We start from the raw sequence: 106,492 nt of genomic DNA, 5'->3' as shown, positions 1-106,492 counted from the left end.
GGATATTGTTATGGACTACCACACCTCCAAGAGGGAACTCAATGCATTCACCTAAGGGAAGAGCAATAGAAAACAACTGTCGTGGGGCACTTACCAATGCTTCAAACTTGAGTCCCTTGAGGCCTCCAAGCTCACTTGAGAAGCTCCAATCCTCCAAGCTCCACCTCCACGCTGTCACCGTAGAGTTGCTCACACCATAACATAAGGCAATCACTCTCTCTCACTCTCCAACACAAGCATGCAACATACAAGCATAGAAGAGGCACAAGTGCTAGAATGCTCTCTCTCAATCTCTCTCAAGACACAAAGAAGATCTCTCAATAGCACAAAGGGGGATTGTGTCTATTCATTATGAGAAAATGCTTTATATACAATTGGCGCTTATTCACACTTGGGCGCCCAAAACTTACTTAACTAAGACCTTGGGTGGCCAATATCTCATAATGTACAACTTTTATAATGCCTTTACATGACACTTATTAATGTGCTCATATGGAGGAGCAAACTTGTTAATCCAAAATGGGATTAACATCCCCCCTACCTGATGTACGTTATGTCCTCAGAACCTGTTTTACTGAGGTCAAAAGACTTGGTCGCCGAACTCGGTGACGGTAGAAGTTACGGCATGATTGAAGATTTTTTAGGGTTCTTCGGAATGCCGAGTGTGATCTCTTGAACTGGTGTCGACCATGTCCTCGAATGTGATATGCATATAGGCAAGAAGACACCTAATGATGCATCATGCCTTTGTCAGAGGGACTTTGATTCATGTCAAATTGCAGCTGCTCAGCATCATACCCATAATATCGTTCCTTGGGTTGATCGATCAGACCCACAAGCAATTTTAAGAATCTAACACTGGCCACTATTGTTGGGTTTGGGATACAACACCATGCTTGTATCCAATTCAGCATCTGCTTTCTTTGTTCCCTTATGTCTGTAAATGTAGCTGGCATGAAGATTGGGAAGCTATAACAGACGTGAATCCCACTGCTTGGCCTCTTGAAATTCCAGAGGTGTCCATCTCCTCTTTAGTGGCATGTACAAGGTATCAACTCGTTGAGTTGGTGGCGCACACATATATTCATGGCTGTATTCTGGAATTGTGAGGAACTCCTTTCTCCAGTCTGGCTGTATGCTGAAATTTTCCAGCTTGGGGTGTGCATCATCTATGATAATTGTTGTATATCGCCCTCTTGTGTGGACTAGGTGAGCCTTCCTCCACCTGCAGAAGCAATAACTGATCCTAAACATTACCATTCTGATTTCCAACAGGTCAGCCAATTGTGGATTGGTTAACTTGGTGTGCCATGCCACGTTAGACCACCACCACAAGGTGCCCTCTCTAGCTAAAGGTAGCAGTTCTAATTTTGGGCAAGGTGCTTGGAGAGGGTATGGCACATAAGGTTGCTTTGTTGGTGTCACATTTGAGTAGGCCTCTGGTAGAATCTGCCTAGTTGGTTCCTTACTGAGTGGCCTGAACCCACACTCTTTTGATAGGAAGATCCTTGGTGATTTGATGCACTATCATCACTTAGGAGTGAGGTTGTCTCCAATGAGATTTCCAGACCTCAAGTGCATGTGAATATGATTTGATAAGCTATTTTGCTCTCCCAATTAAATTTTGGTCAGATTCTGTCGACTTGTTTCTGAGGCCGTGAGATTGTAGAGAACAGTTCACGTCGTGAAGTGTCAGAAAACAATTCACGTTGTGAACGATTTTTTGCACTTTCACGTGTTTAAATTTTTTCTTTTGGACTCAGAATTCCACGTTGCCTTGTATAATTTTCAATGGTCTCAAGACTTCAGCCTTAATCTGACAATACCAGGTTCGTGCATTGGATTTGATTAAGGTGAGAAATTGCAAAAAAAGTTCACGTCGTGAAGAGAAAAGGTTTCACGTTATGAAAAGCAATTGGTTCACGTCGTGAAGGGTTCTAAAATGGTTCATGTCATGAATTGAAAATGTTTCACGGCGTGAAGTGCTCTAAAATAGTTCACGTCGTGAATGATTTTTTGCACGTTCACGATTCTTAATTTTGTCAGACCTCGTGGTGTCAGGATAAGGCTACCTATTTTTTGTGGCAAGGTAATCCCGTGAATTGCGGCGTTAATGCGATGTTGATGGTAGGAGTGTTTCATGGCGTGAAGTTACAAAAAACGGTTCACATTGTGAATGATTTTCCTAGAGTTTCACGTGGGAACTTCCTACATCATCGACTAAGGTGATTTTGGGTGCAAAATCCTTGTCCAACTGCTTCCAAGATGATTGTGCCACGCCTAAGGAATGTAATACAAGATCAAGGCACAATCAATGGCTCTTTATTTTTTTTATTTTTGTAAATTTTTTAAAAGAAAAAAAACAGAATACCAACCTGCTCGTTCACATAAATGATTCCAGTGATGCAAACATCAAAAGTAGCTAGAAAAAATAGTGAAGCTCTCTTCCAAGTCCATTCCACCCACACAAATACACATTAAACACAACCAATTTCTCACGATTTTTTCCTTCCACTCAAATCTTATCCATACATTTCCTACACAATGCACTACCAGAATGCAAAGGCAATCATGAATCTTATGTAATGGGAGCTGAAACTCCAAGAGGATGGAAGAAACAAGGGTGTTTCCCTGACACCGATGCCAAAAATGTTATGGGCTACCGCACCTCCAAGAGGGAACTCAATGCATTCACCTAAGGGAAGAGAAATAGAACACAAAAGTCATAGGGCACTTACCAATGCTTAGAACTTGAGTCCCTTGAGGCCTCCAAGCTCACTTAAGAAGCTCCAATCCTCCAAGCTCCAACTCCACACTGTCACCCGTAGAGTCACTTGCACCATAACATAAGGCAATCACTCTCTCTCACTCTCCAACACAAGCGTGCAACATACAAGCATAGAAGAGGCACAAGTGCTAGAATGCTCTCTATCAATCTCTCTCAAGACACAAAGAAGAGCTCTGAATAGCATAAAGGGGGATTGTGTCTATTCATTATGAGAAAATGCCTTATATACAATTGGCCCTTATTCACACTTAACTAAGGCCTTGGATGGCCAATATCTCATAATGTACAACTTTTATAGTACCTTTGCATGACACTTATTAATGTCCTCATATGGAGAAGCATACTTGTTAATCCAAAATGGGTTTAATAGATATAGCTAAAAAAGAAAAGGATATAAGCTCAACCATCTGGCCAAAAGGAAGATTTTGGTAAGTAGAGATATTGTATTTTTTGAGGACTCAATTCATCCCATGATTTTATGAAAAAAAACAGCAAAATGTATGCTCACATGACATCTTTGATACTCCTACCTTTGTATAATATTGAGTAGCCATGTGTGGCACAAATGAATGCTCAATAAGGTGCTCTAAATTAGTCTATATCAACTGAAAATTAGCTCAAATTTTAGTCCATATATCAACCTATTGGAGGCAATTGTGGATGATGTAATGCATGAGGAAAGGGTAGCCATATAGGCAAAGAGTATGCCAAAATGGTTGGTGCAAATATTATTGTAAGATAGAAATTAGCTACTCCTTTGCCTAGTAGGACATGTGTAGGTTCTCATCATGCATCTTATTATTTTATGGATCATGCTCTCATTTCTCATTTCCAGTATATGTAATGAAGAGGAACTTGTTTCCTTTGAGGAAGCACATAAAAATGATCATTGGATGCAGCCCATGTGCAAGATGAGTATGACTCAATCCTCAAAAATGACACTTGGTATTTAGCAAAGTTGCCTTGTGGAAAAAAGGCCATGGGTACGAATTGGGTTTATAAGCTTAAGTGTAAAGATGATGGTAGCATTAATTGCTACAAGGAAATGCTTAGGGTAAAGGGTTATACTCATGAGAATATACTCAAGAGAAGGGTATAGATTATGATGACACCTTTGCACCCACGCCTCTTATGGTTATAATAATGTGTATGATTGAATTGGTGGTAGCACATCATGGTTGGGATATACATCACTTGAAGATATCAAGACTGCCTTCTTGAATGGTGATTTGCATGAGAAGGTTTATGTGTCTCAGCCTTGTGGTTTTGTCGAGAAGAGATAAGATTCTTAAAGTATGTAGGTTAAGAAAGGTTTTATATGGCCTTAAGCAAGCTCCCACAGAGCATGGTATGAGAAGATAAATGCATGTTTGATTGCTTGTGTCTTTGTTGAGAAGGGACAAGAGTCTAAAGTATGCAAGTTAAGAAAAGCTTTATATGGCCTTAAGCAGGCTCCCACAAATCATGGTATGAGAAGATAAATGCATGCTTGATTGTTGCAAATGGTTTTTGCAACACTCCAATTGAGAGTACCCTCTATGTAAAGAGAGGTAAAGATTTCTTTTTGGTCATTGTTTCTGCTCATAAGCCCTAATGAGGAGAAGATTTTATCCCTTAAGGTTGAACTACATGTGTCATTTGAGATGATAAATTTGGGCTTCTTGTATTCTTATTTGGACATACAGTTTATGCACTGCATGATGATGGTATTGTGATGTTGTAGTCAAAGAACTACATACAAAGATTGATTACACGGTTTGGTCTTGAAGACCATAAGCCTATCATTGCTACACTAATAGAGACATGTGCTAGGCTCATGCTCCAAGATGCAAGTGAACCATTTGATGCATCACTTTATCAGGCTATTGGGTGCCTCATTTATCCATGTAATACAAGGCTAGATATTCAATTTGGGGTTTCTTAGTTGAGCAATTTTATGCATAGTCCTAGAAGTAAGCATTGGCAGGCTGCCAATGCGAGTATTCTAATACTAACAGGGCACTCAGTCCCTTGTGTGACTCTATGCTAAGGGAGGTGATACACTTAGTTGTATGCTTTCACACATGGCTCGGTTAAACATCATAGCAATAAGCTCTGCAAGCATATCTCTAGCATGAATAAAGTGCTTTGCTGCCAACCATCATGATCATATGCTCTCCCAGTCCCCATCCTGTCAATAGCTTTCCTTACCATCTCAGCAGTAAAGAAAGCACATGTCTTTGGGCATGGCTCCGATGGGTCTGGCAGGGGCGGCTGTCTTGGTGCTGTGTACAGGGATGCTGCATACTCACCCCAAATCTCTATGGAGGTAATGGCTGGTGATGGTGAATGCTCATGGAATAGTCTCCATGCCTCGCCTGAGTCCTGACTCATAAATAATTGATACAAATCCGCCTCTTTCTGAGCCCTTTTAATAATTTCAAAGCCTTGACTAATTGTAGCACTGGGGATCCGAAAATTCCAGTTCCTTGAACTTGATTCTCATGAAGGTCAAGGAAAGAGATGGTTCCTTTGTGAAGGTCAAGGAAAGAGATGGTTCCTTTGTGACAATGAATGTCAAAGAATTGGAAAAATGAATAAGTAGATAATACGTGAGAGGAAATTCTACCGTTTTATATTCACTAAGATGGGAGTGAGAAAATTCAAATAAACTATCGAAGTCGGAGATCGAGATAAATGATTATTTTATTCCTCCTAGGAATTCATGATTAGTTTAGAAATCTGTAAGCAAATATTCAATGAACAAAATTTAGAAAAAGAAAAATTGAAATATTACCTTTCAAGAAAGATAGTTTAGGAAGAACCTTTCCAGACCCAAAACTCTGATTCAAACTATTGATATGCCCATGAAGCCTAAAAAAAGGAAAAAAAACTAAAATCATGGGATATTTCATATGGCCACTTGATGGAACCAAGCCATGTCCAAAACTAGTCTTTTTTTGTCTCTTTTATCCATGTTTTTATTGAACTGGTGACTAGGACCAGTTCCTTAAAAAGGGGGGCTCTCCTCAACTATAAAATAAGGGAAGGGGGTAGAGTAAACATCAAAGTTTTAGTGAAGGCCCTAGGTAGTACAGATACTTCAAATGGTGATACTAGTGACGGCCCTAGGTAGTACAGGTACTTCAAATGGTGATACTAGTTTAGATGTAACTGTGGCATCCGCCTTTGCACCTCCCATAAGCCAGCTAAGATGGCAGGATGCATAAGCACATGTATTGGTGGCATTTTTGTGAAAAGAAGCATTATTTCTCATATTCGCTCATGTAAAACTGCCAAGTAGGGATACACTTGCTGCAATTTACCAAAAGTGCGTAACAAGGCATGTGTGGCCTACTTGCATGCAAACAGTTAGAGTACACGCATATGAATGAGGGAGATGAGTTTCTCACCAAGGATCAAGATCTCAGAGAGCATCTTGCATGTATTAAATGAGACCTATATAAAAAATTCATTGGTGTCTATTGTTGATAAAGATCTTAGAGAGTAGCTTGCATGTATTAATCAGACCTATCCACCAAATAGTTCATTGGTGTCTACTATTCTCACAACTTTATCAAATTCATACCAGGGATCCACACTTTGACTTATGATAAAGGGTAACCCCATGCCCTCATGTTTGATGAGTTGGTTGGAGTTCTCTTGCAAGAAGAGCAATCCTAGTAAAACCAAATTGGTGCCTATTGTTGACAATTCATTGATGTCTATTGTTGATAAAGATCTTAGAGAGCATCTTGCATGAATTAATGAGACCTATCCAAACAATTCATTGGTTTCTCCTATTCTCACAACTTTACCAAATTCATACCACGGATTTCATCCACACTTTGACTTATGATAAAGGGTAACCACATCCCCTCATGTTTGATGAGTTGGTTGTAGTTCTCTTGCAAGAAGAGCAATCCTAGTAAAACCAAATTGTTATACATGTGGGAGATCGGGCAAAAAGGTAAAGGCAAAGCCTTTTCTCGGGGGGAGGCTACAAGCCAAAGGCATAATCAGCCCATTATTCTAGCAAGGATGTCGATAAGGGAGTTGATAAGCCAAAAAAGAAAGGCAAATGAGGGTGATAAACTAAAGAAGAAAGGCAAATGTAACTATTGTTGGAAGCCAGACCATTATATCCTTGAATAGAAAAGGCTAGAGAAGGAGAAAAGAAAGAGTCGGGCATGGTTGTGGGTTGATGTATGAAGGAAAGAGTTAGTGAACTATATGTACATGATGATTGGCATTCATTGTGCAGTGCAAGTATGACCATATGTACATGATGATTGGCATTCATTGTGCACTGCAAGTGTGGCCCTTATGTCCATGATGTATGCATGTCAATGTGGTAGATAAACACGTCTAAGCACATTACTTCTCAACATTCGTGATTCAGTTTTAATAGTGGTGCTAGCAAGTACATTACTTCTCAACATTCGTGATTTATTTTTCTCCCTTGAGTTTTCCCCTCAAGGAGAGACACACTTGCATGTGCAAACAACTCTTCGTATCTAGTGAAAACATTTGGTAAGATTATGCTCACTGTTTAAAAATGGTGGGATAATCACAATGTCTTATTTGTGCCAAGCATTAGAAAGAACTTATTGCTAGTCTTTATCATTGCTAGTCTTTATCATTACTAGGGTAGGCCTAGTGTCAAATTTATTGATGTGATAGGTGTACAATTCATGATTAAATTGCCAAAGACATCACTGTGGTATTTGATGTGCTAAGCCATGGGCTTTACAAGTTGGATAGTTATGAGAGAGAAGCACATAAATATTGTTCACTACCACACGTGCTAGGAGTGAAGCAAAGCTATGGCATGCCAACTCTTTGGTGATAATTTTTGGAAGTTTGTTCCTTTTTGCACAAAGGCTCTCACAATGAGAAAAGTTCAAAGCTTTTCACAGAGCTTTGGAATTATTTCCATTTAAAGATTGATCAACCACATGATTCCTATACATGTTTGTAGTCTAATGCTACCTTAGGGATGGCACATAAGTCAAGTGTGAAACCTGAGGGTGTTGTGACTAATGTGGTGGTTTCTATCATGGTAGTACCCCTTTAGATTTCCAAATCATGAAGAGGACTCAAACTTCTTGTCCTATGCTTCTTGGAAGGCCTTGGTTGAAAAGAGTCCATGCGAGGGAATATTGGAGTGAATGGTACATGAAGAAAATCTTTATCTTACTAATGTTGTTGTCTCACAAAGTGAGCAAAGTGAAGAAGAAGATGATGAGTATGGATACTTTTTAGACTACACAAGTGGAAGTGACTTGGAAGATGATGAGTATGGACACTCTTCAGACTACACAAGTGAAAGTGTCTTGAACACAAAGATGGATGAAGACACTGAGGTGAACTTGCATACACTTGAGGTAATTCCAAAAGTGGGGCCTCCAAATGATAAGTAATGTCTATTTGATGTAGAGATCAAGAAATGACTTGACCCATTTAACTAGGAGCATGATTACTGATCATTAGACATGATTATTGATCATTTAACTAGGAGACATGATCACTGATCATCGTGAAAGGGAAAACTTCCTCTCTCTTTTTTATCTCATCTTTCTATAGTTAACTACAAGCATCTCAAACAAGTCACGATGGTGGAACACCAAGTGGATTTGGTGGATGGGACATAACGAGCATAGTAATGACCCCTTATCACAAGGAACCCCAACTTCTCACTTATGGTAAAGTAAGAAATTGATAAAGCTTCTTCAAGGTGGGTTGGTTTTTCCCATAGAAGAGTTTGATTGGGTTTCTCCTATTGTAATCTCAAAATAAATAATGAAAAGTTGAATGTTGTGATTAAGAAGAATCATATCCCTCTCTTTTTTAGTGATCCAATTCTTGATGAAGTTACTAGAACGGGTTTCCTTACATTTATCGTCACTTAAGCAAGTCTCAGTAAAGAAGGATTTACCTTTTTATCATGATGAGAATGCAAATGATGCGGCATTTGATGCAAAACTGCTGAAGAAAACTTGTTTGAGAAAGGTGACATTATGGAGGAGTTTTATGTTGCCTGTAAGGAAAAGCGGGTTAGTAAGAAGTTGTTTGTCCCATACCATGTGAAGGAGACACACTATAATAATGGCACCTATGAATTAGAGGATATTGATGGGACATACTCACATTGGGGGAATCGAGATAAGTTGGCCTTAATTCATGCATGTGGATCTTGATGCGATGTAGTCAAACTCTAAGGACAAAGTTCCATTTTGGTATAGGGGAGTCCTTTTATTAACGCTTTTTTATTGCAATGTATGATGTATATGTGTGATGATTATCCATATGGGACTTGATATTTGGGGCTTGTACAAGAAGCTAATACTTTTGTGAATACTTTCTCATGAGGTTGATGGCAACTTGGGAGGAAGCTTGTATGAGAAGCTTGCACAGTGACTTGGCAGCTCATCTTTAATGGTTTTATGAGAAGCTAGCAGTGACTTGAAACCTTATCTTCAATGATTTTATGATGATTCATCTTCAAATAACTTGTTTGACATGAAGGATTCCAATAATTTCTATGTTATATTATGTATTAGGTGTGAGAATGAGTGGAGTTTTCATTGTAAATACCATGTGTATAATTTATAAATACATTGGTATAGGTTAAAGTGTTAAATGTATATAGAATTGGTGATGAGTCATAAAATAAGAGTGGGCCTTATATCTACATGGCATGGTGATTCCAGTAAAATAAGATGCATAACACATTCCAAGGTTGTGGAGGCATGTGGATAACACATGGAGGAGTGTGAAAGTATGCCAAGCTTGTGGAGGAGTGTACAAAGAAGAATCCTTTTAGAAGTCCTATGTGAACTAAGAAAACTTTTAACATGTGTACTTGAGGATCCTTTGTGTGATCTCAAGGTGGGGTTGACCCTATCTTCCAAGTCAACAAATATTTCAATTAAGAAATCAAGAAAACACATGTCCAACTAGCCAAGAAGGACATGTGATAGTGGCATCCATGCTTAGGAATTCCAAAGTGAATGCTTCTTCTATCTCTTAATATAATTCTTGAGAAAAGGGTGAGAATATCCTACATAAGGATCCCTCTTGCTCACTTGTTCTACATATTAGCATCGTATTGAGCTATAGAGTTTGCTTAGGCCATAGAGCTTCCCTCACTCTTATAGCTATTACTTTCTTGCTTGATGTGTGATGTGATTATTAATAAATTTCTTAGATGATAGAGCTACCCTCACTCTTTCCTGCTTAATGTGTGAAGTGATTATTAGTAATGGAGTTCCAGTCTCCTTGGGGTCTTGATGGTGATATTCTAACTAAGCTTGTCTAGATCATATGATGTTACTCATGCTTATATTAGTGTTCTCTTTTTATTATCTACTCATTACCTCTTGTAGCATGTGTCGCGAATTGAGTCTTGTCAGACACCTCATTATACTTCAATAATCATGCACCCAACAAGGTCACAAATGCGGAGCCTTAGCATTTAGATTGATGAGAGTGAACAAGATTTCCATAGCCATGGGGTGTGAAGGAAGAGCTTGAGCCACATACGTGGAGGCAAGAAGAAGATTCCTACACTATGGATCAATCTCACAACTCACAAGAGGTGAAAAGAGGGGGGGAAAGAAGATTCCTACACTATGGATCAATCTCACAAGTCATAAGAGGTGAAAATAGGTGAAAAGAGGGGGGGAAGAACTTACAACCATTCTTACTTAGGCATGCATCCATCTACCTATGCAAGGACTCAAAAGAACACAAGCAAGCGAGTAGGGAGAAGAAGAGGGAAGATAGCTCACAAAGTATTATATTTCAAGGGGAATGATTATGTTTTTCTTATTACCTTATATACAAGTGGTTACTGCTCACACTTGACCGACCGTGAGTTAAAATAGAGGGGTGCCATAAAAGCATTGTGACCTCGACTCCCCAAGAAAAGGGATGAAGGGTAAGCATCAAGGAAAGAAGAAAAAGAGTCAAATAAAGTTGACAAGATGGTGAAAAACACTCAAGAAAGTAGCACATAGAAGAAAGTAACAGAGGTGGAGACATGAGATTTGGAGAAAACTTCAAGAAGAGAAGGACCACACATATGGGCACCGTCAAACCCATCCCATGCACATCACCTACATTATTTAATTCACTAAGAGCTTAGGATTTCACAGATACCTCTAATAGAAATGGGCACTCACAATCACTAGCACCTACACCAAAGCCTCGTATTAACAACCATCTAGGTATATCTATAGATGGGGGGGACCATGTTGGGTGCAAGCCTGGTCCATGGTACAACCCCCATCACTCTCTTCAAATGTGCAAGAACTTCCTAGATCTTCAACAATACATCATCCTCGATTACCCTCTTCTTTGACTATACCAACAATTGAAATAAAAAGTGTACATGCCTATGAACCATAGATGGTCCTCGTGCAAATTAAATCAAAAACAAACAAGGACCCCTTCAATAAAATTTACTTACTTTGAAGGGCCTAGTCACTTACAAGAACAAGATATATGGATACACTTCAAAAGATCCCTATGTTAGTAGCCATAACCCACCTCGACAAGCATTCTTGAAGGGAATTCTAAAGTCTACATCACTTATAAGACAAGAGATGTGGTTGCACTTTAAAAGGTCCCTAGCCCCATCTTAACAACCATAACCCACCTCTACAAGCATCCTTGAAAGGCCATCCAAATTATATCTGCAGGCTGTGGATTGGTGGTCCCTTACAAACACTTATCCTCACAAGACATCTTCAGTGAATACCTCTCATGGACCATCCATGCATCTCCAAACCGGTAGCATCTTCACCACTTCTTGAGCTTGGTAATGTGAGGATGGTATGTTCCACTTTGGTTAACATCGCCTTCCCTACTTCACTATCTTACTTTTATGTAGTGAAAGCTTAAATTTTGTTTAACTTTTGTAAGATGGCAATAGAATATATAAAGTGGCCTTACTCTATGCTTAACACTAAATGGGGAAGTCTGTGACCATGTATATTAAGGCTATACATAGTTTTCATGGACACTTACCCTTCATCTCTTATCTCGGAGAGTTGAGGTCATGATGCTTTTTTAACACCCCCTTTCTTTCCTCTTACCCTTCATCCCTTTTCCTGGGGAGTTGAAGGCACAATGCTTTTATAGCACCCCTCTTTAGTTGATGAGGTTCATGTATGTATTCGTGGCCCATGGTGCAAGGTCTGAGAGTTTGGCAAGACTGGCCAAGGTTGGAGGGCATGCCAAGGACCCCTTTATTTTACAGCTATGGTCAGGCATAGGGTGATGACATATGCCTAGAAAATCACTCCCTCAAAGTAGTTCCGCATCTAGTGGCAACTATCTTCTATGATATTAACTTTAGGTTTAACAAAAGGATTAAGGAGATCTCTAATCTGCTTATTTGACGCCTTTTTGTTGAGGATGAGGTTGACGTGGAGGTGGAACCTTCTAAAATCTTTGGGAATCATGTTTTTCTTTGTGTGAGCATTAAGTCCTTAGTCTTTTGGTAAGTGCAAGGATGTTTTATGTGAAGTACATGGCAAAAAGAGGGCTAGACTTAGCACAAACAAGGACTCAATGAAGAGGGCATGAATAAAAGCACTGAAGAGACGCAAGCTTAAGATTTAGAAGACTTGGAGTTTTTAGAACAAACTATGAAGATCTTGATGGAAAAACCAAAATAAAAAATTAGATCCATAAAGCCGTGTAGGTAAAGGAAATGGCAAGGTAATGCTACACGTGTAAGCGTGCCCTTTGGAAGCAAAAAATTGGATTGAACTTATATATACAGAAGGTTGAAATTCTTGGGTTGAAGAAAAGGGAAATGTCAAGGCAGTGCACGTGAGAGGTACTTGCCTTCTTTATGGATATGCTTGTTCTCATCAAATTTCACCCTCTTTTTTGGTTGAACTACCAAGTTTCACTTGCTTGGTTTCTTCTTTGTTTGATTTTGATTGCTTCATATTTAGAGTGGTTGAATTAGGGTTAGGGTTATACAACAATGCACACATACAAGCTTGAGAGCACACGAACTCACTAGATTAGAATAAACAAATGTGTGCTAGATATAAAAGATAAGTACACACCCCAAAATGAGTAGATAAGAAGGTGTACATACGCACAGGAAAAAAAACCTCCTAGTGAGGGAAAACGTGCCTCGACGGTCCTAAGTGTGTTCACACACATCACTACCATATAATGCTACAAATCCCCCCTGGAGTGATGATGTGAACATGTACAAGGTATGGCCTATCAATCCTGATAAGGCAGTAAGCCCAAAGCTTTACGAAAAGCTTTGAACTTTTCACGAGGAAGAGTCTTCATGAATAAATATGCCATGTTGTCTCATGTGTAGGCAATGCGAGCATGAAACACTAGGTTCCTTGCAACTGCTAATGCGCTCTAGCTGTCAGTGAAAATCGTAGTGCTAGATAACTATCCAACACCCAAAGCATCTATAAGACGTCTAAGCCACACACACTCAACTGTAGTTGTAAAAGCTACCCTGTACTCAGCTTCATAGCTGGAAGTGGCCACTATAGGCTGCTTCTTGCTGAGCCATGATATACATGAATCACCAAGGCAAAAGCAAAACCCACTAGTGGACACTCGCGTGCCATAACATCCAGCAAATCTGAATCACTGAATCCAGCTGCCCAATCCAGCTGCCCAATCTGAATCACTGAAAGCATGGAGCTGTGACTCACCCCCCTTTGGATAAAATAATCCAAAATATTGAGTGCCCTGTAAATAGCGAAAAACCCGCTTGACAGCTTGCCAATGCTTTATACCAAGGCTATGCATAAATTTGCTCAACTTTGAGACCGCATACTGTATATCTAGCCTCATGTTGCACATAAAAAGAAGGGATCCAACAGCCTGCTGATACAAACTAGCATCAAAACAGTCTCCTGCATCTTGAAGACTAAGTCGAGTACCTGTCTCCATAGGTGTAGCCACATGTTTACAGTCTTCAAGATGAAACCTCTTCAATAGCTTTTGTATATATTTAGACTGCAGCATAACAATGCCATCATTGCGCTGCATAAAAAAACTGAATCCCCAAATAGTCATGCAAGGGCCCCAAATCTGACATCTCAAACGATGACTGCAAATCAGCCTTAAAGGCTGCAATTTGATCTAGTATAACTCTATACTCAAGAATGACACTTGGTATTTGACAGATCTACCTCATGGTAAGAAGGCCATTGGTACTAAGTGGGTTTACAAGTTAAAACGCAAAGCAGATGGTAGCATTGATCGCTACAAGGCCAGACTTGTTGCCAAGGGATATGCCCAACAAAAGGGCATTGATTATGATGAGACCTTTGCACCCACATCTTGTATGACTAACCATTAGGTGTCTCATTGCTTTGGTAGCACATCATGGGTGGAATGTACATCAGTTGGACATTAAGACTGCATTCTTGAATGGTGATTTATATGAGGTGTATGTATCGCAGCCTCCTGGTTTTGCTGTGAAAGGAGAAGAGTCTAAAGTATGCAGGTTGAAAAAGGCTCTTTATGGCTTTAAGCAGGCTCCTAGAGCATGGGATGAGAAGATTCATGTATACTTGGTTGCAAATGATTTTTACAACAGTCCAACAGAGAGTATCCTCTATGTGAAGAGGATTAAGGACACGTTTTTGGTCATCATTTTATACGTTGATGACATGTTGCTCATATCGTCATCCTGTGCTTCCTCAAAGGAAACAGGTTCCTCCTCATTACATAAAGTAGAAATGAGAACATGATCCACATGAGAATAATCTGCATGATGAGAACTTGTACGAGTTCTGCTAGATAAAGGAGCTGCCAACTTGCTATCCCTCAATGTCTGCATTTTGGCATATGCCTAGATTCTTTTATGGCTGCTCTCTCCTCATCCACTACATCCTCAATAATTACCTCATCAAAGGCTGATTTTGCACCTGTAAAGACTAAATTTCAGCACTTGGTTGAGCATTCAATTGCTCTACATATGGCTACCCTCCATTAGACAAAGGTAGGACCGAATCAAACATGCCATATGAGCATACATTCTGCTATTTTTTGCATAAAAGCATGGGTTGAATTGAGTTTTCGACAAAAACATCTCTACTTACCAAAATCTGCTTTGGTAGAGTCTATATCCCTTGCTTTTTGAACTATATCCCATAAATATACATTTAACTGCCTTATCATCAAGCTTACTACGTTGTTGCTCAGGCACAAGAGCATAAGCAAGACAACCAAAAACACGCAAATGAGCCACAGAAGGCTTCCTGCCTTGCCAAGCTTTATAAGGAGTTTTAGACTGCAAGGCCTTGGTAGGGCATTTGTTCAATACATAGTTTGCCCACATAGTTGCGTCTAACCAAAAACCATGAGGTAAATCTTGGGCTTTCACCATACATCGTGCCATCTCCATGAGAGACATGTTCTTCCTCTCAGCCACACCATTTTTGCTGAGGTGTGTATGGCACTGTACATTGATGGCTTATGCCTTTTTCAGCCATATATGCATGAAATTCCTTGGACATATACTCCCCCCCCTCGATCTGAATGAAGGGCGCTAACTTTACATTCACATGCATTTTCAGCCATGGATACAAAATGCCTAAAGCGGCGGATAAAAACCTATGACTTCTGCTTTAATGGATACACCCAGCTATATCTGGAGTAATCATCAATAAAAGTGACGAAGTAGAGATATCCCCTAATAGATGGTGTCCTCATAGGACCACATGCATCACTATGTATAAGCTGTAATTTCTTAAAAGCTCTCACAAATCCATCCTTCGGAAATGATGTCCGATGCATTTTACCAAGAATACACCCCTCACATACATGTCCAGCAAGGGTCTCAAGAGTTGGCAACTCAGACACCATATCATGCCTTTAAAGGCGTTACAAACTGCCATAATTCAGATGGCCAAATCGTGCATGCCATAATTCTGCATCACTCGTACACGAGTCATAGAGACTTAGCAAGCATCATGCTGCAACTTCTCAAATACATCCATCTTGTATAGGCCATGAAACAAGGTACCTGATACAATGATAGAATAACCATCATTTCTATCCTGAACTGTACATCTGTCATCCACAAATTTCACCATCAAGCCTTACAAGGCTAAGGCTAAAAGTGACAGCAAGTTCTTCTTAATGCCCGAACCATTTACACATGTGACGGTTCCTGCACTTTAGACAGATTCGAGAGATGTTTTTTTTTTAGTGAAGTAATGTGCTTACTAGCACTACTGTCAAAGTACCAAGCATCTGATTATGCCACTGACATGCATACATCATGAATAGAAAGGTCATAATTACAATGTACAGTCCATGCCTAATCATCTTGAGCAAAACTTACAAAAATTCCTTCTTCTCTGCACTTGGTGCAGATGCATCAACCATAGCCATGCCCAATTCTTTCTTTTTCTCCTTCTCTAGCCTTTTTTTTGGGCACTCATTTATGTAATGCCCTAGTTTCCAATAGTGACACTTGCCCTTCTTTTTAGGCTTATCACCTTCTTTCCTTGCATCCTTACATGAGGATTCTGATTTTGGTTTATAGCCACTATGCGAAGAAGCTTTACCTTTGCCTTTCTGACTGGCAACAAAAGCTTGGTCACTAACTCGCATATTATATTTGTTTTTCCTAGACTGCTCTTCTTGCAAGAGTATTGAAACCAGCTTATCAAATGTAAGGGCATTTGGATTTCCCTTCATCACGAGTCTAAGGGTACAAGCAAAACTCTGATAAGAATCCGACAATGCATCGAGAATTGTGGGCACCAATGTACTATCTATCAGGATATATCTCATCCACATTAGCGAGCTGCTCCTTAAAATCTTTGATCTTGGTCAAGAAGCTGTCCATTGAATCTCCCTCGTTCATGTGCTCTGCTTGCGCAGATATGTAACACGTGCTTCATTGCGCACCTGGTATAATGCAGCAATGGCATCCCATGCCTGTTTTGAAGTCTTACATGACTGAATATGAGGAATAATGGCTCGCTTCACAGAAAGTGCAAGCAATGTATGTGCCTGTGCATCTCTTCCAACCCATCTCGTTTAAGCAGCAGTGGGAGGTATTGGTGGTGCATGTGGAGGAGCCACATCTGTATTAGATTCTACTTCAGATATCCTGCAGCACCTGGTTGCACTGGTAGTTATGAAACAGGACGAGTTTCACTACCACTGACCACATTCCAAAGGCCTTTAGCAACAAGTACATGCCTCATCATATAGGACCACAATGGGTAGTTAGTCCCATCAAGTTTGTCCTCAATAGACAAGATGTTGTATACATCACTACTGCCAGCCATGACTATCTACCAAATGCAAAATCTTTCAACACACTGCAAGTACTTTTAGTATTCACTAAATGCAACCCCGAATGGCTGCCAAGCAGTACTGAACTATAGCTTTGTCCCCAAACCATAGAATAATCCCTCCAAAAACCTCGAGTGAATTTTGGATCCTTGTTTGAGACGAACCTCTTCAGAAGTCTATGTAAGTAGAACACCTCCTAGATGAAAAGCCTAGCCACCTCTGAGAGAGAGAGAGAGAGAGAGAGAGAGAGAGAGAGAGAGAGTTGCAATTACACCATGAGTTTTGGGAAGCCGCTACTATAGAGAGAACGACATAACCCCACATATCCATAATGTTTCATGACAATGTTTATAATAAGTTATATTGTATCTAGTAAACTTATCAAACCTTAGGCTAACAATTTTTTGTCGAATTACAACCTTTTTTGGATTAAAGATACCCCTAATTATTTATTTACTTTTTCACAAACTAAGGCCCCAATTTGAAAACATTTTTGTGCCTCTAAGGGTACCTAGAGATACAATAGTTTCCCAAAGAATACTGGGTTGATGGATAGGAGACCTTCTTAGTCCATGTTCTAGCAGGAAAAGTAAAAACCACTAAAAGTAGCTGAAAATAATAATAGTAATAATAATTAAAAATAAACAAACAAATAAATATATGAGTTTTTTTCTTGTCAGAATCACTCTAATGTCTATGACTACCTATATTCATACAGAATACACGCTACTACTTCTTTAGAAAGGGCTGGTTCAGTTTCTTTGTGCAGCCGAATGCAGAAGAAAAGAGAGGGGCCTGCGCTTTGCCTGTACGCCATCAGCAGGTGCGTAATTTACTTTTTAACTCCACAGGCTTTGCTAGGTTTTAACTCATCAAAGAGGATATTCTGTTTTTTTAGGGCAAAGAAAAATTAGACGCGCACAAAGAGAAGAGATCATTGGCCACTGTTTTTGAGGGTAGGGCAGCTCTGTTTTTGAGCATCTTCAGTGGGTAGGGTAGCTCTGTTTTTGAGCATCTTCAGTGGGTATGGCATCTCTGTTTTTGAGCATCTTCAAAGGGTAGGGCAGCATGTTCAGAGTGTTCTGTTTCTTAGCAGCCCTCAGGTTGGGCTTCCCTCCAAGTATTAAAGAGAAAACAGACACAATTGCATATGCGACATGCCTCGCAAGGGATTTGGCCTATGTATCCTCCGGTTAGTCAGTGCCTCTGGCAGGTGGGTAGGCTCGAGGTTCAAGAATCTGGGTAATGTGGTCAGTGAGACCACCCTCTTTCAGGAAAGTGAAGCTTCGACACATGTCCCACCACAAGTCCCGGATGTCATCTTCACAGGGAGGGACTTTGACAGCAGAGAGGTTCTCTCTGTGGGGAAAGAAGGCCGAGTCTTTATTGGCTGTGCTTGCTCATCCACGACCATTGTGAGTTTGACAGTCTCCAGTCACTACCAGGGTGGTCGTTTTTTTTTGTTTTTTTTGTCAAGGCTCTAGCACACCCTAACTGCCTGTATGGTAACTTTTTGAGTGTTTTGTGCTGTTAATGAGATTGATTGTGATTCATATAAATAAATAAATAAATAACACACCAGCGACCCCATGCGTCCAGTATGCACCTTACCGGCTATCCACTGTATTCAAGCGCTCCCTATGTCCAACTAGTCCATAGGAGCACCGCCGGTAAATCATATGACAAAAGAGTCTCCACTCTCAAGGAGTCATCATACCACGTGTTTCATGTGGAAGCTTAATGGAACCTTTTACTTGTTTACCATAGATGTCATGTGCACAGTGTGTATCTACCGTGTGCTATACGCATGCAAGACTAGTTTCGAGGCTTGGGGAAGCTTGGAACTAGGCAGGCTGATTGACGAGCTGAGTTAGTTATATACTAACGGGCGGGCACCCAAGTATGGACGGGCGGGCGGCCAAGTGTGGACGCCCGATGACCGGCCAAGAGCTTATAAAAGGGTGGCCAAGGTTAGTTATTGGATGATAGAGAGTCTCGCGAGTTTGTGAGAGCTCTATGGTCTTGGAGCCTAGATCTAGTGCAGACGTGCACCTGCTTTATGCAGCCGAGGCCGGCAGCAATCTCGAGGCCCGCGAGGGCAGCTTCGTGGCGGTATGGGACGTCGCGAGGAGGAGATTGGTCGGTACGTCAACCTAGTTAGCTCAGCTCGTGGCTCGGTGGGGACAGTCAAAACTGTGGGCTTGTCCACGGCTGTCATGGTTGGGAGGTGAGTCAGGCCTGCACCCCCTTGCTTGTTTGTTTGTTCGTTTGTTTGCTTTCGAACCAAGGTCGATCACGAGGGGATCCGTGGGGATTTGACAGTGGTATCAGAGCATACCTCGTGAACGAGCAAGTCGGTAGGTAGAGAAGATGAGGTCGAAGAACGGTATGTGTTAAAAAAGCTTGCTGTTTTTTCTGTGCATACTGTAGTTTTCAGTTTAGTATGTGTTTTCCTTCATCAAAGAAACCCATGTTGATGATGGGAGATGGTAGTTAAGTAGGGTTGATTGCTTTTGCAAAGAAGAGAAGTCGCAGAACTTGCAGGGAGAGAAAACAAAAAAAAAAGAAAAAAAGCACGTTTATTGCTTTTCGTTGAACGAACGAGAGAGAGAGCGAAGTATGGGAGGCGTTGTATAAGCTTTTGGTTGACGTGTTGCAGGCGGCTAGACTTGCAGCCGGCCAAGCATGCGAAGGCGCCTAAGGCCGTGCAGGCCTGCGTAGTCGGGCAGGCCAGCGCCCAGCCAGGCCAGCGCCCAGGCTAGGCTAGGCAGGCTGGTGCCCAGGCCAGGCAAGGCGGGCGCCCAGGCCAGGCCCGGCCAGCGCCCTGGCCACGCACGGCAGGCTGGCACACTGAGGCCCACGCAAGCTGGCGAGTTGATACGGGTACAGCCGCACGCAGGTCACTGCAGGCCGCCTGTGCGCAAGCAGGCGCCGGCAGTCGTCAGCAGACAGGCGCTGGCAGTACAGTACTCGACGTCAGAACCGAGAGGAAAAGCATGCGCCGGCAGCTCACCGACGGGGGGAGAGAAAAAAAAAAACTAAGGAAAGCTTTCGTTTTTTTTAGCTTTCAGTTTTTTGGAGTTTAAAAATTTTTTTAAAAGTTTTAAAAGAACTCCCCTCTCTAAGGTTTCCAAGGTGTTTTATTTTTTTTTAAAAGAAAAGAGAATATATATATATTCAAAAAAAAAAACACAAAAGCTAAAGCAAAAGCTAAGCCTAGCTTTTCGAGATTTTTGGCTTTTGGGAAACCTTTATAAACCCCCTCACGTGGGCTTCTTGCCACACATCTCTCAAGTTCTCAAGTTTTCAAGCTCTCAAGCTCTCAAGTTCGCTCGCACTTTCATTGTGTAAAGATCGAATTTTCTCTCCGCGTACCCTCTTCACGATGTCGATCCAAGAATCAGAGTTGGAGCCCCTCGTGGAACGCAAAGGCTTGCCGGCTACGGAAGGTACCGATGCCGATCTTTTTGACGATTTTGTGTCAAAATCAGATTTCCAAGAGTTCAAAGTAGCTCTCGAAGCTTCTTCGACGGAACGTCAGGCACAAATCGCAGCCTAGATGCAGGCTTAGCAGAACTCCATCGCGCTATTGATCACTACCCTCTCTACTTTCTCGGGTATGGATACCTTGGCTTCAGCTTTAGGCCCCAATATTACTCCGGAACCATTCAGGGGTGAGCAAAAGCAGCAAACCAAGGAGATCGTGGACACGTGGCTACACAAGTGACAAGTTCACTTTCAGTTTCATTCATATGATGACGGAAAGAAGATACAGTTAGCAGCAGGTTTCCTGTCCGGCAAAGCTTTACTTTGGTGGAAGGAACTGAACCCTAAGCCAACGACTTGGGCACAATTTGAAGATATCTTCAAGAAAGAATTCCTCAAGAAAGAGGATGATTACGATGTTGTTGCCCGGTTTTCAGCTTTGACCATGACCTCGCAGCACCTCACTTATGAGGTCTACCTCCAGAAGTTTCGTAACTTGTAGATGAAAGCTACAAAGATGGATTCCACTACTCTTTTGGGATTTTTCGTAACTGGTTTACCAGACTCGTACCGATTACAGGTTAAAAATAACAAATGTAAAACATTGGACGAGGCCATTCATTCAGCTCGTATCTATGATGATACAATGGTCTCTTCCAAGTCAAAACCCGTTACCGAGCAGGGGAACAAGCATAAAAGAAAGTTCTCCGCACCTATGGCTAACACGACTGAAGGCAAGTCTTTGGACTAACCTTCGAAGAATTCAAGTTCGACACCAGCGAAGAAGAAACGACTCCTTAGGGCTTTGAAGCTCAAGAAGGAAGGACGTTGTTTTATCTGCGAAGAAAAAGGACACATGCGTAATGAGTGCCCGAAGCAAAAGGGTACCAAGTCAAACGCAGGACCCAAGCCAAAGGCAGCTAACCAGTTGTCTTTGATAGGTAAGTCAATTACTGTACTTTCTCGCCCTAGTACTTGTTCTGATTGTCTGTTCAATTCTAAGGTATTTGGCATGCATGATCTTCCTCGAGTTTATGGAGAAGTGAATGGCCATAAAATTCACATTCTTTTAGACCCTGGCAGTTCGCATAATTTTGTTAACTACAAACTTGTGCAGAAATTGAGTCTTGATACGACACTCAGCGACCATACCTATGAGGTACGTCTACCTGCGGGAAGACAAGTTTGGGATCGCAAGGTGGAGATGCTTCCAATCCTGATTCAGGACTACAAAGACACTCTGGAATGCTATGTTATGCATCTGGAAAATGTAGACTTGTTATTAGGAATTGAGTGGTTTAAGACTCTTGACGTCCAGATAGATTGGTCTAGTCATATTTTTTCTTTTCAGCATAGGGACACCAAGTATAGTATTTTAGGTGATTGTATTCATCCCTCTCAGGGACCTCTTGTAACTACAATTGATTTTGGAAATATAATGGATTCTTCTTTGTATACCGCTTTCCATTGTGTATTGATTCCACTTTCTTCTTTTCTCATCCCTTCTATGGATGTGAATGAATTAAGTGTGTTTGAAAGCAAAGAATTACAGAAGATACTTGATTCGTTTCAAGACGTATTTCCTAAGGAATTGCCATCGGGTTTACCACCTGAACGGGCAATAGATCATCGTATTGACTTGATCCTTGGTGCTCATCCTGTGAGTATTCCACCTTATAGGATGAGCCAAGCTGAGGAAGATGAGTTGGCTAAACAACTCGAAGATTATTTGAGGATGGGCTAGATCCGTCTAAGTAAATCACCTTGGGGTGCACCTGTGTTGCTTAGGAGAAAGAAGGACAATACTTGGAGAATGTGTATAGATTACAAGAGATTGAACAAGCTGACTATTAAGAACCGTTATCCTCTCCCTAGATCAGATGACCTGATTGACCGGTTAGCAGGAGCGAAATATTTCACGAAGATAGATTTACGTACTGGCTATCACCAGATACGTATTCATAAAAAGCATGTCGAAAGAACCGCCTTTCGGACTAGGTATGGCCATTACGAGTTTCTCGTATTACCTTTTGGGTTAACCAATGCTCCATCCACTTTCCAGCAAATGATGAACGATCTTTTTCGTGAACATTTGGGGAAATTTGTGGTGGTGTTCCTGGATGATATTTTGATTTATAGTCGTACTCTTGAGGATCATGTCAGACATCTCATGATTGTCTTAGCTATTTTAAGACAGAATCGACTATATGCTAAATTGAGTAAATGTGAGTTCTTTATGACAGACATCATTTACTTGGGACACAAGATCACTAGAGATGGATTGAGCATTGACTATGACCGAGTTCAGAAGGTTCTGGACTGGCCTATACCACGAACAGTGAAACAACTGCGTTCTTTTCTCGGTTTTGTTGTTTTGAGAGGCAGGAAAGCTCGTTGGATAGAGTTAATGCAAGATTTTGATTTTGAGATCCGTTATCGGAAAGGGTCCATGAATAGTATTGCAGATGCGCTTAGTCGGATTAGAGAGGTGAATACTTTGTCGTTCACCGAGATTTCTACTGACTTATTTCAGTCATTGAGAGGGCTTTGCAGGACTGATAGTTATTTTGGTCCATTTTGGCAAAAGATCCAGGACGGGAGCTCATTGATTGACCAAGACTCGGTGACTGAGCAGTCTACTATTCAGGCTGCAGGAGGCCAGTGGATGATTCGGAATGGTTTATTGTTCCGTAATGATAAAATTTGTGTACCACAGATCCCGGACATTAGGTCCAAGATTCTGAAGGAGTGTCACGACGCCCCTTCTGCTGGACACCCTGGGGTACACAGGACGCTATCATTAGTGAAACACACTTTTTATTGGCCGAAGATGAAAGGGTATGTAGAAGATTATGTTCTCAAGTGTCAAATTTGTCAGGCAAATAAAGCTGAACGCTTTAGATAGGCCGGGTTGTTGCATCCTTTGCAAATCCCAGGTAATAAATGGGAAAGTATTTCCATGGATTTTATTACCGGATTGCCAAGAACACATCAAGGCCATGATTCTATTTGGGTTGTGGTAGATCGCTTGACAAAAATGGCTAGATTTTTACCGACCCAGAAGACTATTACAGCTACGCAATTAGCTCGGCAGTTTATCGAGTAATTGTTTAGACTGTACGGGTTACCGCAGGACATAGTCAGTGATAGGGACTCTTACGAGTGACTTTCGGAAACTTGTTTTTGAGAAGTTGGAAACAACTTTGAATTTGAGTTTCTCAGATCATCCTCAATCTGATGGCCAGACTGAAAGAGTGAATTAGATTTTGGAGGATATGCTTCGAGCATATATATCCAAAAGACAGAGTTCATGGGAGGATTATCTTCCTATGTTAGAATTTGCATATAACAGTACTAAGCATACGAGTACAGGGTTTAGTCCTTTCATGCTTATGTACGGTTTTCAACCAAGATCACCTGTTACAGTAGGATTCTCAGGACTTCAGCATGATGCAGCACGTAATTTTTTGCAAGATATGCAGGAAATGTTACAAGTTGCAAAGGAATCTATTAGAAGTGCTCAAGACCGAGATAGGTTTTATTCTAATAGACATCGTTCACCTAGAGAGTTCTCTGAAGGAACGATGGTGTATTTGCGAGTTCCGAAAGATTCCGAGACTTTACGGACAGGTAGATATCCGAAATTATCCCCTAGATACTGTGGATCATTTCGTGTTTTACGACGGATTGGTTCAGTTGCATATGAATTGGATTTGCCTTCTCATGTGAAAGTTCATCCTGTATTTCATGTCAGTAGACTTAAGGAAGTACTGGGTGGAGTAGATCAGTTAGTTACTCCAAGAAATTATAGATGTCCAGGACATGACATTTGTTCCGCACGAACCTGAAAAGATTCTTGGATTTCGTGAACGAAGATTGCGTAGTACGCTTATCACGAAATACAAGATCAAGTGGAAGGATCGTGTTGAGGAGGACGCTACATGGGAGACAATGACTTCTCTTCAGAGAGATTACCCTGGCTTTTTAGTGAGCTCAGGAGTGAGCTCTTAGAGGAAGGGGAGTATGTCATGTGCACAGTGTGTATCTACCGTGTGCTATACGCATGCAAGACTAGTTTCGAGGCTTGGGGAAGCTTGGAACTAGGTAGGCTGATTGACGAGCTGAGTTAGGGATATACTAACGGGCGGGCACCCAAGTATGGACGGGCGGGCGGCCAAGTGTGGACGCCCGATGACCGGCCAAGAGCCTATAAAAGGGTGGCCAAGGTTAGTTATTGGATGATAGAGAGTCTCGCGAGTTTGTGAGAGCTCTATGGTCTTGGAGCCTGGATCTAGTGCAGACGTGCACCTGCTTATGCAGCCGAGGCCGGCAGCAATCTCGAGGCCCACGAGGGCAGCTTCGTGGCGGTATGGGACGTCGCGAGGAGGAGATTGGTCGGTACGTCAACCTAGTTAGCTCAGCTCGTGGCTCGGTGGGGACAGCCAAGACTGTGGGCTTGCCCACGGCTGTCATGGTTGGGAGGTGAGTCAAGCCTGCACCCCTTTGCTTGTTTGTTTGTTCGTTTGTTTGCAGGATTCGAGTTTCGAACCAAGGTCGATCACGAGGGGATCCGTGGGGATTTGACAATAGAACACTTCACAAACTGAATTATGAGAGAGAGAGATTCACAAAAATTGTCTTCTTTTACACACACCTGGCCTAGAGAGAGAGAGAGAGAGAGAGAGAGAGAGAGAGAGAGAGAGAGGTACACATGATTGTGCCTGAATAACCCTCAGAAGGCTCCCCACGTGTAGGTGTATTTGCTTTATTGCTGTATGAATGTGAAGGATTGACTGGAGGGCTGAATATCCCTGTTGGTACTGACCATAGACATGTAAAGATGTTGTGGCTGTAGCCTGAATGCTGGTTGCCTTGTGCCCTGGCGACCAACGTTGGAAGGCGGTCATCGGAGAGACAACCATGTTCCATTGGCATCTTACCTCTCAATGCTGATTTGGGACTGTTCTGGACCTTTGGCTGCTTGTGTTTTGGGCTGAGGGCTGCATCCAACAGTGTGTTCCACTCTTGGAAGACAAGCGATGATGAGATGGAGCTTCTAGACGGGATGCACATGCATATATAGGGTGCAGGCTGCTGTCCGACTCGGACATGAGCAGGTTGTGGGTGCCTCTTTACACCTAAAGAGGTGTGTCTATGGGTGCCATTCACACGGGCCTTGTCCACGGCCCAATTCACCCAAATCTTCCATCACCTCCTTTATGTCACGTGCATCCCGCACTTGGATGCCATGCAGACATATCTGTACAGAAGGTGCAGGACCTGGGATGGTGAACTGGTCCCATGTGAGCCCAGTCCGGGACGAGTCAGCCAGGGATCCATCTCAGTCGTCTGAGGTCAGGTGTGCATTGTCCCGCACATGAGTCCAAGGTTAGGTGTGCACTGTCCTGCACATGAAACAGTGCCAGTCCGCGCTATGAGTCTCCCTCTGGAATGATGTCAGTGATTCTGTGTATTTGGCATGGTACTGGATGCCAGATCACTGTGTAGTTAGTTAGAGTTTGCTTTTAGAACAAGGGGCCAGCCCATAGGGCTACCCCAAGTCTTAGTGTGGGCATGGGGATGGTGTGAAACCACCCCCATGAGGGCCAAGAAGGCCCTGGCTGAACCCACCAGGCATGGAGGGGCTGTAGGACAGCCCTAGGGGCAGGCTAAAGGCAGACATTCAGGAGATGCAGCCTTTGTATGGCTGTAGGGCAGGTATGGGGCAGCCCATACAGGCTGCCCAGCCCTCAAGTTGTTTGCAAAAGTATGGTCCAGCCCATCCAAAATGCCCAGCCATTTAGGGAAAAATGCGCAGCAATTTATGTGATTTTTTCAGCATTAAATGTTGAAATATTCAGTCGTGGGACATTTAATGCTGGCCGCCTGGACTTCAGCTGGCCGACTACTCTAGGTGGAGTAGTATAAATAGGAGAGTCCATAATCCCATTTGTTCATCTCAGATTTCACCAAGAGCTCAAGCATAAAGGGGCTAGACAAGCCAAGAAGGTGCTAAGCAAAGGGGTGAAGGATTGCAAGTCAAGGGCAGGGAATTCCTAGCCAAGAAAGGTCAAGATTTTTGTATTTTCTTTTCAGATTTACATCATTCTAATAAAGCAAATACACCATTCGTGGTGGGGGCCCTACAGAGGGTATTTGGGACCCAATACTATGTCCTCTCCATCTCTTCCTCTCTCTCTCTCTCTCTCTCTCTCTCTCTATATATATATATATATATATATATTTTTTGCACATCTTCATTCAACTTGTGCGTTAATTCCGTCGCAAAAAGAGTATTGATTTCTGAGCTTTGAAGTTACCGATCTTCTCCGAAGCTTCTGCATGTTACACTTTATGGGTGGCCAATAGGGTTTCCCAATAAAGCCTTTTAAGTTTGGCCGTTTTCTCCCCTACAAATGGTGCTACTAGTGTCATAAAATGTGTTTACACCATACATGAGGGTTACAAGTGTGCGTTTGAGGGGCATCACATTGACATGTGCGAGATGTGTTTGACGTTGATTACCTCTAGGTGGTACACCAGCGACAATGGCTCACAATGAAATATGCCTGGTGTCGGCCTTCCATACACCCACATGAGCCCTTCTTTTCTAGTACTGACTTGGAGATGTATCCTATCATTTGTGATCATATATTTTTGGATTTTGTGCGGAACATAGATATCTGCAGTTTTCTGAGCAATTTTTAAGTAGGTTAGAAATAGAATCCGACGAAGCGATGTATGAGAGACTTGTAGGTTTTTCATAGTAGAATAACTTTGCTTCCCTAAACCTTGGCTGATTTATTCATTTGGGTCCTCAAACGATGGGCGCAATTTGGTACTAAAGTGGTTTTGGGTTCAAAATTTTGCCTAGTTTACAGCTCATAAAAGTTTATTAAGTCAATATAAAAGCTTACAAGTTAATAATCCCATAAATATACCTTCTATTGGCTTATTTGAGGGTTATTAGTGGATTATTGTTGTATTGTGTTATTGTGCACATGGTTCTGTACCTAGACCATGAGTGCTAACCCACTCTAGGTTAGTCCATTGTGATGTTAGGGTAGCAGTACGGAATGATAGGGATGTTTTGGTATGGTGTGTGTGGGCAGACCCTTAGCCCCTATAATCAGGGGGTGATATGATGTTTTCAAATCTATGGTTGGGTGGTGAGCTAGCTTGCCGAACCCTAACTGGGAGCTAATCTCGTATTTGTCTTGTCTTTAGTATATCTTAGGATATCTTGGGAGGATTCTGTTGCAAGAATCAGAGATTTTGTTGCCTAAATCCATGATAGTTGTTGACATTAGAGCCGTCCTAAACCAACGAGGGACAAAGGGTGATGCATGGAGAATGATTATTGTAAGCTTTCCAATCCTTGGGTTTCGTGAGAAACATGTATGTTCCTGAATTTCTATTGCTAGGGTTTGATGCATACTCAATTTTATTCAGTTAAAAAAATGATTTTTGGGCGATTTTTTCAGAATCCTTCCTGTTACATGAGTTGTATAGGGCTGTATGACCCGGTCTGTACCGTTGTACAGACGTCCGTACCATGTTTGTACAACCATGCCAACATCCATAGTTCTGGTTGTTCACGTGGTTGTGCATTCATGGATGGTTGAACGGGAGGAGCTAATGCTTTTGTGTAAAGCAAGTGCTTTTAAATATTGTTTTGTATGATATACTCGCTTAAGATTGTTGAATTCTGAACATTGAAGTTACTGATTCGTCCACGAAGCTTCCGCATGTTACATTGGTATCAGAGCCTTCTTCAAGTGTGAAGATTCAGCCAAAAAAACTAGGGAAAAAGAAAGAATTTTTTTTCTTGCTTGTGTGGTTGGTTTCTAGACTCTGGTGGCGGTGTGACTCTTGTCCCTCGAAGGACGGTTGGTTTTCAGCCTTCGAAAGCCTCTGGAAGTCACCCACACGCATAGTGGATGGTCAGATTGCGCTCCGAAAAGGAAGTGCGTTTTCTTGTTCTGGCGAGCCACGACGAGGAGAGAGAACGGCAACCTTTGGACCAAAGTGCACCAAGCAGTCCTTCTAGGGTAGCAGACACGAGTGTACAGGAGAGGTTCCAGCAGATGATGTGAGCAATCACAAAACAGGGTACCAAATTGGAAAAGCAGAAGGCGTAGATCTTGGCCTTGGAAGAGCGCACCCGTTCTCCGTCTGGCACCTCTTTTTCCATCTCCTGCTCCCTCTCCTTAGGTTTCCTAGATTCTAGATCCTCTACTACATGACCCTTTTGAAGGGGCACGGCCGCAGCCGAGCTCGGTGCTTGAGTTGCAGATGTGAGCAATGGAGATTTGACAGATGGAAGACCGTGCAGCAGTAGCTCGTGCTGTTGCACAAGACGAGGCCAGGTGACGCGTGAAACACGAAAGATACCTTGTGGCTTTGGACGCAAGAATGACACCAATGGCTTCCTCCAGTCATTTTCTCAAAAAATGCCGCCCCCATTACCTTGAGCGACTCGCAAACGAGTTTAGGGGAGCGCGTCAATGCGTAACCAATCCTTGAGTTTGCCAATAAAATTTCAAACTTACGTTTGCAGTTGGAGTTATCTGGCAAGGACAAGGAAGGGCAGTTTCTTTATGGCCTTGATACGCAAATCCAGTGGGAGGTGCGTATGTTTAGGCCAGTCACCTTCGAAGACGCACTCTCGCTTGGGCAGAGTGTTGAAATGAAACATAATGGCAAAAAGCCTAGGACTTTCCAACGTGCAACTCCCAAGGCAATTGCCTCGGAGGGAAAAGACCAAAACTAGACAGGGTCTTCCCAAGACAGAGCATGGGAGCCTCTGGCTCCAAAAACCCGATCAATGTGCGCAAGCTTACTCCAGACCAGAAAGCTTAGGCAGGCAAGACCAGTGGTAAATTGAGTGCTGAGGAGACAACTTAGTACAAGAAGAAAAGTAGGTGCTTCTTTTGTCATACAAAAGGACACACTTCTAGGGAGTGTCCTAAGAAGACTACCACTACATAGACAACCACCCCAGCTCCCATGGCTTCAATGGTGAGCCCAACTCCCACACAGACCCCAGCGGCTGTCCCAAGTTCTTCGGATCTCAGTGCTTCGGTTGGTGCAATTGTTAGCCGGGAGCTTGAAGATAAGCAGAAGGGTGCCCATGACCAAGGGTATGAGTGCAATGAATTGCTGAAGACCTTTGGCTACATAGGTGGCCAAAGAGTCGTCATCTTGTTTGACAGCGGCAGCACGGAGGATGTGGTCACGGAACATGTCGCTCGGCGAGCCCATTTCGTCTTGACTTCGGTGGACAAGAAAGTTGAGGGATTTAGCACAGGCATGACAACGAGCATCAAGTTTGAAGCTGAGAGTCCTAAGTTAGTCATTTAGGGCGTAGAGTGTGCGTGATTTTATGGTTGCCTCTCTTGTAGGAGCAAACATAATTTTGGGAATTCAGTGGTTTCACAAGCACAAGCCAGATTTCAAGTGGGACAAGTACACTTTCGAGATTAGTCTGAATGTGTCTAAATCCCCAGTGACCATTAAGTGTGAGCTAGGAATCCCAAACCTTCCTCTCATAAGCAATTTACAGGGTAAAAGAGAAATCAGGAAAGGCACAGTGTGCGATGATTTTCATCCAGACTGCCCAGACAGTGGCCAGGGCTTCAAAGAAGTACCAGGTTTTCCATAACAAGTTCCATAAGATTTATCTTTGAGACAATCTCCCTCCCCAGCTTCCCCCGTCTAGATCAAAGGACCATATAATAGACCTTCTCCCAGGCTCGGATCCCCCGAGCAAGTTTCCATACCACCTTTCCAAGGCAATGGAATCGGAGTTGGATTGCCAAATCCAAGAACTGTTGCAATTTGGCTTCATACGTCCCAGTGTGTCGCCATTTGCAGCTTCGATCTTGTTTGTTAAGAAGAAGGATGGGTCTTCTCGATTGTGTGTCGATTATCGTGCACTCAATAAGTTGACTATCAAGAGTAAGTTCTCGATGCCTCGAATAGATTACATTCTCGAGAGGTTGAATGGGGCCAACGTGTTCTCGAAACTATACTTGAAGAGGGGGTACCACCACGTGAGAATTGTTGAGGGGGACATCCCCAAGATAGTCTTCTGTGTGGAACGGGCCCACTATGAATTTGTGGTCATGTCTTTTGGCTTGATGAACAGCCTAGCCACATTCAACCGCATGATGATGCGTGTGTTCAAGGACTTAATAGGAAAGTGTATGTTCATTTTTCTCGACGACATACTAGTATTTTCAGCTACCGTTGAGCAGCATGACATTGATGAGAAAGTCCTGAAGTTGTTGGAAAGCAACGAGCTTTACGTCAATGAGAAGAAGTCGGAATTTTATTTGTCTGAGGTTCACTGCCTTGGGTACATTATCAGTGCCGAGGGCATTCAACTTGATTCGGCCAAGGTGGCCGAGATTGTCAATTGGGCAGTACCATAGATTGCTTTTGACATCAGATCCTTTGTGGGTATATGCCAGGCATACTCCACCCACATAGACAAGTTTTCTGACCTTTTGGTGGATCTCACCTATCTGCCAAAGGGTGTCAACTTTAGAAGGCAACGGATTCGAAGGACTCCACGGGCGTTGGAGGCATTCAAGAATCTCAAGGTGGCGTTGTTAGAAGTGCCTTGTCTAGCGCTTGCCTCGTGGGACGAGTCATTTCAAGTGATCACCGATGTAACTAACACCGCAATTGGAGGTATATTACAACATAATGGCCATCATGTGTCGTAAGTTTATGCTAGCAGAAAATAATTACTCGGTCTACAATCGGGAACTCCTAGTAGTCATTCAAGCCTTGAAACATTGGAAACATTTCCTTTATGGGTGAGAATTTGAGGTTTGCACTGACCAACAAGCATTATGTTGGATTCAGACAATGCCAAGTGCATAGTGGAGTGATCGACAGCACCGTTGGAGCCAAATCTTCCAGTAATTTGCTGGTATGATCGAGTACCTTCGAGGAAAGGCCAACCCAGTGGCCTATTCTTTGAGTAGGAAGGGACAAGTGACTTTGATTCAGACCACTAGACTCGATCTCATTGTTACGGGACTAGATAACATGAAGCACACATACGCGGATTCCAAGGAATTCGGTACACAGTGGGAATAGGCATTGGATGCCACAGGACCATGCCACTTTTTTATACGTGACGGTTGGCTTTTCTACAAAGGCCGACTTTGTGTCATGAAGTCGTTTAGGGCAGCTCTTCTCCATGATGCCCATGATGCCATCATTGGTGGTCATCGGGGCATGAATTCGATTGTGGAGAAGTTAGAAAGGCAATATTATTGGCCAAGAATGAGGTCAGATGTGTTTGCACATGTGCAACACCGTGACATCTGTCAAAAAGTAAAAGCTTCTCGTGGGAAGAAGATAGGATTGTTACAACCTTTACCAATTCCCGAGGGAGCTTTCCAAGATATCTTGATGGATTTTGTCATGAATTTGCCTCCCTGTCTGGATAAGCGTAATACTCAGTGCTTGACTATTGTTGATAGATTTAGCAAATTTATTATGCTTATTCCATGTAGGTGTTAGAAGTCATCTCCTGTCCATATATATACACCAGGGCCTCTGTTGTGGGTGTGCCCGCCCTCTGTAGGTGTCTTATCATTTTTCCTCACTCCCCGTATTTTTCCCCCATTTTTTCCTATTTTTTTTATTTTTTCTGTGGCTTGGGAGGCACCCCTGAGGTGGTAGGATGTCCTTGTTTGTAGCTAATTGCAGCTGTTTGCGTGTACTGATGCTGGCCGACTGTGTGGACACCTTGTTGGTGTTGGCCGACTGGTTTATAACCAGTCGTGGTGGACATGCCCTTGTCGGCTGCCCTACAGCAAGCCGACTGCTGTTGGGGAGCCATATAAAATGGCCTTCAGCCCCCTTGTCACTATTGTATCATTCCCGGGATCTTCTTGTGTATATAGAGCACAGTTACACGCCTCTACCATTCTCTCTCTTGTGCTGTTATTTTTCTGCATTGCGTTTTACTCTCGTGTTCCCAGATCTGGTCATCATCTCCGCTGCGTATTCAGACATGGTATCAGAGCTTAGGCTCTAGATAGTTCTTGGGATTTGTGTGAGCAAGAGGGGGACTGTTGTGTTGCTGATTGGTGGACTGTTCGGGACTATTTGGGAAGAGGAGAAGCAAGAGGACGGCGGGCTGATTTGCTTGACAGCCACTTGCAGGCGTTAGTTCTTCTTTGTTCCCACCCACCCACCCTTTTCAGAGTACATCCCCGCAATGGCAGATCTGTTTGAGATGGCCGAGAGGCATGTGAAGATCCCGACACTCCCCACGTTCCCGGTGGACCGTCAGTTGGACGGGAACAACTACAACATATGGAAGGTTATGATGGAATCTGTTCTGGAGTCTTACGACCTCGCTAATTTCGTGGTTGTTGGGGTTCCACGACCAGAAGTAGAGGAAGGGGAGTTACCGTCGATCCGAAAGTATTGGGAGGCTCAGACACAGATGTGGGATCGTGTCAACGCCAGGGTCCGTTCGTTTATCTTTCTCAAGTGCACACTACAGGCCATTTTATATGGCCTCAGGGTGCTGGTCGGCCAGCCCATAAACAGCTAACAGCAGCCCTGACTGTTCACGACCAGCAAAAAGCTCAGTCGGCCAGCATTGAGGGACAGGTCGGGTAGCACTTGGAGGTAGCCGATAGCCCAAACACACCTCTAGAAAATAGGGAAAAATACACGGAGAGTGAAAATGGGAAGACACTAAAACGAGTGGGCACACCCACAACAGAGGCCCTGACATAGTGTACAGACATGAGATGACTGCTAACACCCCCTCTCAGCTCCTGGATGTGGAACCAACCCCAGTGAGCTGGATTGCCGTTGGAGCATAGCCTGAGGTAGAGACTTCATGAAGAGGTCCGCCGCCGAACAATAAAGAAGCAAGATGTCACTAGCCAAGATCTTATCACGAACAAAGTGATATTGTATCTCAATGTGCTTGGTCTGGGCATGGAAGACCGGGTTTCAAGCAATAGCGATACAACTCTAGCTATCGCACTGGATGACTTTGGGCTCCTTCTGTGGAAACCCAATCTCGCCAAGCAACCTCTGCAGCCACACAACTTGCAAGCAGCACCACAAGCAGCCCGGTACTTTGCCTCTGTAGATGACAAGGCAATAGTTGGTTGCCTCTTGCTGCTCCATGAAATAGCTCCCGAGCCGAGGGTCAAATTGTAGCCTGATGTAGATCTCCTCGTGTTTGGATCTCCTCCCCAATCTGAGTCACTCCATCCTTGGAGTCAAACTCGGTCCTGCGTTTGACCTCGAGTGGTGTAGAAGAGTCCAAGATCCTTCATACCTTGCAGATACCACAAGATCTGCAATCCTGCGTCCTAGTGAGACTTCAACGGTGTCTGCATAAACGAGCTCAACAGCCCCACAGGAAAGCTTGGTGTTCGGCAACTAGATCAATGAACCAACCAGCTTTCGGTGTAGAGAGGTATCAACTGGCTCACAAGGATCATTCACGGTAAGCTTCGTGTTCGGGTCCATCGGTGACGTGATAGGCTTGCAGTTCCCCATCCCAAAGGCGTCAAGCAACTCATGGACATACTGCTGCTAAGAGACAATGAACCCCCTCTAGTTCTGCGAGATCTCCAATCCCAAGAAGAAGTGAAGTAAGCCTAAATCGGTCATCTCAAACTCCTTTGACAAGGCAGCCTTCGTCACTGCAATGTGCTCCACATGACCGCCAGTGAGAATGAAGTCATCCACATAATGGATGATCAACGTGACCATGCCGCGTTCTCGAAAGAGATACGAGTTAGGATTTGCAACTGATCTTTGAAATCCAGTCCATAGAAAGAAGGAATCAATCTTCTGATTCCAAGCCTTGGGAGCCTGCTTAAGACCATACAAGGCCTTCTGCAACCTGTAAACCATCCCTTTTGATCTCGGAACCTCAAAGCCTGGAGGCTACTCAACATACACCTCCTCCTACAGGTCACCATTAAGGAACACAGATTTCACATCCATCTGAAATACGGGCCAATCGTGGTCATTCTCGCTGTCGGTGCAAAGGTATCCTCATAGTCGATGCTAGGCCGCCGAGCATAACCCTTAGCCACAAGTCTGGCTCTGTTTTTGGCCACCAACCCATTTGACGTATACTTCGTCTTAAAAAGACCCACTTGACACCAATGACAGACCGTTTCGATGGCCTCGGAACCAACTCCCAAGTTTTATTCTTTTCTATGGCATCCAGTTCCACCTGCATGGCTTTCCTCCAGGTATCCTGTGCAAGGGCTTCCTTGACGGAAGTGGGCCCTTTGTCCCGCATGATATGAGACATAAAAGCATAGTTTACTTGTAGGAGCTCTTCTGGTCATGAACTCTATGCGATCTTCGAGGTCTGTCCTCTGTGGTCCTCTCGGAGGGAAGCTCCGTAACACCTGACTCCCGAAGGGTGTCTACCAACCACCTGGGTACTTGAGCAGAACGCAGAGCCTCCAGCCGTTGCGGGGGCTCATCTCCAGCCGCGGGCTCAACCTCCTCAATTGACTGAGGCTGTCGAGCTGGAACAATTGACTAGGAATCATCATCAGAATCATCTGGGTCTCCAAGAAGTGGCGGCTCATCAACAATGGAAACTGGAACATGCTCATTAAAAACCACATCTCTGTTGACAACGACCTCGTTCCTCTCTGGATCATACAACCTGTATCCCTTGGAAAGAGAGATATATCCCACAAAAACAAGCTTTTGAGACTTTGAGTCAAGCTTCCCCCTTTGCTTCTTTGGAATGTGAACATATGCATCACTCCCAAACACATGGAAGTGGGAGACATCGGGTTTCTTGCCAAAATACGCCTCAAAGGGAGTCATGTTCGGTACTGAAGTCGTCGGAGAACGGTTGAGGATATGGACAGTCGTAGCCACAGCCTTTCCCCAAAGTGGACGAGGAAGATCACGATGCTCCAGCATTGTCCTCGCCATCTCCACCACAGTCCTGTTCTTTTGCTCAACTACTCCATTCTCTGAAGGCGAACCCGTCAGCTCCCGCTTGATGCCATGTTCCGCATAAAACTGCACGAATGCATTGGAAGAAAACTCTCCTCCTTTGTCAGCCCTAAGAGTCTTTATTTGCAAGCCAGACTCTTTCTCCACCATCACATGTCACTCCTTGAACCGAGCAAAATCTTGGTCCCTTTGTGAAAGAAAATAAACCCAAGGGAATCTGCTACAATCATCAACAAGTAGCATGAAATACAAAGAACCTCCCAAGGATGGCATTTGCATAGGTCCACACAAGTTAGTGTGTACCAACTCCAAAGGTTTCGAAGCCCGCCTCGAAGCCTGCTTCAGAAAAGATTCTTTGTGATGCTTACCACGAATGCAAGAACTACAACGTGCCTACCTGCTGCCGACATCTGGCAAGCCAACCACCATCTGCTCCCAGAAAACTCTCCTCCTTTGTCAGCCCTAAGAGTCTTTATCTGCAAGCCAGACTCTTTCTCCACCATCACATGCCACTCCTTGAACCGAGCAAAATCTTGGTCCTTTTGTGAAAGAAAATAAACCCAAGGGAATCTGCTACAATCATCAACAAGTGGCATGAAATACAAAGAACCTCTCTCCCAAGGATGGCATTTGCATAAGTACAAGGTACAACAGGTACAGTACTTGCAACATGTACAATCAGTCAGGTACATGGTACAGCTGGTACAGTACTTGCAGCAGGTACAATCAGTAGATTCAGCACATGGGTAATCTGCAGCAGCAGGTACAGAGCAACTACAATAGGCGGGTAGCAAGTACAGGCAGGTACGGGTTAAGTACAGCAGGCGGGTGCAGCTGAGAGGCGGGTACAACAGTTGGGTACCATCAGGCGGGTACAGTGCAGACGGGTACAGCTGAGATAGAGCCAGGCGATGGATAGAAAGTACAGCAGCCACCACCCACGTGGGAAGGATAGTAAATGTTTCCATGCAATACCTTTAATTTTAAAGGTTATAAAGCCTTAATACATGTTTAATACTATGGGCACCATCCAAAGAAAATGTCCAGCTCCTTTTTTAAATGTGTGTGAACACATTAGCTTATAAACATTAAAGTTACAATAGCTTATGGATTTTACACTTTTAAAAGGGGCAAAACCACCTGTTTACATGCCACACCAATGTGTCCACAAGTAGCACTCCCACGGTACACTTGGGACGTCCCCGTCCACTATACTAGCACGGCAAAACAGTCAAAACATACGCAAACAATTCATGCAAAAACAAGTTTATGCATGCAATCATAAATGCATGTGCTCATGTAATGGACAAAATCTCCCTTTCATGAAACTTGTACAAAAAGTTCTTGTTGGGCACAAAACTGGCGCGACAGAAATATGAATATATGTCCTGGTCTTCCTATGGAGTGACAATCCCATAGGTAAGACACCATCCTGGCCATACACGGGTGGCACCAACAGGCTCTCGTCCATACAGCACGAAGCAAGTCACACACGGGTGGCACAAAACTGGTTCCCTTCCATGTGGTTCAGTACTGGTGGGCCGCTGTGACATGGTGCTCAAGGTGGTAAAACTGAGCCGGCGCGAGGTGGTCCTGCGACGATGGGAGATGATGGGCCGGATCCTCCTCTGGTGGCGTGGCCGTGGCCGTGGCTATGGGCAAGGGCCATGGGGTTTGGGGTGTCGAGCTCTGCATAACTCAATGGCTCTGTCGAGTGTCACACCTCTCAGCCGAGCTCTGCACTAGCCTGTGGTCCAGGTATGGTGGGTGGATCGGCCCTCGGAGTGCTAGCATGGAAGAAGTCAGTGAGAGCTCTTTGTGCTGGTTCTCGAGCAAGTACAGCTGATTTGGATCTCACTAAGGACTCCTTGTGCATAGTTGCCAAGAAACGCATTTCTTCCATGAAAGATCTTGGGGAAATGTTTCTGAAACGTTTCATGTTTGAAACTCGCGTTTCTTTGAGGGCCTTTTTTGAAACTCTTTAAAAAAAAAAACGTTGGTGGGTTTCTTGAAGTATTAAGGTTTCATATGATGATTTCTTATAGAGAATGACTTGTGTTACAACTGATGTGTAGCTGTGACTTATTCAGATCATATGACTCCAGAACTGACTCCATCATGACCTTCCAGATGCCGTAATTGGACCCGTCCAACTGACGATCCACTGGGAACGTGGGGAGAGTCGGAATCTTCACGTGCTTCTCAGCCATCTCGAGTAAATCTGCCATCTCGGAGAGTAACCTGAAAGGGTGGGTGGGTGGGAAAAATCTGAAAATCTGAAAATATGCAAGTGGCTGTCCAGCCCCTTAGCCCGCCTTCCTCTTGCACCTTCTCTTCCCGTTCAGCCCGAAACAGTCCACCGATCAGCAACCTGTTGCTCCCCCTCTTGCTCAGAAAAACGCCCAAGATCTCCTAGAGCCTAGGGCTCTAATACCATGTCAGAATATGCAGCGGAAATGACAACCAAACTTGGGTAGACAAGAGCAAGTAGACTGCAGAAAATAATCAGCACAAGAAACACAGAGAGATAGGTGTGTAAACTCTTCTCTATACACAAGATCCCGAAAAACTGAATGAGAAAGTGGTGGGGGCTGAGGGGCAATATATAGATCTCCATGTGAGCAGTCGGCCAGCTTCAGATGGTGCCCACGACTGAGAAAAATGCCCACGACTTCTGAAAATAGCAGTCGGCCAGCTACAGATGCCTACGCCTAGTCAGAACAAGTCGGCCAGCAGCCCAGATGCACATGACTGAAGAAAGTCCAGTCGGCCAGCATTGGGGTGCTCCTGGCATCACCTGGCAGCCCTCCAGCCACTAGGAAAAAATGGGAAAAATAGGGAAAAAATACGGGGAGTGTGGAAAAATGATATACGGGCGGGCACACCCACAACAGAGGCCCTGGTGTATACAAATAGACAGGAGATGACTTCTAACACTCGGATGGGCTCCTCTCTATGATGCTCCTCCTTGATGTCCTTCTTGATGCTTTTCTTTGCCACCTCAACCCATCCGTCTTTGGCCGCCTCTATGTGTGCCTCAAGGGATTGTGTAACCTCTTTGGTTATCTCCTCTTTGATGTTTTTCTTCTCTTCTTTGCGGATTTCGCCTTCTTCCTTTGCAAATTGCTCTCGGAGTGAGCTCACCTCTCCTTTGAGAAGCTGAATTTCAGCTTGTAAAGCCTCCTTTTCCTGTCTCCATATCTCTCTTTCTTGTTTCCAATTGTCCTCTAGCTTGGTGAACCGCTCCATCATTTGTTTCATGGCCGCGTTGAGGTTGCTGTCTGCCATTTTCTTGTTGGTTTTCACAGCTGTTTCCACTGTATCCAGCCTGGAATTTTCCATTTTCTTAGTATCTCCCATAGTGGGGGGTGTTCCTGAGTGCTTAGGTCCTTATGGAGGAGGGAAGATGGGGGTGGGAAAGGAGCTCTCTCAAGTGAAAAGAGCCATCAGTCTGCAGCGCTTCCCACAGTTAAGGGTGGGGCGGGTTAGCACAGAGGGCGGGGCGGTTGGCGCAGAGCCGAGGCGAGGGGGCAGCAAGCGGGAGAGAGAGAAAGAAAGAGAGAGAGAGAGAGAGTGGCGGGAGGGGGCTATGAGGAGAGAGAAAGAGATGTCTGGAGGCTGAAAATGCAGGGGGGGGGGGATGGCGGAGCTCTGAAAACGCAGAGGGAGAGAGAGAGAGAGAGAGGCATGGTCTTTGAGAGGTCTCCCTCATCTATGGTGGTGGAGCATGTCCTCGTGGCTGTCATCCGGGGGGGCGTGGGTGCCGGATATGCTGGAGTGCGCATGCCTGGTCTGAGAGAGAGAGAGAGAGAGAGAGAGAGGAGAGAGAGAGAGATGCATTTGTGACATTTATTTTCATGCCTACAGCTATTGAGCCTGTTGGAAACTTGACTGTATTTGACAAATTTGTTTTCATGTTGACAGCTATTGAGACTTTATCACATTATAGATGGTATGTTGCATAAGTTGCTATGAACACAGCTTATTCAAAAGATATGGCAACTCAGGCATGGCAGCCTCAGTCAGTACAACCTCCTGTGCCTGGACAATCTCCAATCGCAGGACCTCAAGGACAATGGCAATCTTCTGGGACCGCAACTCAAAGCCAGGGAATGCCACCACCTCTGTATACTGCTTCTTCGAACTTTCCACCATCACCTTCTACAGCAGGTCCTCCTTTTAGAGCTCCCAATCATGTTAACTCTGATTCTACAAGTCTGCAGCCTCCTCAACCGCCGACCCCAGTAAGTCTTGTGAATCTTTGTTTATTTCTTAATGGAATGCTGTTTGTTTTTTATATTGAAGTAACGGGCTTTGTTTTTTCAGCCTGCTGCAGCTGGTTTGCCACAGGCCAGCTCCATTTCTGTGCCTACGAATGCAACCAGCCAAGGAGTTTCCGGATATGCACTTCATGCACCCTCATATGCTGGGCCTAGGTGGCAACCGCCTCCTGCTCCTATTTCACAATCTCCCTCCCAGGGGCTGGCAGGGCCTCCTGGCCTTACAGTTCCATCAGGACACGCTTGGCGTCCAATGCGCCCTTTACCCACTGGACCTCCTGGAGTTTCAGCACCTCCTGCTCCTCCGGGCATTCCCGCGCCTCAAGGTTCCACTGGTGGCAACACACCCCCTGTTCCACCTGGTGTGCCAGGTCCTTCTGCAACAACTGTGGCTTCTATGCCAGCTGGACCTTCAGCATTGACTGTTCCTTCTGTGGTATCAGGACTTCCTGGATTGACAGTGCCTTCTGCACCTCACGGGCTTACTCCATTTTCTGTATCTCAAGTGCCAACTACTCTAGCAGGCCTGCCTTCAACACCAGGACCTCCAGGATTGTCGGGGAACACAGGTCCAGGGGTGATGGTGTCATCTGGGCCTGGAATTTCTGTTGTGCCTGGGCCTTCTGTACCCTCTGGACTGTCCGAGTCCCCTGGGCCTCCTGCACCTCCTGGAGTTTCACCTATGGCACCTCCGGGAATTTCTGGATCTGCAAGCTTGCCTGGATCCTCTTCTGGGTCTGCATTGACTGCTGTAGGTTCTGCACCACCTGGGCCTCCTGGAATTCCCCATTCCTCCTCTATTTCTTTTGGACAACAGGCACCAGCAGATACCTCTGTTTCAGGTCCAAGGCCAATCCTAAGTACATCAACGGTTTCTACCTCAACAGGTGCACCTGGTGCTGGAATCGCCTCCATCACCCCTGTACAACAACAGCCACAGTATGTGCCTTACATAAACGTGCCTCCAGTTCCTGCTCCAGTGTCACCATGGACTTTTCAGTCGCAGGCAGGAGGTCAGGTTCCGCCTCGTCCTTTTTCAGCTTTTGTCACTGTTCAGAATCCTTTCCTGCCACCAATTCGTCCTGCAGTCCCTATACAGGCAGGCATCACCACAAGTAAATCAACTTCAGACAACACAATTCTATTGGCTCCTCCAGGAGAGCAAGTGTCTTTGCAGGTTGTTTCCTCCAAAGCATCAAACACAGAAGGGGGTAAATTACCTCCTGTGTCTTCTCCCTTATCAGGTCAAGTTGTTAATGGACATGCTACTTCAAGTGGAAGTAGTGTGCCATCTACAACCAGCTCAGAAAAAGCTGCTCCTGAATCTGCCTCAAAGGTTGAACCATCTACAAAAGAGGAGGTTGCTGATGCTTGGACTGCTCACAAGACCACAGAAGGGATTGTCTATTATTACAACTCAGTGACTGGACAGTCTACATATGAAAAGCCTCCTGGATTTCAAGGAGAGGTATGCATGTGTTATAGAAGTTCTGTTTAATTTTGAAAGAAAAGGTTAGTAATGGAGTTTATCATACCCTTATTCGTGGTGTTTGTAATTGCTTCTACAGGTGGACAAGGTGACTGCGCAGCCAACTCCAGTCTCATGGTATGGCTAATGACATTTGTATAAACTTCAAAGAGCAGTTGAAGATAAATGTCCGTATCTCTCCCCTGTTGCCCTATATTAAGTGACTAGTTTTAAGAATCCGGATTTGAATGGATCTTCAATGTGCTGTATTTCCTTATAGATGGGGATGGTGTTGATTAGATCTCCTATGCTATATGAAGAAGCAGTGGTGATGCTCCTCTCTTCTTTTTGAAGAGCCTTAGCAGCCTCACAAAGGTCTTAGCGTGTGTAAATCAGGTCTTGCCAGAGCATGCTTCTGGTTTATAACAACGTGCTTGCTGTTCATTTTTTTGTTGTTGCTTTTTTTAGTGTGCTTGAGCTTCTGGTGCCTGTTTATATTGTATTGTTGTTTATTGCTAACCCTGTCTTCCCCTTATTAAGCCATTGTTCCATGAACGAGAGATTTGAGGGTCCTGCCATTATTGTACTAGCAAAGCAATTGCATTGCATTTTTTTTTGTTTTTTGTTTTACTCCTCATTAGTTCTCATTTTTTTTTAAAATACACTACTAGCAAGTCAGGCTGCTTCCTGGTAATTGGCAAGTCATTGATGTGCATGGCATGTTCCCATTGCACCTTATTCAAATGCGAACTGCAAACACTATCTGAGCTGACCAAGCAACTGTGCTTATTTCTGACATCAAAATTGAGGCACATGCACACTTACATCAGCTGTTATCTAACTCTTCTCACATGAAGTAGTGCTTTCTTCTATATGCTTGGGCGAGAGACCATGTTAACATAAGACCTCAGACAGTTCCAAGTTCCCATGCTTAAATGATGTTCTAATGAATGCTAGGCTAAGGACTGCGCAGGGCTGTTTGAGCACTTTCTGGACTGTATTGATGTGTTTTGCCCATGGGTTGGTGCCAGGTGGGCTTGTTGAGACGTTTGTAGCATTTGGGGAGGGGGGAAGGGAGAGGTTACATTCTCCTTGTGTGATAATTGACATTTTGGCAGGCATTTACTCCACTTCCACACACTCTTGAGGTTCTCTATCCTCGATGCCACATTATGTCTCTGTCTTTCATAAAACTGTAGGTGCAACTTTGGATGATGAAGAACAAGGAAGAAATGTGTGTAACTTCCTCCTTTTGATACCTGGCTTTACCATGGTTAAGGTCAAGGATGGTGCAGATCGAGGAGGAAGTATTTTGAGTGAGTGAGTGAGTGTGTGTGTGTGTGTGTTGTTGGGGGGTAGTTACTTTTCTCCTGGATGGTGATTGACCACCTTGGCAGTCAGTTCTTCTTTTAGCTTCTTGCACTTTGTTGATCTACTCCTTCCCAATCCTGCGATTTTTGTCCTTCAGCCAGCTCTTATTTCTGCAGCAAGGAAGTAGGAACTACTTTCAGTGGACCACCTTGAAACAGGCACCTACATTGGTAGGGCTTGCTCAAGTCCATGAAAGCCCTCAAACACCATTTTGAACAAAATATTGGCTAGCTCACCACCCAACCATAGCTCCATCTGTAGCACTGAGACTAGACCTTCAGTGATTGTGCACATTGCCCAAACCCTGGTGTTCCATACAGCTGGAGCCCACTATACAAGTGTTAAGCTAGAGCTTGGTCATGGCCTGATCTGGGTCCTGATCTCTGGGAATCCTCCCATTGAGATGCCTGATTATGAGCAATTCACTCACAAATGTAGGCCTGGAGTAAAAAAAGCAACACTTGCATCACTTTAACCTGCAAATTTTAACCCTAACCTCATCGATAAAGTTAGCTTAGGTATGTTCTTTAGGCACTTGACATACATTCATGTATAACTCAAAAGGAAATTGACAATGACTGCTTGTCCTGTTGTGGGCCTAAATCTGCATCATGCTCCAAAAGCTGTAAGGTATGCCTTATAGCCCTGAAGATTTCCCACTGCAACTTACACATTTAGGCCTCTGATGAAAGGTTGACGTTCAATCAGACCAAGTCAGGCCCTGGAAATGCTTCCATAATGTTCCTCTGTATCTTCTAGCCCTTTTCTTTGTTGGGACAAATATATGGAAACAAACTTTGCCTGTTTTATTTAAGTCATGGAAGCCCTCAATCTTTGTGCAATAGTAAATGCAGATTGCTTCTATATTTTTAAACAGCAAAAGGCGATGTATTATTATCAAGCTGTTGTGGGCAAGCTAAGCCAATTCTCAATCAAAATGGTTTTCCTTTTTACAACGCTCATGTATCATAGGGTGTTTATGAAAGGAATATATGGGTGGCTTCTCAGTTGACAGCTCAGAGCCATACATAATTTAAGATTCTCTACCCTTCCTCTCGCCCCTCTAGTTGGGCTTGGGTGTGCCATTTTCTTATCATTTTGCGCAGTTGAAGGAACATAGTTCTCACCATTATAGATTGAATAGTATAGAAATGTATGAAAAGGTTATAAATAAATGGATTGCATTACCTAAAGTACTCTTATGTGCTGCTTGCTTTAGTTGTGCTAACTTTTTTTGGGGTCTTTACATTATAGGGAAATGATAGGTGGAACAGGTTGGGCTTTGGTGACAACTAATGATGCTAAGAAATACTATTACCACACAGTAACTCAGGTAGTCACACCCTCACCAGAGCAACTTCTAGTCTAACTGCCTCAAGCATTACAGTTAGTTTTTGGTGATGGATTTACAAGCTAGACCCTGCTCATTCAGCCATCATGTCGTAGAGGAAACTTTTATTTTGCTAGCATATTCTGATGGACTCTTTTGATTCCAGGCCACGAGTTGGCAAGTGCCAGGCGAAGTTGCAGAGCACCGCAAGAGGCAGGTCGAGGAGGCCTCTGTAAAATTTAGTACAGGTCTTGTGCAGTCTGTGAAAGCTAATACTGAGAAAGGCACCATTTCCTTCAGTTTGAATATACCTGGTGCAGGGGCCTTGGTACGTGAAGCACACAAAGTCGTACCAGCTGCAAGTACTTCTGCTCTTGACTTGATAAAGAAGAAACTACAAGACTCTGCCACACCAGGACTAGTTGCAACTGACAATGTGGGCTCTATAGATGGTAACTCCAACAGAGGTCTAGCAATAGAAGGGGCTAAAGAGAAAGGAAAGGATAACCATGCAGAAAAGTCTTCATCTGAATCCTCATCTGATAGTGATGATGAAGAGCGGGGCCCTACGAAGGATGAATGTGTGACACAGTTCAAGGTGAATGCCGTGAATGTGATCTGTAATCTTATTATTTAGTTTTAGTGCAGGTATTGAAACCAAGTTCTTACTTTGGGAGGCGACACCACCACACTAGATGCAATGGACAGCACCAGTTCAATTCTAGTTGTAAATGATTAGTTTGCTTGATACCATGCTTATTCTTTGAACAGGAGATGCTGAAAGAGAAAGGGATTGTTCCTTTTTCGAAATGGGAGAAAGAGTTGCCAAAAATTATATTTGACCCTCGCTTCAAGGTTTGGTTTTTTGTTGCTCACTCTTTTTCTTCTTTATGATGTAGTGTGCACCCGAGTTCCTCTTCGTTAAAAATTCCCAAAGGAAGCGCTCTTTCAGCTGCTTATCTAAGGGTTTAAAGGGCCTCTTGTTAAGGCCCCATTCACAACACCCTTGTACAATATTTCATCTTATTGTATTATCAAATGTCCATCACAGTCATGGTGTTAAGTCTGTCTAAGGTCTTCAGCGAATAAGCACCTGGATCAAATGTGTTGTTTTGCAAATGTGCTACTCTTTGGCCTAGTTGAGGACCAATTCTTTGAGGAATTTACGACTACATTTGAATCAGAATTCTTGCACCTGTAACACTCAAGTTGGGAAACAGTCTTATGATTATGCAACACTGGTAAGCAATGACAAGGAAGGTTACGTGTTTTGGTTCCAAAATGACCTCTTGATTTTGTGTCTATATAGACTCTAGATTGCGTCAGCTGTTGGATTTGAAGGACAAACATTGATGTCTAATTCTTGTCAAGATGGTCAAGAATTCTGATAAAACACAACCTGCGAGTTTCAAGACCCCAAGCAATTATGTCCCAACTTTCAAGGACACTCCAGAGTAGAATGAAGGTGCGAATTGATCTCTAGCTGAACGAAGAGACGTTGCATGACATTGACCTCCCCTTGGACCGGTGCCTGTGTGTGCGCGTGCCCTGCCCACACCCGTGCCCATACCCATACCCCTACCTCTCTTTCTTCTCTTCCTTCAGGGGAAAACGTCAACTGTAGAAGAAACATTTACATCAGACAGAGAGGTAGCAGCTAGAAATGCCGAAAATAAGGAATTGAGGTAGGGTTTTTCAAGCAAGAAACAAGAGAATTCAAGAATGGATGTGGCCTTATGCAATGGTGTATATTATGGCAGTTTTCATTGTAGGATCATTAATCCTGTGTGCAGGGGATGGGACTGTCCAAGGAGAAGGAATTTATAAGCATGAGGTGGCGGCCTAGTCAGCACACACAGAGATTGAAACTTCTAATGTGTGTGTGATAGATTCTGGTGTGTACACCCAATCAACATCATGGTCTAGATTTCTTTTGAAGAAAATTTAGGGTGGCCATTACATGTGTAATCAAAGCTGGTAGGCCTCTTGCTCCTTGTGTGTTTCTTTGTTACCTGCTCACAAGAGGGCAACTTTTCTATGACTGCTCAATATCTTGACCTCTACAGTCCTCTTTCCCATCCTCTTATGGTGATGGAAAGATGCTTTTGGTTTGTATTTAGGCTTCTGTTACTCATGATGTCATTTTCTTACGCAGAAACACCGCCTGGCTCTAGGAACGGGTTCACAATTCTTGGATGCTTTGTGCAGGCCATTCCAAGTCAATCAGAAAGGCGCTCTATTTTCGACCACTATGTTCGTACTCGTGCAGAGGAAGAGCGTAAAGAGAAGCGAGCTGCTCAAAAGGCTGCAATTGAAGGCTTCAAACAGCTATTAGAAGAGGCATCTAAGGTCCTCAATTACCCCTATGCATTACATTCTTATAAATGCAACAATACCAAGTTAAACTTTTCTGAATGGGGTATGGGAATGTGTGTACCACTCAACGTAACCTTAAAACACACAGGTCATGGAAGGGTGTGTAAAGATTTTGTATTATAAGGATTGTAAGCAATTTTTATTTTGTACTTCTGATGATATTTCAGCACTTGCCTATGGCTGATGGGGTCATCCTAGTTGTCTGCTAGATGCCAAGAGTGGTACATTTGATTTCAGAACACATTTTGACCCCTGGTGAGGCTCAAAGGAGAGTAGTTGGCCAATAGGTAGTGTTTGTGTGCGTGTGTGTGTGTGTGTTGTTGTTGTTGTGTGTGTGTGTGTGTGTGTATGTGTGTGGTCAGCCACTGTAGACTTCAGGAGCACTGTGTCTTCTAAGTTCTTAAAGCACTTCAAGGCTTTTGTTGATGTGGGGATTTGTTTGTACAGGATATCAATCACAATTCTGATTATGAGAGATTTGCGAAGGCATGGGGTGCCGATCCGAGATTTGAAGCATTGGAGCGGAAAGATCGGGAGACACTCTTGATTGAAAGGTGGGTTCGGCTTGACTTATTGCTTAAAAATTAAGCTGGAGTGAAGGGGACCTATTGGATCAGGCAATGCTTTCTGTTAGAAAGATACACATTGCTGACTGATTTGTCGTTGCCTCAACCATCCTTAGATTAGCTATACTTGCACATATTCCTCCCAAGTTTAGGGTCACAAATATTCTCTTTGTAGACCTCGTAGCTACACTCCTTTGAGTATATGCAAGGGGTAGCTATACAGATTGATGATGTAGAGAAAAAAACTTTCCCAATGATCCACACCCACATCCTGTTCAGACACATCCACAGGTGCACACATGTATCGTACATATGTAATTGTAAATGTACACACACACACACACACACACACAGAGAGAGAGAGAGAGAGAGAGAGAGAGAGAGAGAGAGTCATATTAACGTCCACGGAATGCCTTGAAGGCATATGGGACCAAAAACCGGTACCTCACAGTCATTACAATCCACTTCGGGGTGCACTTAGGCACAAGCAAAAGAGAGAGAGAGAGAGAGAGAGAGAGAGAGAGAGAGAGAGAATCCTATCCTACCAATGCCCTTGCTGGCTAGGCACGCATGTATACACATATGCATGGCCTCCCACTTTCGTTCAAGCTCCTGCACTCTTCCCTCTTCGATATGAATGCTTCACCCCTCATATTGTAATGTCCGGTCATTGGCTATTTACATAGTGAAACTGTAGATTTTCCACTCACTAGTTGTCTGCCTTATTGTTTGTAGCACCCCAGCTTTTATTAGCACACAGCCTCCCGCCTCAGCAATTCCAGATCAACCTGCTCCTTCCAGGAGCACATGGGTGTAGAGCCATCTATTATATCCAATCAGTAGTACAGTATCTCTTTTATTGTGCAATTGAATTTAAGTTTTAGAGTGTTCGGTGCATACACTGCACATTGTATCCTCTTTCATCCCAGCACAGAAGTATGATAGATATGATCTTATTGTTGAAACCTGCATGAGGCACTCCTCTAAGGTTGATTAGGGAGGGGATGGGGAATGAGAGGAAAGCTAAGTTTTGGCCGTATGAATACAGAGCTGAATATTGTTTTTATGCTGTTTTAGGGTTTTCCCATTACGTAAAGCAGAGGAGGAGAGGATTCGTGCGATTCAAACAGCAGCAGTTGCAGGCTTCAAGGCTATGTTGAAAGAGATAGGAGAAGTAACCAGTTCCAGTCGCTGGTCCAGGGTAATACATGCAACTTTGCTCTCTTGAGGTGATGAAACACTACTACTAGATGCTCCTAAGCTAGGCTGCACCATAACTACATTACAAAGGTGCTCGAGATTTGTCTCTCAGGGGTGTGGATGTTGAACCATCTAACCCTATCACAAAAAGCAGGGTGATTACTGAGGAAGCTTCTACATAACAAAATATTACAAAACCATTGTTGGCTATCCAAGCCCCAATCCCATTAATTTCCCTAAAGTGACCCACTACGCTAGTACAAATTGCCTTGATACAAGTGTCAACTCCATTACTCATCTATGAGGGAGACCATCCGGTCTTATGAAAGCCCCTTACCACCCTTAAAGCTGGAGATTGATATGCGGCAACAAGTAACAGAGGGCGCTCCTAGTTAGCAAGCACTGATGGAGCACAGTTGGAAGGCAAAAAACCCAGTCTTATCCTTCTTTTGGACAAACACGATGGGAGCAGCAAATAGGGAGGACAAGTAACTATGATTAATGTCTGCTTTGCCTTGCTTTGTGCCTGGCACATCTTTCTGGGATATTTCATCTTCTTTTGGGTATGGAACGTGGGCCGAGGAATCCTAGTCTCAGAGATGCTGCAAGTCTCTGAGATGTTTTGATTTGTGGGTGACTACAGTGCCAATTTTTTGAAAGAAGGATGAAAAGACCATGGCCGGTCTGCAAGTGTGCTGCTGTAAGAGTCTCCCCTTTCTGCAAATAGAGAGCCACACATCTCTAGTCTAGTCTTAGTGAAAGGTCTGTAGGCACAGATGTGTTGTATCTATCTCCATAAGAAGGTGCTAAATTTTCTGACATTCCTTCCCTCCCTCCCTCCATTCCCCTGGAATCCTAGTATGCATAGTGTGTACCAAACTCCAGAGTAAGCTTAGTATCTTATCAGGTGCTGGGCTCTACGATAATCTTCCTCTTCATCTTGGCAATGGATTAAAGCATGGTCCTACCATCCACCTTTGCGTGTCGTCCTCTCTCCACCTTGTTTATTCTCATTTTGAGGCTTGTTTGCAGTTTATGATAGCTAGCAGCATTTCATGGCTTCCAGGTTTTCTCTTCTTAACTTTATTTTCCTGTGACTGGCTGCAGGTCAAGGACAAGCTAAGAAATGATGACCGTTACAGGACTGTGAAGCGTGAAGAGAGGGAAGCTCTCTTCAATTCGTATGTAGCTGAGCTGCGGGCAGCAGAGCAGGAAGCAGAACGGACTGCCAAAGTGAAAAGAGAAGAAGAGGTTTAATTTTCTAGCTTCAAGTGGATGGCATTCTATGTGTATGATTGTTTACACCCCTCCATTGCTTGAGATGCCATCTGTGCACTGGGTGCATAAAGACTTAGATAGCTGTACCTTCCGCTAAAGGATACCACAATTGTACAGGAGAGACTAAAGGAAAGGGAGCGGGAATTGAGGAAACGAAAGGAGAGAGAAGAACAAGAAATGGAAAAGTTTCGAGCTAAAGCTCGCAAAAGAGATGCTACAACTGCATACCAAGCCTTACTAATGGAAAAAGTGAAAGACCCAGAGGTAATGACACTAAAGCTGGTAATGTATTGAGGTAAACCATGGAATGGATGCTTTATGCTCACCTGTTCTTGTATTGCAGGCATCATGGACTGAAGCCAGACCTAAATTAGAGAAAGATGCATTGGGTCGAGCAATGAACCCAGAACTTGACAGTGCTGATCGTGAAAAGCTGTTTCGGGAGCATGTAAATGCACTATATGAGGTAATCTGCATCATCACCACACCCCCCCCCCCCCACATCCCCCTCCCGCCCAAAAAAAAAAAGGCCACCTCCCCACCCTACACTGACTTTTTAGTCTCTCTCTTTTCTCCCTTGGACAGCGTTCCGTGCGCGAATATAGGGGTTTGCTAGCGGATGTGATGGCCACAGATGCTACAACGAAGCAGAATGAAGATGGAAAAACCATTTTGAACTCATGGTCTGAAGCCAAAAAAGTGTTAAAATCTGATCCTCGGTATAGTAAGATGCCAAGAAGAGACAGAGAATCTTGGTGGCGCAGATATGCGGAAGACATGCAGCGCAGGTTAAAAGTGGTACCAAATCCTGCCAAAGATGAGAGGCACTCTGGCCCTGAGGGTGGCAAAAGTGTGGCCTTGGAAGGAAGCAAATGGAGCTCAAGTCGTAAATGAGCCTACTTGTTTGGAACTCTAAAACAGGTGGCATAATAATCTGGATTGAGTTTGGCCAGCTTTGAGAGGATTTTTTTCCAACATAATGTACAGGCAAAAGGCTAATCCAACAAATTGGATAAGATGTAAGGTGTTTCTAGATGTGGTTCTTGGGTTTCATGGTCCTCGTGAAATATCTGTCTTTTCATTAGCCCCAAGACCCTTTCTAGAAAAAAGGAACAATTTTGGGACTGTGGCACAAATTTATTTGCAAATTAATACGATACAAAATTCTGTAGTCTAGCTTCACGGATAGCCCATTGCTCTCAGTGTGCCACCCTTGGTGATGAGAACAATCAAATTATGTTGGCTATCAAACCTTCGGGACACTTTTCATTATCAATTCTTTCTTGACCTTATGCTCTCACAAAGATCAAGTTGATAATCCTCCTTTGTACCCATGTTTGATTGTATGGTTTCTCTATTCATCAAAATAGTGGAAATGGAAGTAGTGAGAAAAGCTTGTTTTTATTAAAATAGGGCTCAAACCGAACTTGCTTGTGAATAGAGTTTCAAAAGGTGTTATGTTGTATATAATGGGCCAACTACTGAAGATTATTTTGAACTGCTATGAGAAATTGAACCTATTTATGAGCGTCTTTTGCCTTACGAGTTTGCTCCTGTCAATGTATCTCATGCAAGCAACACAGGTGTAACAAATCCCTAATTCACATACTGTATGACCTACTGCCTTTTTGACTAGGCAGTCCAAGTAACCTCTTAATCTTGTAAATATGTATCTCATGCAAGGCACGAGAAACATATCCCTAATTCACATACTGTATGACCTATTCCCTTTTTGGGTAGGCAGCCTCTTAATCTTGTAGCGATGAAACTCTTTTTGTTCTTGCTTGAAATGTGCCTGGAAGCGTTGCCAATGCTATTCCCTAGCATCTCTTGCCTCTTTTGTTGATTTGGTATGGAATATTGGGCACACCCAATACTGTATACCCTTTCGCCATCCCCATTGGCTAGTTATTAATGTTAGCTTCATGCTTGGTCCTAATGTTATGTATCCAAGTGTCCCGTTATTGTGTGACAATAATGCTACATCATTTGCATAGAGAAAACCTCGTCTCATGCATCCCTCACCACCCAATCATGGGAGGTCCTAATGTCCCATTCAGGCCTCTCAAGAAGGCAAATCCTGTATGGAAATCATGTTCCTGCTCAAAAGTAGGTTGACAAGTAGTTATTAAGTGTGTAATGCATAAACTAGCATCAAAATTTATTTGAAAAGCGAAGTTATGAATTTTCTTGTTTTTAAGTCCAAAAACACAATTATTGATGATACAATGATGCTAATTGAACTGTTGTGCACATGCACATAGACGATATGCAAACTTTAAGATTAAGAATAAGCTTGACAAAATTACACCGCATTTAGCTTTCAAGTTAACATGGATCATTATCATCTTGAATTGGTTGAGAAAAATGAGGCATGCTTCTATGGAGAGAGTGTGACTTGAAATGATGATGCAATGGGGGTGTTAACCACAGTTAACATGGTTTCACACACGACCCACTGTTATCTTACTTGTGTGAATGGACACTTATCTTTTATAAGACAGCGTTAAACATATAAAGCGGTCTTATTGTATGGTTAATGTCAAATAGGGAAAGTCTATGGACTTACTTTACATAATTGCTTAACACTAGTAATAAAGGTCGTACCATTTTTAAGTTTGGCCAAGCTAGCTTGGAAACTAGTCATTTGTAATGTAAGTCATTTTTTTACAAAAATCAAGAAACAAAAACTTCCTTGCAATAGTTTACTTGTGAGCTCTCCTCTTCTCTCTTCTTGCTTGCGTGTATGCCATTGAATCTTGCTTGCTTGATGGATGCATGCTAGATACGTTTCATTGTAGGTTTTTCTTCTTGCATTAGCTTCTTCTTGTTCCCTCGTCTTTCCTGAGAGAGAACCACTACAAAGATGAATTTCTTGTTGCCTCCATCAAGGCATAGAGAGCTCTCCCTACATCCTATAGGCAAAGGAGCATTCCGGTGTGATAATGGAGTGAGAACGCGACGTACAAACTAGCGTACCTACTTAGGGAGGTTGCAGTTTGTAGCTCTAAGGCAAGACCCAACGACACATGCTTTGGCAAAGCTAAGGCAAGCTCTTGACTTAAACATATTTGGTACCATTATTGGGGACTAGCCTAGGGCTTTGGTCCGTTTATCCATTCATTCCAAGCTATTGGGATTACCCAATGTCGCTTGGTGTTGATTAGGAGGTCATGCTCTGAAAAACATACTGTTTTAGAGCATTTGATGTGTTTGCTAGTTGAGCTTATTTCATAAAGGGAAGTACGTGAGCCGAGTTTATTAAAAAAAATTGTGAACCTACAAGCATGGGCCTGGACATGTGAGTCTGTAGCCGTAAACCTAGACACATGAACCTGTAGATGCGAGTCTAGATACATGAGCATGATGTAGACGTGAGTTTAGAGGTATGACCTAGATATGTTAGCCTAGGCGTGTGAGTCTAGAGACGTGAGTTTAGAGGTATGACCTAGATACGTTAGCCTAGACATGTGAGTCTAGAGGCATGAACTTGGATACGTAAGCCTAGACACGTGAGTCTACATATGTACACACACACACACACACACACACACACACACACACACACACACATATATATATGTATATATGTATGTATGTATGTATGTATATGTATATATATGTATATATGTATGTATGTATGTATGTATATATGTATGTATGTATGTATGTATGTATGTATGTATGTGTGTGTGTGTGTATGTATGTATGTATGTATGTATGTATATATGTATGTATGTATATATATATGTATATGTATATATGTATATGTATGTATATATATATATATATATATATATATATATATATATATATATGTATATGTATATATATATGTATATGTATATATGTATATGTATATATATATATATATATACATACATATGTATATATATATATATATATATATGTATATATATATATATATATACATACATATGTATATATATATATATATATATATATATATATACATATACATATACATATGTATGTATATATATATATATATATACATATACATATATACATATACATATATATATACATATACATATATATATATATATATACATACATATATATATATACATATATACATATTCCAAAAAAACAAGCCCTTCTCTCCTTGTTTCTTAATTTCTCCATTTAAATAAATAAAAAAATTAAATTAAAATTAAAAAAGCTCTCCCTTGATTTATTTATTTAATTTATAAAAAATAATAATTTAATTATAATTATAATTATTATAACTAATATAAAATCCCCACTTGCTTTTTAATTTTTCCATTTATACAATCTACAAAAAAGAGCTCCCCTTTCTCATTTTTTAATTGATTAATTTATTTAAAAAAACAACAAAACAAACACACCAAAAAGTAATTTTAAAAAAGCACATGGACAACTTGATTCTTTAAGTGGAGGAGAATGTAAGTCCCTCTTACTCGTAATAAATTAAATTGAGTATGTGAAATATTATAATTGTGTAAATTCTTTGTAGAAATATCACAAATAAATTACAAAAAGTGTTTTTGAGTTAAATCAGCAGGGTCTATATGCTTGCCGTAATGAGAAAAAACCATGTGCACATGTGCACATGAGTATGCACACTTACATTTAATTTGTCAAGGAAAAAATGGTAAAGTTAATTAAATATTCGACTACTACCAATATTTGATTAAAAATATTGAGGGTAAAATTATAAGAGGTCCCATGAAAAAATAAATTCATAAGGTTTAGTTTGTTGATGTACATTAATATAAGCTAAATGGTTAAATTTTCTAAGGTTTAGATAACCATGGTTTACCTAAAACTAGGTGGAATTTGGTTGGTGTGGGTAGTGGTAAAATTACCCTTGGGATTTACTTAGCAGTTTGTGGTTTAAGCCTCATGAAATAAGAGTCATACACTCTATATTATCCTTGGTATTTACTTAGTGGTATGTGGTTTAAGGATTCTATAATGTAACCTTAAATTTAAAATTTTTGGTTAGATTGTACCTATTCACAATGATGGTGTAGCACAAATGTATCTATCTCTGTTTGCCAAAACTTTGGAGAATTGATTGCCATAAATCCACTTGGATGCTTCTTCACAGTTGCTTGAGGACCTCAATACACCACATCCTTGAACCAATTGACATTCAATATAAAAATTTGGAATGTCCTAAATCCAACCTTCATGATATTTTAAATCATGCCTTTAAATCATGCCATAGTAAATGCCACAGTAATCAAGCATTGCTCCACTTTCTTGCTCAAAACTTCCCACGACCCCACAATCTTGATAGTATTGCTCTTTGAGTCTACAGATTAAGTGAGAAAATGCCTTGCCACATGGCATTGTATACCTTATATTACCACGAACACCAAACAGAACATATATATGAGAATGAATAACCATACCATATAATATGATTTCATTTGGGTTAGAGAAGAGATATAGAGGGACACTTACTTGAGGCTTGCATCCTCTTGCGTACTCCCATTCATCTTGTGTCACTACCTCTCCATCTTTCTTTGCCTTTTCCATTTCCTCATCAAGCAATTCAATGCGACAATCTTTTAAAAGTGATGCAAGGCAAGGTGGAAAGGGAAAGTATCTCATATATATATCCTAAAGCTCTTCTCGTACACATGCACTAAAATGAGTCGATTACCCCCATTTTAGTATGACCTAGACTCCCCCTACACTAGGCTCACACGTGGATAGGAACTGGGTAATTCGATATCTCTTGCTACTATAGGGGAGCCCCTACCACCCAAGATGCAGTACTACAATGACCATTTTCTGAGGCTTACAAAGGATGGATTCATACATAGGGCAAGGATACGTGGACGTTTTCATGTCACATGCCATGAGGATAGCACTTGGTATGCTTAAGGTCTCATCCCATAGGCTTGAGATTGAGTTTAGCAGAGCAATAGGGATCCCTAGAGAGATCAGACTCTATAGATTGTGCCATTGAGGAGTAGAGTCTGAGGAGCATTATATTTATCAGTGCTTGTTGTATTATGAGATCAAGGGGAGATTCCACTACCTATTTGGAGAGGGGTTTGGACCATTATCTCAGGTTATGAAGTATACAAATCAATGTTGTCTTAGACTCTTCCTATCAGAGATCTGACGACACAGAGAGTTACTATTTAGAGATCCTCAACCCCAGCACCTATCTTAGTCTACCATCACTGGTTTTTTCTACCCACAAGAGGAGGACATCAAACGGATGAGGCCACCATAGTAGCGGGGTGAGAGGCCCACCATCTCGCCCCTCGATTGGAGTAAACTTGCCTCGTGCAAGTGCACTTCGGAGAGCGAGACGGCCTCACTTTCTTGGACCTCGAGTACTTGAGGCTCACCAGCACCAGATTGTTGATATCCTCCTCCGTCCATCACCAAGCATTTGTAGAGCTGCTACCTTGTCCCAACTTCTCCTCAGGCCTCCAAATCTAGGGACACTCCTCACCCCCTCGCTGATGCTGGAAATCCTTTATGGACCCCCTACCATCATACGATGGATAGCTCCCTCTCCACACTCACACCCTCATATCCTCTACACCTACTTTGTATCCACGATGATGAGGATGGTGATCCTCCATGATGAGGAATGACAATAATGATCCATACATACATACATTTACTTAGGGATTAGTGTTATATGTTGTCTTTTTTTCCATGATGAGATTCCATGGACACATTGCACCTCTTTTATCTCATGGACCCGTTGGGTCTTTTGCAAGAGGTTAATACCTATTGGGTCTTTTCCATTAAATCCCTCATTCTACAATGAGGTAAGCTCCTATACTTACCCAATGTTTATTTTTCTTATTGACATGCATTGCCCATAAGATGCTTATTGTTTCTTAGCATAAGGTATGAGAGCAATGCATAAGTTGTCTTTATTTGTGAGCTTTCTTGCATACATAATCTCTCATACGCTATGCATTAGCTCTCATGATCTACGTATAAACCATGCATAAGCTCTCTTGAATATGCTCTCATGAGCTATGCATAAACAGACCCAACTTCATTAAATGAAAATTAAACTAAATTCTATTTTATGTGTTTGTTTTGTGTTAATGTAAAAACCAATAATCCTGTGACTTAGTTCTATGATAAACTGCATATTTTGTGAACATAAAGATTTTATGGTTCTATTCTTGGACGACTTTGGCAAAAATATTGAAGATCATAAGAAACATCTTAAGCTAGTATTATCTCTTTTGAAAGAAAACCGACTTTTGTTTGACAGCATAGTAGTCTTTAGTATAAATATTGAAGATCATATGGAAACATATGGAGCTAGTATTCTCTCTTTTGAAAGAAAACTATCTGGAGCGAATATTCTCTTTAAAAAAAACCAACTTTATCTCAACCCTGAGAAGAGCAATTTCTTTTAAGATTGAGTACTCATGCCACATAGTCTCAACTGAGGGCATCCAAAGAAGATTGAGTCCATTGTAACTTAGCCTAGACCTCATGATATACATGATTTACGATCATTCTTAGGATTATGCATCTATTATAGGAAATTTTGTGTCAGTGGAAGTGGGGGCCCGGAGGCAAGACCGCCGGAGGTGTGGAAGATGTCTTCGATGGACTACCTGCTACGCCCTACCACACACACACACACACACACACAAACTATTGCCAAGAGTGTTCCTTTCGCCTCCCCATAGCCATGCCATTTTTCCAGTTGTAGAGGCTAAGGGACATCAGGTCATGATGATATCTCCATGATATAACTAATCAAAGAGTGCTGGGACACACATGCCTTAGTTGATATATGTATTTACACATTGTTGTAGTTGTGATTTCGTTAGATTCATTGTAAGATTACGCCTAGACTCAAATATCCTCTACTACTTATTGTGTATTTGCAAAGAAGGCTCTGGAGAGAGCATAAGGGATTTCACAACACGAAGTCTTAGTCTTGCAGGTGAAAGTCGAAGACACGTGCGCTACTTCCATACATACATACGAGGTCTTAGTTCTGCAGGTAAAAGTCGAAGACACGTGCACTGCTTTCATACATACATACCAGGTCTAGCCCAAGTCTTTATGGTTTATCCCCTCTTCCTTGCCATGAGAACGATTAATTGTGCTTAATTAGCCAAGCCAATTCTGTTAATATTTTATGAAACTATGGCTAGGGCAAATCATCTTCACCATATAGCATTTAGAAAGTAGAAATCGTTGATGGATGCACACTCACTAATCGATGGATGGGTTATAGGATGAGTCACATGATCTACCATTCTAGAAATAGTAGTTATATTACTAATTCTTGGAGACTTGCACCAATAATTTATGTGAATGGGTTAGTCAGACTGAAAGAATTATTAGATGTTATCTTAGTCCTCATATGTTAGATGATATCTCAGTCTCCATCCCCTACCCTCATGTTAGGTAGATAAGCTAGGCCCAGCTCATACATTTGGTTAAACAGACTAGGCTTAGCTCATGCTATGGCTAGCTAAGCCAGGCTTAGGAAACTTGTAGCTCACAATCACTAATTTCGTGGCATAGATTCTAACACTCTGGCCTATGGAGATGATATGGCTCATGATAATATCCTTCATTGGATCCTTGCATTTTTTTTTTCATTTGCTATGATTTTTAGTCTGGAAAGTGTGGGTTAGTAGCCATATTTACGGTCTCAAAACTGGAATTGATCATTTGGACAATCAATTCAGATTTAACCTTTTCAACCAGGTAATATAAAGTCATCGTAAAGATCATCCATTTTGTCTATCTTAAAAGTTCTCCTTGGTCATTATGTTTTCTCATTAAGGAACGACTCTCCTTTGTAGCTTTGTGTCTATGGTGATGACGAGGCGGAGTAACTGCGTGTGTGTGCAGGTGAGAATGACCAACATATCAAATAAATTTCAATGTCATGAATAATAAAAAGCTACCTTCTTTGTACTATTCGATTGTCATCACATTGACATTACGATGGGCTTTTAAAGTATCCCATGTGAGATATTTTGCATCCCAATCCACCTCTAATGCATCTTTTTCACTATTGTATGAGAGAAACATAAGATTATTCAATGTTTCCAAAGATAGTCTATCATGATCATTAGACTTGATAACGATTCATCTTTGAGAAACCTCTCTCACAATTCATTGTGCTTGCCACAATAACCAAGCATGCATGCCATAGCTTTTTCATCTCACCAAAAGCTTGATCCCATTCAACATCATGTCCACAAAATTGCCAAGCCATATGCATACTTTGCCCAGGGCATGTTCTCTTTAACTTAATCATGAAATCTTCATATTCTATCTTGTATACATCAACATTTACTAGACATCCAAATTTTTCTAATAAGGCTTTTATCCAGATGACACCCATAGAAAAGCAACCATGCACATTAGGTGGATAGTCCCTTAGACTAAAGATCTTTGTAGCCTTAAAAAGCTTCAAATCATGAAAATAACTATTCCCAACAAATTTTTTACCAACATCAGTGCAACTATCCCAAGTGGTTAAATGTCGACAATCATCTTTCTCCCCTAGAGTTCCATTATGAAGAGAATACTTCTCATATCTTTGAGTGTCACTTCCAGAAGTCATGCATCCATCTTTAACTTATTGAAAGAACGGAGAAATATGAGTATCACCATGACCAAACTCACCCAAGAGAAAGCGTGCCTCAAGAGTGTCTATGGTTGGTGACTACAAATTGTGTCCCAATTGAAGTGATATCCACATGCTTAGCCTGGAACTTCTTGTTTAAGATATTAAGATAATGAAGCACATTAGCCAATAAATGTCAAAAGAATTCGATTTTAAAGGAAGTGAAAAAAGTGTATAACTCACATCTTTTATGCAACCATATGCGTAACTCACATCTTTTATGCAACCATATGCGTAAAAGAGTTGGTAGCATGAGAGTTACCTTTTAGTCACTTGCCCTCATGAGAGCCAATGGATCTCATGTATTCTCAACACCTCATGAACATGTAAACTCATTCGCAAGCTCTTCTAATTCTTCATGTCATTTATATGAGCTATTAACCCATTTATAAGACTTTCTTGCTACCTTCTCTACAAGGTTGAAGATAGAAAAAGAACACAATGCATCTTTACAGCCAATGCATCTCGGTGAGCTATGTAGTGCACCCCTACCAAATGTGGAACTTCTCTAGCAAAATGAGTAACAAGACCATTCTCTTCTCCCATCATCACACTACATCCATCTATTAAGAAACCCACTAGCTTTGATTTTAGTAGACCAATGCTGCATAGATACTCTGTAAATGCCTCATATAAACCTAGAGATTTCCCATTACTTGTGTAACAATGTCGCAAATTGATTGCATACAGGGCCATTTCCCTTATTGCTCAGATAAGTAAGACATACAATCATGTGATGCCCATTCAATACATATGTGCTTTCATCCACCATAAGTGAGTAAAATTGAATATCAATAATTTTTTACTTGATCTTGTCATGAAAGTATGTATAACAAGCTTCTAAAAATAGATGGCCTGATATGAAGATGACAAATATGTGGCATAGCTTTGTTGAGTGAGAACATTCGGCATTTTAAAAAACACCAACTCCTCAACATTATTTTGAAAGTCAGATAAAGACTTGTCTTTAATAGCTATGAAGTACATGACTTGAAGAAGTACCTTTACCCTTGCAACCTTCTTATCTATTTCCACTTGATCCATATTCCGTAGATAAATGTTTATAGACATGGTTGACCTTCTTTCCTTTTTAGCCCACAAGAACTTTGCTTTTTTATAATTCGTTTGCAGAAAATAGAATATTTCTCTCGGGGGGCGGTCTGGCTTATGGGGTGGAGAAGAGACTAAGGTCTTCTTCAACCAAGAACTTTGACTTCTCATGCACCTCCAATGAAGGCCTTAAAGCACCTTACTACCAATTGTAGCAAACACATTACTCATCTTAAAGAGAGTACACATACGACAATGTACTCTCTCTTTTCCCTTTCCATTATGCAAGGCATAGCTCCATGGAAAATATAATTTCCAATGCTCTTTATAAGATTGTTGGCTTTTAGTCTTCTTTGCAAAATTTTCTTCATGATCTAATATGACATCTTCACAAGTAGCATATTGTTCTCTCACCTCATGTAAGCTTCTAAAAGCATCTAAAAGTGGTTTCGCCATTTCATCATCTTGTACATTCTCCAATCCAATGTTAAGATCTAAGCTCTCATTTATGGTAGATTGGTTAGATGTAGAAGATTGTGAATGTGATGTCGTTATAGCTTACCCTAACCCTCCTTGAAACACATCCAAAAAGAGCTTACCTAGTGAACTGCAACTATCGTCTTTCTAATGGCCGAGCTCGTAATCCTTGAAGTCTCCAAGCTTTACAACTCCTTGAGAAGCAATTCCACCACGTCTTGCACGAGCGTTGTCACACCGCCGTGTTGCACTATGGGTCCTCGTCCCTCCTCTCACCTCACTTCACTCACACACACTCACTAGCATGCAATAGGGAGAGAGATTAGCAAGAGGATTAGCAAGAGCAAGACTCAATTGCACAATGGGAGAGTTTGTTGTATTATGAGAGAAATTCACTTATATACATAGCCATAAGTGTTCACACTCACTTAAACTATGGCCGACCGGGCACTTTAGGCTCATAAGAGGCCTAATGCTATTACAATGACTACTCTCAGAATATATCCATGAAGTACATCACTTACGACTTCATCCTAACTTGCTACCACATGCTCTTAAAGTGGGAATTGCCATAAATACTTCGTCACACTATTACGGGCGCCCGTCCAAGTTGTAGCTTTGGACACTATTGCTTTATATCTTGAATGTATGACCCTTTGGTGCATCTACCATGACTCCTTGATGTAAAATAATGGCGGTAGCTCTTGTTAATCCTAGATTTGGATTAACAAATGCATTCACATTTGAAACATCTTCACCATGTAAAGTGGAGCCCACTTCTACTCTTCTTTTCCTAGAGAAAGCCATTCGAGAGACTCAACTATCGAGCATCCTTTTTAGGGCATCCAATCCTTGATGATGAAGGCATATCTCTTGAAAATACCTAACACACAAAATAAATTTGAGGAAGTAAGTACACTAAAACAAACATTACAATCCATTTCCTATAAAGTAAATAAGGATCTCAATAAAGAAGCTATTCCCGAATGAAAGTTAATATATCCCACTTAGTGGCGAGTTCTTATGGCCCTTTATTTTCATTTTAGTAGAAGGTGCTTTTTTTCTTCAAGAGGGACACCAAAGTGGAGTCTCCATCCTTAAAGAAGTACACTAAAATAAACATTGCAATCCATTTTCTACAAACTAAATAAGGATCTCAATAGAGAATCTATTCCCAAAGGAAAGTTGACATATCCAACTTAGTGGGGTGAGTTATTATGGCCCTTTATTTTGGTCAGTAGAAGGTGCTTTGTTCTTCAAGGAGGACACCAAATTGGAGTCTACTTCCTTAAAGTAGTACACAAAATAGACATTACAATCCATTTCCTATAAACTAAATAAGGATCTCAATAAAGAAGCTATTCTAGAAGGGAAGTTGATATATCCCACTTAGTGGTGAGTTCTTATGGCCCTTTATTTTTGTTAGTAAAAGGTGCTTTTATTCTTCAAGGAGGACACCAAAGTGGAGTCTACATAGATTATGCTCAATGTGAAGAAGGGATGCTACATGATGGGATGCGTGATTCTCATGGTTCCTTGGATTTGACAAAGAATATGAAGAGTTGCATGCTTGTCTAAGTAAGGGATAAGTGGTTGTGGCCTAAGGATGTAGCCCATCTTGAGATCACCTTAATTGCATGTCATGAACATGCAAGTTTGGAGCTCTATGTGATGAGCTCTAGTTAATGTAAAAGATTGAGGCAAGTTACAGAATAAGGTTATGCATCAGCTAGAGCTCTATGATGAACTCTAGTTGATGCGAAAGATTGAGGCAAGTTACAGAATAAGGTTATGCATCAACTAGAGCTGTATGATGAGATCTAGTTGATGCAAAAGAGCGAGGCAAGTTAGAGAATAAGGTTATGCCTAATGGTAGGAAAATGTGTTATGCCAAAGACTGTGGCATGAGCTTGTTATTCCAAAAGCTCAATGGATTGACTTAATGGAAGTGGGCTTCAATGCATCAAACCACTCTCCCAAAGTGGAGGTGTTGGCATGTCATTTTAATTCCCACTCTAAAACAATTTAAAAAACTATTAGTGTTTATTGTTATCTTGTGTAGTATACTTTTCATATCTAAAATAAACCATTGGTGTTGAATGCTATCTTTGTTATACCTTCCATTATTCTTGGATTATTAATTCAAAATTTATTATAAGATATGTCTCATGGTTGCTGTCTAGAATAGTTCCTCTATACCTAATACCTAAGCACAAATTACAAATTCTATGACCCAAAAAAATAAAAATTTTGTAAAAGATAGTGGATGGGCTCTAAGGTGGCCAGAAAGACCTAGCCGAGAAGAGGGACGAGATCGTTGGTGGCAGCAGACTCTTTGTTGGTGGTTTTGGACGCTCTATTTGTCGGTCGTTCCCCCACAACACGTAGCGTAATAGCTTCTCCCCCTCCAACCCAACAAAACGCTCCACCACGAAATAGTCTGCTTGCTAGCCGAACACCATGGGATCCCTATCCGTCCCCCAGTGGTTGACAACCCTCCAGTATCTCACCTTTCTTCACCTTGAACCTTGTGTCATGGACTTTATCACCAAATCCGTCTTGACGATTCCACACTAGTACATACTACAACACTGGAGGTGACATGCGCTGAACCTTACCAAGGGATTTTTCCTCATCGCCATGGGCGTCAATGTGCCCCCTTCAAACCTGTCGCCTCACAGCTTCACACACTTCCTAGGCTCCTTGGCCATCTTGCCTGTACCTCCGCCCCCCTGCCACCCTCACATACCTCATGATCCACGACAACAAGATGTTGAGCCCCCTGAAAGCATTAGAGCCCATGAAGAAGATAATGTTGTGAAAGGCATCCTCCCTCTCGATACAAAATTGCTTCTCCGCCTCGTCGAGGAGCTCACCCGCATGCGCATGGCAAAAGCTCTCAATCTTCCTATAGAGGAAAGACACGAGTAGGAAGGGGAGGCAGAGATTGTGCAACAGTGGCTCCTCCAACAAATGCACGTGGAAAAAGCTCTTGATCTTCATGTAGAAGAAAGACACAAGCAGGAAGGTGAGAAAAAGATTATGCAGCAGTAGCTCCTCCAATAAATGAGGCAATGAAAGTAATAGTAAAAGAGCATCTCAAAAACACCATCATCAATAAAGACAACACCAACATTGCTTACACCAGTAAAAGTCGTATCAAAACAACACCAACATCAATCGTCATCACCAAAACCAAACATAAGAGGCTACAAAAGGCATAATTGAAACTTATTTTAGACTTTAGAAACTAGCACTGAGCAGTATAAATTTTGTAATGGAATTGGATTGCCTGTGTTGTATTCGTTGGAACTTCGAAGGTAATGCTTGAAGACGTTGGTAGCTATATCACCACCACCTTGGACATAAAACACCCACGATTGATTGGCCTCCAAGCTCCTCCTTCAATGCTTATTTCCTTGTTTGTGCACCTATATATAGCAAAGGAAAGTGTTTTGGTACAAAGTTGCAGACCTTTGCTAAAGTGCCAAAGTGGGTGGGCACTAGGTGGAGGAGAAGCAACGCGAGCGATTTGGATAAGGTTTAACATTAATAGTTTGTATAACTTTAACAATTGATATTTATTAATTTTAATTAGAAAAAGTATATAATTTAACAAAATATATATTAAATTTTTTAAATAAAAATAGCCAGTCATGTGCAAGGTTTAAAATTTTCCACCCTTCATTGTGAAATGCACTTTTTAAAAAAAAACACTTCTCGAGCAATATCTCAAAGATCCTTATACTTCTACAGAAAGCCAAATTGTATGTGGAAGGGATTTGCAACCTTCAAAAATAAACACTTCAACTTGGTTGATGTCGCGAATGAATTGGTTATGGTGTGGCCATTGTCTGCATGGTCGCGCTTTTGGGCCAAGAGACCACCCGCACCTCCACTCTGGCCTTGACAAGTGGGAGGAGGTTGAAGAAGATCTTGTGGTGGTTGTTTGTAGAAGATCAAGAGGAAGCGATAAATCCCTTTGAAATCATAACTATGCTATCTAAGTTAGTAGAAGCCGATCGAGGTCCCCCTCTTGGAGAAGATCAAAAGGAAGCAAACCCCTCTAAAACCATAACTCTGCCTGTTAGAGTTGGCCGAAACCCTAGTGCCACTGCCTACTGCAGCCCCCAAAACCAAGCATCACCATGATTATTGGGACCAGGACAAGGACGAGTTCAAAGGCTTGTCAGTGGAGCAAGAGCCTATAGCCACTTCTGCCAAATATTGTGTCTCATCAAATCCCTCTACCTTCACCTCTAGCCAAGTGTAAGCAGCCCTTAACCTCCTAGCTCGTGTGCATAGTATTCCTCATCTTCACCATAGCTTACTTCTTAGGCATGAAGGAGAATGGGAAGATCGCTCTCGCATGGGCCACCTAGCTCTCATGCAAAGAGGGGATCTTCGAGAAGAACTTCAATCTCTTGGGGAGACTAGCATAGATGTGGACTCGCCCCTCCTCATCAAGGAAGGCCAAAGCATCTTAAAGTTTTACGGTGCTGACACCATGGATTTGCAGAGCTGACATGACTTCATCACTTGTATGTGCTACTATGTGAGCCTTAGAAGGATGAGATGACCATTGATGTGTTTATAAATGATGAGACATGGAGCCCCTTGTAAAGAAGGGGCTATGGGACATGGAGGCCCTTGTAAAGAAGAATGCAAAGGCCATCTGGCGCTATAGGCTCAGTGCAAAGGGTTGTCAGACAAGCTTGCTATTATATCATAGTCTCGAGATTTGAGAGACCTGCAAATGTATGCGATGCTACACGCTCAGTGCTATGGGCTGTCAGACGAGCTTGCTATTATATCAGTGTCTCGAGATTTGAGAGACCTACAAATGTACGCGATCCTGTAGGCTTAGCACAAAGGGCTGCTGAACGAGCTTGTTAATATATTAGTGTCTCGAGATTTGAGAGACCTACAAATGTACGCGATCCTGTAGGCTTAGCACAAAGGGCTGCTGAACGAGCTTGTTATTATATTAGAGTCTCGATATTTAGCCTCAGACCTACCCACATATATTGTCCTAGATCATGTATGTTACAAAAGTTTCAAACTGTCATCAGAGGTGTAGCACCCCCCACTCTTCTTTTGTGGTCTCTACTTGGCCTGTTTGTGAGATTACTTGTATTATTAGAGATGCCAAAGTTTGAACCTTGCACCTGTATGTTCACAGGCTTAGGCGCTATCAATAGGGCTAGACCCTACTGGCTACCTTTCAGACTTTCTAATAGCCTAGTAGTGTAAAGCTTGCTTATTTCTTGATTCTGAGACTTGAGAGACTTGCAAATGTACGCGACATTGCAGCCTTAATGCAAAGGGTTGTTGGGATGAGCTTGCTACTATATTAGAGTCTCAAGATTTAGGCTCCGACCAACCCATATATATCGCCCTACATGATATATGTTACAAAACTTTCAAACTATCATCATAGTTCAGGGTTGGTGTTGCCCCCCCTCAAACTCTTCTTTCACGGTCAGTACTTGACATGTTGTGAGATTACTTGTATTATTAGAGATGCTAAGGTTTGAATCTTGGACCTACAAGTTGGGGCGCTATCAATCGGATGGCTGCCTTACAGACTTTCTAATAGCCTAGTAGTGTAAAGATTGCTTATTTCTTGATTCTTAGACATGTATGTATGTATGTATGTATATATATAATGTATGCTACTTTTTTTTGTGGTCATGCTAATTTATTAAATTCAAAATGGTTGGATTTGTTTTCTCTAGGTGTACTAAATGAGAAAAAAAATATTATCCATATTAATCTGCTGAGTACTGCCACGTGGCCGAATGTGCCCCCTGAATAGGGCTTGAATACGTGGAAACTCCTTGTGCTAACTAACTAGTAGCCATTAACCTCTTAATTAGAGTCTTAGCTTCCCAATTTACGAAATGTGTATTCTCCAAAAAGGCATGTTTAACATACAGCTACCGCTGTTGAATCGGCGTCGCTTTCTGCGCACTCTAGCAAATTGAGACCAGCGTGCCCTAACCATCGCGATTGTTTCGATACCTTCAGCAATTCGAAACCTGGAACTTCATCGCTATACGCGTCTCGGCGTGCACTGTGTCTGACTTCCCATGGAGGTCCGGATCCCGGAGCATCATCCTACTCCCGAAAGAAGCCATCATGGCTGCCTGGAGTATGAGGAAGATGACAGACATTGTAGTGAAGACGGCGGCACAGAGAAGCACAGGAGCTCCGGCGACAAGCACAAGCACAGGGACGATCGTGAAGGTAAGTCTTCTAAACATAAGCACAAACATCACAAGCATAAACACCGCAGAAAGCGTCAGAAAGACCTTACAGAGGCCAGCGCTGATGAAATCGGCAACGACAGGGGTAATTTTGGCCCCGGAGGTCGTGCTGATAGGGACGGCTGCACGGGGGATGCCGCAGATGCTGAACTGTATGATCTGCGGATTGAGCATTCTGTTGAAGATTTTAACAGGAAAACCAGATTTGTGGTTCGTGAGGAGGATGGAGTGATGGTAAGAGCCAGCGGAGGTGTAGACACCAGTGAAGTGGATTACACAGAAGAGGCTCAGCAGTTTTTGGGAGATTTAGAAACTAGGTTGCCGGAGGTGTTCGGCAATCACAATCTTAATCCAATTGATGATGAGAAGGAAGAGGGGGAAATTCTGGATGAGGAAGACACTACTCGCGTTGTTGCAGAATCCGACATCGAGTCGGGTGAAATAAAAACAGGAGAAGGTTTTGGATTACAGGATGCAGGAATGGACGAGATTTCTAGCAAGGTTTTTTTTGCAAAGGAGGGTCAATCCTTGCAATCTTCAGAGATTTTCAACACGAAGCCTACCATGAGATTGGGCAACCACAAGGTATTCAGTATTTTCCTTTATGCATGAGGCCACCACGTCAGGTTTAGCTTGTGTGATTCATGGAACGCTATTCTTCAATGCTTTGAATATTCACTTGCAAACTGGAGAGGGTCTTTGCTTCCGTCTTACCAAGAGATTCCTCAATAGCACAGGTGCTTTTTTATATCAATGGGTTTGAGGTTAGATTGTGTCTATGAACACCCTACAATTGGCCTACTGATAGTATTCTGGGCACTTATCTGGTGAACAGTTTATTACTAGCATATTTTTGACAAGTTTTGTATCTCTTGTCACGTGTGTACTGTTACTTTGACTATCAAAGTTAGTGGCTCGTTCATAAGCATCACTTTGCAGATGACTTTGCGTGATAATCTAGGGGGATTTTATTTTTTACTTTTGTCAGGGATGAGTGCATTCATTTCTACCATAGTTTTGACACAGTAGATTTTTTTTCTAGCTGTTAATTTAAGTGCTTGGTCTTGAAAAAGGCATTGGAATAAAACTGTGTAGGTGACTTCGTAAGTGTTCTATTTTCTACAGGCATTATTTGTCGAGAATCATGTCACTTCTTGCACCAAGGGAGAGCATGGCAAAGCAATCTACAGTGGTGCTCCGGCACTTCAAAGTATGCAAGGTATTGCAGAAGCATATGATTCTGAGCAGGGATCAGATGATACCAGGGTGGATCGAGGGATGACAGCAGATTTAGAGTCTCAATTGGATGAAGTCAGAGGTAGAGTTGAGGTTGTCCAACTGCGCAGGTATAATAAGCTAATCAAGGCAGGGTTTGATGTTACTGCAGATATCATGTTCAAAAGTGAAAGAATGGACACAGATGATTCTGCTGCTGCAAGTGAAGGAGATACTTTGCCTTCCTCTGGAAAGCTGCTTCGTGGTGGTCCTCAGTCACAAGAAAAGGGAGTTGGTCAAGATAATGTGAAGAGAAAGCTGAAAAATTGTAGGCAAAGTCAGTCAAGGTCTCCAGACAGCCACGGTGGTAAAAGGCAGAAGCTCAGATCCAGGTCTCAAGAAGGGGACACATCGATGGATGGGAAAGGAAAGGCAGGGGCATCTGTTTCGCCTTCAAAAGCCTTTCTAGGGACACCTTCGCACAAAATTTCACATTATCCTCTGTTGCAAGGTTCTGTTTCTCCAGAAAATGCTGTTGAGAAGGCACAGAGAAGAAAGCGATCCAGATCTCTTGAAAGCAGAAAGGAGGAACTCTTAGCCAGGAGACCGCAGTCATCACTTCAAGAGAGTGAGAATGACAAGCATCGTCATAAAAGCAATGCCTTTTTCCATTCCACTAAGACTTTGCCAGAACAAGGGCATGCTGATTTTGGGCATACGAGGTCTAGAGAGAGTGGTCAGGAGGGAATGGAGCATATAAGTACTCATGGTTGTTATTACAGCAGTGATGCTGCAAGAGCCGTTGAATCTGGTGCAACTGATAACAGCAGACGATCTAGGTCAAGTGAACATGTAGTTTATCAAAGGCATGGCAATGAGAGTCGCGAGAGAGCAGATAGGACTGAGTCAAAGGATCTTGCTCTTGACCAAAGATACAACAGAGATACTTCTGGGAGAAGTGAGTGGGGAAGGCAATCAAGATCAAGGGAAGCTGTTCAGGACTCCAGGCTTGCTAAAGGAAGCCCTGATAAAAGTCTGAGAGGTAGGAGATCAAGATCAAGAGAATTGAGTCATGACTATATAGGCAGGTATGAGAGATCTGAGAGAGGAAGGCGGTCAAGATCAAAGGAGGCTGTTCATGACTCCAAATATTCTAAAGATAGTGCTGGGAGAAGTGAGCGAGCCAGGCGATCAAGGTCAAGGGAGTCTGGTCGCTATTCTAAGTACATCAAAGATGGCTCTGAGAGGTATGAGCATGGAAGGCGTTCAATGTCAAGGGAGGCTGCCCGCAACTCTAGGTATGCCAAAGATGGTCGAGAGAGAACTGAACGAGGCAGGCAATCTAGATCAAGGGAAGTGTTGCATGAGTCTAGACATACAATGGAGGAAGGTGAACAATCAAAGCGATCAAGATCAGGAGAAGCTTCTTATGATTCCCGGGAGAATAGAGATAGTCGTGCAAGGTATGCGCGAAGGCGCTCAAGGTCAAGAGATGGTGGCCATCTCAGGGCCTCCATGCAGGAATATGTAGATAGGAGGAGGTCTATATCCAGAAGCGAGAGGGATAGTTTGGACAGACGGAGAAGGTCAAGGTCCAGAGACAATGTAGGAGACCGCAGGGATTATGTGGACAGAAGAAGGCGCTCTAGATCTAAAGAGAGCTTTCGAGATCGAAGAATGATTGACCATGATTCTCACAGAAATGGGCAGCATGCTAGAGGTGAAGAGCACAATCGGCTAACAGAGATTTCTTGGGAGGCCGTGAGAGATAAAACAGATAAAAAGAGCTTCAAGGGCCTGGATTTGAGGTATATTTTACTTTTATTATTGTTGTTTTCTTTTTTGAAAAAAAGTAGATGCCTATAATTTGGATTATCTATTCACATTACCATCCTTTGTCTGGTTAAACTCTCAGGGATGAGGAAGATCAAGCAGATTATCAAGAGAGTGTGATTTTGCAGTCAGAAGATGAGGATGTAGAGAGAATAAAGGAAGAGAGACGGATGCGGCAACAAGCCATTGTTGAGAAATACAAGAAACAGCAGCAGTCAAACAATGAGCTGAGGAATTTTGCAGGTATTTTTTGCTGATGGTTTATGTGCTTTAAAATTATGGGTTGTTTCGTGCAGCTTACTCTTAGCATGTGAAGTTCTTGCAGGTGTCAAAGGTCTGGACCTTAATGTGGGCCTTGATACCAACCTGGGGGCCACTGGGGACACAGGGCCTCTTCTGGATGAGAATGCATCTGTTGTCTCTAATGATTCAAGGAAAGCTGCATTTAATCTGGGTAAGGGGCCATTACAGAATGGTTTATGTGCTTTAAAATTATGGGTTGTTTCGTGCAGCTTACTCTTAGCATGTGAAGTTCTTGCAGGTGTCAAAGGTCTGGACCTTAATGTGGGCCTTGATGCAAACCTGGGGGCCACTGGGGACACAGGGCCTCTTCTGGATGAGAATGCATCTGTTGTCTCTGATGATTCAAGGAAAGCTGCATTTAATCTGGGTAAGGGGCCATTGCAGAATGGTTTCTTGGACAGACCATCAGGGACTAGAGGCCTAGGTGAAGGCACACCCAAGGTTATACATATTGCTTCTTTTTGCCTTCCTCTTTCTTTTCAAGACATAGCTTTGTCCAATTTGATTTCTGCAAAGTAATTTTGTAGCTTTGTTGTTGAATTTTGTAGAGCGAAAAGTCAAATGAGATGTTTTATGATTACATCTTTGGAGACTCACCAGCTGGAGGCCGGAAGCTGGTAAATTTGATAATCCTTTTGATAGATGCTTATTTTTCAGGCTTTTGTAGGTTCCAAGCTCATTGACACACAGAAGGCAATTTTTTTTTTTTGAGATAAGGATTTTTTTTGGGATCATGTATGCTATAAAGCCATTATCATCTACCCTCTTCCTAATGTACGAGTCAGAATTCCGAGAGCATGTCGATGGTTGAGTGTCTATTGATAGAGTCTTGACATTTTGTCTTGATAGGCAAAAGGTGATGGCTTAGCACTGGAGACAAGTGGATTAACTGATAACTGGGATGATGCGGAGGGCTACTATTGTAAGTTCTGACAAGTGTTTGTAATATGCGTGAAGTCAAGCTATTCAATCATACCATGGGATTGTTGGTCTTTTGCATGTGTGTGTGTGGGGGTGTGTTGTGTTTGGTGCACTCATGTGTGTAATCATAGTCACATGAAAACCTGTTTTGTCCTCACGAAACATGAAACGAATGAAATAGACGAAACATTTCGAAATAGAACGAAACACTTCCAAATGAAACACCATTTCGTCCAAATTTGATATTTAAAAAACTTACACTTCTCCTCTTCTTCTTTTTTTCCTCTTCTCCATCTCAATTTTTCGGAATAACCCATAAAGATAAAATGACGAAGTAGACGAAACGTATCTTGTGACTGTGTGTAACAATCCCCAAATTTGACTTCTTGGTCAATTTCACCTAATTTCACACCCCAATTGTTGAAATTTGTTACAAGTATGTCACTAGCTCTTCACTTTCTCACTCTCCACTGTTTGGTTCAAATTCGACTTCTTGGTCGATTTCACCTAATTTCACACCCAATTGTTGAAATTTCCTACAAGTATTCCATGAGCTCTTCAATTTCTCACTTTTTTCCAATTTTGAAATCTGAATTTCATGCTTTAGCTTCAATTGCATCTAATTTTACACTCAATTGTTGAAATTTCTTACAATTTTTTCAATTTATCACTTTATCCTAATAAAAATCCCAATTTTATATTCCAACCTCAATCACATCTAATTTCACACGTAATTGTTGAAAATTTTTACATTTTTATTTTATTTCTCACTTTTTTCAAATTTGACTTGACAAGTGTCACTACGAAACCTCTCCGTTTCGTCTATAGAGGCGAAAAGAAATGAAACGAAACGAAATGTTTCTTGTGACCATGTGTCGTGTTATATACCATTGATCTAAGAGTACATTTTTTTTGTGTGAAATGAAGGTTACCGTATTGGTGAGATTTTGGATGGTCGCTATGAAGTTGCAGCTTCCCATGGCAGAGGGGTCTTTTCTAGTGTTGTGCGAGCTAGGGACCTGAAAGCCACTGGGTCTGAGGAGGTTGCAATCAAAATCATCCGTAATAATGAAGTAATGTAAGTCACTAATCCGTTTTTCATCGAGTTATAATTTATATACGGTTTTTTATCGCAGCATAGGTCGAATAGGCTTTTTAATTATAATTTGTATTGTGGTAGGTTCAAGTCGGGACAACAAGAGCATGTCATTCTGAAGAAATTGGCTGGAGCAGATCCAGAAAATAGGCGACATTGCGTTCTTTTTTTGAGCAGTTTTGAGTATCGGAACCATTTGTGCCTGGTTTTTGAATCCCTTCATATGAATCTTCGAGAAATTCTGAAGAAGTTTGGGCGGAACATTGGTATCAACTTGAATGCTGTCCGAGCCTATGCAAAGCAACTATTCATTGCTTTGAAACACCTGAGAAATTGTGGCGTGCTGCATTGTGATATCAAGCCTGACAATATGCTGGTGAGTTTTTGGGCCCTATCTTTGCCTAGTTGCAAAGGAGAACCTTTCACATGGCTAAGCATAGTTGTGTACCCTTGCAGGTCAACGAAGCCAAGAATGTCTTGAAACTCTGTGATTTTGGCTCTGCCATGTTTTCAGGAGAAAACGAAATCACTCCATACCTTGTGAGCCGCTTCTATAGAGCTCCTGAAATAAGTAAGTGTCCTATATTGTATATTGCAGCCCAGATTAAAAAAACGGAGTTCTGTATAATCCTCCTCAGCTGTAATTACTTGAGTGCTTCAAATGTTGTGCAGTTCTGGGCTTGCCTTATGACCACCCGCTGGACATGTGGTCTGTTGGGTGCTGTCTCTATGAGTTTTTTACGGGCAAGGTGCTCTTTCCTGGTCCAACCAATAATGATATGTTGAGATTACACATGGAGCTGAAGGGGCCGTTTCCAAAGAAGATGCTCAAGAAGGTATGGTTCTATTTTGAGAGGCTTATTATTGGTAGAAATTTTGTTAACTTCTTATGGGTTGCAATGAACAGGTGAAGAGCTAAGATCTCAGTGATAACAAGAGACAGCTTAGTTCATGGTTTCACCTTCTAATGATGTTTGGTGAGACGTGCAGTTAAGATCTTTAGAGTATGTGGGAGTGAGTCTTCCTCTGTGTGTGTGCTGGGCATACAGGGGGTTTCAACATCCCCTAAAAGAACATTTTGATGGACACTTAGCAAAAGCTATCGATTACTAGTACTCTTAGGATCTTCTGCTGGGGTATGTTAGGATCCTGCTAACATTAGTTTGAACGTTGGTTTCTTGACCTGTGTGGCACTTAAAAGGGAAGGTTATCAGTGGATGGGAAGAAAACATGCTATCTCTGGGTAGCTATGGCTTTCTAGTTGTCTTTCTATGATCAGTTTTTTTGCATCCTAATAAATTGAGCTTGATTTTTAAGTAGTAGCATTAACATATGTGAAGTCTCCTTCTGCTGCGCCTGCATTTTTTGTAGATGACTTGCTTGTATGGCAAAGTTTGGTGTTGATATTTTTTTGGGTTTTTTTCAGGCTGGCTTTGCATCCAAGCATTTTGATCAGGATTACAACTTCTGTGCGGTTGAAGAGGACCCAGTCACAAAGACGGTAATTTGATTAAGCATTTTAGCTTTTGAGCTCCTCAGTTGATGATTATGCTGCCAACATGTTTTTGTGGGTGAATCTTGAAGTTGCTTAATCTACTTCTGCTCTCTACAGTTCTACAGTTCTATTTTAATATCTAGAACCTTGTAATGGGTTGTGGTAGAACATAATGTAACATTGGGTAGCCAATGAGGTGATAGCTCAAGTGGTGAAGGTGTTTGCCGGGGACCAAGAGGTCCTGGGTTCAAAACCCCCCTTGGTGCTACCTCGGCAGCATCGCCTACGGGTGGATAATTAAGCGCCTACAGGCGGCTGTCTACGGACGGTGAAATTTGGTAACTACGGGGGGATCTTGGGCCAAAGGCCAGTTGAAAAAAAATAAAGTAACATTGGGCCTGCATTTGGCAAAGTTTCGTGTAGGTTCTTTGCATTGTAACTTACGTGCATCACCAAGAAGTTGCATGGCCCCCCACCACTTACCTCCTTAGGAACTCGGCAATCTTTGCAAATAAACAGGCATTATCAGCAGGCACAAAGTTCTTCATCTATGAGAGTACTGCATCTAGATCTCAATGAAGTTGCAAAGACTTTGTAATCTTTTGTTCAGCCTCCTCAATATAAGGGTTATTATTTCTGCCAGGAAGGTATAGTGGGATTTTGGAGGTCAAAGGCCTTCAGGCCCAACAAGGCATTGAAAAAAAATTGAAATTTGCTCACTTTTCCTATTTTTTAAAAAAGATGCATGACGGCTAGGTCTAAGTGGAAAATAATTTTTAGTGTAGCTTCTAGTCGTAGGAGGGCACATGATGAGGTACTTTTGACTAGCTGCCTGTATGCCAATGGAACATGTCAAGGCTATAATTATAAACCAATTTTAGCTCTGAGGAAGGAAGGGCAACCCTTGAAGCTCCAATCTTTACATTCCATGTGTATGCATCAGGGCCTGGATGCCACAAATAAACATTATTCATGCATTTTTTGGAGTATGTACAAATCCATTTCAATATTTTGAAATCTTGAATGATTCCCAAGGAGTTTTGCAGTAATTTCTCAGCCAAATATCCCTGTATCTTGCAGAATATCAAACGCGTTCTGGTGAACGTCAAACCGAAGGACATTGGAACTCTGGTGATAGGCCAAGGAACAGCTGATGAAGACCTTAAAATGCTAGGCAATTTCAAAGATCTTTTGGATAAAATATTTATGCTGGACCCTGAAAAGCGGCTAACAGTGTCTCAAGCTTTGAGTCATCCATTCATCACCGGCAAGTAAAGCTCCATGACATACATGGCTATTCATTAGCTGCTCTGCCCGTGGTGATTGGACAGTTGGATGAATGATGTATGCACATGGCAAAGTACAGGTCAGGATGTGTGCAAACATTTTTTCTTGGTTGGTGAGCATGTTGGCACACTTGGTGTTTTGCCAAAACCATTCACCTGACAATGTGCATTTATCATGTTCGGTGGTTGGACTGCTTTGGTATTGCTGCTTTGTGTCAAGCACAAATTGCAACAGTACGTGATGAGGACGACCATTGAGAGAAACAGCTGCTGTTTGTCTGGAGACCCATTACTACTGGGGCGATTCTTTCAAGGATCTATTTCGGTTTCTACTGTAAGACAACTCGTCAATGGCGTTTTTTTTTCCCTCCTTTGTACAATTGTTCCTGGGAACAAACATTATTTGTTTACACTATCAAATTGTATGCCTACCATTTGATCTCTGCCGGTGGAAGTTGTTTTGTCCTTATGTTATATGGAATAATTGAGGTGCTGTAACTCTCTCATTATGTCACTGGATTACTTGTGCTAAAAGAGGGAACGCCTATGTCTATGCTTGTCGGTAGAAAGTGTACTTGCATGGAGTTGTGGGAGGAAGTGGATTGCAAGTAGTCTCGTAACAGTGTTCTTATTACTGATAGGGTCTTGTACATTAGAGGAAGTTAAAGGGAGTGTGAATTTGTTAGAGAAGCGGAGTCTGATTTAATTTTTTCTTCAGGGATGCTGTCAGATATCATATGTCAGATATCATAGTGCCGACCTATTCCAGTGCTTTAGGAGCTAGGTAAGTGCTACACAAGGTAATATTAGTTTTCCAGCAAGAAACATGAGCTATGAAGAGTTTTAAGGTAACCTGATAAATGCGAGAAGAATGCAGCTCGTGGTATTACTGGGCAAAAGTAAAAAAGAGAACTATGTAGTCCTGGAGACCTGCCATCATGGAGAATGAGGAGGAGAAAGCAATGCTACTCAGGTTCTTAAGTGCTCCTATTTTTCTGCTTTGCTTTTGGAATATAACCATGTGAGTCTTGCTGAAAATATTAAGCAGAGTGGCAATATTATCTCTGCAGAATAGGATGGTGGAGGGCTTTTGTGAAGGTTAGTTCTCTTGCATGTGCAAATTGCAAAGGTGAGCCTATCTTTCTTACTCAGGATTGCTGCGAGGCTCTTTACTATGGTGACTTTTCTTTGATCAAGGCTAGACGTGAACTGCTCTTAGTCTACTTTCACAAAAGCTTGTCTTTTGTTTCTGCTTGTTACTTAAGGTTGTCTGTTTGATGATTGGTTTGGCCGAGTAGCTGTGGGACGGGGGGAACCCGGCCGGTAGTGGCCTCTCAAGTGATGCTCTAGCTCTGCTCCGTACTTGATCCAACAGATATTGGGCAGCAAAGCTCTGTGACGCTGTAAGGTTCCCTAAGATCTCCTAAAGCACAAGACAAGCATGATTAGTAACAAATCAAAAGGGTGCAAGCTAGCTCACCTCCCAACCGTAGGTATAAATCCATAGACCACCCCCGAGCACAAGGTCTAAGGCTTGCATGGACCGTGTCTCAGGCCTAAGCACATTCCTTCTATCATCCAATCAATACAATAGTCCACTCAATAGGCTCATCCCACTTATATAGCCTCAGTTAACCTATAAAAAGCGATTGACTCATAAATAGCTATAACTTATGGAATAATACTTATAAACACCTTTGCCCAAGTAATCGCATTCTGATGCATGAATCCTAAGGGTTCCATAACCCGAGATTAGGCCAACTAACCATGTGGAAATTGACTCCAAAATCAGGTTCATACATGTTTGATCTTTCCACATAGTTACTTACATAGGAACCAACTTAATCACAAGGCATTGTCCCCATAGGACTATCTTTGTGGAACAAAAGACAAAATCAGAACCAAAACAAGGTCGTGAGGAGCCCAACAATTCCTCAATCTCCAACGCCCACGGAATCGGAGAACCTGTTATCATGAAGACAATTGTCATAGCTAAACATATTACCTATCCATATCTGGATTGGCTAATTATTGTACCTAGGGGATAATTTCGCAACCTTCCCCATCTGCAGCGTCTCAAAACCTTTGGGTACTCTTACACAAGCATTCTTTCAGAAAAATCCCTCGGTGAACACTTCCTATCAGCATAAAAACGTGCTCTATCTTGAGCATTGTTGATAGAATCTCTAGGACGAGCATGTCCTGCATATTCATCAAGAAATCTCTAATGGCATCAATCTGAGTACCCTCAAGTCCCAACATTACGGGGGATCTATATGATAGTCGTATATAAGCATAAACAGACTAACTAGTCTCTGAATGCATAGTACTGTCATAGATAAACTCGTGCCTCTCCCAATCAGATGGTCACCGTCGGGAGACCTATGCATGAAGCATATCCTCCAAAACTTGATTCACCCTTTCTGTTTGCCCATCAGATTGAGGATGACTGGCGAATACTTCCATATCGGAGAATTGTATAACTATGAGGTATCTCAACACTATCATCAGAGAATGCGCACATTAGGACCGTGTTCAAAACAGATTACAAACATATCAGGACTGTTCAAACTAGAAAAGCCATGATAAAATCCTCTACTGCGAGCTTGTGAGTGCACATGAGTGCAACGACTAAACAATTGATCATCGGCCCTTTCCCAAGGCTGGTTGCACCTAGAATTATCCTTCAAGCTCTAAAGTCTGAGGGAAAACCAGGCTACTAGAGCCCATACTAAACATAAACTAGCTATCGCTAGGAGTCATACGCTCAGCATCATCATAGGCAATTACGACCAATCGGATGGTCTCTTGGTGCTCACAGGACAAATAAAGAGGAGAAATACAATAAAATACCAAGATAAATGGTAAAGCCCCAGAACACTGAGATGCACAATTCTAACATCCTTATGCTTGTGACAGCTGCTAGTGCTCCAAAGCTTGATGTTTTATCTGCAGCAAGTTAGGGATAAGCTTGGGCTTAGGCATGTCCATGTGCATGCACATGACATCCCCTCCTGCTAAACTTGATGACGGGATTCCAACCTTGACCTTGGACAATTCTGTTATCATCCTTTGTCTATACATATGGTCTGCCATACTTGTCATCCTTCCCTTCTTGGCAACCTTTTCGCTGAACACCTTGCCCTGTCTCTGATTCCACTCCAAATCTGGTGTAGAGATGTGTGCATCTGTTCCACTTTGTCCGCTTGCCTTCTTGCCCTGTCCCTGACACAAACACGAATCCTGCTTCTTGAAACTAATCCTAGCACCCTTGGCTCCACCCCTTGGATGAACTTCATCCCTTGGAGTTGCTCCATAAAAGCTTTCCGAGGCAGCCCCAACTGGCTACCATCTCTCTTGAAACCCTCCCCTTGGATTTGCCTAACACCAACCAGCCTCTGGGGGTCTTGACACACGCTGAGTTTCTCTCCTTGGACGTGTGCACTTATTCTGGGACACCAACAACAATTAGCATAGCTGAGCCGAATGCTCTGTTACCTCTCTGACATGTGGAAGCTTTGGGAGTGTTCTTTCAGCCCTAAGTAGCGCATAGGAACTCTTGATGCAAGAACAATCAACATAGATAGAGAGTAGATAGAGGGAGATGGTTGTGTATTCAATATATTCATATGGTACAAAAAGGTACATCATTCTGGCTCTTTTAGCAACCCCAAAAGTCCTAATCTAGACCTATCTCCATAGGGGAGAGAGAGATTTACAAATGATCAATAGTATGCCTTTTATAGGCTCTTGGAGGAATTAATCAAGTGGCTGACCTGTTGTCGGCCAGTTCCATGGACACTCATAAACATTGATGTTGCCGACTGGAAGTACCCGACCTCCTAAACCTGGCCAACAGGGTTCTCGTCCACACCTAGGCCTCCTTATGTCTGACAATTGCTACTATTTCTTCAAAGCGTGAGTGCTGGAAGATTGATTTAGCTATTTGCAAAACCTTGGAACACATAGATCTTGACTTATTTTGGTGGTGGTGGAAACCCTATTGCACACCAGTAAAGTGCATCCGTGGATGATCTAACACAAACTGATATCAATGTAATGTCCCTGTGAAAGTGTGATCTGATTAACGCTAAGCAAAGTTGAGATTAACACTAATCAAAACTCAGCAAGACTCAGTAGAGAAGGAGAGAGAGACGTTGACTGCACTATATTGCCAAAACATGAATATATACAACGAGTTTTCAGATCTACACTAAGATATGTCTTGCATATTTGTGCATGACTATGCAATGCAAATCTTGTTGTCCCCTTGCTGCGCGTTAATGTTAAACACATTAGAGGGTTGCAAATCTGATGATTCAGAAACCTTGGCTCTGCAGACTTTGAACTATCCTGCAATGATCATTGACTTGCCCTGATATAGTGGCTAAGGCCTGGTGGGCTGCTAGGGTTGGCTAGTTGGCCAACTGTGCCAATTGTACATGGCTATATCTAAAAGCTGGCCACACTAACTAATCCTTTGATGCCTTGCTTTCAGTATCCGGCTGCCCCAAACTTGTAGCCCATTAGTCCAAACATGCCCTCTTCCTACCCAAAAGGCGGCTACAGTGGCAGGACATGTCCATGGGCATCCTTAAATGGGAATGCACATGATACTTCATCTTTGGCCCTTAAAGATTCTCAGATGACAGAGGCAGATCCTTTGGTTTTGACTTTTTTGGTTTTCCCCTAGAAGAACCTTTAGTTTCCTTAAAGCTACTCTTTCCCAGATACTTCAGTTTCGACTTTTTGGGTTTTCCCAGAGAAGCACCTTAAGCTACTCTTTCTTTTATTTGACTTTTAGATTTCCTTGAGCCTTCTCAGAATTGATGCTTAACTTTGAAGTGTTGTGAAAGATATGTGCATTGTTTCAAGCCCATATCTTTCAAGTGTCGAACTCTTTATACATTGTCTTCACAAACTTCTCCAAGGTTGCCAACTGACAATTTGTTTTCTGTAAACTAACCACCATTTATAAGCTTTGAGACCTAGTGAGAGACTGGCTTGAGCCAACTACATTAAAAATTGGAGGTTTTAAGTTTCTATAATGTCCTTAGGTGGCTCTAGATCTCGGTCTGAAGAAGTTAACGCCTTAGGCGTAGGAGATTCATTGTTCGGAATCCCCTCAACTTCTTAACAAAATCTGTTAAAATTTTTATAGAGGTTACAAATGTGCTATATTTCTCTATTAAAAGTGCCGATCACAATTATAGCTCTTAATGGTTAGAAGTGTGGAGATTCTTCTATTTCTTCATTGTGCTCTCCCATTACGTCCCCCTTCTCCCCCTCCCCAAAAAAATCCCCTTTCTCATCCTCCATTATCCATAGGGTCTTTGCCTCTCAGTCTTGATTTCTTGCTTCCATATTATAGCATTTCTAGCTTCTATTTTGCACTTGCCTCTTTGCAAATCCATCTGATAAATGCAAATAGCGTCTGTTTCCTCTCTCTTGGAGAATCCACGATTGTAAAAAAAAAAAACGCAATGAAAATGTTGAAAAATCAAGAGGCTGAAAATAAACGAGTACTTAAAAAAAAAAGTTTGGCAAAATTCATTGTTTTTGTTGCTGCTTCTTGTGCACACCTAGTTCAAGAACATTGTAGAAGACTCGTGTAGTTGTCTGTCTGTCGTACGGTGAGTCGAGTACACTTGTGGAATGGCAATTTGATATTACGCACGACGGGCGGAGCATTATTAACTCCCAAAAAAAAAACTTAGTTAAGGTATTATTCAGTTAATGCCACCTTTTGGCGTTTCTACTACACATTGGCCACCTCAAGCATTGGTTAAAGCCTTCTAGACTCCCTAAATATGCACTGGTTCCTAGAGAAATTCAGTCAGCACAGGACATGTAACACACCATGCCTCCCCACCCATTGCATTGACTGATAGCAGGGCTGAAATGTAAGAGTAGAAAGGCGATGGTAGACGTAATTGTGATAGACATTATATATGGCATGATAGAAGTGGGCCCGTGTGTAAATGGATGGGCCTATCTTGGAGCTATGCAAGAGAAGGAGAGAAAAATCGTGACACTCGGTCTTAGAAGTTGCAGGCAATCGATTGGAGGCCGGGGGGGATATCACAAATCCCTAATCTCTCGGACCATGTGAGACATGATTGAATCTTGATTAATCCTACAGGCATGTGTCTAGACTTCGGGCGAGCCTATGATGGATATCTAGAACCGCATCTTACCCGAGAAAGCAATGGGACAAATCACTGAGCACCAAGCATAAAGGATGTTTCGACACCTCACTTGTCATAAGAAAAGGGCTTTTTTGGCTGAGTGCAAGGATGACTTTCACCAAGTGCTCTTAAGTATAGACAATAAGGAAGCATAGTGGAAATTACTTAAAACAATGGCTACCCACTGTGGCACACCTGCAAGTACAAGGTAACTAGATAAACTTGACATTAGTGTACAATGTTGGGCTAGACTGAAATAGGGATGGACATGTGTGCATAGGTAGCTGGGCAGCTTGGGCAGGCCTTAGCTAGGTTGTACGGGAGTTGGCGGGCAAGAGGACTTGCCGTACAGGTCGACCAGCCCTCCCCAACACTTACATGTCACGTGCACACCTTAATTTTCTGCCATAATTATTCCTTGAAGCTGCCTTAGAGGCAAAGTTAGACGTCATGTATAGGTATTTTGGAGCAGTTTTGACGGCCCTGTAGGTGCCCTGGACACATAAACACATAACATGCAGGCATGGTCCGAAATCATATAATAAACCTTGTGCACATACACATCAAAACATGCATGTACTAGACAATCTCCGGTTCGCATTGTTTGTACTTAGTCTTGGGCTCGAGGTACCATCATCATATAGCCCAAAATAATCCAAGATTGGATCTCAAGTTTCATCCATGAGTCCCATGGTACAATGACCATCATATAACTCAAAACCATCCTATGGGTACACCGTACCATGGTATAAAAATGTTTTCTAACCCATACAAATCCATGGGTCCGCTAGTACAAAACCATCATATAACCCATGAAAAATAATGGAAAATGTCATGGTAATGACTCATTGTCAATTGTGCCACTTGGCATACATATGTATAGAAGCTATACAACATAATTATCATGCGTGCTCGATTTGTCTGGTTCCAAACAACGGGTCTTGGTCATAGTCACAAGGGACGGGGGACGGTGACGGGGGACGGGGACGGGGACAGGACGGGGGACAGCCATAAGTAGGGAACAGGGACGGGGGAGGGAACGGCACTCAAAAAATACTTTTTTTTAAATTTTTCTACTCTACACTTATTCCACTTTGGAAGTACATCAAAATGAGCACAAATTTACACTAAAATGGTAAGCTTTTGAGTCATATTAATAATTAAGTAGATACAAAATGAGTCATGACTCAAGAGTCAGGAGTCAGGACTAAGCCTTAAGGAGGCAGAATACATGGACAGACTCAAATGAGTCAATGACAAAAAAGTGCTGAAGACTAGAGGCTAGAGGCTAGAGCTAAGTTGTAAGGCCCATGAATCATGATCCATGAATGATCATCCACGTGAAGTGCTCGCCTCATGGTCATGGGTAGCTTGTGCCAAAGAAGCATCAAGCTCATCCTCAATCTCATCCTCACTGGCATGTTGCTCCTGCACCTCATCCTCTTGTTGCTCTTCTTGTTGACCCATCTCCCACTCGGTGAAGGAATCTGCCTTCTTGGTCACGCTCTTGCAAAGCATTCGCAAGTTCGCGCTGACGAAGACAAGGTCATTGGCACGCTGGACTTACTGAGACACACATTCACAGAATCCTCGCTCCCTCGCTCAACAACACATTGGCCCCGAAGTCCGGCGCCCCTTGCGGTATTTCTTTATTGTTAAAAGGTTGGAAATTACAAAGCACAAGTGCAACAAAGCACTCTACTTGCATCAGCTGAGTTTTACAAATTCTAGGAGAAATTTGCCAGCATAACTGCACTAAAACTGTTCCATAACATCTCAGAATGAGTCCCAACTGACAGGCTCACTTCCATAGGCATCAAGCTACCCAATGGAGTCCAAAACATCACAATTCAGCTTGCTGTAATTTTCTGCACAGACCTGTTTTCAGCTCTGTTTTCAGCCCAAAATAACCCTTGTACTGTCCTGGAGGACTAAAGCAAAGTCCTACTGCATTTTGGCATCAACCGGGCAACATAACAGCCCAAAAACAGCACCTAAACAGTGCTGAAACAGCATTGTATTGAAGAGGTTATTACCCTCTTCCGTCCCTTCTTTGGTGTAGGAACCAACTACACCTGTTCCTGTTCAAGGAGGCAACTAGCCTTTGCATTTAAGCATGAAATTCACACAACTGTACCTGATTTTATCTGATGAGAGCATTTCCATAGTCTGCAAGAGAGAGAAAGAGAGAGAGAGGCTGTGGGGAGCAAGCTCAACCCTCAATTCTTGAGTTGTAGGGCAAGGGAGTGCACCACAAATGCTGGTTTTCTTGCAACAAAACCACACGATGGCTGCAAATGAGCCTCCTCTTCCCAAATTCCCACGCTTCCCTCTTCTCAATGAGGAAAATGCACCAAAATTTGACACTTGGCACATTTTTAAGCCTTTTCCACATGCAATCTTCCAGGCTAAAAATCTCCTGACTGGTTCACATTCTCACAACAGTCCTTTGTCAGCTTTTGGTCCCCTTGACATTCCGCACAAACTGACGCGAACACTTTTCAATTCCGACACTGCCAAAAATAGCAGCTCCCTAGATTTTAGGGATGATGTCATCTGCATTCCTTCTGGTCTCCTGACCATCTTTGACCACTATGGTCACTTCAGAATTTGCTTAGAATTCAAGATACATTCACATTTCGGTGGCGGCCGCTTACTAGTGTAAACCGGCCTATGCCCTCATTCAGTGGCCATGTCCTGGATAGTGTCATTCATCTTTTAGTGCAGTTCTCAGGCTTAGCCAACCACTGGTCCAAAGTCCCACTGGCTGACCCATTCTGACATTGCAATGGCCCAAGCCCTTCCAAGAGATCCGGGGGAAGGCAACATCAACCAAAGAGAAAGAAAAGAAAAGAAAAATATATTTATAAAGAAATGTAAATAAGGAAAACAACTGCAAAAAGTTTCACCTCCTGGTGACACGCTCTACCCCGAGTCGGTTCCTCTTCCTAGAGGCAATGTGGCTGTAGGTACTCCAAAGTTGCTCCAAGCAAGAGGAGTTGACGGCCTGGCTAAGTATGCGGATGGCAAGCTGCTGCAGCTCCGGTCCATCTGAACCAAAGTCCTCCCACCATAGAGCAGCACCAACTTTGGAGCGGTCAACCTGTGCATCATGACAGCCATAGGAGCCATGAAATGACCTGTACATCGAAAGCTGGTCCCTGATCTTACGCCTAACCGATGCATCAGGCACAAGACGATCCAAGATGATCCTCCATCCAGCGCTCACCTCCCGGTCGCTCTCCTGCTTGTTGCCTTGGAATTCTGGGTCCACCACATAAACTGCTGCATGCAATGGAGAGTAGTAGGAATTCCACCTTCCTAGACACAAGGCATGGATCTCCTCGTATCTGTCTTCGTCAGGCACGAAGTCTTTCAACTTCTCTATCATGAGATCCATGGCCTCGTAGACCTTGCCTATGCATGGTTGCATAGCGTCTACAATCCTCAATGGGTGGACTATGGGTCTCACCATAGCATCTGTGGTCTTCACACGCTCCCACCAAGAGGCGTCATCCGCCCGTAGCCTACACTCTTGGCCAGTGTTTGTATGGGACTCTTGCATGGCGACAAACTCGTCGCTAAGGAACAGCCCCCTCAAAGCACCGTTACAATCCTTCAACCAGCCCAACATGAGAAAGTTATAGGCAAACCGGGTGTCAGAATATTTGAAGAGAAAGAGACAGGACCTCTTGTTGAACTCATGCCGAAGTCTTTGGTGGTTGAGGACAAAGGAGACCATGGTGTTGGCCTCCTCAATGAGCGGGCTGATCCATGGTAATGCCCTGATGTCCTTGAGGAGGTTGTTTAGGCAATGAGCCATACAAAAGGACACCGTGACATGTCCATACATACCTTGGAGAATAGCTCCCCCCGCCCTATTGGAAGGCTCCCCATCCGCAACAAAGCCCACTACATGCTCGGGGCCAACGATCTCCATGGTGGTAGCCCACTCTGCCGCAAGCACATCCGCGCTCTTCCCAGTGCTGGATGCATCATGAGATGAGATGAAGTACATCTCTCTGCAGGAATATGCAACCATGCCGTGAATACTCCTCTTGCGGGTGTCACTCCATCCATCCACAATGAGGGCGACTCCGTTCCTCTCCCATTGCCACTTTGTGTTGTCGGCTGCTTGCTCTACAATGCGCTTCTCCTTCTCGAGCAATGTAGTGCGCAAGCTCTCAGATGAGGGGGGCGTATAGGTTGAGCCATACTCCCCAATCTTCTTAACCATGACCTTGAAGTATTCCGACCTATTCAAGAAAGTAATTTACTAATGAGAAGGGGACTAGGATGATGAAAACATGAATGATGAATTGGCAATGATCGATTGCACTTACCTAGCCGCTTGAAAGGCAATGTGGTCGTGGAAGAAGAAGCGGGCCACCGCCATATCCACCTCCTCCTTCAACTTGGGGTTCCAATTCTCCCCGAGTGTAGATTGTCGCCGTGGGCCATGTAATGATTGAGAGGCCGTGGAGATGGAGGGTGCCGGCATCGTGGATGGAGTAACATTCCGACTTGATGGTGAAGGTGATGGTGTGCATGATTCCGATCCACCACATGACTCCATTGTAGAGGCTTGAGTTCCTCTCCCCATCGTCGCGGGATCCACGGCCATTCGTGGTGTCCTTCTTGTCGCTTCGACGGCTTTGTAGACGCTAAGCTGGCTCGCACTTTGTCGGCGCCACCCGTTCGCCGGTACGAACAAAGCTTGCATACCCATGGCCGAGAACCGCCTCCATGAACAGATGTGGTGTAGTTAACCTCCTCCCACCATGTCCATCCCGTTGTCCTTCTACGAGAAGCCCCGGCACGTGAGGAGGATGCCATGGTTGAAGATGGCTTGACTCTTGAGCCTTGAGGAATGAGAGAGAGAGAGAGAGAGAGAGAGAGAGAGAGCCGAGAGGAATGAGAGAGAGAGAGAGAGAGAGAGAGAGAGAGAGAGAGAGAGCGAGCCTAGAGGCTTGGAAGTTGGAAGAGTCAAGACTCAAGAGGCTTGAGGGAGAGGTGTGAGAGAGAGAGAGAGAGAGAGAGAGAGAGAGAGAGTCTAGATTCTAGAATCTAGATAGTAGGGCGGCGGCCCGTGGGCCTTGTGTGAGAGCCTAGAGGCTTGGAACTTGGAAGTTGGAAGAGAGAAGAAGCTTGAGCCTTGAGAGTTGTGAACTTGTGTGTGCTTGTAGCCTCGTAGAGGCTTGTTCTTATATAGATAGGCAAGAGAGAGAGAGAGAGAGAGGAAAGCCTCAAGGGCAAGAGAGAGAGAGAGGGCCAAGCCTCAAAGAGCCAACAGCCATAAACGGGAAGCGCAACGGCCAAAAACGGCAGGCGCAACGGCAAAAAACGGCGAGCAACGGCTCTCTGCCGTCCCCTCACAGTGCCGTCCCCGACCGGCGTCCCCGTCCTTGCGCCGTCCCCGTCGCCGTCCCCTGTGAGAAACGTGCCGTGGGGGACGTCCGTCCGTCCCCATCCGTCCCTGTCGCTGGTCCGTCTTGAATCGCCGTCCCCGCGTTCCAAGCTGACGTCCCCTCCGTCCCCTGTGACTATGGTTTTGGTACTTGAATTTTGTCACCATTTGGTCCCTTTCAGTCTTGACCGGTGTATGATAGTCTTGAACAGTGTTTCATACACCGGTCAGAGCCAAGCTGAGAACGGGGATTTTCCACAGAAGCACATATAACTATCATTTTTGGAAAGCCAAAATGCTTATAATTATGAATCTTGGAAGCTGAAAGGTTTATGACTACGATCCTTGGTAGCTGCTGTATTATGCTACACACGATTGATATGCTGGATCCATGATGACAAAATGCTGGATTTCTCTTTGGTTATTAGCTTTATGTTATCCGACAATGTTGGATTCTTTTTGAGTATTGGATTGAAATGGTTGGAAGCCAAGGGTTGGGTATTCTATGAATATTGATATCCTCGAGAACCATGATATCGTGTGAGGGAGAAACTCAGTAAACAGACCTTTGTATGACTGTATGCTCTTATGTGTGTGTGGGTGCCTGGGGTGTGTGTGTGTGGGAGCATATATTGATACCAAGTTCTACACCCACTATTGAGCATTGATGATGCTAGTGGGGATGTCGTAGTATCTAGTCCATACTACGCATGATGGAGTTGATGGTTTATTGTCTTGTACTACCATGAGGTTCTAAATTGCATTTTCTTATAGGGTGAATTCGGGCATAACAACTGAGAGTGTAATTGGTAGAGTTTGAGCTTAGGTTCCACTTATGTAAGAATTGACCACAGCGGTCTCCCACTGAGTTGGAGTCAATACGAAGTGAAACCAGTGGTGCTCAAAGCAAAAGTCCAAATGATTTATGGAAGGCTCCCATCTTCATGGTAAAGGTCACTTTTTTAGGAAACTTCACACCTGGCACCCACACTGTCCACATGGGAGTGCACCTGGAAGGCAACTTCCATTTTTTTAATATGGCCGATTTCCTAAGGTTTATGGAGGGGGCTAGTTTAGCTTTCGTAGTTGAACATGCAGTTGTTATCTTTACATGAATATACAGAGATTAGGTCTACTTTGTTGTGTGCGTGTGTTTTGTGTTTCGTTGTTCTCTTCTATCTCTAATACGCTCTTACATATAAGAACGAGTATACCACAGTTTCTTGAGGGTGGAGACTGGATTCTAGACTCTAATCCACTCTAGAGGTTGAGAGTCGAGACTACCTTTCCAGATGCCTCGTGTATTATGAGACACGAGGGAGGTTCCACTCTCTTCAGAGATGGTTTTGGTGCAGTATCTTGAGTCATTGACTTTCCGGAGTAGCGTTGTGATACACCACCGTGCTGGCTGACCAATTTCTGGATGTTTTTTACCAGCTTGGGCATCATTTTATAGGTGTCCAGGTGTGGATAGGCCAGGGGGCTGATAGGTTGCCACACGTGCGAAAGAGATGGGATAAAAGCATGTCGGATGCAGTTTGGACAGGGCTCGATCAGCCCTACAAGCTGACCATCCCCTTATATAAAAGAGCGTTAGGGCTCCTTCATGCATTCCGGAGCTTAGGATCAGAAATGCCGATTCTTAAGAATCAACACTTATTTACGAGGTGTTGGATGGGAGGTGCTTTATCATCAGATTCATTAGAAAGTTTCTTTGGGGGTTTTTGTGTTGACAAGGCGAGCAGGAATGTTTTCCTCGGGAGCGACTGTTAAGTGTTTTCCCAAATGGGTCAACCAGTACCTTGGAGGTGCAGCGATTGGAGCTTCAGCACTCACCTGGATACCAGATGATGGGGAGAAAACAGCAATTAGGGTTTAGAGTTCATTCATGGGAGACATACACAGAGAAGCAAGGGAGAGAGAGAGAGAGAGTTGTGGGGATAAGTCAACTCATCAAAAAGCATGAGTGTGTGACTCCCCTATCACACTTGTATATTGCACTAGTACACATAGTGCACTTAGTACATTAAAAGTACTAAGTGTACTATGTACTATAACTTATGGGCTTGTACACACTATAAGGGTGGGCATAACGCCTTTACCCCAACAACCTCCCACTTAAAGGCAAAGTGCCCTTAAGTAAAGGAAAAGAAAAAATCAGCATGTACATGATAATATACAAGGCCATATCAAGGCTGAAAATGGCCTCATCCAATGCCCATCAAGTGTCTGCAATGAGCAAACCGCTCCGGAGGCAAACTCTTCGTCAACAGATCAGCCGGGTTGTCATCCGTATGAATCTTAACAAGCTGAATTTGCTTGTTCTCTATCACCTCTCTGATGAAGTGATACTTCACATCCACATGCTTCGTCTTTGCATGAAAAACAGGGTTCTTTGCCAACTGAATGGCACTCTGACTGTCACAATGCAACAATGGAATATCCCCTGTATAACCCAAATCAACCACTAACCGAGATAGCCATAATGCCTCCTTGCAAGCCTCTGTGGCTGCAATATACTCGGCCTCTGTAGTAGATAAGGCAATGCACTTCTGCATCCTGGATATCCATGACACAGCACCTCCTGTGAATGTAAATACATAACCGGTAGTAGACTTCCGGTTATCTGGATGACCGGCATAATCCGAATCCGTGTAACCATGCACTAATGCATCCTGTTTGCCAAAACATATGCACATATCCTGTGTGCCCTTCAGGTATCTCATGACACCTTTCACTGCTTCCCAATGCTTCTTGCCAGGGTTGGCCATGTATCTAGAAACCACTCCCACTGCAAATGCAATGTCCGGCCTAGTAGCAACCATGGCATACATGAGACTGCCACAAGCTGAAGCATACGGAATCTTGGCCATATCAGCCCTGTCTCTATCTGACTGTGGGCTGTCCATAGCACTGAGTTTCACATATGGAGGCAAAGGAGTACTAGCTTTCTTCCCCCCGTCCATATTGAACCTCTGCAAGACTTTGCCAATGTATTCCTTCTGAGACAAATACAACACATGCTGATTTCTGTCCCGAAGTATCCGCATACCCAAGATGTGATTAGCATCACCCAAATCCTTCATATCAAAGGTTTGATGCAGCCTCTGCTTCAAAGCATCCATCTCTTTACGAGATTTCCCGGCAATCAACATATCATCAACATACAAAATGAGAATCAATAGACTGCCATCCAAAGCTTTCTTGGTGTACAAGCAGTGATCTATGTCACTTCTCCTGAATTTCTGAGATTTCATGAATGTATCAAATTTATGATACCATTCCCTTGGTGCCTGTTTGAGCCCATAAAGACTCTTTTTCAGCTTGCATACAAGCTTCTCCTTTCCACTTACTGTATAACCCTCTGGCTGCTGCATATATATCTCCTCATGGAGATCACCGTGAAGAAAAGCAGTCTTCACATCCATCTGAATCAAGTCCAGATCATCATGTGCAACCAAAGCCAACACAGCTCTAAGTGTGGTCATTTTGACCACTGGAGAGAAGATTTCATCAAAGTCCACACCATATTCCTGCTTGAAGCCCTTAGCCACTAACCTGGCTTTGTATCTTGGCTTTGCATCTGATGCAACTTTGAGCCTGTATACCCACTTGCATGGCAAAACCTTCTTGCCTGCAGGCAAAGGCACCAACTTCCATGTTCCATTTTTGTGCAGAGAATCCATCTCTGACTTCATGGCACGCTCCCAAAGAGCCTTGTCTACCCTCTGTAAAGCCTCCTTGTAACATGAGGGCTCCCCACAGTCAGTAAGCATCAAGTAGTCAACCCCTGGAACAAACCTGTCAGGGGCTCTGGAGGGTCTAGTGGACCTCCGTACCCAATGACCATCATTTGCAGGTTGCTGTCCAGCCTGCATATCACCCATTGGTGGCTCCTGTTCCATGCCATAAGGCTGAAAAATCATGCCCGGTATCTCCTCTAACTGTGGTATATCCATAGGGATATCTTCTGCCATGTCTGGCTGTCCATTTGGACCATTTTCAGCACCATTTAAGGGCTGGTTTTCCTGCTGTAATGGCTGATTTACAGCCCTTTGTTGTTGTCCATGATGTCCATCATCATCAAAGATGACTCTGCCAGGCTCCTGTTGCCTTGCAGGCTCCTTATACATGCATGTTTCATCAAAAATGACATCATTGCTGCGTATGATCTTTCTATTCATGGGATCCCAAAGTCTATACCCCATTTCACCTCTGTCACCATATCCTAGGAATATGCATTTATGAGACTTAGGATCAAGTTTGGTGCGCATTTCCCTGCGTATGTGCACGTACGCAACGCAACCAAACACTCTCAAGTGCTTGTATGACGGAGGCTTCCCTGTCCATACTTCTTCTGGCACTTTCCCACCAAGCCTCGTGTTAGGTGACCTGTTTATAAGGTGAACGGCTGTCATAACAGCTTCAGCCCAAAAACCATGAGGTAATGCAGCATGTGACAACATAGAACGGACCTTCTCCTGTATGGTCCTGTTCATCCTCTCTGCTGTCCCGTTTTGTGGAGGATCATAAGGAGTAGAGAGCTCCCTCTTGATGCCTTTAGCATCACAAAAGTCCTGAAACTGTTTGGACATATACTCTCCCCCATTGTCGGAACGCAAAGCCTTCAGTGTTTTGCCAGTTTGATTCTCAACAAGAGCAACAAACTTCTCAAACACTGAGAATGTATCACTCTTCAAACGAAGAGGATAGACCCACACCTTGCGTGTGGCATCATCAATAAAAGACACAAAATATTTTGCCCCTCCCAAAGAAAGCTGAGGCATCTCACATACATCTGTATGCACAAGCTCTAACTGAGCATCTTTCTGTCCAAGAGCTTTCTTGTGGGGGCACTGTAGTTGCCTACCATATATACAATGCTCACAAAACTGAAAACTTGAAAACTTTAGAGAAGGCAAGTAACCCAAACGAGACAATTGCTCCATTCCCTTGACACTCATGTGTCCCAACCGGCTATGCCACATAGAAATTTCCGGCAGCTCGGTTGCATTTACATTAGCATGGTGACAAACACCTGCATGCATAAAGTAAAGAGTGTCCACCTTAGAGCCTCTGGCAACAACCAGTGAGCCCTTACTAATTTTCCACTTTCCACTACCAAATGTGGTAACATAATCAGCATCATCAAGCTGTCCAGTAGAAAGCAGATTCTTTTTGATCTCAGGCACATGCCTGACATCATGGAGCATAAGCTGTGAGCCATCTGAAAACACAAGTCTCACATCACCTCTGCCAAGAATTTTGCATGCATGGTTATCACCCAAATAAACCACTCCTTCATTGCCAGCAGTGTACCTGACAAACAAGTCTCTGCAACCTGTGACATGAAAGGAGGCACCTGAATCAATGATCCATGAGTGCATACCATGACCACCTGTAAGAAGTGAATGGGCATCAAGTGAAGACGTAAAGAGGACCTCATTCTCACTGCCACCTGCATGTGACACATTGATTTCTTCGATCTTGACTCCACTTTTGCCCTTTGGCTTTACATCTTTGGCTTCATCCTTGTCTTTGTCTTTGCCTTTTCCCTTTTCTTTTTGATCATTTTTCCATTTGTAGCATTGCTTTTTAATGTGTCCCTTCTTGCCACAATAATGGCATTCCAAATCCTTTTTGGAGCGAGACTTGCTCCTTCCCCTTTCTTGGCTTTTTCCCCTTTGCTGGGATCTCCCACGTGCATTCATTGCATTGGACTTTCCAACAGAGTTGTTTTTCCTGTTCATCTCTTCTTGAAGAAGAGCACCCTCAACATCTGCATATGACAGCATAGCATTCGAATTGCTAGTGGCTGTCCTGAATGTGTCCCAACTCTCTGGCAAAGTGCATAACAGAAAAGTGGCTTTGAACTCATCGTCCATTGCCAACTTTTGATTAATGACCTGGCTGACAATACCATTAAACTCATTGAGATGGGCTGTCATAGATGCCCCTTCCTTCATCTGAAGACCTATGAGTTTCTTCAACCAATACACTTTGCTTGAGGCACTTTGTTGGGCATACAAGTCCTGCAATCTCTGCCACATTCCCCAAGCTGTCTTCTCTTCACGAATGCTGAAAAGTAATGAGTCTGACACAGACAACATGATAGTAGATCTTGCCAGCTCATCCATATCTTCCCACTCTTCAGCAGTAAGAGAAGCGGGCATTACACCCCTTTCTTTGATAGGCTTGTGCTGCTTTTTCTGGAGCAACACATTGTAGCACTGGGTTTGCCAAATATCATAGTTATGCGAGCCTTCAAGCTTCTTGATGTGAAGCAATGAAGAGCTCTCACCTGTGGTTGCCATAGCAAAATGCAACCAGTCAATGCCTGACTCCCTGCAAATGTGCAAACACTGCACCAAAAGATGTGCAAACACTGCACCCTAAGCACACAAAGTGCTTACAAATGTTCTCCCAAGCTTTATCTCCCACTGCGGAAGCAAGAATGCAACTTTTCTCCCACTTTTTGTGATGAAAACACCAAAATCTGGTTGCTTCAGATTTTGGACAGCACCTTAAATGTGCTCTTTTGCCCTTCCAAAGTACTGTACAGCAGTACCAAGTGCTCACCAATGATGTACCAAACCTGTACCGGCAAGTTCAGCAGCTGAAATTGAACCTTTTGGTCACTCAAAACAGTGTACAGCCATGCCAAAACATGCATAAAGCTGTGCCAAATCTGTACCAGCAGGTACAATAGCAATAAATGCTCTCCTGGCTGTCCAAATGAGTGAAAATCAGACTTTTACAATCCCGTACACTGCATACAACAGTCCCGAACAGAAATTGGGCAAAAGCCCCTTGACTGCAAGCTGATTTTTGAGGATTCAAGGCATAAAAGTCTCGCCTGCTGCTTTGCCAAGCTCAACAAGCATACAAACTTGAAAAGCCTCTTGATTTGAGATCAATTTCTGATCATGCATGGTACATTGACGCACATGAAGGCATCCAGAGTGTTCACGATGCTTCCCCCTGGCCACATATACATCAAATACATGAAAGCCCCTTGATTTACAGGCACATTGAGTGCTTGTAAGGCATCAACACATTATCCACAGCATCAAATGCGATCGCCTGCATGCAAATCAACCAAATCGGCACAAAAGCCCCTTGATTTGCACTGCAATTTGCTGCAATTTTGCCCAAATGTGCGATTTCTCACATCATACAGCATGTATGAGTGCTTAATTGCACAATTACATCAAAAGCCCCAAATTTCGACATCCAATTTCCTGCAAATTGATCATGATTTGACCAATTTCCTGCAAATTTATCCTGATTGTGACCAATGTCACCCAATTTTGCCAATTTTGCTCAAAAATTGAGCAATTGGGCACCTGTATCTGCTCAATTGATTTAATTGATAAGAAATTTGCAAAAATTAAAGGCAAGTACCTATGAAATTCTGAATTTCTCTGATTTGCAGGTTGATTTCTGTTGCAAGAGAGGGGGGGCGTGATGAATATGCTGGTGCTGTATTGATGCAGATGCTGATGATCCTGCTCAAATACATGTATCTAGAAGAGGCTGGTTGAGATCCATTGTCGAAGTGGCCAAGTGTGCTGCTGCATCCGGGGAAGCAGCAGACGCCTTCGCTTCCTCCTCCTTGGTCTTCTTGTGTTCTTTGGGTGGATTCAAGCTGCCAGCGCCGGTGTCAGGCGATGCCCAGCTTCATAGGAAGATCGCCATCGCCCACAAGGAGAACGTGTCGAGCTTGCCTTCGCCGTCTCCGTCTAGCCAGCCGTAATGCTTTCGCCTTGCTGCCTTCACCGTGTAGAGCTACACGCGACAAGGAGTTTTGTTGGCGTCGCCTCCGCTCGAGCTCGCCTGCCTAGTGGCTTTACGCTACAATGCGCTCGCACAGCGATTATTCGCTCAACGCCGGGCGCTTCAGTTTCGCCCAGCGCTACACTCCTTAGCTAATGCTTCGCCGTGCGTCTTCTATACGCTTGAAGTCGACGGGCTTGCTGCTTTGTAGAGCTACCCGCTTAGCGCCAGTGGGCAGCCCGCCTGGCTGTTGGGCAGCCCTCGCTTGGCTGCTGGGCAGCTGGGGCTTTATCCTCTTCGTTCGCTGGCCCTTCCTTCAGCGTGAGAAACGAGCACCTGGCAGAAGCGTTTGCTTTGCTGCTGCCTTCGTTCACGCCCAGCACTCAGCTAACAAAGGTTTCTTTGCTCGATCAAACAGAGAGGACGGGTCTGCTCCAGCTCCAGCTCTGATACCAGTTGATGGGGAGAAAACAGCAATTAGGGTTTAGAGTTCATTCATGGGAGACATACACAGAGAAGCAAGGGAGAGAGAGAGAGAGAGTTGTGGGGATAAGTCAACTCATCAAAAAGCATGAGTGTGTGACTCCCCTATCACACTTGTATATTGCACTAGTACACATAGTGCACTTAGTACATTAAAAGTACTAAGTGTACTATGTACTATAACTTATGGGCTTGTACACACTATAAGGGTGGGCATAACGCCTTTACCCCAACACCAGACAACTGAGGACATCTATGATTTTAGCGGGGGAGATACACCTGCCTGGGTTTTGTGCATGGTTTTGAGAAGCCAGGACAGCATTATATAGGCACCCATGTGTGGACAGGCTGGGCAGACATGGCAGGTAGCTTACAGGCGGCTACATGTGTGAAAGAGATTGGGAAAAAGGTGCAGTTGGATAGGGACCTTTCAGCCCTTTGGGCACTTATAAAAGGAGCGTGGGGGTTCTTTATTCATTACCTCATTTTGGAGCTCACGATCAGAACTGCACATCTGGAAGTTGATTGGAGAAGCTGGAGTTGATCTGCAAGAAAATCGTTGGTGTGAGTACTTGCACCTAACAGTAGCTTTTGGGCTAAGATCAGGGAGATCTACTATGAGTTAACCTTCTGTACAAAAAATAGACTCAAGCCACGCAAGCCTAGCCAGTCCACGAAGTGAGAGTTGCAAGCCCACAAGACGTGAGGCGTGAGGCCACACACAGAGACGCAAATCTAACAAAAAAAGGTTCAAAAAACTTTAATGAAATTTTTGCAACTTGGAAAAAAGACACCATTCAAACCTATGCGCTCGTAGAAACCAATTCACAAGAGAAACCTTTTATGCAAACTTGCTCTGGCATAATTATTAGAAACGACAATCAAGTTGACTGTACTGCATCGAACTATACCTCCGCAAAAGCCCCCACAGCTTTTGATCCCACCAAAAGACCGCAATACTCAACAGGGTCCTCCCTCGTTAAGAGGCAAGACTCATTTGAATCTACCTCAAGCGAGGAGTTTTGGCCAAATAAAAACATGTGGGTGGAGGAACCACATAACCCCTAAAAATGGGAGGCGCCATGGTCTCAAGTCCCAGATTTGTTTAAGGCTCAGTGATGAATAGCTTTATGAAAAGGGCATTGAATCACCTCATCGTTGAGTTTCGTTGAAAATTGCATATAGCCCAACCCCATGGGACATAAAACAACAAACCGAGAGACATAGGTTTGGGGCAACCATTCCCTTATATTCCCATGTGGATATGTAGAAGACATCTGGTTTGAATTGGGGAGGGAGGGTTCCATGAATATAGCAACTAGAGGCCTAGATTTGGGTAAGGCCAAGTGAATCTATGTCTTAAGGATGATGACCAAATTTGATGGGAGTAGAGATCCCATTCATCATCGACAAAAGAGGAATCAAGTTTGCAATTGGGAAGGATTGATGATCCCATCAAGATTTGCTCATTTGGGCTTTTCCCTTGAAGATAAATTAGGCAAGTGGTTCAAGGCACTAAACCCACTTGAAAAGGCCAACTATGAGGTTTTGAGATATACTTTCATTGTGGGATTTTCACCGGCAATCTAGATGACGTCGCATTGCGCAAACCTACAACCTTAAGCAAAAGAGGAAGGTGAGACCATGATGGACTACATTGCCTGAGCCAAGTATCTCCATATGAGATGTAGTCCTTGAGAAAGGCTAGATGAATTATTGCTTATTGATTGATTCATGATCGGTCTTAAGGGCAAGAGGTTTCAAGACCATCTTTATAGGTCTAGATACATCTTTGATGAGTGTTACCACCGTGAGGCAATGGACCTAGGAGATAATCTACAAGATATGGATGGTGTTAGGCTTTAATCACCATGGATTACTGTGAAGCTTGGGGAAGTCCACCACTTATAGACACAAGCCTCGTGCTTGTCAATGTGAATACAACTAAAGTATTGGGTGTCCTCTAGGATGCAAAAATCAAGACCTTTGGACTAAGCTTGTGGAAGCCCACTACTTATAGACACAAGTCTTGTGCTTTGTCAATGGGAATATAAGTAAAGCATAGGGTGTCCTTTCGGATGCAAACATCAAGACCTTTAGACTAAGCTTTAGTACTCATTCGAGCGATGGATTTTCAGAGAAGAGGGTCGTACACTATGGTCCTTGGAAGGCCTTACATGCAAGATGCAAGGTTGGTTCATGATTGGGAAACTAGTTCAGTTCTTGAGACAGAGATGAAAACATGGAAGACCATCCCATGGGTTGAGGCATCCTTGTGAATGAGTTTGGCATAGTTGTTTAGACCCTTGTCATCAATATCTGCTCAAACTACGTCAATTGATATCTATAGAGCACGCAACACATACGCTTGAACTACTTTAATTGATATCTATAGAGCATGCAACAGATAAGCTTGAATCACTTCAATTGATATCTGTAGAGATCTTTTAAAACAAGATATTGGATGCTAATGATACGGACTTAGAATGTGTGACCCTCTCGAAGCGTGAAGACTGCAAGTATTGGATTCATGTTTTGGTAACCATGGATACTCTTCCACAAAAGCTTGGGACAGAGTTGGACAATGTTAAAATTACATCCATGTTTGTGCTGAGGCATTTATACGGTTGGACAATGTGCCCATGTTCATTCTAGAGGCGTTTGAAAGAGAAATGACAGTGGAACTTGCCCTAGAAAGGATACCTACCTACTTGTGTGGCCAACCTTGGTTGACATCAGGGATAGTCACTCTGTAATGTCTTAGGACATGTGGACTTCATTAGGCCACCTATCCCTAACACCATATGTAGCTATCATCAATGCGGTAAACAACTCTCAATCCATAACTGCTGTTTGCTTTGAAGCACAGTTTTACATTGGAACTAAACTTGTTTCTTGCAAGTTTTATGTAATCCTACAGTAGGTACAACAATGCAAGAGAGCATCATCCTGGAAAGGGGATGGATTGCGGCTATTGATTGCACACTCAATTAGTGAAGAAGAACCGCTACACTCAAGCTTCCCCATGATCCCTAGGGATTGGGTACTGTACCCTACATGGACGAGGATGCGCGGACCTTTCAACATCCCAAGCCTCATCTTCCAATTATAGGTCATCACTTGAAGTAACCCCTAACTTTCAACACTTCTCTCGCCTTGCCGCGTCGCGAAGACCACCCTCTTAAACCATTATGGAGATCCAAAACCTTATTGACAGAGACAAAGACCACCCCCTAAATCTTAATCTCAAGAATCTTTCAGGTCACCAAGAATACCCAAGAGTACCTTGGCTAGCCAAGGAATGTATGATGCCCAAGCTAAGATCCGATAGCTACCATTTAGCCCATTGTTTAGCTAAAAGCCTACGAGGGAGACCCTTTCGTCTTTGGGTCCTAAAAACCTACTGATCTACATCCCATGTCCTTAAGCCAAAAAGAGTCGGTAGCGGCTCCAAACCCTAGTTTGAACTCAATAGTTATTTCGTTTGGGTCCCAACTAACTTGCTGAAAGAGAGTCAAGTAATGGTGCTCCCAAACCCGAGTTTGAACTTAGCAGAGTTGACAATTTCATTGGGTCCCAACCAAGCTGCTAAAAGCTTAAGGCTTCAATGAAGGAAACCTCTACGTTTGGGTTCTAAGGTCAAGGAAACCCATACCACAAGCCTCTACACAAACATGTCATCAAACATCAAAATAAAGATGGAGTAGCGACTTAAAGCCATGCCTTCGCTTAAACATGTATGGAGAGTAGTGATTAACAAGCTGCTAAAAGCTTAAGGCTTCCATGAAGGAAACCCATACATTTGGGTTTCAAGGTCAAGGAAACCTATGCCACAAACCTCCACAGACGTGGCATCAAATGTGAAAATGGCGATCTAAAGCCATGCCTCCGATGCCACTCCCAAAGCTTAAACATGTGTTGTAGAGTAGTAGTTACCACCTCAATCTAAGAGCGGACACCTCCTCGAAAGATGTATAAAATATTGATCTATCACATGATCCCTGTACATATTGATATCATCACTACAGGAGAGATTTATAGCCATTTTTATAGAAGTGATGTGTAGATATAGACTAATAATGGATCGGGATAGTATATACACACTCTTATGAGTGATTGTGTTAGTGATCTTACACACTCCTCTTACAAGTAAGTGTGTACATGACCTTATCATGTCACTTCACTTGTACTTCACTCAAGGTGTTGTGCTTCTTTGCATCTCTACTTACTTGTTACATCTGTGTATGCTGCTACCTCTTTCTCCACTCTTAACACATATCTCTACCAATCATTCAAAGAGCAAGATATGTAATATCTTTCATTTTTCTTTTCCCATATTTTTATTACATTAGTCTTGCCATCCTGGAAAAACTTTATTCACATCGTTTATTACATTAGGCTTGCCATCATGGAAAAAACTTACGTGTCTGTTTAAAATAATTAGTCAAACTTTATTTGCCATCATGGAAAAAAAATTACACATATCTGTTTACAATAATTAGTCAAACTTTATACCTAAATAGCAAGTTTTATTAATGAAAAGATAGTCATTGTTTAGCATATGTGATAATAGTATGCATGACTTTATTTTAAAAAATGATTTTGAGATTATTTCACATTAGTAAATCCATTAATCAATCGTACAACATTATTGAGTTAAGTCAGAACTCTCTATATTCAAATAAACATCTAGACCTTCGATATTTTCATTAAATTATGAAAATTTAAGAAATATTAGTAGTACCTTTATTGAGGGGTAGGCCTTATTTCGAGTGTCGCATAGATGGTAGACATTATTTGGGATATAGCATAGATGGTAAGCATTATTTGGGGTATAGCATTATTTGGGATATAGCATAGATAGATTTTTGCCAAGCAAGAATGAGAGACCATAAATGATAACTAGAAAAAGTTTAAACTTTATGAGATACATAAAACACTACAGTTGAGATTTCTTGGTAGAACCTTTGTAGAGGTAGGTCTCCCCTTGGCTACAACTTTGAGACTCAAATTGTGTGTGTGTGCGCGCACGCGCAAGCATGAGAGTTTGGGTATGTGTATATGAGTTTGGATGTGTTAAGTAGGTGTGGATAGAGGGTGTGATGTGTGGGTGTTTTATGTTTTGATGCTTTTTGTTTTGTTTTTGTTTTTAAAATTAAATTTTCCAATCATTTCCAAGTATGTGTGTGTGTACAATTGATATGTGGTGCTACGTTACATATGTTACATATATACAATGGGGTTTAAGGTTTCCAGCTTACCTTGTGAGCTCTAAGAGTGAAAGCAAGAAATTGCTTGTCCATCCCCGATAAAAGCTTTGATGTGCCACTATCGATGGCTTTATGGGTGCACTTGATTAAGCTTTGGCCTTCCAGTTGGTGGGGTTGGTGTTACGACATGGCACACCTGGGATCATGGTGATCTCCTCGAGTCTTGGGGTTGCGTGTTAGTTGTTCCATGGAAGTTTTTTGTAGGAATCTCTTGGAGTTTATTACCATAGGTGGCTTATCTTATGATCACAGAGACAAGTAGGGCCATCACAAATGGGCTTGATGGTGCCTCTTACTATTTGGTTTTTATACAGTCTTTCGATTCCCTCGGAGGTCATCTTGTTGACTCTTGAATCGATGTGGTAATCACTACTGCAAGCATGAAACATGGGGTTTTTCGCAAAACGGCCAATGCACTCTCTTTGCCTACTAAAAGACCTTGTACTCGATAAATTGTCAACATAACATCTAATCAAATCTTTATTGAGTCATGCAGAAGGTCTCTGTCTCTCTCTGTCTCTCTCTCTCTCTCTCTCTCTCTCCCTACATATCAATGGAAATCTTTGACGTGCCATAGCTCTTCCCTTTCAGCTTGGGCTGGTACCATCAATCGGTATCAGAGCTGCAACACAATCATGCCCCTCATCTTTGCTATCAACAACACCATTATTACGTAGCCCATTGTCCTTATCTGTAACACTATGCCTTCTCCAGTGCGTTCTCCACATCTTTAGCACTATGTCTTCTCCCCTGCTTGCATTAGTAGCATTGCACCAGCTCCAGCATTATGACTTCTCCGGTATGTGCATCCTCAAGTCTATTGCCACAGGCATTTGTAATTATTGCTTTGTTATGGAATGGTAACTTTATTTATCATATATATGGGTTTGATACATCTAATGAAGCTTGGGAAAAATTTAATAAGCTGTTTGGAGCGAATGCAAAGAATTCAAAAATTAATATTCTCATAAAATTCTTTGATTTAAAGATGGAGCTTGGAGGTTTTGTTCCAACTCATCTAAATATTATATGAAAAGCACATTTAGTCAACTTGCGTGTATCAAGATGCCTATAGAAGAAGATATATGTGTGAGACCCCTATCCCTTATTAAATGAGAAATCATAGTGGAAGACTAAACTAAGGGTAGAGCGAACTCACTTGGGGTTGCTCGGCAATCTAGCAGATTTTTCAACATATTTGGATTGGAATAGACCTTACGGTAGGAATTAAGTCAAACTCTTCCAAGTAAAAATAGTCTTTTCATAATTCTCACAAATAAGAAGCATTGGTGGCTCCCTTGGCCTTAACACGATGTCTTATTCCTCAATTATGAAGAAGGAACGGTTCTACCCTAATTCCTCTAAAGATTCTAAAATCTTAGATTTTTTTTTCTTTTTCTTGTGTAAGAATAACTTTTGGTCTCGATGTTTGGAAAGTACCCATATTTTTGGGTCGACCCTGCCACCCACTTTCTAGTGTTTAATCCATTCAACTTCTACCAAATCTGTTGGTCAAGCTTAACCCCATCCAACCCAATGGGTTAGCCTTTAGTCCTTGGATTTGGTGATTAATGTTGAGAAAAGCAATGTGTGAGAGTGCTGAGCAAGGGGAGGAGTATCCATATTAGAAAAGGAAAAGACTAAGGCTTCAATGTCAAAGGTTGATTTGTATGATCATTTGTAAAAGGTGAAGTCAAATACCAAAAAGGTAGCACATGGAAAGTGCAAAGAGACACCTGTAGTGTGAGCATTTATTGACACATGGATGGTACAAGGATGCACATAACTTGTGATTTGGGAGCTCCATGAGCGCTATAAATTGATATACTCCTAACGCTCATTTGAGCAAGATTAGATATGTAATTAGCCTCTTGATTAACCATATTATTATGTGCAATAAGTGTTATGTGATTTTGTTATGTCTTAATCATGGTGTTAATCATTATCTTTGTGCCAGCAAGTAATTAGTATACTGATTAAGACATCATCGAGCTGTAGGGAAAGGTCGTGTAGAGTATATAGAACCAAGCAGCGTAGCCAAGTAGTAGCAAAGCTATAAGCAAAAACATTGTGGCAACAACAACGGTACTCTTTTGCACCTCACAATGGGTGGCAACAACCTATAGTAGATGAACATAGCATCAAGAGAGTGAGAAGGCGCTGTGAAGGCGTGAAGAGAAGATCTCATCGCCACCATCACTGTCTGCAAAAGCTGTCGCACACAAGAACGAAAGGCGATCATATCCAAGCAGCAATGTCTGCCTGAGTGTAGCTACCCTGAGTAGTTCAAGGCGTTGTAGAAGGCACAAAGCGACATCACAAATTATCTCAAAGCAGCGCGTCGACCACAAACGACTGTAAAAAATATATCTCCAATGCTTATTAGCACCTAACAACAGTAGTAGCTCTGGTGGTGAAAACTCTGTTGTGTGTGTGCAAGCAGCACGAAGCTTAGGTCCTTGGTGTAGACTCTCATACTAGGCAAGCATCAGGCACCACGTAAGCTCAGTAGGTAGGGTTTAAAAGCACCAACATGCGTCATCATTAGGGAAGCAAAGTGGAGAAGAAAGAGTAGAAAGAAGGGACTATATCAGTAGCTCACGAGTAACAAGTAGCCATAGTCGTGCATGAGAGAGAAAACAAGAGCACCCGTGCTGTTGTGTGCAGAGAGACAAACAGGTGCCTGTTTCTGTGGTTGATTTTTTTAAAACACCTATAAGGTGAACTCAACAACTTGGTGTGACGAGGTCCTAAATAAGGGGTATTCGTGTTGAAAGGATTGAGTATATGGGCACATTAAATTGGGTTTCTTCAACATACATGATGTATGCAAGAGTGTTTTCATCATCAAACCTCATTGGCAAAACCTTGGGCATATACTACCTCCATAATAAAAACATCATCGATAAATATTTTCACCAAAAAATGTAACCCTTCTAAATACCACCAATATGAGCAGGCAAAGTCTCGACCACGAGTCAAAAAAATATGTAACCTTTGATGAAACGCGACCAAATGAGAATGTGCGGAATGAGTATGTTTACGTGAGGGAAAAGAAAGAGCTCTCAGGAAAATCTAGAAACATAGCCACCTGAGTCATTCAAGAAGACCAAGTTGAAAACCTCTAAGTCCGAACCGAAGAACAAGCCAGTAAACCCAACAATTGAAAGCTGCTAAAGGTAGTAGAGAGTATGAGAGGCATGACTTCTAAACCTTGGTTATAACCCCACTCTCTCACTAGTGTGTAAAGGGTCAAGACAAAGCCAACATTGTAGCTCATTGAGCATCCTAGATGGACCACTCCAACCATATGCTTATGGAGTGTAGGTCAGAACAATACATGTTGGGTGTTAGAACCTCATCACATTGAGGGGAGGTGTTGAGAAATGCTGTGTGTGAGCGTGCAACATGTGTAGAGCAAGGGGAGAAGCATGCACATTAGAAAAGGAAAAGACTAAGGATCCAATGTCAAAGGTTGATTTGTATGATCATTTGTAAAAGATGAAGTCAACGGTAAAAAAGATAGCACATGGAAAGTGCAAGGAGGCACACGTAGCATGAGCATTTATTGACACATGGATGGCACAAGGGTTCACATAACTTGTGATTTGGGAGCTCCATGAGGGCTATAAATTGATGTATTCCTAATTCTCATTTGAGCAAGATTAGAAATGTAATTATTGTGTGCATTAAGTGTTAATTAGTGTGATTTTGCTACTTCTTAATCATGGTGTTAATCATTATCTTTGAGCCTCTTGATTAACCATATTATTGTGTGCATTAAGTGTTAATTAGTGTGATTTTGCTACTTCTTAATCATGGTGTTAATCATTATCTTTGAGCCTCTATAGATCCTTATTTGTAACAATTAATGCATACATTGAATTACTCACACACACTTTGCATAATTCAATTTTACGCTTGAAAAATCATAATGATTCAAAAAAACAGGCTTTTACAAAAAGATATAATCCACCAAGTACTCATAGGTCCCAACCTCTCCACGACAAGATAATGGCGCAGGTCTTCTTGGTAGTGAGAGAGCTCTATCATGATTAATAGGGGAGATAGAGCCCCCCCCTCCCCCCCTCTGGTGTCATAGGAGAATGAGTAGACTATAGCCTCTTTAGATACATCCCAGTGGATGCCATTGCATGCATGCTAGTACGTTTTGCAGGACTTCGACTCCTCTCCGAGTTTGTGTCATCTTTCATCGATCTAGGCCATCCACTCTCGAGAGTAGTGGAGCAGTAATCATCTTCTCCTTCCCTCTGAGTGAGCCACAAAGCGTGGCTTTGGGGGAAGGGCTCGCACTGGTGAGGAAGCAACGATCCTCATTACCTAAGCTAGCTGCGCGAGAAGTGATGAAACAACCTGTAGGGGATACTTCTCCCAGGGCCAAGGGCTATTGGTGGCTAGAGTGCTTAGCAGAGGATGGGGGAATAGAGGAGGCTCTGGAGGTGAGGATGGGGGGGAGGCTAAGGGCGAGGGTGAGTGGGGGGGATGTGTGGAATGAAGGGGGAGATTGGGAGATCTAAGGAGGGGGGGGCCTCGGAGTGGTTCTAAAAATCAGGAAGGCTAGCTAGCACCAAACCACTCCATGGGATTGGTCTCCAAGTGAGACCTGATGGTGGGAACCTTTGGCAGGTGGCCTCCACCATATGGGAGATGAGTAAATGCTCAAAATGGTTCTCTCATCGTATCCACCTAGGTCCCTTTGAGCATTTACCCATCTAGGAGATGGGTAAATGCTCAAAATGGTCCTTTGACACGATCGTGTCTTGCAAGTTGATAGTACCTGCTGCCAGTTGGGATATTTACATTTTATGGTGGAGATTCGTTATTTATAAGTGAAATGGCAAGTAGTGATTAACTTGGGATGGTTTCGACACGATAAGCTTGACGAGGCCAACTACCCATTGTGGTCCTATATGATTTTGCACCATGTATTGGTTGCCAAAGGGCTTTGGAATGCCACTATTGGCATTGAAACACGACCTATCTCGCTAGCACAGGATAGTACAGGTAATTTGAATGGTGACACTAGTTCAAATGTAACTCACATTCACCTAGTATCTCCCATAGAAAAACAATATAGGTGGGATGGCAAGGATGCATAGGCACATGCATTGGTGGCACTCTATGAAAAGCAACATTATTCCTCATATTCGCTCATGTAAAACTTCTAAGTAGGCTTGGGATACACTTGCTACACTTTCCCAATTGTGCAACAAGGTATTGAATGGCTTATTATGAAAGTAATTGTTAACAGGTGTACAGCTCATAATAGGAGTGATGGAGAAATCACTATGGTATCCGATACTCTAAGGCATGGGCTTTACAGGTTGGACATGCATGAGAGATTGGACACATAATGCTTGTTTAGTTATTGCCACGTGCTATAAGTGACACGAAGCTATGGCATGCTTGCTTTGGTCACCTAAATTTTGGTAGTTTGCTGCACCTTAAAAGGCAAGAGATGGTGTCAGAGCTGCCAAAGCTTGAGGCTCTTGTCAAACATGTATATGGAATGTATTTTGGGCAAAGATGCAATGGGTATTTTTCTTGAAAAATCAATCAATAAGGGTTGTCCAAAAATTATAGCTCATACATAGTGATGTATGCAGTCTTATAAGGACACCATTGATCAAGGGATATCTCTATATCTCTATTTATGAGTTTTATTGATGACTAATCTAGGCATACACTTGGGTGTATCCGCCATTGAAGGTAAAGTCAAAGGTTTTTACATGCATAGGGCACTTTATTTCAATGGCTAAAATGTGTCTTCATATAAAGTTGGCACCCTTTGTATAGATCAAGGGGGGGGGGGGATAATGTCTCAAAGGAGTTTTATGCATATATAATGGCTGAAAGAGACATAAAACATAATTTAGCACATGATGCCTTACACACCTTAGGAAAATGGTGTGGTTGAGAGGAAGAATAGATCTCTCATGGAATTGGTAAGTTGCATGGTTAAAGACCACGATTGACCTTATGTTTTTTTTAGTTGGAGGCAATTGTGTGTGTCACTTATGTGCTAAACAAATGCCCCACCAAGGCCTTATAAATAATTACCCCTTAATGAAGCTTGGAATGGTAGGAAGCCCTTTTTTGTCTTGCTTCTGCTCTTGTGCCTAAGCAATAACATAATAAGCTGGATGATAAGGTGGTAAAATGCATTTTTATGGGATATAACTCAAAAAACAAAGGGTATAGACTCTACTATCCCCAATCACAAAGCATATTTTGGTGAGTAGAGATGTCATTTTGAGAACTTAGTTTATCCCATGCTTTTATGCACACAAAAAAATAGCAAAATGTATGCTTATATGACATCTT

The 106,492-nt window shown here is 42.7% G+C and overlaps 2 protein-coding genes and 1 pseudogene across 24 annotated transcripts; 2 read left to right on the top strand and 1 right to left on the bottom strand.

Annotated features, from left to right (window-relative positions):
* The first annotated feature begins 17,770 nt into the window (after window positions 1-17,770).
* On the top strand, window positions 17,771-50,842 carry PRP40C (pre-mRNA-processing protein 40C). The gene is made up of 14 exons (XM_086777872.1): window positions 17,771-17,909; window positions 39,488-39,807; window positions 39,890-41,311; window positions 41,412-41,449; window positions 43,937-44,015; window positions 44,179-44,610; window positions 44,784-44,867; window positions 46,221-46,361; window positions 46,836-46,942; window positions 48,032-48,155; window positions 49,262-49,405; window positions 49,550-49,696; window positions 49,776-49,898; window positions 50,018-50,842. Exons 2-14 carry the CDS (start codon window positions 39,535-39,537, stop codon window positions 50,324-50,326), a joined length of 3,423 nt encoding a protein of 1,140 aa, XP_086633998.1. The 5' UTR covers window positions 17,771-17,909; window positions 39,488-39,534; the 3' UTR covers window positions 50,327-50,842.
* Window positions 50,843-62,878: 12,036 nt separating this feature from the next.
* Window positions 62,879-63,792, bottom strand: LOC147640150 (allene oxide synthase, chloroplastic-like; annotated as a pseudogene).
* A 2,704-nt stretch (window positions 63,793-66,496) lies between these two features.
* Window positions 66,497-87,981, top strand: LOC147640149 (uncharacterized). 23 transcript variants are annotated; one of them, XR_015262557.1, is made up of 17 exons: window positions 66,504-67,459; window positions 68,000-69,897; window positions 70,005-70,165; window positions 70,248-70,376; window positions 70,464-70,666; window positions 70,774-70,842; window positions 71,075-71,147; window positions 72,074-72,224; window positions 72,327-72,618; window positions 72,699-72,813; window positions 72,915-73,078; window positions 73,669-73,743; window positions 74,818-75,103; window positions 75,259-75,357; window positions 75,742-75,807; window positions 75,901-75,996; window positions 76,094-84,063. XR_015262557.1 is itself a non-coding variant. In XM_086777816.1 (13 exons), exons 1-13 carry the CDS (start codon window positions 66,698-66,700, stop codon window positions 75,010-75,012), a joined length of 4,296 nt encoding a protein of 1,431 aa, XP_086633942.1. In that variant the 5' UTR covers window positions 66,499-66,697; the 3' UTR covers window positions 75,013-75,466. The 23 variants fall into 23 exon arrangements, 4 of the variants coding, with proteins under 4 accessions (XP_086633942.1, XP_086633958.1, XP_086633926.1 ...); XR_015262533.1 differs by adding an exon at window positions 86,947-87,981 and having other exon boundaries at window positions 70,239-70,376; window positions 70,455-70,666; window positions 74,818-75,357; window positions 75,742-75,996; window positions 76,094-76,152; XR_015262537.1 differs by having other exon boundaries at window positions 70,239-70,376; window positions 70,455-70,666; window positions 74,818-75,357.
* The last annotated feature ends 18,511 nt before the right edge of the window (window positions 87,982-106,492 follow it).

The sequence above is a fragment of the Cibotium barometz genome, chromosome 3, assembly GCF_041138505.1.
Source record: "Cibotium barometz isolate CiBa-2024 chromosome 3, ASM4113850v1, whole genome shotgun sequence".
Lineage (NCBI taxonomy): Eukaryota > Viridiplantae > Streptophyta > Polypodiopsida > Cyatheales > Cibotiaceae > Cibotium > Cibotium barometz.
This window is presented reverse-complemented; position numbering and strand designations above follow the sequence as displayed.

Bases quoted from the DNA above. Each gene is read 5' to 3' on its own strand.
- PRP40C (XM_086777872.1), top strand. From the start codon at position 39,535: ATGAACACAGCTTATTCAAAAGATATGGCAACTCAGGCATGGCAGCCT. The intron at 44,868-46,220 runs GTTTGGTTTTTT...TGCTTTGTGCAG, and splicing joins TATTTGACCCTCGCTTCAAG to GCCATTCCAAGTCAATCAGA. The intron at 46,943-48,031 runs GTGGGTTCGGCT...ATGCTGTTTTAG, and splicing joins GAGACACTCTTGATTGAAAG to GGTTTTCCCATTACGTAAAG.
- LOC147640149 (XM_086777772.1), top strand. From the start codon at position 66,698: ATGGAGGTCCGGATCCCGGAGCATCATCCTACTCCCGAAAGAAGCCAT. The intron at 70,843-71,074 runs GTAAATTTGATA...TTGTCTTGATAG, and splicing joins CAGCTGGAGGCCGGAAGCTG to GCAAAAGGTGATGGCTTAGC. The intron at 72,225-72,326 runs GTAAGTCACTAA...GTATTGTGGTAG, and splicing joins ATCCGTAATAATGAAGTAAT to GTTCAAGTCGGGACAACAAG.